This window comes from Argiope bruennichi, chromosome 3 (assembly GCF_947563725.1).
Source record: "Argiope bruennichi chromosome 3, qqArgBrue1.1, whole genome shotgun sequence".
Classification (NCBI taxonomy): domain Eukaryota; kingdom Metazoa; phylum Arthropoda; class Arachnida; order Araneae; family Araneidae; genus Argiope; species Argiope bruennichi.
In genome coordinates, this window is record NC_079153.1 from 91,646,942 (window position 1) to 91,791,120 (window position 144,179).

Sequence of the window (144,179 nt, forward strand, 5' to 3'; positions counted from 1 at the left end):
TTTTAAGTTTTCTTAAATTCCAAAAAATTTAAATGTGCGCGATTGCTCTAAACAATTAAATGCTGAAAAATTAGTAATATATATTTCTGCATATTGCAATTTCAATACATCAATTTTTTTCCCGTTAAGAATCTTTCCAAGTTTCCTTCTTTATAAGGATTTGATAGCATTTAAAAAAAATGGAATTGTTCACGTTAAACAAATTTTCGTCTGGATATATCATATAAATTTTAATGTTAAAATATCAAGATACTTTTATCAGACAATGTAACCAAAAATTCATCTGCTTCTATCTTGTTCTTTGTTACAAAAGCATATTTATTAGGTCATACAATTTTTATGTTAGTATTCATGATATTTTTTTTAAATTCTTCCCCTTCGCTACTAATCACGCAGCTTAAATACACATTTTATTTCACGAGCCATTTCTTGCTTAAATTTGAACCTTGAATTGAAATTCTGATATGCACTATTTTTATATCAAAATCTCTATACAGCATTATTTACATGTTTCAATTTTCAACAAACAATAAGTCACACTTTCCTGAGTTCCAATCTTTATCAAACATTAATTCATACTCTAATTTTAAACTTCCATTTGAAAAATAATTAAATTTAAAATCTCTGAGGTATAAATTTTATCATTTAAAAACTGGTCTTTTTATTTTATTTTTTGCCAAGAAAATTTACCTTTAACGAATTGATAAGTATTTTCAATAAAATATTGCCTAATTACAACTTTATTAGTGAAGCTAATTCTCTACTTTCCAATAAACTTCATTTCTATTTCCTTAAATTCAATCTAACTGCACCTATTGGTAATGATGATATGAAATAAACGTAGATTAGAACATGTATACAACTTTGTTGACACATTCTTACAGTGTATGTCGATATCAACATTACATAAATGAAATGATTTTTTTTTTTTTTTGCTTGTTTTAAAAGAATAATATTACACTGAATGCACTTCATATAAGAATCGCCGATTACAAATGTTGCATAGAAAGAGGTCTTTTAAGAATTCTGCTTTAATAACTTTTCATGTTACTGCTAGAGCAATTAAGTTGATATAATTAAACTGAATTCTTTTTCTATAAAATAAGCGAAAATAAAAAAATTTTATAAATCATGATCAGTTGATAGTTGCCTTAAATATAGTAGAATAGGATTAATTAAATTTTCAAGATTTTAAAGTCATATTTGATTTTCAAGATTAAATTTTATAAGATGATGCAATGTCAAATTAATAAATTTTTTTTAAACAGAAAGCAGCATCTGTTCTTAAATCAATGACAATTCAAGATGATAGCAGGAAATAGCTAAATGAACATATACACGATTCTGAAGTATTTAACTTTGTTATATTTAGAGAGAATCTAAAGATTTATTTGATATTCTGTGTTATTCTATAACTGAAATGAAAACTACTCAACTCCACTGAAATATTCTCATGAGGAAAAGTGTATATGCACTGACCAGTGCAGTCAGTACATATACTTTTCCTTAAATCGGAAATTAGTTCAATAGGAATTTCAGAGCATTTAGATTAATGGAGAAATGAATCAAGTAAAATCGGCAAAGCTGCAACTTAAGGATGATAACATTAAATCGTAATTTTTTCTCATACTTTCAATTAGCAACATCAGTTCACTATATAACTGAATAAGTTTAAATCACTTCACTATATAAATGTTTAAAAGCTGAATTTTTCTTTAAAAACTTATATAAGTTTTTTAAAAATCTAAAAACCAATTCACACACACAAAATACAACTTAAGGCAACAAATTCTTTAATAATTTTTTTAATATAGAAACATTTTGAGGCAAAGCCCCTTTGTACAATGTTATTTCCTGTCAAAACTGTACAAGTAGTCTACAATGAGTTCTACAGCATATAGCTTTCATGAGTATTTACACTGTACAAAAAAACAAATAATGCTCACTAATGAATTCCTTAGTACTTCAGCACTAAGTTCAATACAATGTTTCCCTTTTTCCAGTAGAAAAAGCATAGTTTCTCGATTTACAATTCATACAAATAAAGCTATTTTAAATAAATATTAGCAGAATCAACATGGTTTGGAGTTTTCTACCTTCCTCTATAAACTGAGGAAGCTGTTTTATGAGATGTTTTACAAATGTGAGAAACTTGGAAGTGAAAAATTTTAAATAGAAACCAATCTTGCACAATAAATAATTTTCACATAATTGTATAAAGAATTTAATCAGTATCAAAAAGGAGAGGAAGAAAAGCCTTCATTAAAGAAATTTCAAACTATTTAAATGATAAAAGAACATTTTTCAAAAATCAAATCCGACAAGAAATAGAATTCAAATCATTTTTCAAAAATGATTTACATCATTAATTGTAATAAAATAAAATAAGAAATGTGACAATATTAAGTAATTTATCTTCATTATAAAAGATTAAATTCATAACAATTATTTTAAATTTTGTAGCTATTAATAAAACTTAAAAATTTAATATGGATTTTTAGAATGCATACAGCATTTTTTTTTATGAAAATATTATTAGAAGAAACATTTTGAGAAAGCATTTATTTTTCAAAAATTATAAATATATAGATTAATTAATAGCATCATTCCAGAAAAAAATCCAGGCATGTTCTTCCTCTCATGCTGAAAAATTAACTTTCAAATAAATTCATACAACAGACCATTCTGTAGAGATGGGACTAGAATATGCTGTCTACTACTGGTGGCAAATGTTGCTTACAAAAGTACAACTAGTTAGGGCCTAGCTTAAAATTCATTCATTATATATATTATAGCACCATTAAAAAGTTAACTATTCTAATAAGTATTGTGCAAAATTTTGAATGGCATTGTGAATCTATTTAAAAAAAAAATTCCAAAAAATAATACATAGGCAATGATGATAAATTATATGAATTTTAAATTTATGTACAGAGAACTGAAATGTGAAATACAACAGCTGCCACTATTAAAAAAGAAAAGCAATTATCAGAAAACTGAATTCTACAGCAGGAAGTTATGAGAATTGCAGTGTGCTAAGCTCAGCAATATTGGAATTACAGCCATGTTCAGCATTCACCATACTGTTTAAATGCACTTCAAAGACAGATTTTTTTTCTTCTTTTGTACTCATAGGGAGAAAAACTGTAGCAGAACCAACAGATAAAATCTCTTTACACAACTTTGTACATGTTCTTCGAATTAAGGCAAAAGCAATGACACAGAATATATTATTTCTTTCAACTATTTTCATATTCTTCTGTGGCATATTCTATAAATGGAGCTTCTAGTGAAAGGTTTGAGAAAATTCTCGTTTATAATCTTGCTCAAATAAACTATGTTGTACAGCACGTTCATGCAGACTATGTCTATATTAGGAGATGGCTGGAACAATAAAACTGGTGTGTATCAAACAACACAGTTTAAAACTCCAATTTTTGATTTTTTAAAAAATTCATTTGGTTTACAAAATAATAAATATAGTAAATCAATAATAACAAAGAAATTTTTAAATCCACTAACTGATTTATAGTCCGATAAAAATTATTTTCACGATTTAAATTTATATAAATTTCAAATCCATTACAAATTAGAAACAAGCACTTTTTCAAAACAAATTTTGTAATAGGATAATTTAAATAAAATATATAAAGGTGAATCAATACACTGGAAAAATTTCATGACTAAGTAACAATAGGTTCTACACAATATATCTTGGAAGAAGTAGTTTTTAATATAAACTTTTCTATATCTCTTATTTTAAAATAATTTTAAACTATACATATATACAATTGTTACAGCAAAAATCGCCAAGTATGCAAGTTCAAGGCATTTTAGATAAAAAGATGGCACAAATGCAAGATTCAGGTATAGGCAACAGCTTTAAATGCAATATAAGTGAAATATAAAGCCCTGTGTAGTATTTACTCTTGCAATCAATACAAAATGATTTGATTCTATTTTCATACAAATAGATCCAGGGGGAACTATTTAGGTATTGAAATAGCAACTTCAATAAATGTCATCCTTCATAAATCACAAGCAAATGTGGTCCCTTAAGTTAATAGTCATCTTAAAAAATTAAAATTTCATAAAAGAGGTTAGGCTGATAATTATCACAGAGGATAATTTTTAGAAAACTGAGCTTAGGCAGATGTATATGCAGAAATTTACATCCTGCTGATGACAATACTAGTATATGCTAAGAACATTTGAAGGGACACTTGAAGCAGAGAGTAAATGCACTTTTCTTCTGGCAATACATTGACGCAAATTTTTGACAACAAGCTGGAAATACAACAGCCTTTGCTTTAAAAATAAATATTTAGTATACAGAGTGGTGGGTTAACCATTAATACTTCCAAGCTATTCATTATGATGACATGCGTGATAGGTGATTATAACAGAACTAAGGAAGAATGAAAAGACAGAGCATAACTTAATAATAATAATAAAAAAATGACCGTTATTTAAATATTGTTTCTAAAAAGAAGTTATATCACATAGGTTAAAACATCACCAACTCACAAATCATGAAAATGAATAAAATCCTGAGGAACCCGAAGAAAAAAAAAAAAAAAAAAAAAAACTAGTATCCAACTCTTGAATTTCTGTTGGCACCAAAAAACATACGCTGGCCTGGCATGTAGTTTACACCAGCCAATGGCACAATGGTACTAAGCTCGACTAGCAATATCAACTGAAGAAGCATTCATTACTTCACAAATGGCACAGTTTTTTTTTTTATCTTTGTCACCTGTTGACAAACATAACTTCTATCCAACATGGACAGCAAGTGATATAACGTCTGGAGTATCGGCTATTGCCCCAACCCTTGGCAAAACTAATGCGGACGGCATTCTGATCAAAAGGTCCATTTTTTTGTGTTGATGAATCCCTCACCCTTTGGTTGTACTTTGACCTTTCATAGTCAAAGATCTTTATGGAATACCCAGGCTGTAACTTGTACACAGTCAGTTTTTCTGTGTTTGGTGGATCGAGAGTAGGAGAGTTTACAAACACCGGAAACTTGGATCTGTTATAGACCCAAACTTCATGGTCCTCTTTAAAGATAGTGACTCCTTGTCCGATCTTGGTTCGAGTCTGTAAGACAGACGTATTAGTTGTGACTTGAGAATCTGTCAGAGTTTGAAGGCACAAACCATCACTGTGAGGTAGATCAGCGAACACATTTACTACAGACTGGGATACTGGAAGCAATCTTCCAACACGGTCAGACAGTTCCCAATAAGCTATTTTGCACCAAGGTTGCGAGGACTCACTGCTTCCTGAAAAAGACAAAAAAATCCAATATAAAAAAACTTATCCAGCAAATAAATACTTATAACTAAAACTTACTACTTTTAAAGTTTCACATTAATATTAACATTTTATATTATAATTACTAAAAACATTTCAACACAAAAATATACTTTGGAAAGAAGTAAGATTCTGCATTATTTACACAGAATACATGAATATATTTATATTCATTGGCTAAAATTGAAATTCCACTTTATAATCAAAAATAATACATCACACTCTTTTATAAACACTGTCATAAATACTAATAATAAAAAAAAAGTGTTTAAATTAAGACCAGAAATTGTATATCTACAATAATACAAAAAATGGGTTTAAACTGCCAAATCTGTTTGTGATTCTTACTATTGTAGCGCAAAGCGTGGTTCTTTATTTTTGCTTCAATCGATATAGACTTTAAAACTTAGCTCAATATTATATATATATATACAGCAATTGTTCATTCAAGGATGTGAAATACTTGTATATTAATATGGATTTCAACACATAACAATTTCAATATTTATATTATTATTGATCATAACAAATCTACTGTTTTTTTTTTATTACACCTCAGTTTCACCAACATTCTATTTTTGTGTTTTTTATTATCATAAATATGTACCTATTCTTCAACTAAATTCGCCTTTTATTAAGATTAGTGGATGTAAACGTCTTTTTATATTAGTTTTTAACCACATACCGCCATCATAATGGGAACCGACGTCACCAGATGGCAGTACCTGCCTCAGACGCATCCATCAACCAACCTGGAGGCAATGCGGCCAGGTAAGTACTAGAGCTCTCTGGTGGGTCAAGGACAGTAACTGGAATAGACAGTGGTCTCCGAAATCGACGTTTCCTTGCAGAGGCGACGCTCAGACTACGCACCTTTACTACACAATGTGTGCCTCTCTCTCCCCGCATATCGATTTCCCGACAGGCAGACGCTCGTTCACCTTTCGGGTTCCCCTCCCCACTCACCTGGCTCACATAAAATATCAAAGTGAACTTCTTGCGCTCTGCGTCACACGAGACTTGTTTGAAAATACAGGGCACTGAACAAATTTTTTTCTCATGGACAGCATAACAGTAGTTAGAATAACTGACATAATTCTGTTTGTTGTTGTTTGACTTCGTTTTTATTCTTTTTATTCGAAAACCTAATAAAATAACCCAAGAGTAATTTGAATTTTCTAAATGGCACTAGTTTCCACATTTCTTTATTCAAAACTGCCCTTTTCCTTCTTAATACAAAGAATAAGTAAACTCTGAACATCGTTATATAAATTACGATAAAAAAATATTTATATCAGACACATTCTATTAGACTTCGGAATACTATATACCTTAGCAATTCTGTTAGAAATACAAAGACGATAAAACATTTATATCAAATAATAAAGATAAAATGCAATATTTATACCAAAAACGTTCTGTGAGATTCCTGAATAATATATACTACATCAATTCTATTAGAAATACGAAGACCGAAATTGTACGAAATATAAAATTAAAAAGTTAAGAAATTAATTACGAAGAAACTTCAATTCAAAATATGTATTCTTTAAAAAAAAGTTGTTGAAACATTAACTAAAAGAAAATATTTTTCCCATAGATTTGTCTTTATATGAATCAAGTAGCGTAGAATATATTTCTTATAATTACATCGATTTTCATGATGCAATTAAATAAATCATTTAACAGTATTGCTATTTTATACGTTAATTACAAATTCAGCCATTATTTGATAAAAACACCGATTTCTGATTTCTATTACAAGGGGAAATTTTCTCGCTTCAATTTGCACCAGTACAAAGAACTGAAATATGCAAGTAAACATTTCAAAAGTGGCTTTAAGAAGTGGTTAAATTCGGAGGACAAGATGTCCTACTTATAGAAAAGGAGGGAAAGAAAAAAGAATACGACGAAGAGACCGACTGACTGGCTCTCTCGCTTAAACGGTGAAGGGCTCAACAAAAACAAGATTTCACAAAAAGGGTTGCCACACTGGAACATTGCGCTGAATTTCGGCGCGCTTAGAATTTCAAACACTCGCAAAAAAAAAATATCAACAATAAGCAGCCCTACAAAGTGAATCAACCATAGATGTTTTAGTGAAAGAGACAAAATGTTTTATAATTCAATAACGATTTATAATAGTTTATTCTTTCAATTTCAAATTACAGCAGTCATTACAGAAAGCACGCAGATATGACACAGGTTTCGAAAAAAAAGAAAGAAAAAAAAATCAACTTTATTACGTAATGAATTGCGCCAAACAAACACTAAATGATAAAACGATAAAATTTATATAAAAAGTACTATTAAAACTTTAGAAAAATTATTATATTAAAAATTAACCGACCTAAAGAATGATAAAATTCGATTCCGAAAATCTAAAATATGTGTTTCCGAGGAAAAGTGCTCGTGTTTGCAATCTAAAACATCGCACACTGAAAAGTATTTTAATAATTGAATTATTAGTCTCATTATTACTATAACAAAATGAGGAAAAAAATTCAAAATCAGAAATAAAAACAATTAAAGGAAAAATTTCAATTAAATTTGATGAATAAAGAATAATTTGAAATGCAATATTTTAGTCAGAAGTCGTGGCTATTACTATGCCATTAGCAAAATGGCGAAATTTTAAAAATGTTTAACTGAAGAGAAATTTTTCTGAACAAATAAATTAATCAAAGAAAAGATAATATAGAACACCGAGATCCACAACCCCTGGTTATCCGAGTACGTCACTATATTCTGCGGGCGCACTAAAATATCTACAAAGAAAAGGTCTACCTTTCGAAATAAATAAGTTCTGGCGACAAGAGGGGAGGGATGGGGAACTTAAGAATACTATCGTCTGTGATCCAGACAGGGGAGAAAGTTCACCGTCTGCCTCGGGCATTATGAGAACTGTCCAAGTTAAGTGACTCTCTGTCCAGACGTAAATCCCCGCCTCTTGGCATTTAAAGATTACAAGCTTACAGACCACTGAAGTTAAATATACGAAAAATTGCACAATTAGAATACTTTAAAAGACGGTAATACTTCAGCCTGTCATTGATCGATGAAGACATTCACACTGCACTGATTTCAATACGAGATATTTCTGTCAACAATTCTAATGATAAATTTACAGAAACTTAAAAAAAAAAAAAATCATTTGCAACAAATTTAATTGTAATCATGAACACAATTAAGAAAAATAAGCCGGCCAATAAATTAAATCCACTAATTTTATTGTGCTCCCTATTAAAATATAGTTTATAGTTAAAAAAAAAAACTTAAATGAATAATAAATAACCTCAAAGAATAGAATTCTTTTCATTTCCAGTAAAAGACCACAAGTTTTGTTATTACTCGTTTCAAAGATTAAAAATTCAAATCTTTGTCGACTAAAAACGCGTATAAATGATTTTCAGAAAATTCAAACATTTATACATGTTAAGAATAAAATGCAAATATGATGTGAAAAAAAAAATGTAAACGATTTTTTAATAAAAGCCAATTTGAAAATGATTCAGACGAAATATTTAAGTAATTAATGCGCATCTGATTAAGCAAAATAAACATTTTAAAAGCAGACGATTACAATACTGTTTAATTGATGGGACAATTAAAAAAATGGCATCAATTCTTAATACTACCAACAAATGAAACTACTTCGAGTTCTTTTTTTCGGTTTATTTGTTTGTTTAACAGAATTTTTGTACATTCGCAAATTCGTAGGCGTTCTCTTCCCCACAACCAAGGTTAAGTATAAAAAAAACAGTAAAAAACGTGATGTGCCTCTTAAGTTCGAGAAAGACAGGGTTACCACATTTTGAAGAGTTCGTCGCGCAAGAAACAATTTTCATTCTGAAGAAAATGCCAAGACAGTATTCGTTTAATAGCGTCTAGACAATTACTAAACCAGCTAATCAATAATAAAAAGATAGAACTTCTCAAACTCTAGACATGAGATTGGAAAGTTGCATTAATTAATTCTATTCAATGTGTGCAACTATAATTCATAAGAAGAATAATTAATAACTTTAGAATTTGCCTTTATATAGACCAAATGTTTAGAAAATAAAAGAAAATTTTAATCATATTTTAAAATTTTAATCATATCTACTAAACGATGAAGTTACAAACTATCAATTACTAGTACTCTGCAGATTAATCGAATACATTTCTGTAAATATTTCATTTTTAAAAACTATAAGTTTACTGTTTACGTATGATTGTATTCATAGATAAAAAAAACCCAACAAATTATTGATGTTACATTTACAAATTATAACACATAAAATGTAAGAATTCCTTTTAATTACAACATATAGTTTTAAGTACTTCAAGTATAAAAACGAAAACTGAAGTCTCAGCTCAAACAATTCGAGTTGATTGCATTTTTTCTTCTCATCTCAACAAAATTACCTACCGAATTTTCTAAAAATCAAAATTCTTTAGGGGGAGGATAGTTATATGGACGTGCAAAAAGTCTACTGCAATGGCCAATAAAAATAAGCCAACTGCATCGTAAAAACAAAGATGATATTTGAAAGGCAAACTATGAATTGAAAAGTCGTTTCCTATCTCTTTCAAGACACAAAATGGTAACACCAGCGAAATTCTATTTAATTCATCTGTACAAAAATCACCACAAATCTATTAAATACGCATTGCGATTATCTTATACTAGATGTAGAAAGAACTTTTTTTTTAAATGATCTGGAATATGAGTAACGAAAAACGCAGGACAGCAATAAGAGCTCTTAAAATCACTTGACCCCGAAGAAAGGATTTCAGAAACAGTTTTAAAAGTTCCCGACGACACTTGCGGTGAGAATTAAAAGAGAAGAAAAAATTAATACACAAACAAGAAAGAAAATAAACAGATAAGAGGTCGTGGTGCGTGGGCAAGTTTCTCGAGCCTCTTCTGCCATAGACAGAGCATTCAGAGGTTGCTTTTTCTTTCTTTGCTTCATTCTTACCCCCTGCCTCTCCCCCTCCACTACTCTTCTATTTCTCAGTTTCGGAATGTCTGTTCTAGAAGAAGCGTACTGTCAAGAGCCAGAAGATTTCGAAGAAAATTGGAAGGGGGAAAAGGTAGAAAACAGGAAGGTGCAATTAACCGTACACTCCAAGAATGCAGCGAAATTTTTCATTTCAGACGACTTTTTTCATTGTTTATTACGGTTTTCTGAAGAAACGATAACGCAGTGTTCTTTTGTGTTCGTAAAAAAAATTCAGATAAATGTTTGATCATGACATCGGTGAAAGGAAAGAAAGGAATCATTTTTTTTTTGTATTTGTTTTTATTTACAATACAAATATACGCTGCGAATCGCAGGACTGATTAAGCCCGTATTTCAGCTTCCAACACAAAATGGATAAACGTTTATACTTTATTATCACCATAAAAACAAGAATTTTTTTAAAAAACAAAGTAGCAGTATGACGAACGTCGAATGTATTTACTTCAAATATGCGGCAGAATTAATAGACAACTGTAAAGTGATGTTGCAGAAACTAAAAGATAAATTACATATAATTTCCATTTCCAGAGTTTTGTTAAAAAGAAATCAAATACATTAAATACATGGATCAATACATTTAATGTATTTGATGCGTACAATGCATAGAATTTTAAACTAAGAGTGCATAAATTTAAAATTCGAAATCATTCATAATACTAAACAAAATTCTATCTCAATGTTTTATAAATTTGAAAACATCTTTATACTTATACTAAGAACTGTAATGGAAAAAACGGACCAGCCAATTAACAAAAATAAAATATCACCAGTTAAAAAAAAACTGAAAAATATTTTAAAACATTTCAGCTTTCTTGCTTAATATAATATATATATCAAATAATGAGAAATATTTTATGCTTGTTTTCACTTTTTCATTCAGAAAAAGCCAAGTTCTTAGAGAAATTTCATTCATTCTGTTCGGTCAAAACCTATGAATAACAAATACCCATTCATCCAATAACCTCGCTGTTGTTATAATAAGAATTCGAAAAAAAAGAGAGAAAAAAATCCCTCTAATTCAAGACGAGAATTTGGCGCAAAAACTTCAGTTGCCTGTAAGTCTAGGAGGTCGGGAGTCACTATTTAGGGCAACAGAAAAACTTTCCAAAATGATAAAAAAGTTTTCAAAAAGAATATGTAGTGGGGGAGGGAAAAGTCGAAAAAGCAGAAAAACACGTGGAAAGCAATAAAATGGCGACGAGTCGCCTTCCGAAAAAGAGAAAAAAAGGAAATAGTACTACAAATATCAAACGGCGCCAAGTAAGTATTCAGATGCTCTTTTTTCACTCATACTCGGAGCCGCCATATCTCGAACTGCCGTCGCTGCCACAAAAGTTACACGAGTTCCCGAAAATAAATGCCGCCAAACGACAGAAAATAAAAGAAACAAGAGAAAAAAAATATTCATCAACAAAAGTCGCCATTAGGGCGCCACGATCGACGAGAGCCAAGGACCATTGCGCAATAACATGCGTGAAAAGCGAGCGACCGCTTTCAAAGTTATCGTCCGTTTCCCTTTCGAACGCGAGACTTACGCGAGCCGCGACTTTTTCTTGATCTTGATAAAATTGGCATGAAGAAATGGAAAAGAATATTAGATCTGCATAAGTATATATTGCACATTAATAACGTAAAAATAATAGAGCAAGTTTTTGACTAGAAAATACACACTTTTTGTCACAATTTTTAATTTTTTCGAAAAATATTTAATTTTTTTCATAAAAGCACCACTAGCCGATAAAAAGAACTCTTTGTCTACTAAGATTTCTGAATTCTACAACAAAGGTCATGTGATTAGCATTTATATTAATTAGATTATCAAAAAATATCCCATGTCTATTACTTCAACAATTATAAAAACACACAAGCAAGAATATTCAAAATATAAACCAGCAGGGAATTTTAAATAGATCAAATAAACGTCCGTATAAGAAATCTGTAAAAATCGAAATACTAAAAATCTATATTTGCAGACCATTGAAATGCCAATAACAAAACTACTTACGTAAAATGCAAGTAAATAAAATCTTTTAGTTGATAAAATAAATTCTGTATGGAATTATATTTTCCATCCCACCTATATGTTCAAAGTTCCAATCCTTCCTTTATACTCCGTTTACACTCTCGTCCATAATTCAATATTAAATGGTATAACAGAAAAATAGATCTAAAACAACAGAAGCAATTAAAATAAAACAATGCAATTATATCGATTCCCATGAGATTTTCTATTATTTAAAATTTTATTTTAGGAGTTATCTTTACAGAAATTTAATAAACTGATCAAGAATTCGATATATATTTTGCCTGCGAATAAACCTTTCATTAATTAAAAGGGTACGGTATAAATATACTCAGTTCAGATAAAAATTAAAACTTTAAACCGATTTTAAGCACATTGCACTCATCATAATTTAACCATCAAACATCTTAAACGAAAAGGAGTTACAATAATGCAATCCTCTATCCTATTTTTAAGGTTACACCTCAGCACAAAATCATCCTGAAGTCATCGCAAAGAAAATTGCTGCATTTTACCAGGCGCAGTGGCGCGGCAGGTAACAAACCAGAAAAGCGGTCGGCTCCACTATGTCTGGTGCCTACAACAGGTGCCACTACGCTACGCCCACCCCGACACATCCAACCGCCCCGCTACATTGGAATTCCAGCTTTTTTTTTTTACCCGGTCTTTCTTTTCGAATGAAAGTAAATCGATAATGAAAGACGATTACTCGGCTGATGAAAATAGAAATAAGATTGTAGCCATTTATTGGAAACACCGTGTTTCATTAACATTTTATCATAGATTACAATACAGGATGCAGTAAATATATTTGAAAAACAAAGTCAACATTATTAAGCCAAGAGAATTTAGCACAAATATGGTTAGGCGAAATAATACGCTGGGTTTTTTTTATAATTACAAATTTACTTTATATAAAGGCAAAAGAATTCGAAAGAATAAATTATATTGTTTAAGATTCGTAGGGTGAATTTAAAAGGATGTATCCAAAATTGTTGTAATAAATTACAGTATATAATGTAGATCTTATTTTTCTATTCTCATATTTTAGTTTAAAATGTATTTATTCAAATGTTTAATTCATGCGTATATCTAAATGCAATAATTTTGATTTCAGGTTCAGAAATTCGAATAGCAAAATCACTCGCTCATTTTGAACAGAAAATATACATATCAGAATAAGAATTAAGTATTATTCCACATAAAACGAAACTTTTCGCGCCGTAGCGTAAGTTTTAATCTAATAAATAAAGTTTTAAAAAAAACATAGCATGCCTAATTGGAATACTTCATTGCCGATATTTTCATCACAACGAGGTTACTAATAGCATGTACGGCAGAAAAAAAAATCAAATGAAGGAGGGAAAAAAAGAAAAAAAAAAAAAAAAAAGGTAAGGCACGGGGTGGCGGTGACCACACGAAGGAAAATCCAGTCACTCGAAATACAACATTCCGGACATAGCGCGAATCCCCCACTTCTTCTACCTCCCGGTTCGAGCTTCCATTATCCCACCCCTAAGGGCGCTCCTACCTTGTTCTTTCGATCTGCCGCTACTGCCCCAAAAAACAGGAATGCCCCCGCCTCCCAGTTTTCCTTCGCTACCTAGCAGTTGCGGCAAACGATTTTTATGATTATTATTGCGGTGCACTTGTTTTTGTAACTTTCTGCATTCTTTCTTATCTGTTTTACTGGGGACAGAAGATTCGCCAGCTTTTGCAGTCGCCGGCTTTAGAAAATATATTTACCACCGCTGTTTGCAGATTTGGATGAATAGTAACTTGCAGTACATGTGATCTTTTTTTATACAAAAACTAATAAGCATCAGGACACCATTAATACACATGGCATTTGAATAATTTTAAGACTGATTACAAATTATGTAAAAAAAAAAAACTATAAGAAAGGAAATAAAATATTTTTTTATCACTTCACTAGATATGCTATATATATATATATAATGCAAGATCCTTAAGATTTCTCATAATACATCCAAGCCAGCCATACTCAATATCTAACTGTGCCTTTGCAAGTACTTGAAAAATGAATAGAAACCACGATATGCAGCTACAAAATCTGAATTAGTCTGAAAATCATTACAGGACATCCGATGCATACAATCTTTCCATTACCCAAACTTCAAAAACTTAAGAGATTTAATTTTTAAAAACGCGCGATATGATTTTTAAGTAAAATTTCAATTAAATCATCTATCAAATAGAAAAATAAATTAGAACATATTATGAGTCAGGTCAATATGTAGCATCGAAGAAGCATTATTATTTCTAATAACTTTTTATATAATTTAGTAATGTGGCCAAGAATTTTCAGATACCTGTAAATTTTCATACCCTGTGAATTCCAACGATCCTGACAGAGTGTAATTATTAATCAATATTATTTTCCTTCTTATTGTTGAAATTTAAAAAGAAATATTGACCAATTGCTTAATAAATAAGAAACTGTTTTCAGTTAAAAACCTGCTTGATTGCTAAATTCTTAATGTTGTGTCCGATTTATTCACATTTTTAAGAGCTCAGTGTCTATATTTCCCAAATATAACAGTATAATTAAAGTACAGACTTCATTAACTACTAACAGATATGATAATTATTTCTTTAAAACAGACCCACGGCCTTTATTAGAGTAAACAGAAGTGCATATATCGTACCTTATTTATTCATTTTACATGGTAAAAGTATCACAAGCATTATTAGCATCAGCAACAACAATAAAAAAAAAATCACCCCACATCCTTAAGATTCTAAACAACTTGAAAGCCACGTCAAAAAATCAAGGAAGAGAACATCGTGCGGTTATTTATAATAACAACTACTTCGAGCGATTTACTGTCAAAGTAGCGAGAGGCTCTAAAATTCGCTAGAAGTGGCCCAGACAATAGCTTCGCGTGGCAAAGCCACAAGGGCTTTGGGCGGACGTTAAAAAAAGGAGCCGTACTTGAAAATGCTGACCTTGTTTGAAGCAGCCTGTCGGCTTCGAGTGGTTTTGACTGTACACACAGACTGTCTCGCCCTCCCCCGTTCCTTACCTTCCCCCAGCAGTTTGCTACCACCCCACTAAATCTCCAATCGATTGTAAAAGATGGAGAGCCCTGCGAACTTTCAAAATCACTCCACAGAATGAATGAATGGTATTGAATACTCAAAATGACGGAAAAATGAAAATCTGACATGACTAGGGTTAAATGAAGTCAAGGCTATAAGGCTGTTGAAGATTTATAAGAAGAGAAGTTAGGTGCTGATTTCGGTGTCTTGTTGCGTCGCTGAAACTCAATAATAAGATAGCTTTAGGCACTATTTCGTATTCATGGGCATGCTGATAAAGAATTTAAGTTTAAATTTAATAGGTATGACATATTTTTTTACATTCTAGATAAACAAACAATGATAATTGGAAAAAATAATGTCAAGCATAGAAAATAACGTACTTTTAACAAAAAATTGATTTTAAAATTGTTATTTATTGATACGTATTTCCACTGACCTTAGTCATAAATATTTTTGGAACAGTATCTATCATTTTGTGATAGAAAGTTAACACAAAGAACTAGATGAATGAATTTTGGTAAATAGCATTTACATCAGAATTGTAAAATGTATCACATTTCGACCAAATTTATCAAAGTATTCTGCGTTCCCATCTGCACGTAATATGCCAACGCAGTAATTTAAAAACACAATAAAACGAGACAGACTACTAATACATGCAATTCACATTAGTTTTAAAAATTTAGTAGAAAAATAACGAGAAATATAAATAACACATCTAAATCGTTAGTTTTCATTCAAATTAATGAAATGTAAAAAAATTATGAAAAAGAAAAATATTCTAAGTAGTATGCGTATATTTCAGCGTAGGTACATGGCATTAACAAATAAGGCATTCATAATTAGCAACTGAAATCCGGAAATCCGGATTCATATTTGAAAATTTATTCATGCGTATATTACTAATGGCTTCAGCATTAACTGGACATTAAGTGTCAAGACATGTAGTACCATAACACTTGCAGTTATTTACCAATTAAGTTCCTTAAATACAACAATATAAATCGAAGACAACATAAAATTCAAACATTCTCCGTATTCACTATATACAAGCAAAAGCATGCACGGCGTTTGCTCAGGGCTTCAATACAACTAAGAATTAAAAATAATAGTAGCTACTCTGAACATATTATAAACATTAATAAAATTCGAAGTACTCGCTTTTTATTTATATCTCGAATAATTTTGGATTTCTTTTTCTACAAATGTCAAACCTAGCTGCTCGGCAATCTAGTCAGACAATCTTGAATAAAATCAGTTTTTGAAGAATTCTTCCGATAACACGAACGTGCCTGATTACTTCACAAATCTGACCTCAACAGTAGACACAGAGACGCCAAACGATTTTTATCCCCCTAAACGTCTCGCTACTATTCCATTTGGTGAGAAAGACATATATATTTATCTCTCTAATAGCTCCTTATGCATTCTCTTATCAGACCCTTTAACGCGACCGCGAGTGTTGGGAAAAAAAAAAAAAAAAAAAAACAGCCTTCTTAACCAAAAATCCTTCAGTTATTGTCAGACATCAAAAAATAAAATGCGTTGAAGAAAAGGTCTTCAAAAAATCAGAAGCGGCGCCTTTGTGGCTAGGCAGAGGAAAACTTAAGTTTGGGCCACTTCAAGTGGATGTTAGGAAGAAAATTAATAAAAGGGGGGAGGGGGTAGAGAAGGTGAAGAAGATGAACTGAAGTGAAGAGGGTGACCTCTCATGGGCGCTTCATATAGAAGGAGTCGCAGGGCGTGAGTCGACGCACGTACTTGACGTCTGCCTCCGCAAGAGGAATTTTTTCGGGCAACAAGCTTCCTCGTTCACTTCATCGCGTAACATGAGCACAGTTACGGTTGAAGAAAGCAACGGAGTTAAGAGAAGAAAAAAAAAAAAGGTTCCTTTTAATGTATCTGTTAGAGAATTACTTTCCGTAGAGCTGATATGCGTAAACACTTCAATATAAACATCGCAAAGGCGTGCAAGTTTCACAATTTTTAATGTAAATCTGAAAATAAACATATTCAAGATCAGTGATCTTTCTATTCCACTAACGAAGCTGAAAATGATTTCCTGTTAGTAACAAATAGTTGATGCTACATGTTTAAAGAAATCGATTAGAGCGAAGCAATTTATTTTCCAGCATAGATAATTTTTATAATGTCCAATATAAAAATATATGCATGCACTCCAATATCATTAATTATATATATATATATATATATATATATATTAAATAAATATATAATAATTCTATAATTTCAGTGATAATGATAAAATGTTCAGTAGATTGAACTAACATTTAAGAAATTATTCTTGTAGTATTATATTTCAAATATGGAGACAAAATATCGCAAATTATGCATACATTATTAATAAAATATCTGACAATATAATAACTGGATTTTGAAACACGGGCAGGGCAGATTAGTTTTTAAAAGAAAAAAAAAACAGCTGAACATTTCTATCAATAAAATTAATAAAAAGGTCATTAAAATTTACTAACGATACAAAATATTAACTAAAAATATAAAATAATTTCGAGCATTCATTATAATAGCTCGAAGTAAAAATACTGAAAATTGCAGTTAACATAGGAAATAATTACATCATTATTACATAAACACCACCTTCCCCAACCTTAAAAATTTCTAAAACCTCGAGAGGGAAAAAACAATATCGCAAGAAACAAACAAGACAGAAAGAAAAGCAACTTTTCGGAAACCCCACTTCTATTTTTGGAATGTTTCCATTGGCGACGCGCTTGGCGATTAAAAAGTTTTGAAAGCGGCAACCCGCGGAGGGACGGTCCGGCACCGAGAATTCTAAGTGCTCTTCCCCTCTCCTCCCCCCTTCCCCAGCGCCTTGTTTACCAGCGAGAGCGGCGCCATGAGGCTTCGAAAAGGGATAGTGGGTAGAACGAACAGTAACTTTTGACACACTTCCTCCATTCTACACGCGCAAATACATACATTTATTTATTTCCAACGAATCAAAAAAGAAAATGCCGCAGCCAAACTTCGTTTTGCAACCTCACGTTCACGGACGAATGATTCTGTTAGAATGGAAACTATTTTTCATTCCGATTTTCGGAAAACACTCCTATGTCAATTAAAGAAATGAATGGATGAAGTTGCAAGAAGGGACACATGGAATCCAAGTATGGGGAAAAAAATACATCAATGAATTATGAGGGGGGAAAAATAAAATAAGAATCCGCAAATATATAAACATTAAAAGATATATCGTCATGCCCATGAATTTTTAAAAAGCACCAACTTTAATATCTACGCAAAACGCACTCCTTCCGAATATTTCCCTTGCTACTTTTAACCATTTAATTACTCAAAAAAATGATAAGGTATGTTAATTTCGATAACAAAATATGAATGCCGTTGTACACAGTATCTTTCTTGAGCCCTAAACATAAATCTAACAGTTAACACAGTTTTATACTTGGTTAAATAAATTGCATTTTTCGGTTAGAATTCACCATTGCTTTTCCAAGAACATTCGAACAAATTAATCAATGCTATCTTTTCTCCTACGAAAAAAAAGCGAAATATCAATAAAACTTCTAACTAGCTAAAATAAACCAAACGATATTCAAAAAAGGCGCGGAATTCGCTATTCGGCATTCTACAGAATGTTTACTCGGAAAAAGCATCATAAATAAAGATATTACAGTTCTTTCAAGCATGCGGAACTAAATTAGCATTCGGATTCTTTGTCATTGACGAATGTTCGTTATTCCGCTAAAACGAGAGATAAATCAGTGTTTTCGTCCCGCGTTAAGCCGTCACCAGTATTTTAGCATCACTATCAATTTAAATTAAGTTGGGTGTAAACCTTGATAATTGGTTACCCTTATTTTAACATCAATCATCGAGTCGACAGGTGTTGCGCTAGGAAGTTGGTAACTTATAATGGTATGAAATAATTTGCATATATTACTAAAAATTTATTTAAAAAATAGGTTTTGAGAAGTAATAATTAGGATATTAATTCATTTTGATCCATACGACACAAAAATTTCGCAATTTGCCCGTTTAAATATAGTAAAGATAGTAAAATAACATACGAGATTTGGCAATTTTGATACTGCATTTAAATAAATAATTTAAAATTAGCGCACAATTTTGTGAGACAACAATATGATAAACGAATGACATCAACACAACAAAAAAGAAAATAATAATGCATATGTGTGAAAGGCATTTGGTTTCAAAATTAAACAGAGGTATAACGATAGGATAGAAAAATACAATTCTTTATGTTTATTTGACAGGTAAGAAAATTAGCAATTATTATATATTTTTGTATTTGGAATAATAAATGCCTACATATATTAAACTAGATTATTCTATTCATACAGAATTAATTTAAATATGCAAGTACCAGAAAAAAAAACTTTTCACACAGCATTACAAACTTCATCACATTTGAAAAAGAATAACCGTTAACACAAAAAACCACTGATTTATGGAATTGAGGGAAAATGAATTTGTAGTTAAGCGTGTCAAGAGCATTAAGTCATAATCTCCACCTAAAATTCGAGACAAATCTCCACATCACAAAGGTATATTTATACAAGGGTCTCTTTTCTTTCCATGGAACATTTTTTGAAGCTTACAGATAAATATATATACGAAAACAGAAAACATGAAAGGGGAGTTGAAAAGAACCGCATTCGTGTTCGGGGGGGACAGCGGGGAAAAGCAAAGAAAGTTGAACCCGATGTCGGGGTCACCTTTAATGATGTTCCCGAAGAAAAGAGCTCTCCAAGTTCTTCTCTCACACAGGAGAGTCCATTGCGACGACTGAGGGGCCAGGCAGTATTCTTACCTATGAGACGAGACGAGAGGAAAAAGGGAGGTAGAAAAAATAATAGGAGAAAGAATAGAGAACAGGTAGATCCACATAGTTCTTTTTTAAGAAAACAATTCTCGAATCGATTAAAAAAAACAAAAAAAACAGAAAAGTTATACGAAGAGTTTAGCTAGTCCTTTGATAGCTATTTAAATTCTATTTTTTTTTTAAATTTTATTCATGATCTTTTACCGATCTAACGCCACTTTTGGCACACACCTAATTATCATCAGAATACGAAGAGTTTAGTTGAAGTCAAATAAAAGTTTTAGAAAAATATAACCTAGTATCCAATATTTAAATGAATGTTTCGGAGAAGTTTTCGGAAAAAAAAAAATAATAAAAGACGATGCAATATTATCGGGCAAGATAACATTAATTACCAGATAATATATGAAAATATTTCAATCAACAAGCAATGACTTATTTGCAGGAGATAGCAGAAACAGTAAACCATCAATTTCGCCAATATAAAACTGCAGTATATAGTAACTGGGGTAAAAATTAATTACTTTCCCCTAGATACAACTTTTATAAGTTAATCACTAATACGGTGCATTGCAAGTTTCGGCACCATGAATAAACATTCAAATGATTCGCTTTCACATTTATAAAATATGTATTTGTGCTGCTTCGAGATACATACATGCACTTAACCACATCAATAACCCAACTTTTCGATGCTTGGTTATTACAGCCAACACCTACCAAGCCATTATAATGTGTAGCAAAACAGCAATTAGAAATAAACATCAAGAGATCTTAAATAATAATTAACATCATCAAGTTGAATGCAATTCTTACGTATGCCGGATAATGGATTAAGAAAGTTCGGCAGTTGCGAAACTGTTGAAAGCAGAATTTTAATATAGTTAAAAAAAAATTAAGAACAACATAAGCTGAAACTGAATTGTGAGAATATTCTTGATGGAAATCGAAGTTCGATCCAAAATACTTCTTCTATAGCTTAATCTCTACTATTTAACAATGTTCTTCCGAAGATTTTCACAGACAAAGACCTTGCCTCAATTATTTTCATCAACAGAAAATTTGTGAGACTGCCAAATTTCCAAGTCGCTTTTTACCATAATTGAACTCATTTTAGTTTTCACTCAACGCTTAAAAGACAGAAGAAAATATCCCAATTTGGAATACAGAATTCCAAGAAACAAAACTCAACATTCTAAATCTTATTCCAAGCACGTTCTCGCAAAACCATAACATTACAAGTAAAAAAATAAATGTCTAAAAATGCAGAGGTACATCTGCGCAATCCTTAAACCAAGTGTAACAGCCATGCACCGAATGCCACACATAAATCAGATCTTCTCAAGGATTCTGTTTTCGTTACTCCTCTTTTAATACGTCATTCCTCGAGAAATTAAGGAATCGCCCGCAAGGCTTTGGACACAGCTAACTTTTTTTTACTTCATCATTAGGATAATCAAATCGTTGTTGCCACTTCAGAAAAGTAAACTGCATGAGTAAGTAGGAACGTCTGCAGTATTAAGATTGCAAAAAAAAAAAAAAAAAAAAAAAAAAACCTCATGTCCCCGGGGTATATGATGCAATATGGCACGAAAATCGGGAGAAATAAAATTACTTCTGGCTTAAATTCAGTAGCCAATTAACTATTTGGTGTATTGACATTCTTTAAAAAACATCTGTAGAAAGAATGGCACTTGTGTTTAAGCTACAATCATAACTATAATTATAGTTAAGAGATAACAGCCGAGACGTAATAATGATAATTAAAGGTATTTCAGGATCGCTTTAGACAACTTTCAACAACGGACATGCAGTTAAAATTAATTTTCCTGCTAACTATTGTCTTTCTGTCGAAGTTTTATTTGGTCTAAACTATACAATTTAAATAAGATCTACACATTGCCATACAACAAAAAATTTGAAATATGTAATAAAAAGGAACATTTTGATAAATAAAAATTAGTCCAACGAAAATGGTGGTATTCCAAATGAAGTTATATAATGGAGGAGGGAAATCAAGATAGAATAATTAGAAGCGAGCTACGAATTCCTGCAAAGATTAGTCAATGCAGTACTTCAATGATTCGTCATTTTACAGGAACGCATGAGCCTAGCTGTTGCTATAGAAACAAAGCAACCCGAATCGAATTTTTCACATAGCTTAGTGATGCGTCATATAAATTCCACACCCAAAAATTAACATAATTAAAAAAATGTGACACTGTCACACGCAGATGACTTGCTAACCACTTTTATCTTAAAATTAATCCAACATTCCTACAATTACAGAAAACAGAGGAAGTGTTGGTGTTGTAATATTATTCTGAAAAAACGCGCAAATCAATACGAGCTGTCTGCAGAAAAACCAAATCAAACAACCGCAATTTCTTCTTTGAAATAACAACATGGCTACTGCGCAACCTGGTGTTTAAAAACAAAGATCGGTCAAGCAAATCCAAGAAATAGGACTGATGAACCATACAAAAAACAAAACAGGCACTCAATAATAATCCAGAATAATCTTCAGGGAGGGGATCGGCGTTGATCTTTGAAGTACTCCCCTCCCTAAGAAAAATCTACTGGTATGTAATAAATAATGTCTGTAGAAAATAAGCGCTAAAGGCAGTGGGAGGGGCATCTTTCAGATGCAAGATCAGGCACTGCACTTCTATAGGGGCCAAACACAAATTAAGATGCATCTCAGTTTTTTTTTTAATTTTATTTTTAAAAAGAAATACGAATATAAAAACTAACTTTTAAGTGGGAAGTTATTATAAATAAATCGGCAAAGAAAGTGTAACAATATTTTAAAGATTTTTGTATGGAATTATTTAATCTTTTTTCAACATTGAACTTCTTCAAAGTGCACAATTTCACAAACTTAATGTAGATCCGCTGTTCTTGGGGATGCGCAATTTCAACAACAAATTTTTAAAAACATTAATTGATAATTCTAAGTATCAGGGAAAAACCAATGGCATTTTTACAGGCATACATCATTTGAAAAAGCGGGAAAAAAATAAATATTTAGAAATATTTAAAAAAAATGGTATCTAGTATTTTATTTCGATACTACCAGTTCAATTCGGGACTATAATAAATCATTCAAGTTTTTTTTTTAAATAAAGAAGTGAGAATGTAGGAAAGCGATGTAAAATTTAAATAAATTATTTAAATTTTACAAATACAAAATAATTTACATCAAATATTATTTGTATTTTTAAGTATTTATGTCTTGTATAAGTAATCGGAAGCAATTAAAAAATATTAATACGAAGTCCCTTACTTTTGATTAAAATTATGACATGAAATAGAAGAGTTTATGTATTCATCAAAATCCATTGATGAATTTCTCCCAAGGAACGAAACTGCCCGAAAGATTTAAAGTTAGAAAGAATAACACAGCATCCATTGAGGTCCAAGAAAATGCGAGGCATTAAACACGTGTAGAACAGGTAAGTAAATGAAAGAAGAAGAAAAAAGTCCACTTTTTTTTGCTATCTATATTTGAATTACGGCCCCCAGGAGGAAAGGTTTCTGTCCTCTTGTTATTTCGGTAGTCTTTTCACTGAGAAAACTGGAGGGAGAATTACATAGAAATAAGGAGAGCCCGATGAGCGTTCCGCTCATTTTAGAACTACACGGTTGCTCATACATCCGAAGAATAAAGAAAACCGGAAAGGATTTTTTTTTTTTTTGTCTATGTAATTTGCACTCTGCCCGATCATTTCTATTTATTTTCAATGTCACACACCGTTGATAGTGTTTCGCATACTGTAAGCAAATTAATAATCAGTATTTGTGTTTTAACTGTAACTTGCAAACATTCTCAGAAAATATAAAATGAATAGCGTTAACAATTTTCAATCAACAGATTATTCAAATGTTAAAAATTAGATCAACATACCTGAATTACTAGAGAATCTAGATTCAGGTGACACAGGATCACTAGCTATGGATGTGTCTGTAAAAGAAAGAAGTTGTATAAATAGTTTGAATTAAAGTTACATAAATAATAATGTTAGTTTAAAATAATTTTTGTGCTACATTGAGGATCGTTCAAATGTTAAAATTGAAATAAGCACTGTAAATATTAAAATTGAAATGTAACGGTTCTGGGAGGGGGGGAAAAAAGCAACATTAAAAAAATCTAGCAAGTTTTCATTACTTACCATCTTCAACTTTTGGTAATTCCTGAGGAAGTGTAGAATAAGGGGGTAGAGGGGTATCTAGAAAAATAAAATACTTTTAACTATACAATAATTTTAATGAATCAATGTCAAATCTTAAAATTAGATTTCATAATATGTTTTCCAAAATGACTTAATTCCAACGAAATGCTATAAATGCAGTATTAATTTTTTCTGCAGGATAAAAATTGCTTTCAAGCTACATTTTTTTTAATGAAGGACTTTCTATAAAATATACAATTCTTATATTTATATGGTTAATATTCATTAATAAACCACGAATCGATTCTGTCAAAGAATTGTTATATAAGAGGGTTGTTCTCGTATGACTTTTTTTAACATTTCATTTTCCATAACGACCTAGCTTAGATAATGGGTATAAATAAAAATTAGCACGAGTCGATGCGTACACATATTACAATTTATAAAAATACATGAACGATTTTTATTAGTTATCAGTACAGTTAATTAAAATATTTTTATTTCATAGAATGGCTCGCTCCAAATATATTCGAGAATTCTTCCCGATGTGGATTTAGACATTCTGTGCCAAAGATAATAAACATTACATGGTCCCTCTTTAGAATTAATATAGTTTCCTTTCTACACATTCTTAACTTAATTGACATATTATTTATTTTAGGTTGATTTATTTTCAGTATCTTCGTAAAATAGCATAAGTTTACTTTTATTTAATATCGTTCATTATTAAGTGGCATCTACGTTTGTAACCAATATTTTTTTAACAAGATATTTGATATTTATAAATATTGTAATAATAAATTGAAGACCGTGAAACATGTTGAAACTTAACCATTTACTAATTATACTTGTAACAGTTCTAATACAACCCTTTATATATATGTGTGTGTGTAATAAAATTTGTATTTTTTAACAAGTTTATTCAGGAAATAGCTAATAACTTTCCAAATCAATTTGTTTGCGGCCCCATGCAATAGTTGCCTAGTATAAAATCAGCCACCACCTCCCCTTTCACTAAGTGAGGTTTCTATAAAGATACATAAATCGAATAAAAGGCATATAAATTATCGTTAATGATTTATAGGTTGCCATTTATTTTCTCTAATCTTTTAACATTAATCATAAGAATATAGTGTAAAGGAAAATGTATACAATAACTGCCAGAAGATAGCCAACGATTGTGGTTTGGAACTAATTTACAATATCCTCAACAGGTGCACAATGATGTTATTTATAGTCTTTAAAAATATATGTACAAAGGCTAGAATTAAAAGACTGTAAAAATTCTTAAATGTATTTTATTTTACAACAAGGTGATTATTTGAGGCACAAGTACTGCACGAACGGCAATTTATATTTGTATAATTTCATTACATACCAGTCGAAAATAAAATTATAATTTTTATTATTGCTTGATATACAAATAAAACAATAAAGAAAATATTGATTTGTAACTTTAAAAAAGTTATGCTACTTTAGAATGCTGATATTGCTGGGAATTCCAATGTTCTTGAGAAGTTCGATTTAAATTATTTCTCCGTCTAGAATGCCGCCTCGGTTGAAAACTCAAAACAGGAAGGGAAAAAATATCATTGTCTATGAACAACTTTAGATTGTCTTTCAGTTGCTGAGTAATAATAATAATTAAAAATGGAGAGAGGTAGTGAAAGTTAATAATTAAGATTTAATGAAGATTTTTCCAAAGCATCTGGCAACACTAGTATTAAATTTCCTTGCAAATGAAGCCAATTAAAAAAAATTATATCTTTCTAAACATAGTAATTTATTGTTCATGAATGATTAATTATAAAAACTTTTATACAATTCCCAATTTCCTTCATAGATATATATATTTTCTAGAGTTTATATAGTTACTTATCAATAATGCAACATTTAATTAAAACTGGATAATTTATGAAAATGTTTCTATTATAAATAAAATGTCAGCGATGAATTAATTTTTAAGGATAATAATGGGAAAACGGTTAAAACACAATGAAACATCACAATAATTATATACATATTATTGCTCTTTAAAAATGTATCAAGTTTTTGCAAGCTCATTTTTTTTTAATTTATAAAAACTTGTTCTCATTTTTCTTCCTAGTAGTATTTTTCACTCATTTCTTCAGTTCCTTAGATTTAATGAACAAACTAAATAACTTCTTAGCAGTGATTTTTTTCTCTCAGAACAAAATATATTTATTGTCTTGGTATTATTCATGTCATTAGAGAGAAAAGAGTCATATTTATTGAAAATTAATTGTATTTAAGTGGTATATAATTCTTTATAAATGAATGGAAATTTTATGATTACTCAGATATGCAACAGTAATCAAGCATCATTTAGATTTCTTACAAACAGGAAATGTATTTCAGAATTGCTATCATTTTCCCCCTTCTATATTGGAAACTAACACCAGACTTAAAAAACAAATAGATAATGTTAAATGGCTTGACACTTTTTGGAAACTTCGTTAAAAATAAATTTTCAGCTTCATTAAAATATGTCTTGTTCATATCAGCTCTTAAGGCCAAGGAAAATAGAAACTCATTTAGGCCCGATAAAAACAGCAGCGGATTAGTATAAAGCGGCTCAGACTGATAAAAAAAAATTGCTTTCAAGGTCCCTGAACTTTTTTAAAAGGAGATGTTACTAATGAATCTCGCAAAAGGAAAAGAACCGTAGGAAAAGCTGCAGTTGGTGTAGTAATTCGCGCTTGGCGTCACTAGATAAGGCCATGCTCGCGACTGGCGCCATGGCTTAATTGCGTCCCCTTTTGAGGCAACGCTGGCGCCCACTGGCGACACTATGTCCCATCACGTGACCTCGCAGCCAGGTACACGACTCCCATCTGGCAGCCGGCTCAGCCTCTAGCGAAACGAAAACAAAATTGCTTCATGTTCAAAAAATTTAATCTACCTTTTGCTTTTGCTCAAAAAAGTATGGCTGAAAAATTCTTTTATGTTTATACAATAGCATAGTATTTCCAAGATACTGAAAAAATATTTAGTATTCTAAATATACAACTTTTTCGAATTCGACTGCTGATCCAATTTCTAAAGGTATGAAATGAAAACCGGATATAATCCGAGTTTAAAACGAAATAAAATATACTCTTTAATTTAACAGAATTAATAAAATCATATTTATGTATCAAAAATCATGTGCACCTTTTCTAAAGTATGTTTAATTTATAAATATTGCACTACAAAGAAAAGTTACATATTTCCAACAAATCTGGATTAGAGAATTATTAAGTATCATGTTAATAGTATGATTTCTATCCAATAGAAGCAAGTTTCCTATTAACCAATTCAACGATACATTTTAGCACTTTTGATAATAACTTCTATTTCTCTATTCGATCAGAAAAATTTATTTATCTTACAAAACCAGTATTTACATTCAAACGAATAAACTGCACATAGACAAAACATTGACTTCATTGTAATTTATTCTATGAAATTTCCTTGATAGATGTAGCTGAAGAATAATTTCATTACCTGTTTATAATGCCTACAAAATTTTAGAATTAAATTCAGTTAATGTAACATATGCAAATTTAAAAATACTCGATTAAAATGCATATTCATTTTATAAATGAATAGCAGTAAGATACTTTCAAATATTATACTTTATACAATAAGTATTTTATATGTACAGGTCTACATATACTTCTAACGTGCATCCAGATAAAAACCTAATATTTCAAATGTTTTGTGAATATGACAGTTTACATAACTTATAAAGCTATATGTTCAATTAATGATATTTTGATAATGTGTGCGACGCACTACTTTCAACGTCATTTGAGGACCAGAAAAAATTTAAAATTTAGAAGAATTTCAACATTAATAGATTTTATGAAGTAAACATTTGTAATACAACAAACACACATATTGATTAAATATACAATATTAATCATTTGTTAACTCATTCCATGTACATATTTGTATATTGTAAATTTCATGATATTTTTTCAATTTCAATTTATACATATTTTTTTTAAAGAAAAGATTCAACATTCACCATTTTATTTTGCTAAAACAAAATGTTGTATTCAATTTATGTATCGAAAATGATTTATAAATTAAGAATATAATGATTTTCATTTCACATATTCATTAAAATATAAATAAACCTCAATATTCATATTATGAAAGTAACACTAAAAAAAGTCAATATGTTTAAATCTGACGATTAAAATCTAGCATTGGTTGTTGATGAAAAGATGAACAAATAATGAATGCTAACATTATAATACAGAAGTTTTTAAAGTAATATTGTCTGCAAAATACTGTATCAATTTCTGAATACAGAGGGATTAAATCATTTAAAAATACAAAATTTTGTCAATTAGCAATTTGATTTTAAGATACGGCAATGTTTATCTCCACAAACCTGAGGAAAGTTATATATAAATAAACAGACAGTTAAAACTTCAGAAATAGGAGATCTTACCTGGCTTATAAAGCCTACTCCAATGGTAAGGATTCGCACATATGTACAGGGGATCCTGGGATGTTTGGCAGTTGGGTAACCGCCTAAGCTCATGAGATGGGTGGAGATCAGCCCACCGCCACAATTGACAAAAAACCACATGGGGCTTCGATGGCCAATACTCCTCGCCCATCGGTAAGGGTATGCAAGGGGTCTCCTCCGTACCCAGACTCTCCACGGAGACCGCCAAGGTCTCCAAATCGGCTAATTCCAGTCTCCTCAGGATGGCTTCCACCGAACGTTGGGCTTCATTCGTTGAAATCCTCGACAGTCGTTTGATCAAACAACTGCGCCTAGAACGGAACATGAAATTGAAACATAGTTTGTGAGTCCTCGCCTCCGAGGGGGCATTCACGGCTGATCGTTGGAACAAGAGCTGTTTACAACGCCGCCCGCAACGTACACCTAAACCGACCACGGTTGCCCAGGGGGCCACAGAAAAGCACAACACGGAACACACCACCGTAAAGAATTTGCAAACATTGACGGATATACTAAGAATGAATCGCAGGAAACTCGACGTGGTGATGATACTGATGTCCAGAGAGTAACAATCCGGTGTGTGGGTTAGGGACAATCCGACTAGCATCTACACACTGTTCTCAACCTCGGCTGAAGAGCTTTTGATTTCAGTCTGAAGCTAAGATGCAGCCGCCACTGGTTGTAGTCCCGTCGGCCACACGCGACAGGGTTGCCTTAAACACTCTCCTTCGCCAACGTTGGTGCCAAAATACTTCCGTTTGATGGCGGCACTAGGAGGGCAGGATTATCTAGTAAACATTTACGCGTGGTGAAATAAGAAAGGTATTGTCATGTTCTTTTGCGCTGTATTAAGTAAATATTTTCCGAAGGAGTGCTACGAAAGAGAAAAATAGATGCATTATGTCTTCTATCCCTTTGATTTTCTGGACTCGGATACTAAAATATTCTTACATTTTATTCATTTTTAAATATATTTGTCATTCAATATGTTTATAATTTTTTTCCACCAAATAAATTATAAATGTCAGTTGATTTAAGTATATGAAAATATTAAATAATTGTAATATATTAGACCTGTCATTAGAAATGACATTACATGAAAAAAGCATAGAATTATTCATCCTGCTTTAGCATTTTTTAAATTGATGTAACTATTAACCATCGACTTTGCTTCACAGAATGCAAGCTTTATTTCACAAAACATAACAAATTAAACAATATATTTTATAATAAAATAAATATTATTCTTCATTATACTTACTTCATATAATTTAAAAAATGAAACATTATAAAATTGAGTGTCAACATTTTCCCTTCCTTCCTTCTTAAGGAAAGCAATATAGCTGATTTTAATGCTGGACGAAGTCTCCAAAAGATATGTGCAGCCAGTACACTGGAGTGATGACCCGCAATCTGAAAAATGTTTATGATTAAAGAATGCGGCCCGTTATGACCATTTTTAGAGAGATTTAAATTAATTTATTAGTAATTTATCAAATTATGTTCAAATTTATGTATTCACTTATCATTTTTTAATAAAATCCAGAAAAAGAATGGAATTTTTTATAAGATTTCGTTAACTTAACTGATCTGGAAATATGGAAATCAAATCGAGATATCAAGTAAAAAAAAAAAAAAAAAAACTTTTCCGGCCAACTCAAAAATTTAATTTTATCATTTACAGCATTAATAATATCACAATTACTTTTAAGAAAATTTAAAAGGCCTGGTGTAGAATAATTTGATATGGATTAGAGTTATTTCTGAAATAGGATGAAAATATTTTATGATTCTACTAGCCGCCTTTGGCGACCAGCCGGTTCGCCAATCTTAATGTTCGTTAAAATTTTAATAATTAAATATTTTATGCAATTTCTACTTTAATAGCTTCTTCATCAAAATATTTTAAAACTTCAAATTTTGATTATCATATAATTCATTCATAATATTATAAAGGCCTTCAGTCATAACGTAATATGTATCTCTCTCATTTTTTGTTAGCACCCGTAGAATTTATGCTTTAAATTAAAGTGGAAAGAATTTATCTTCAATTAATATAATAATATTTTTTACTGAAACAAAGCATTTTTTTATAATCTGATTACTGAAAATAGAGTCAACTTTATGGGCACTAAAGAATATCTTTTTAAATTTATGTAATATCTCAAGAGTTGGTCAACAAATTTTTCTTAGATTCATTATGAGCAGATCGATTGATTAACAATGTTTAAATTTAAATGCATCAAACACTAAGAAAATAAAACGAATCGTTTAAAATAAACGGTTGAAAACAGGTTTTAAAAAAACTACTTAAAAAACGATGTACTTAAAACTATAAGCATATACAAAAAATATATAACTAACATAAATACAATTTACTTACAAAAGCATGCAACTAACCCAAAAATAATTTAAATCAACCATTGATAACGTTGTCATGGCAACAATCAGAACAGAATGCGCATGCGTGAATTTTCTTCGCCGGTTACGTAACACAAATACGTGATTTTTTCTACGCCAGTTGGGGTAACGCTATGCGGATTAGAAATTTTTAATTTCCTTTATTCTGTTTTATTTTAATTCAAAAGTACTTCAGAATGAATCTGAAAGATTGATTCATTAACAATGTTTAATTTTAAATGCATCAAGCATTAAGAAAATAAACAGAACCGATTGAAATAATCCGCCGAAAAATTTTAACCCTAGCCTCATTACTGTTGGGAGAAAAAAAAACTGAAGACTTTCTCGTTTGGCGCTGGGGATAATGGAAGATTTTTTTGGCGGAAAAGTTGGCGGTGGGGAAAATGGAAGATTTTTTTGGCGGGAAAGTTAGTTTTTAATTAATAATTAAAATTCTAATTAAAAATTCGAAAAAAGAAACCCCAGGTGCACATTCCCAACCTCCAAGGTATACATGCACCAAATTTGGTAGCTGTATGTCAAACGGTCTGGCCTGTAGAGCGCCAACACACACACACATTGAGCTTTATTATAAGTATAGATAATTGGAATAGAGATTCTCTAGAAACCAATTTCCAAAATTGAAATTAGTTTAATTTGTACTATATATTTAAAAATGAATAAATATTATATATTTTAAAAATAAAAGAATTCTGAATGAATGGGGAATTTTTTTATTTATAAAGAAATTATAAATTATAACATTATTTCTTTCAGAGGAAAAAAAAAAACTTAAAATCGAAATTTATTTCGGGATTCCTGGTCAATTTTAGCTTTACTGACTATTAAATAAAACCAAGGTATGTTTTCCACTTCTGCTTTTGTTAACATAACACTTTTACGGATAATTTATTTTAAATACATGATAAAAAATTTATTACTAGAAGATTCTAACATTTGATTCAATTTAGCCAGACGGAGATCCTGCAACGTAATAAAGTCTAGAACATTATCATAGCACAGTGTTTCGGACTAGAGATTCAAAATATAATTTTTTTCGCTAAATATATTAATAGACGCATACATTTATAATACACTCAATAGAAGATTCAAGTAGAAGGTTGTAACATTCCCCGTTTCCCAGTACTGATAAGACATTTACAGCCATCTGTGTCGTCACTGTTAATTACTAAACTCCTCGAGATAGCCAGATGGTGGATCTTTTCACCTGGGTTGTCTCGCATCTATTCATTAGCGGCTACAGTGAAAGACCACATGTGGGAATTCCTCGTCCAAGAGGTATTGATAGTACCTTCAAAGACAAAGGGATATCCAAACATCTGGATGCTAAATGTTTCTCATTGTGAAAGTACTATGATAACTTCGTGTTCCAGAATAATCAGCTATGAAAGGTGCATCACTAAAAGGACCTTCCTACGACCGACTGGTGCTGCTGAGGAAGCATATTGCTGAACCCCGATTGGCCGAAAGAAAGCTCAAATGAACAATGTAAATTAAGAGGCGGAAATTGTCGCCGAAATAAAGTGCGGAGATTTTTTTTTTTTTTTTTTTTTTTTTTTTTTTTTTAGGGAGAGGAGAAGAAAAAAATTGCTGGCAGACTGTTGGACTATGCCCACGAGTTCGGAGTCCGAGAACTACCCCTGGAGTGGTCGTGTTGACTAACAACCTGCTAGTTCCCTATGGTGTTGTTTCTGAGAACTGAGTTTCAAGATAAACCTTAGACTTCGACTGTTGTGTCTCCAACTACAGGTGTAAATAACTATTTATTTAACCAAGATTAGAACAAGTTGTTCTTTTGTATACATAGGGCTGTAAAATAAAGAATTGTCTGGAAATTCTGCTTCGTTATTTGATCAGTCTAGATCAAGACATTACAAGGTCTTTAGGTAGTCCATGTTGCGAGACCCCTCTTTAAATATAAAACTAAATAGACTAGTTTATTTAAACTCTTATCTTATTTACATATTAAGGATTATTAAAAAAAAATTTACAACTTATGTACTAAAACAAAAATATGTGCATTTTCACAATTATGAGTATTATTTTAAAAGATTAATTTTAACATTGTAATAACTAAGACAGCGCGATGAAGTAGAAAAGAACCTGGTCACTGCACTTAGCAATATGTCAATAGTATCCTAATATTTTATAATTCGCAGAATTTGTATTTTTTTTTTTCAGATTTATTAATTTCGTAATTAGAATATACGTTTTTAATCAATCAATCTGCGTTTCTCTTCAGGCCAGAGGTCCTAGGCTGTTAACTAGTATGAAATCTGTCTTAGATTATTTTTTGCAATTAGTTTCAGAATTATATAAGCGGTTTTTGTATCCTGTGTCGCATTTTGACTCAATGTGGCCCTAAGCCATTCGGGATATGGGCCTTTATAAGTCTATTTAAAAATTGCTTTTATTATTATGACCATTGCTAAATCGAATAATTTATTTTTTGATGGGGGAACGAGAAAATAAGAGCTATAAACTGTAGTTTATGTACGTAAATTCGGCAGTGATTGTATCTATTTTATTGATAAACCGTTCGAAATAAATTAGCAATTTAAATTTCAAGCCAAAAAATTTTTTAAAATAACTTTTTTTGTTCCATTTTGATCTAAAATTCTTAGAACTATGGAAACAGATTAGAGGTAGCAGGATCAAAAATAAATCTTTTAACCCCCCCCCCTAAAAAATTAATATGAATAGAATTTTTTTAGAATAAAATTATTACTATTTGAAAATACACCCCAAGAGCAATGTGATAAATGAATTCAAGAAATTAAATAACATGGTGATTCTAACATTTTATTGGAGATAATTCCCAAAACTACCTAATACGAAATAAATATTTTGCAAATGCTTAAAGATTTTACAAAAGGGCCTTCTATGCTTTAATGCTTTGACAATTTACAGGACACACACATGACATTAATCTTTAAAAAAATAATTTTAAATTCTTAAAAAAAGGGGGGATTTTGAGGGGAAAGGGAGTCATTTGCCCATCATGCCCCAACCTTTGGCTAATAAATCATTTGGGGAGGACGAAATCGAACAATTCTCTTCACTTTTGTAGAAAATGAAGATTTTAAAAAATTCAATAAAAGTAATATACAAAACTAAGTAAAATCAACTCCTTCAGGTAGTTTTTTTAATGTGATTTTTTTTATTCGTACTGAATGAAAAATATGTGTGAGAATTATCTTTATCGCATTTTAATCTTTGAGAAAACTTAAATGACATCTGCTACTTCTGCAAGATAATTCACATATTTCCATCGAATCGTCAAAGAAAACATCACCTTACGAAATTTTCTGTTAGAATTATATAATTTACCATCTGCATTTTCTTAACTTTTTTTTATAAGCAAATTCTCTTCCATAAAGCTCTAAAAAATACCAATAAATATTAATTTGGCCAAGCTTTTGAGGGAAGAAACGCAGGGGAAAAAACAAAGTTATCCTCCTTCAAATAGAAGTGAAATATGCGCTAGTATTGCAAGCAGCATGAGAAATATTATTCTGAGAAGTATCTCTAAGTTACTGTAAAAAATTTTTAAACTTAAATCCTTTCCTCTACTTTCTTTACCTTTACTTTTTTTAATTACTAATATAAAATTTTATTTTGCTTTTCTCAATTTAATCATTGTTTATGTGTCATCGAAAATGTGATACATTTCTTTAAAAAGTGGTACAAATTTCTATTTGACTAAAAAAAAGTTTATTTCAAGAACAATGAATAACGAATTCAAAAATCCAAAAAAAAAAATTACTCATTTTTATTATATTCTATTGAAATTATTAAAAAAATGAATGAGAAACATTTTATTCCGATCTTATTTTTCTTATAAGGGAAACAATGAATTTAAAAAGAAATTCAACACACCCATAATGTATAAAATTCTCTTTGGCGCTTACACCTTTTTATTCATTCAGTAAAATGATCTCGATAGAATTGCTTTTCATTCCATTGTTATTTTACGACAGAAATCGAAACCACGCCAAACAAGCACCAGCGAATAAAACTTATCGCCAATCATCTTGAAAACGCTCATGTGGCAATCAACAGCTCCAAATGGTAAACCTACAGAACCGGCGACATAGTGGAAGCGGACTTTCGGCGGCGTCTGTTTCTCACAGAGGGCGGTTTTCGTAATAACTGATTGTCAGTCACTAACGGTTGAAAACAATGATCTTTCAGAAAATATCGGCTGCCCGCAAAATATTCATTTTTTTTCCTTTGAAACAAAGAACAAAAGCTGATTCAATTATTATTGATCATGGCGCTTCTTAGGATTTTATGATTCTCCTGCTATCTTGATTTTGATTGAATTTTGAAGTGACTAAACGTCAATTGTTCTTTCTAGCAGACTACTTTTGCAAGGTCAAGATTTTGGAAAACAGCGTCTATAATGTATCTTGTGGCTAGACTTTCAGTCTGTTTAAAGAAGGTCGTATGTGGTACAAGATTATTCACTCCAAAAGAAAAAAATTTTGAGGCATTTATGAATGATATGAATTGGCTACATTTGTCTGACTGACTTTTCGCAGACGAAAAAAAAATTCGCGTTATAGAAAAGTATTCCATTTGAATAAAAAAGTGATATGTGTTTAGAAATATTCAGTAAATATTTACTTAAAATATTGAAAAATTCTTTAAAAAAACTATATAAACCATAAAAAAACAATTTCAATTCGCTGAATTTATTATTCATAGAAATTTAAAGGAATAATTTCTTTATAATTTTATTGGAATTAAATACTTTTTGCTTTTATTTTTATAAAATATTACCGTTTTTGTATATTTTGAAATAGTATTAATTCAGTTATTGTATTGTCATCGTCTAAATAGTCTGCTGAAGTATATTTGTAAAGCCGTTTAAATATTTTGTAAATTTCGATTTCGGTCAATTTTTTTTTCATCGAAGATTTTTTTTTTTCATTATCGAACGATTTTATTTTTAAATCTTCTGTTTTCCCTTTAAAGCATTAAAAAAAAATTGCTACCGATTTACATCATCAAATTCTTTGCAATTAAATTTTTAATTTCAATAAATAAATAACATAATAGATATTTAAGAATTAAAGGAAAATTTTGCATAAATTGATATTGTAATTTATATTATATCGACTGTTGATTATGTTATTTTCTCCATTTATTCAGATTTTTTTTAATTCAAGTGTTTACATAAATAATTGCATATTGTTGCTAAAGCTTTTTTCCCAATCAACGTTTTTCTCTGCTTCTAAACACAATTTGAGAAAATGCATTTTATATATACAGAATTTTAACTATCCGATCACTTTGAAGGAGGGGCGTAAAAAATCTACACGGGGAAAAAAAAAAGAATTATCAGGCAAATAATTTATACGTTCAATCAATGATATTTTATTATATCATATAAACATTGTTTTAATTTTCTTTTAATATAATTAAACAGATTTTTTTTTAAATTGCTTGTTTGTCACTTATCTAAATCGGATCTGATCCCATTTAATCCGGATAATTGAGGATCTGATAATTAGCTGTCGCTAAACTCTAGTTAACTTACATGTTTACGATTCATACCTATCTCATTAGAAGATCCCTTTATATTGTTTTTGAGAAACAAATAAAAGTCATCTAATTAAATGGATATTAAACTCAAGTGTGAGTCACGGCAGGAAACGTATTGACTTCAATATATTAAATTTTTTTTAATATTTCTAATTAAAAAATGAAATTTATTTTGGTAATAGGTCAAAGAATTTTTTTTTTATCTTTTGAAGAACTTTCTATTTAACATCCAGTTTACATCCAAGATTTTATACCCAATATTCTTCAATATTTAAACACGTAGTTAAAAAAAAACAATACTTTCATTAACTTATAATTTTTCTAAATAGTATAAATATTTTCTTAAATAAAGTTATATTAGAAAATATAATCAAATTTTATAAAAAAAATCACTTGTATGGGAAACGTTCCTATGTTATATCCTCTAAACCATTATTATGACAACCGTTATAATCTATCTATTACACAAAACCAAAAATAACAAAAAAATCCATTATAATATGTTCAAAAATTATTTTAAAAAATTTATTTCAGTACAAATCAGTTAAATAATTTCAATAAATTTCCCATCGCCATCTAGTTAAATTTTTTTGTTCCTATGTGTGCTTAGTTTTTGTTGTCTTTTCATAATCACAAATATTTTGTAGAGCCTTATCAATTTCTTACGCGATCTTTATTACGTGGAACCATCTGCGGATGTGACGCAGCCTGAGGTATATTGCTTTTTTCTTGAATAATTGGCAGTCTGAACAATACAGATGCAGTATTCAGTGTTTATCAAAATAACTTGCATATCGAGGTATGGTGAAAACTCTTCTAGCTACGTGGGTAAAATGCCCCCCCCCCCTCTCTCTCGCGTTATTCTCTCATCATTCTGAACTATCGGACAAGTTTATCCAAGGCCATTTGATGATTTTTAAAGGAACAAAATTCTTAAGAAAGTAGCGATACATTTAAAAAAAAAAAAAGATTCAAATGAATGTGAAAATAAATCTTTAACAAAAGCGGGTAATATAATTTTTTAAAAATTTATATTTGAATATTTTTGATGGAAAGTTTTTAGAGATACCGATTCAGATGCAGAATGCCAATTGAAAGAAAAGTTCATGAATATGCTAATAAATAAGTTTTTCCTGGGACAGAATTACAAATTAAACAATTACATCAGAAATTTGGTAAATTAATAAGCAAAATGGACAGTTTTGAAACAAGAATAATAATACAATGATGAACAGGTTTTTATAGCATTAATTATTTAAATGCTTATACGCGTGCTATTTTAGAGAATCAGTTTTGTTTAATTGGTTACATAGTTGAATGGATGTTGCTTTGAAACAAATCAAGTTATGGAAATGGATTAAAATCCGAATCTATTAATCCATTTCAATCCAGTAACTGCTATATTTCTCGAAATTTATCTCAGTTGTATCACAGATGGCGAAATATGCAATAAAATAATATTTTACTGTGCAAACTTTTTTCTTTCCATGATACAAGCCTATTTTTTTCTTTTAGCCAACTGATTCAGACGGATTAACCAGTTAACTGATTTTGACGAGTATACTCGTCATGGAAAAATTACATGGGAAAAGTTTTGCGTTATGACGAGTTTATTCGTCAAAAGTAATTAGTAATGACAATTTGCAGTTTGAATTACAATTTTCGTAAAAATTCAAACATATTCGTAAATTTCAAGATGTTTAAAATATTGTGAGGCCAAGTCGAAATCAAAGGAACAAATAAAAGATTATTATGCGTTGCACCATGCTTTGCTCAATATCATTCTAAATAATTTGCTTTTTATGTTTCTTTTCGTTCATATGCAAAAGAATGTATGCTAATTTAAATAAATAAATGTAATAATTGAAATAAAAAAAATGAAAGTCATTTCATTTCAACATAACTTTATGTCACACATATTCTGTCTTTGACGAATATACTTGTCGCCGTTAAATTTTTGCGTAACAATTTAGACACGCATTTTCCAAAGACGTTGAAACTGTTAACTGGTTAAATAATTTTGGTGAAATATTCCGCCTTCCTTGATATGTCCGAGTGAAATTTCATGGAATGAAACGTCACGAGATGCAAATGGATTAAGAACAAAAATTTTGCATCGTCACCGCCAGTACGACTTATCTGAAAATAAGTCAAACATTTATCCAGTGCAATCCTTTTCGGTATTTCAACTGCAATATCATTGCACAACATGGCAACGGCAATAACATTAAATTAGGTCACGCGACGACAGAATATTTGAAAATTACATTTCGCACTTTGTGGTGCAGTTTTCAATGAATTGAACAATCTATAAAATATAGTATGCTTTTCATATATTTTCTTAGTAACTCATTTTTAACCGATTTTCAAAATTTTTCTTCTATACGTAATAGGAAGGTTAGAATTTTTAGAACTCGTAAAAGATAGTAACTGTCTGCAGACTGCCTGTCAACTTTCCTAGACGAAGTATTCAATCCTCCGAATTCAGAGGCAGATCCAAAAGCTTGTTTCGTTTGACTGCCGGAGTATTTGTCAATGTTAAAATTGTTACGGATACTATGTGCAGGTTGGCGCCGAGCCGACTGGCAGGTTTTAAGTTCGAATTGTCTCACTGTAGATTCGCAGTGTTTTGTTGTACTTGCTTCATTCTATCACAATAGAATAGAATATACCATACTAACAATGGACGTGGGTCAACAATGAAGGGATCAACGTCAAATCTGGTGTCTAGAATCTGATAGATATCATTCGTGGCTTCAAATTTGTTGATCTATATTTAGATTCCATTGTATAATGTTCATAGTAACACCGATATTATTTTGTGTCTTAAATCTCTCTATATATAAAATGCTAACCTACGTGGCACAGAAATCGGTCTTGTTACGGAATGGCTACAATCGAATGCAAGCATATCGATGTGTGAGAATTTCAGCCGCAGTTTTATTCAAGGGTTTTACAGCTGCACTTAATTCAATACTTCACTAATTAAATTATATTAAAAATGCTACTTGCCGTGTCAAACATTTTATTCAGTCAGAAGACGTAATAGAAATTAAAAAATAGACTTTAATCGAAAAATTTAATAATCGAGAATGAAAATAGGTTTAACCATCACTATGATTTTCACCTATAGAAATAGATGACTTCAAAACTTATTAATTGCCCAAAAGGTTTTTGCATTACCTTAAAACTCAAAAAATTATCTTTCTAATGATATTGATTTCATTTTTGTACAGTTTCTTTTCTTTCCTTTTAATATATTTTTCAAGTTTTATTTACATGTCACGATGCTTTTAATGTTAGGTTAGATTTGATTTGGTTTGAAAAAAGCTTTCTAAGAGTAATGTTCACTTCAGTTGCTTTTTTCAGGCTATGGAATTTAAAATCATCCCTTAAAATATTCAACTGCGTGCTTTCGTTAATGTTAAAATTTTAAAAAAAAAGCCTTTTTTTTTATCATTAATTTCGAAATAGAATTTTCATTTTCCCTTATATTTCATAGTGCATACACTTTTAATTTGTGCTCAATAATTTATTGCAGAATGATTCTGTTAAAATTATACTTTTAAATCATATCAAACAAACTGAAATTGAAAAAAAAAAAAATGCATTCCATATTAATCGATATAACAACTTAGAAAGCCGATCTTGGCGATCAAGCTGGTCGCCAAAGGTGGCTAGTTTTCTAAAGTAGCCACCTAAAAGTAGATTCTAAAATACGCTATCTTTCAATATACATTCGTTCTAGAATTTAAGAAACATTTCAGCTTAAGTTTTTTTTTTTTTTTTTTTTTACTCCTTAATCAATTTAGTAGATTTTAATTCAGAAACCAACATGGGCCGAGTGGTATTTTAATTTAATCAGTGATGGATATAATGCTTCCAGATTATTCGGTTTTGTGATATTTTGTTGCATAAAATATATTTGATAAACTAAACATTTAGACGGAACTTTAATTCCTTTTTAACATATAAATTTAATTTGAAAAGGAATCATCGTTTTAAATTAGATACAAAATTACGGCTTGAAGTCAAAATAAGTTTTTTTTTTTCCTTTTTACTATTAAATGTTAAAAATGCAGCTTGAGAAGAATTTCTGTTAATACAAAAATTTATTTTGGTTTTAAAATTGAAAATAAAGAAGCTGATACAAATTTTAAGTTAATAATTAAACATTTTAATTACTACTTAACAGAAATTTGCGCCTTCTCTACGCTATGGAGTTCCCATTATTGAGCACATCAGTTTATCAGTTTTAAGAGTTCATTAGCTGAAGTGTCTGAACAGCAATCAAAGTTCCGTTAGGAAAACCTTATTTTTGAAAGATATTTAACCATCAAAAGAATATTAAAGTATTATCACAGAACTTCAGTTCGGCCATCCCTTTTATGCTTGCATTCTACATAGAATTATTACCGAAATAAAAAAAACCGTTTCGCCACCCTAACGATTGGTTCGATTCGACCAATCTGTTCTTATTAAAGCTCATATCCTCTGGATGCATCTTCAATTGCTACAGCCATGCATCTTCAAATTTAAGTTATATTAACGTCATGTTTTGAAGCAACACAAGGTCTCTTTTGGAACAAACTCATAATTTTGCCATATGTCAGATTATGAGAACGACACCTAAACAGGTATCTCCGTCTTCAAAATTCCGCACCACACCAGCGGAAGATTGTTTGATCCACCCACAATGTTAAATTTAACGTGCACCTAGTCAGCAAATACAACATATCTCTAGAGGAATTGAATTGCGAATCTGGTGAGTCCTCCAGTTTCGAGGCAAATCTCCGAAATATTATTTTATTGTTCCTTCTTTACAGAGAAAACCCTTAACATAATCTCCAGCCACAAAACAATGCACCGATTTCCCTATTTTTTCCCCCTCTCACATGAAAATTTATGTCCCCTAGATACATTACCAATGATTGTTTGTCTACATCGCTTTCCATTTTCGAAAGATATCATTAAATAAAACTTTATCAAAGCTCCAAGCACGATTTTATTGAAACGATTATTATTTTATTGAAATTTCACGAATATTTTAAAAGCATAGACAATGTAATAATTCGCTATTTATTGTGCAAGAATAATTTAAGATGATCCGTTTGTGGCAATAAAATATATTTCAGTTAGTTGACATAACTAAATAAATGCTATTATTATGTTGATTGAACGTCTTGTGGACGAAGGAGGCTAATTATCTATAAAGTTTGATATACAGGATATTTATTAATTTAAAATTATTTTTTCTCTTTTCTTTTTTATAGGTGAATCAATATGGTTAAATTATTAACAGAAATTATAGCAACGTCTAAAATCTTCTAACACGTATACAATTAAAATTACATCTTTCATACACGACTCAGTAAAATTTGGTCTCTTACTTGCCGACAGTGCAATGCTAAACAATTTCTGGAAATTACTGCTAATAATATGTTGATTGAACATCTGGTAGTCGAAGGAGACTAGTTATCTATGAAGTCTAAATTTTATATACATGGTATTGATATACAATTCATTTTTTTTTACATGTGAATCCCCATGGTCAAATTATTAACAGACATTATAGCAACGTCTAAAATCTTATGACACGCATACAATTAAAATTACATCTTTCATACACGACTCGGTAAAATTTGGTCTCTTACTTGCAGACAGTGCAATGCTGAACAATTCCGTGTTCTGGAACTCGCTCAAGTTTGTTTCCGTCATTATTTTTACCAACACGTAAAGGGAGTTCACCGGAACTTCGGTTAGTTTTTTATTTATTTTTTTTGAATATTAAATTACGTAAAAGAGTTGTAGACTTGAAATTTATTCAACTGTCTATAGTTAAAAAATTTCAAAAATGATTCAGCGGTTTTTTTATGATGAAATCATTAAATCATTATTATAATAAAATTATGATAGGTTTATTCATTATTATAATGAAAAAATAAGTTTTATTCAAACAATTTTTTTTTTTAAGATAACGCATGTGGTTGTAATGCTTGCATCTATATTTAAATAGAAACCGAGTTTCTCTTTAATCCTTCTGCTATCAACTGTTGCTTCATTTTTCGGTGGTTTACCAACTTATAGTTTAAAGAAATCAATAAAATTTTAAAATTTAAAGATGTGACATTAAAAGAGCTTAAATTCTGAAAAGAACAATGTTAAACTCATATATGGGATTTTAAATAAATCTGACAGAATAAGTTTTAAAACATGTTTGTTTATCTTTTAAAATAATAGGAAAAAAAAAATAAGCCCGTTGTAAAATCTAGCACCTGAATATAGATACAGTTCCTCGTTTAATATTTTTCAAGTAAAAAGATAGCTGCTTAGTTATTTGAATTTCATTTTATTAACCCTCCGTAGTTGCAATATCCAATAGATTAGGATATCAGAAAAGTTTTATCCATTTTTTATTATTTAAATCTATTTTTAATATACAACAATTTGAAGTTTTCTTACGAAAATTGGATTTTCCTTTGCTTTATAATTATAGTTATAAAAGGAAAGTGATTAAAACTAAATATATCGAATATATTTTATATCCGTGAGATACACTGCAATCACTTAAAAGGTATCCGACTACGTTAAAAACATGAATTTGGATGAAAATTCTCATTTTTAATTTTTTGAAGTTTTAAAAAATAGGTATGTTTCTCTATCTATTGATATCTTTATTTTTTGTTTCTATGTTAATTAGAAGCCAAGTTATAATAAATTATGCTTATTTATAAGTATTTAAAAACTTAAAATGCATTTACTTAAATGCATAAAAGAAAGAGTTTTTTCATTATTCTACAGTACAAGTATCGTCATATCTCAAAAAAGAATGAAAATATCTTTATGAAATTTATAATTAGTGCTCATTATGTTATGAAGAATGTAATGAACTATGGATTTGATGTTGAATGCTCTGGAAGTGGATTTACAATTGTTAATATAAATATTATTGAAAATAAATTCCCAAACTTCATAAATAATTTCATATATTATGCCCACAAATTTTATTTTTGAATATAATTCTTAGATAATAGTTACATTCTAAGATATGTTACTCATGTGATGTTACAAAGAAAAAGGAAAAACTAAATTTTTTTTTCCTCTAGAATAATCCTAGTTTTTATAAATAAATGCCAAAATTTACATCAAAATATGCTTTTTATTCAAAAGTTATATATAGTTAAATTTTTGCTTTTATTCATCATTTTATCCTTAATAAAAATATCAAAATTAAAAATTAATCATCATTAAAATATTTGGGTTTATTTTGAAAAACCCTCTCCGAACCTAGTCGGATACCTTACAGAAGAAAATTATTGGTGCTTATAAGAAGGATAAGAAATAATTTTCTCTCTCAATTGAAAACGAAAAACAAAATTCTTGATTTTAAGCTACTGAAAGACTATTTTTATTTTAACTATGGAACTAAGTTTTAAAAACATTTAACAAATTTTTGCATTCAAAAAATATTTAAGCCGTAAATATTTTAAGAGCATTTTCCTAAATATTTTTTAAGAATCTTGATATCGTTTGTTTAGTACATTTGTAATGATAGCAATACCGTAAGAACATAGATCCAATCACAAAATAAATTTTTAAAAATTTTTTCATTAAATTTTTTAGATTAATTTTAATGATATTGACTACAACAAATTTACGATACAATATAACTGAAAAATGCATTATAAATTTTAAATTTAAAGCGCTTTTAAAATTTAAATAACTGGAATTTTAGCATTTTATTTCAAAAGTCTTGGATCGAATATCATAATTTTTGAATTCAACAAAAAAAATCTTCGACTACTAAAAAAATCTACATAATTTTTTAATTATAATTTTTTAAACAAAAACTTACATAAAATATTTGCGCAGATTTCGTAAAACTGTTTTAAGGAACGCCATGACAACTAGAACCTCCAAAAATGATTTTCTGATGTTTCTATACTACTGCCTCTAATGAAAATGTCTAGTTACAGGGGCGACTAAAGTTTATCGGTAAACTACGGATCATGACAGAACTATTTACTTTCCCCGCACAAGTGATAACAGGGTAGACAATTAAGTTACTTGATTTAATCACCAAGCCTGCGTGAAACAGATATTGACAGTGCACTGTCGCTGCCGGTGACGGAGACAAGACTTTCGGCACCTCATATTGATAATCAAATTTTTAGTTGCCTAAAATTAGAAGTATTTTGGTTGTCAAAAGTTTCGACCACGAAATTATAGACAAATTACTAGATTTAATCACCTTTAAGACAGAGTGAAATAAATATTGACAGTGACGGAGATGAGACTTTTGGCACCTCATATTGATAATTAAATTTTTAGTTGCCGGAAATAAGGAAAAGCATTGTACTCATCAAAAATGAAATAATGAAATTTTGTAAAACCTGTTCAAGATGAAAATCGTGACTGCCTGTAAATATGATGATGATAATAATAATAATAAAAGGAAACGATCTAGATCAATAAAATTTGAAATAAGGTATTTAAAACTAATATTATAAATTCGTATCATATGGATATCAGCTCTATTATTCAATCATGCGGCAGATTATAGACATCATATCTTGTTCTATACAAAACAAGATAAGCACCAAATGCAACATCACTTTGAGGATGCGCCTTGTTATCTCGTGAGAAAAATATTCTAGTGTTCTTTAAGGTAAAAAGTGTATTCTCTGCGTGGATCAGAAGAATAGTAATAATAAGTATTCCACAAAAAAAAAAAAAAAAAAAAAAAAAAAGGAATATCTATTGTATGCATGGTGTGTTACGATACTTTTTATTGGGATATGGCAATGACTTGGATACTCGGTGCCAGAAAAAGCAATTAAATGCAACTGGTGGGGTTTTGGAATGAATAAAAAGTCCCCAACGGAAGAGAGTTGCCAGAAAGTGAACAAAGATAGTTTCACACGCAGCCCAAACTGGATGCGATTCAGTGAAGCTTACTGATATTTAGAAACGGTTTTTCTTTTTACTTTATTCCAAATTATATTGAATCCAATAAATGGAATTCAATGATTGTATGGACGTGTGCGATCGAAACTTGCTGCTAATACGTTAAAACGTGTGTCAAATTTTGAATCTAATTCATCGATACAATCATCCAAATTGATTGTTATTATATTTATATGAGTGAAAAATGAAGCAGCTGGATAAATGAATTTTAGTTACACCAAAATTTACAGGTAAGTGCAAAATTTAAATAAAATAAGTCATTGGGAAATGGTACTTTCCCAAAATACATATTCTTTTCTTCTCCACTTTAAGATGAAGTCAAGCACAAAGTATGTTGTATTGTGAAAGTTACGAGAAATGCAGGAGAAGAAAATTCCCTCTGGTTTTCCCGATGAAAAAACAAAACCCCTCTTGGCTGTTGCAACTGAGGTATGAGCTGCAACAGCCAAGAGGGATTTCTTTTAAATTGCTTTGAAAAAAGAATTTCACAAATAAATTTGTTCGGAATAAATGCTTAGTTGGAAACAGTATTTTTGAACTGTTAAAACTTTTTTTCCCCACGAAATAAATAAAACTTAGTAACAACAAAGGTGAAAGTTTCTATAATCTGTTGCAATATTTTTAAATATAAGATTGTACATAGATTTTTTTTTTCAAGAATCAAAATCATTCGAATGAAAAGAAAATTGGCGAATGCAGAAATATTTTAAGCTAGTTGGTATCCGGTGTGTTGCGGCCCAGAAGAAATAATTTTGGAAATATGATTTCAAATTTGAAATAGCTATATTGTTTAATTAGGAATGATAGAAAGTATGTATTTATTTTCTTGACGACAGAGAATACATTGATTGAAATTGGATGATATGTAAAGTAGAAGTATAAATAATATTTATTCCATTTTTTTCCCTTTAGATATAATAATTGTACTATGCCTATAACCTTCCCGCAAGTCAAGCAATAAGTTGGCAAAATTTTATCGCAATCGGATGAACGGTATGGCAGCGAACAAACAAAAATGTAAGAACAAACAAAAATTCAAATTTTATATATTAGATTAATGATCTTATTATTTATTATCTATTAAGAAGTTTTTTTAGGCTTGGTGCAGGAACTTTAAGAACAAAGTGAAATTTAAAAAAAAATATTTAATAGGAAAAGACATTTTTCAAGGGAAAAATTGCATTTCCTTACAGTTGAAGATACACTGAGTTGTATTAGCGCCAAAGTGTACAATTTATATTTAATAATGTTAGTATAAATTCATTGTATTTATCAATATTGTCGATGTCATTATACTAAATTTTTAACTAAAAAAACAAAGGAGATTCGAACTTCTGATCCGAAACATATGATAAAGTTTTAAGATTGATTCGTGTGTCTAAATTATTTTTAAAAAATTTATTCGTGATTGTAAGCAACAATAAAGTGCACGTACAAAAAAAAAAAAAAAAAAGTAATGTCGTTGCAATACGTCTATGAGTAAAAGTAGTTATAAAATAATAAGTTTTTTTGCAAAATATACTCCACATTTTTTTAAAAAGCCTATTAAATGATTATATTAGGGAAAGAACCAAATCTATTAGAATTTTTTTAGAGAAAGATTGCATCGTAATAAATTTAATATAACTGATATGATAATATTTTGAATTTTAAAACCGGGGAGAAAGTTCGGCAATATTATGCAACAAAGTTCTTGAGGAAAAACTTAATATTTCGAATAATCTGTAATTAAATTTTTGACGCTTTTTGTCATAGCTCATAGATAGAAAGCCAATCCATAAACATTATGGGAAAAAAAGGAAAGGAAAAAAAATCTATAATTAAAAAATAGCGTTTACAATCGTTTTTAAATATTTCAACTATGATACTTTTATAATGGGTATAACTTGTAATTTTTTCATATTTTGGTTAATTTTAAAATTTTTCTTCTTGTGTCTTAGAACTGAATTTTAATATTCTGATTTTTATGTGAAGAAATAATTATGTTAACCTGGAAAGTATCAAGTGTAGAAGAATCAATTGAAACTGCCAGTTTTTACTTTTTCTATAAGTAGTACAGATAAAGTATAGTAAACGTAAAAAAATTCGAATTTGAGATTTTGATGAATCTCCACATTTTAGACATCTCCGAGTTCGAAAAACACATTTTTAGAAAATGTCCATCTATCTGTCTGTGATAAAGATAACTCAAAAACGCTTTGATCTAGACGGATGAAATTTGGTATACGATTTTTATGCCAAATTTGCAGATTTCTATCAATTTGTGATCCGCTTAAAGAAAATCTGTTCGTCCTGCTGTTTCAATATAATTGATCAGGATAACAAAACGAAGTGAGCCAAAGATAAAATACAATACATAGAATTAGCATCAATAGTCTAGACAAGTTTCAAATTTTGAGCCAAATCCAACTACTGTCTGTCTTTCTGTGCTGTCAGAAATATGTAAACACGATAACAATGTATCAAATTTGATACTTGATTTTGGGACTTTAAGTGTAGTTTTATGTGAAATATTTGCTTCAATCGAATTGGAAGAGAGTGTCTGAAACCCAAATTTGACTTTGAGATACTTTTGATCACATGCCAAGGATTAATCGCCAAATAACTCAAAAAGAATTGCACAATAGAATCAGTAAAAATTCTATATTCACGCCAAAGGTTAATATTTCGTAATTTTAACGAAATCGTAATTAATATTTCAGATAACATCTTTTTAAGAATACAGATAGTTCTGGAGAGATCACTGGTTTTAAATCATTTTATTGGTATTTATATAACTTCCGTAATCCTACATTTAATTTGAAAATATAGAATTTTATGAATACATGTATTTACTTGAACGAAACCGGATATTTCACTTGCCTTTTGATTGAACTCTCCCACTTAACTTTCCTTTGAGATTTGTAATTGATAACAAAACAATTGGCTACATATCAGTGGTTATTTGTAAGATATCGATCAGCAGGCAATAAGGCTAATTGGTTCTTTATCAATCGTCAAAGCAAATAATTCCCCTTCTTCAGTCTAAATACAAGTATCTGGTTAAGATCTCAATGAGTATTAAAATGATAAATAAGCAGTGAAATTATTTGGCTTTTAATCAGAACACGGCTTGATTAATTTTTAATGATGCTAATCATACTTTATCAGTTATCAGTAGAGACAAGAATTTCGGCACCTGATCTGAATTATATCACATTTTCGATTTTATTTTTGTTTAAGTTTATCATGATAAGTCGAGTAGATATTCTATCTCATATATCTGATCATAGATCTAAATTATTAGATTAGGCCTTGTTAGACCTAAAATTAATATCAAAACTGAACAACAAAATCTCTGCAATTCAGGAATCTTCATTTGTATTGAGAATACCACAACGATTTTACTAGTTAAAAAGATATTTCTGAAAGCGTTTAAAATTGATTAACACACAATAAAATACCACTAAAATAATCTTTTGCGTTCAGAGGATACTTTATTTAGGATATTTTAATTTCGACTATTTAAAATACAGCTTTAAATGATAGTTTTATTTATAGCTGTTGTGTACCTGGAGTTTTTCTCTGAAAGAAGATCGTTCTTAGTTGATGTTTATAAAAACTGCAGTCGTTTTAATTTACAGCATGAAAAACGTTTGTTTTTGCCAATACAGTAATTTCTTGATTGTCTACGGAAACACGCAACAACCATGAGTAACTCGCAAAATTACTGGAAAGGGATACAAATCAACTGAAGAATGTTTTGAAAATATTTTTTTTTTCTTCTTACAGTAAAAGTACAGTTACAGTACACATATTATGATCTAATAAAGATATATTTGTGTTTGCAAATTAGTTTGCTTTTTTCCCCCCCATACAAAAGAATTTTACGGCAAAGGTTTTTTTTTAATTGAAAAAAAAAAGCTAAAAAAGAGGTATAAAGCAAAAAAATCTTTAGAATTTTATCGAATAGTTTGCTTAAAATTTTGCAGATAGCTTAAGAAATATATTAGTTCGTGATCTAAAAAATGAGCTGCATTTCTTTCTGTATTCTTTCAATATTAGACTTTGTCTGATAAATAACAAAATTTTCTATTTTTTTTTTTTTTTTTACATTGTGAAGTATTAAAATAACTATAGAATACTTCTAAATAAACATATTACTCATACTTTTGTTCAAGAAGGACAGAACATACTGAGACTATTATAAAACATTTGAATAAAAATTATGCATTAACTTTTACTTTAGGAGGTTTTTTGTAAGAAAATAATACCAAAGATTAGAATTTGTGAAAATATCATTTAAATATATAAATAACGTTAAATCATTTATAAATGCAAATATAAAAATCAATATAACTTCCCCAAAAGAATGGACTTAAAAATAAAAGAAAACGGTTTTGTAAAAAAAAACTGTTCAAAAATTAAAAATTAATATTTTTTCAAAAAATCGACTGTTTTAAAGTAGTTACTTTATTTTATTTTGTTACTTTTTTTATAATCGAAGTATTTAATCATTAAAAAGTTTGAATTCGATTTTTGACGAATTAGAACTCTTGAGTCCAAACCAACAGTTTTGGCAATATGCCTACCACCTTGTCTACCAATGAGATCTATAATATAAAAAAGTTTTGGGAAATTCAGAACTGAAGAAATCTTATGTACTGTTTCTGTATTAAATTCGTAGATTTTTTGCCAAATTTTGAACGAAATCCATTCACAGGAAAAGTCTAGATGCAAGTTAACGCAATAACTACAAAATGTGTAGAGCTAGGTGGATAAATTTTTTTTTCATGATTTTCGCATCTAAAATCCATATCAATATGTGAACCCAATCTGTTAAAGAGTTTACCGTTTGTCTGTCTGTGCTTTAACATGTATGCAAACTGAGTAACTTAAAAATGCAATAACTTGTATAAAAGAATTTCGGTGCATAGTTTTAGCATCTGATATGTAATCCTTAACAAATTTAGATTCAAATCCGCTAAAGAGTTAACTGTCAGTTTATACTTTCGCATATATGCAAACATGCTAATTCAAAAACACAATAATTGAACTGAAAATTGGCATGTGATTTTAACTGCTGAAATTCTAGTTCTGGGCCAAATTTTGTCTTGTTTTAATCGGTTGAAAAAAAAAATTCCAAAATGGTGAGGATAGATGGAACTTATCAGATGGCATGCAAGAAAGTTTCCAGGAAATCATTACCGTCGCTGTTTTGATATTCAACGAATTTTTTTTTCAAAGCATTAACCATCCATAGATAATTGAGAGTGTACCGGACATTATTTGAAGAATGCGAGAAATAATATTTCGAGAGTGAATATTTAAAAATTACATAGAAATCAGATTATCCATCATTAAAGTCTAATTTTTAATTACCTATGGAAATCGGCGACCATATCTTCCAAAACTATTTACTCACAAAATTGGCTTTTGCATAATCTTTAAACTCAAAAAATTATCTTTGCTATGATATCAATTTCATCTCTGTAAAATGTTTTTATTTTGAATAATTTTTTAATGTAATGCATAATTCGCAGCAATTAATTCTTAATGTTATGATGAAATTCAAATTCAGCTTTCAAAATATGCAATTGCGTGATTTTGCCAGTGTTATAATTAAAATTTAAAAAGAATGTTTACTTTGGACATTTTCTAAAAAGAATTTTCACTTTCGTTTTTATTTCATGTTATATATACTTTTTAATTAGACCTCGCTATAATTTGTTTCGATTTATCCTATTAAATTCATGTTTTTCTATCTCATCAAATAACAAAGTGAAATTTTTTTTAAAAAAATGTTCATTAAACATTAATAATGAACAGCACAAAAAAATAATAATTTAGCCGAACGAGTTGGACGCCAAAGACGGCTAGTTGTTCATATTTCAAGTGCAGGACAATTAAGTATAAGTAAAAATTAAAAAGGAATATAATCTACATAATGAGAAGTTTCTAATGGAAGGGCAAAGAAAATAAGTAAGCGAAATCTTCATTTAATGCATGCAGAATAAATATATTTTTATAGAACTTGCAATTCATTAAACTTGTTATAGTGATTGCAATTATGTTTTCTAAATATTTTGGGATAGCTGCAAAGACATGTCCCATATATTTTGGAAAATGAATGAAAAAAAGATTTAAGAGTGTTTCAGATCGTATTAGCAATTTACAAAGATCGTGTAATTTTGGAAGCATTCTTGCAGAAAGTAACAATCATTGGATTGAGGATCGATTCAATTCTAATATGCTTTATTTTATTTTATTTATTTAATTTTGTAATTCTTTGCAAAATGTTTAAAGAAATTCAAGTGACATTTTTACAAAATCAGTTATTTCTTTTTAAGTAGTTTGTTATACTAGAGATTGGCGTACCTCAAACTATTCCATTTTTCATATTAAACTAACAATACTTATTACATTAAGCTTATTTTAAATCTTGAAATTATGATCTTTGGAAAATCCCTAAGAAATAGCAACATCAAATAAAATGCATTCTTAAACAATTTAACAAAATTTAATTTTAAAATAAAATTCTATAAAAATGATAATCGTAACTTTAGGTATATCTCTGCTAAATTTAATATTTTCTCTTCTATAATTATACTTCATTTTTATATAAATATTGCTGTATCAGAATATAAAATTCAAACTTGACGAAAGCCAATTTCTTCGAATGAGATTCAGGAGAAAGAAAATTTATCTAACTGGTTGCCACAAACACTGCCGTAAACTTTAACTTTGAAATTCGCATGAAAAATATCGTTTGGGAAAATACTTTACGCTATTTATATAATATTTTGAGAATTCGAATATATTTATTCTTTAAAACAAAAAATACTGTTAAAAGTTTTGTATATTATTGAAAAGATTTATATAGATTTTCTTTTTTAATGATTGTTCGACCATTCATTATGGAACAAAAAGAAATCCAAGAAATAAAATATTTTATCAACTTAATAACTTTCAAATGCATTTAAAACGTAATATAAACGAATTGAAAATGAATTTTTTTAATGATTAAAGTACTTAGTAAAATCATTAAGTACTTTCTTTCAACACATGAACGTGAAAGGTTACCTTCAAATATACGTAAAATTTTTTAAATAGTTCAATTTGAAAATCAGTTTAATGCCTTAATTTCTCCCCTTTTATTCTGTTTTTTCAGATTAAGAATAAATTTGTTTCAACGCTCATGGATTTATTCTGTTTTAACTATTATGAAGTAACTAATTACGGTGAAAGAGACAAACATGCTTTTATGCAATACAGGGACCGCATAAAAGATATAGCACAAAAAAATATTTCGAAACATCATAAGTTGTTATAAAATAATTTTACAACACATTAAAGATTTTTATGCGTTGAATTGGGCCGGATAAGAAAAAGTCTAAGAAAATCTGTCGAAGATTTATGAAAATATATGAAAGGGCTTTCTAAATAAAATAATTAAATTGCACATTAAAACATTTTTTTAAAAAAATCATTTTAAACACGGAGAAATTTTCGAAATGCACATAATTCAGTACTACTCGTAGTAATCCAAAACACGTACTTTCTTGTGATTTCAGATTCAGTCCAAGTTATTAGAGTTGATTTAATTTCGGAATATATTAATTTATTATGGAATACTGGAATAAGTTGAACGTTATATGTGCATACATTGTATACCATACACACTGTATTAGTGTATATATGCACTCTGACAGAAAACATTACAACGGTGTTATAATGCCAACACCCTTAGAATTCATGTATTACAAAAATAAATCACAAAAAAGGACTGCACAAAAAAGGTTTGACTGTATTCTAGAAAAAATGATGTCTTCAAAGTTATCGGATATAATCGTTATACAAAACTTATTTTATTCTCTTACTATAATCATTGTTTTTTCTTTATTCTTAATTTCTAAATATTATTCGTTTATTTTTAGTTTCACATATTCTTAAACGTGCTATACTTTCCAGATGCAGTCACATTCATAGAATTCATACTTTCTAGATTGTTATTCATTGAATTCAACTTTTTTTTTGTTTGTTGTTTTTATAACTGCAGTCTTTTTAAGAGCCACTGAGTCTGAAAGTTTTTGCCGTATTAGCCTAGCTTGCCTTATCTGAGCTGTTCACATCAGAACACGTAAGCATTGTGAATTGATAGTGTTTTTATTTCTTGTGTATCTGTCTCTAGGTCCTAGAATTTTTTTTTCTGGAGTATGTCAGTTTTACAGGTATAATATGGTCAATTATTCACTTTAAAATAAAGATATCGGAAGGAAACTTCCAAAGAAGAAAACTGTCTTTTGAAATATCAGAATGCATTTAAAGACAAAATTAGTTGACCTATCATTTAAAGGCTGTATTAAGAAAAGCCATTCGTAGAATGGAATATAAAATGCATTATTTTTTTATGGCAAGAATGATTTAAATTGCTTAATTTTCAAAGCATTCAACTTTAATCATGATGTCTTATCTCAATATTTCAACAACTTCTTATCTTAAATTTATTTTGATTTTTAAAGTGATATCAACACAAATCTATCGGCAGTCTTCGCCGATGATATTTTTCATAACATGTTCATTCTTTTTATTTTTTAAAACCAATTTATAATTTTCTCCCTCAATCACGATTTGCTGTTATCACAACTCTGATGTAAACAATTCTTCATTGGTTTCCTGCAGTTAGTATCGACAGAATTTTAAATTATGCCGACTCTCTTGTGTATATTACGTGTATTTCTGTATCTGTTCATAGAAATAGATATTTGTTTTGATTCGAAGAGACTTCGTTTTCTAAAAACAGCTGCCGTAATATAATAGCTGATTATTAAACTGATGAAAGTTTCGAGATGAAAGCATAAGCCGTGAAATTCAATTTAGATAAAATAGCCAATTTAAATGTGAACTACGCGTGGGATTTTTCACAAAGGAATTAAAATTTTTTTTTTTTTTTTTTTTTTACATAACTGAGCAGCTGTCCGTTTCTCTCATGCGAATCCAACCAGAATAATTTTTTAAAAGAAGAACCCAAAGAAAAATTATCAAGAATTCTTAAATTACGAATAGTTTACATCGGAACAAAAAAAAATTAATATTACAAAATACTGTCAAAAACTTAATTTGAAAAAATAATTGCGTATATTGCTCTTAAAGGAGTAGCAGAAATTTTACGAATACATAATTAACAAAATTTCTTCTTACTAAATTTTAATTAACACTTTCATTTATTTTATTTTTCTTACTGTCAAAATATTTTTTTTTTTCATAAATCAAGTTGCAAAACGTTTTTTCTGTTAAAATGTGGTTGAAAGTTTAAGAAGTTGAACCTCCATCATCCGTAACGCCATGTCTGACTCATGCATCGAATTATAGAATATGATATTAAAATTTTCAGTTGCTACTTTGATTTAATAAACAAATAAATTTGATTATCTTAAAACTTTTAGTCATCTTTACGTTTATTTATGATGGAAAAAACAATTGATGCTTAAAATTAGATGCGTCATCTAATTAGGAGTTCAAATATATTCGTAAGTCAAAGAAAGGGTTAAGAACCTCTTTCGATGAAGAAACTTGCAGTTGCTTAAAGCTAACGAAGCTAAAAAGTCATAGAATGACAAATGAGGATTTCCAAAAGATATCCACATAAAAACAAAACTCTTGTTTTCAAACTTTGTAAAAATTTACTTTGTCATTAATTTCTTTTATTGTTATTGTAGATCATTATGTCATGTTTTTATTCAAATGAAAAATACGGACATTTCGTCTTATGAAACTAATTATATATACAGAATCCTCCAAAACATTCAAACTATTTCATTAAATTCTTCCCAGTTTTGTGATAAATAAACAAATGCGATGAAAGTCATCATGCCTTTCTTATATAAAGACATTAATACATACATTTGCTGCTTAGGGGCAATTTGTCTAATATGAAAAGATCGTTCTTATGGCAGTGTATCACTGGTTGAGCCAAAAGCTTTATCGATCTAACAAAATTTGCTATTCGCATTGGAAAGCAACCACTAATACTAAGTTGCTAAAGCGTAATGTTTTAGAAACGAAGTCGAATAGGATGGTGCAGATTACAAATAAGAAATTTTGCATTCGATTTACTTAGCTTATATCGAATGTCTTAAATGAAATTTGGCCAAATCTTGTGCGCCTCTCTAGTATGTATTACTATTTCTGCTGTAATCATTTGAAATCATTGTAATCAATGAGCATCTTGTAGAATAAGAGCAATGAGAAATAATATCAGATGAATCTATCATCCTTCCATATTAACCATTTCACAGCAAATCATTCCCACTGTGAATTGTCCAACAATTCCTCAACATCAATGCACGATTTCATGAAATGAGAGGAATATATACTATGCCAACAAATTTCGACTTATCAAATCAAAAGTAAACATGTCAACTGAGAAATCAAAACTCAATTACTTATCATGAACCTGCTTGCTCAACTCCTATCAACTCGAAATATTATCATTTGCATTGAAAGCAATGAAACAATGTTTGATACAGGCATTCAAAGGGCGCACTTTGGCGCCCAGTTTTACTGATTATGACGGTGTCTTTGACGGAAGCAAGCACATATGCTTTTAGATAACGACAAAAATATAATGATATATTACCGTTATCTTCGTATGTCTTGTGGGTTGACGATGCTCCAAGGCCTGGAGGTACATTCAAGATTGGAATGTATATATGCTTTAAATTCTTTGTCAGTAAAGAACGAAGTTAAATGCAAAATAAGCAATTAAAAGTTTCAAATCATTACAAATGCCTAAACGCATTTAAAAATCAAATTTCTAATTCAGTTATGATCTATTGATGAAAGCGAGGCATGAACATTCGAAAGAATTAATGTAAACAATTAATGTATTTTTGATATAAGAACTTATTTGTAAATAAATGTTACTACTTCCTGACATATTAATTCTGAGCTTATTGCCATATTACAGAGGAAAAAAAGTTTCAGTTCTAAATAAAATTGGCTTAAGAAAACTAAATGGGATTAGAATTATTGCCTATTATTGAAGCATAAATTTGTTTCCCACTTGATTCCTCTATATTTCAGAAAATTTGTTGTTTTAACTAAGTAAACTTGTTCATTTTGTTTGTAGATAATATTGCATTTTTCATCTATAAACGCCAAAACAATTATTCTCTAAATAATATTTAAAGTGATAGTTAAATATGTATGTACGTGTGTTTGCATATTACATAATTTTAATAATTTAGAAGAAGGCTGACAAGGTTATGGCAATGTCAAGATAAGCTATGGAGCGGAAGTTATTTAAAGGGAAATTTAGGTGGGCAGGTTTGTAACCACTTTAATGAGAATATAGTTAATCTAACAAGCTGTATTATATAATAAAGGCAGAACTAAATAAGGTCGAAGAAACAAATTCTATACTATAGGAAATTTTAGACCTTTCTCTCTAGCGCAATAATCGGGGTAAAGGAGGTATAGATGCCTCTGGCAGTCTTAGGAAGGGCCATGAAGACCAACATTAGCGTGTGTACTGTTCAGCAACGGATTATATAAAAACTCCTGCGCTTTTGCGCATGCGTTAGATGGGTTTAATTCGTCAAAATAGGGGTGAAAGGAAAGATGAAAGGAGATGTTTACATTTAGTATCTAAAGGGGAAATCCAAGTTCAAAAGGAATACCGGAAATGCACTCATCGTTCCGCGTCTCGCCCCTTAATGAGATGGAGTCATCAAAATGTGGTCGTCTCAGAATCCGTTGACGAACAGTATATCCCTTTTTCAAAGAAATATCCTGGGAAGGGGCGAAATATTAATGTCATTTCCTAGGTCCACTAACCTTTGTTTTGTGATTCCTTGTTGGGAAGTAAAATTTTATGACTGCATTCCCGTGAGAAAGTCTTTAATGGAATCTTAAAGTTCAAAACGGATGAGAAAATGAAACATTCAGAAATGATAAGTAAATGTTGTTAACAAATAATTTCTTGGAAAATGTTGATGTTTAATGTCAAAAAGGTTTATTTATTTTTCTTATTATTTATTTATTTTACTTTCTCGTATGAAAATACACAAAGAAAATATTGTAATCGTCAAAAAATTTCAACTTGATATTTTGATTTATTTCCACATTTCAGACCTTCCTAAATTATGTCTCTGACCACGATAGCTCAAAAAACGCTTTGAATTAAAAAAAAAAAAAAAAGAAATGAAATTTGGTATATAGTCTTTATACCACGTTTGAAGATTTCTGTCAAATTTTGAACGAAACCCATTCATCTTAAGTCAGTCAGACTGCGAGAGTACAAGTGAATTTGATAATTATAAAAACGTAAAAAGCCAACAGATAAAATTTGGTATGCAGCTTAGCATCTAGAATGTAGAATTTTTACAAAATAAAGAACCAAATCTTTCAAAAAGTTGCCGTTTATAGGTCTGCAATATTGTCACGTAGATACTTTAGTGTGGAACTCAATGACACACACAAGAAGTAGAGCTAAACCAATTTATTAACTCAACTCTGAACAGAGAACACAGTGACTGACAAATCTTCTGCTTTTATACTAGCAGGGAAAGTTCCAGAATACTTTTCTGGAGACAGTAAGAAAAGTCCAGAACACTTATCTGGTAAACTAAAGTAAGGTCAAGAATCTGCTGGAACATGAAATAAAGGAAAACATAAAATCAAGGAATTAAATATTTACACAAACTGTGAGTGACATTGTCTCTAGCGAGATTCGAACTTATGCTCTCTTGATTATGAGATCAGTGCTATGACCATTCGGCCATGGAGAGTCGACTGCCTCTTTTCAATGCGGCAATATTTTCACATGCGTGTAAACGAAATGACTTAAAATCTGGCATGTGATTGTTTTCATTATAATTGTAGTTTTTAGTTAAATTCTGGTTTCAATCGATCGTAAAAAAAGATACACAAAATGCAAATTCGATTTCGGGTACTATTAACTGCATGCCGATATTAATCGCCAAAGATCTCACATTTTAATAAAAATGCTAAAATTACGCCAAAGATCAATACTTTGTAACTATTATTCGCCAATACAAGCCATTCGTGGCATTCTCCAAGGTCCAGAATGTTTTGCAGAGAGTAGCAGATACAGAATATGCGGGAAAATATTGGGGAGACCATTGCATCTAGTTTGCTTATAAATGTTAAGAACTGATAGACCAGTAATAGTTTTCGCCTTACCCATACCATAGTTGCAACCCATATTTTAACGTCTTACTTCACTGAGTTTGTCTTTTAGTCTCCATTGTGTGCTTAAATTACTCATATAATTACTGCGCATATATTTTACTTGTGTAATAGTCATCGTTAAACGAATCGATATCATATTAAAGCTTCGTTCATCTCACCTTTATTTCATGAGAAACTTTGCAAAATAATATTTTTAAAAACACAATACCTGTAATGATGCGGCATAATATCCTGCGTGAACAGAGTCTGTTTTCTGCAAGAGGAAAGAATATATTGATTAAAGGCGTGGCTAACAGAGCTCCTATAGTTATACTACACACAAGCACTTTAATATATAATTTAGAATGCTAATAGTGAATACAGTAAAGTACCGTTTCTCTGTTTTCAAGAGATTGATTTAAAACTAAAAGCGAATAGTCATATAATCGAAATTTTAATAAACTTTATTATAGATTTAATGTATATTTATTTAAAAATAGTTTTAAAGGTTTTTCATATAGTACTTTTATATTACTACGTATTATTGGTAACAATTAAATTTTAAAATTATATCACAAAAGTGTGAAAAATCATACCTTTATTGAAAATACAAATTATACATTTCATATTTAAACAATTCATTACATGAAGGTAGGATTGAGTTTAAAAAAAACCTTAATTGTAGTCTCATGTGCTGATTGTCCGAGAGTATTAAATAGTATAGCACTGGAAATCTAATCTAAATAAATTTTTTTTACTCTCATTTTGAAAAGAAAACAACAACTCCAAGTTCTTTCCCGTAGGAGTCTATATAGTTTTTAAAGCAGAGTGGAAACTTTATTGCATACTTAATAAAAAAAGGCGTTATCCCTGCTTCCTATAAAAAATTCCTCTCGGCAAGTTGGAAGGCAAAAGTAGATTCCTTTACATCTAAGTTACTGTCTGGCAACTTAAATTGTTGATGTTAGAAACAGACAATATTGGGACTTAAAAATCACTTTTCAGTTCTAACTTCTAAGATATTGCATCTATCGAAAAACTTTAAGGTGTACGTACACACTAGATTTATTTTAAAATTTTAACTTTAAAAATCCAATTTTTGTTCACAGTAGGTCATTAATATATGTTTAAACTCATTTCAGTGAGAAAAAACCATATTACACTAATTATTAATTAATTAATATTTAATGAACTAATTAGCATATTTTTTGAAACATATCTTAAATTCTTTGTACAGACACACAATTCTAATCAGAAAGTATGCCTAATATTAGTCTTTATGTTGTCTGCCTCAATCAAATTATGAAAATGTATAGTTTTTTTAATAATTTTTTCATCAACGATAAATAGAAAAAGCGAGATTTTTTCTGTAACTTTTAAATAGCTATTAAAAGTTTATTTCTATAAATATAACTTTGATTGAGGCACAAAACATCCATTATTTTGACATATAAATAATTGTATTTGGTTAATTTCTTGTTGAGTTATGATTGTTTGAATGAAGTAACATAGTGGAAAAATATTCTTAATAAAATGATTTTTAAAAAACCAAAACTAGAGTTTTTAGTGAAAGTACCTCAAGAAAAATAATTATAACTCGAGAATTATTCCGAATATTGACATCTTGGTATCGTTTGAAAGATAAAGGATCAGAGAATATTTTGAAGCAATTAAAAAATATTCGATATTTTGAACGATTTTCGAAGTTTTAAGTGTGTACGTACACCTTAAATACAAAAGTTGTACATCTTAATGAGGCAGCAATTTAACCAATTGCATTTATTTTTCTATCATCAATATTAAGAAAGTTATAGCGAAATGGAAATTTCAATCTCCCCACCATTTCCACCCGCTTTGAGCTAGATGAGCCATTTACGAACTCGTCTCAGATTTTTACAATTCTAACAATATATTCCAAGTCGGTTAAAATCCAAACAAAATTACTCTAGTTACAAGATAACATGGGCAAAACGTTATATACATATATGTATATAACTTTTGAACGACGGGTCGTTTTGGGTTCTAGGGACCATGAGCGATGAAGAACTGAAGAAATTTTGCCCAAGTCTTGTCATGAAAATAATTGCAATAGATAGTCTTTCTATAGGAATCCAATTAAAAACTGTAAATCTTGTAATAGGCCTTGAACACTTCGAACGCTCACATTTTTTTCACACCCCACGTTTGAGGATTTTAAACTTTGTTGTATAATGAAGAAGAGTGAGTATGCATTTTGAGCACATTTTATCAACAAACTAAAATCAAAATTCAATACGAAACTACAATTATAACACAATTACATACCAAATCTCAGTCGTTATTTTTGAGTTACTGAGTTTATATGCGAATTCACTGATTGACAGAAGTTCAATCCGTTGACAGATATGATTTAAAAAAAATGCTAAAACTGTACACTGTATTTTTTCATCACGCTCTTTATCTTTCGTACGTATGTCCACCTGCATTTGGACAAATAAATTTACTGAAGATAAATTTCTTTCAAGATTTCAAATCTACAGATTTGGTGTAAAGACCACATACCAAATTTCTTCTGTAGAGACCAAAGCATTTTTCAGTTATGGTGTCCGCAGATTGACATAATTCTAAAAACGTGTTTATCGGAATCTGGGAAGATTAATCAATATCTAGAATTTGAATTTGACAATAACCATACTTTCTTTTTATATGCCATAGTATAAAGAAAAGGTTTGGTTTTGGTTTTGGTTTTGAATTTGTGAGATGAAAAACGAAAATATTTGTACAGATACGTGCAAAGATTCAATAAATAAAATAATATAAGTTTCCTTTTTCTCTAAACAACAACAACAAGAAAAAGTCGATTAATTTACGGGATATATGAATCAAAAAGAAGTCGAATACAATTTTAAAATTACAGACCTGGCTTAGGTCTCCATGCACTTGAATAACAGCGAAATGACTTTCAATAGGTAGGTAGGAATCTTTGAGTACTATTAACCTCATATCGGGAATTGCAAAACTAAGGATCACACGATAGATTCAGTAAAAATGCTAAATTACACCAAAAGTTAATATATCATAATTTTCGTATACTAATCCCATGTAAAGCGTTTTCTGCCTTACCCAAAGTCTGCATTTTTTAAAAAGAGGGTTGACGATTTCAATTTTATTAGAGAGAGTGGTGGAAAACTTTGAAGAGAACACTCCAGTTGGTTCCGAAACACTCTACAGAGCAAAGTAATTAGATTTTTATTTTATCCATATCAACTGAGAATTTCTTTTGAAACCAGCTAATAATACATTTTATTATTAGAATTAGATCAAAAGTATATTTTGAAAATGTATTTTCGTGTATGTATCTACTTATTTAAAAATGTCGATATATTGTTTTATAAATTTAATGAACTCTTTTGAACAGATCTAGCCAATTCAGATGATTCTTACAAGTAAAGAATACAAGTTCCTCAGACCGTCAGTATTTATCAATCCTTCTCTGTTTGTTGCATGATAATATCATGCGCCAGTTACAACAAGCCGATACAGAAGAAATTTTCCTCGCCAGGTTGGAGAAAATACATCAGATCATCGTATATCAGTGACTGGGGTCAAACATGTTAAATAAAAGGTAATAAATGCGTAGCAACCCAAGGAAGAGATTATCTTCTTTTGTTTGATACCTTATCTCCTTGGCTAGTCCTAGTCGTAAAGGCTAGTCAGTAGGTCCTCTATGGTTAAGAGGAGTTAATCAATACTATGCACGGGGAAATCAGAGATAAATAGCCCAGGAAAACATTTTTACTATTTGGTGAGAAAGAAAAGATACTTTAACTGAATCAGTCGTTGCAATATTGATGAGTATCTTTTTCCAAAACTTTTACGGGGAACAAACTTTTTCCTTTATTTTTTTTCTAGGAAACTTAAATCAATTATTTTCTTTAAGTAAAGGAAATCCCACATGTAAAAATGATTATATAATTATTTAGGGTCCTACAGAATGCTCAAGAAAAACTATTGTCCTATATGGAGATATTTCGTTTTCAAAATAAATCTGGATTTGAAAAAAGATCAAATTCATTTTAACTGACAAAGACGTATTCTTATGAAATCCATGACAAAAAAAAAAATCGCTTTAAAAATTTCCTGAATTTACATATAATAGACAAGGTAAATGGGAGAGAAAGTTATTGTTTTTTATGACGGTGGCACAATTAAGCATTTTATGACCTTAAGCAATGCAAATTATGTGACCGCTACTTTTTAATCAACAGTTTCATAACTTCACATATTTCCAACTAAATCATGTTTATTATTTATTCGTGGCTAAACATTCATTTCAGACAGCTCCTAAAAATAAATATGAATTCATGACTGAAAATTATTAAATACGAAAGGTATTCCTGTGTGTATACAATATTATTTAACTTATAAATACTGTGATAAAAGTGACAAGAATCTGAATTTTACAAGTTACTAACACAATCTTTAAATTTTAATTAATTCTTTTGTAGAAATTGTAATTTTTGCAAATTTAGCAGTAGCGAAAAAGCTAATAATGATTTTTCAAATCGACATCGCTGCGACCCTGACGAATCAATTGGTTCTTGGTAGTTACCAAATCGGAAATCCGACAATGGTTCAGACGTTTCTTCCGTTGTTGTAGGCCGTTAATTTATTATTTTATAGAAGTTGTAATTAAGTAGTATGGTGGAATGATGCCAATGATGTTCCTTAATATTGAGAGGAATTATTTTTTTTTTTTTTGATCGGTAGAATTATTTTCAGGTTTTAGGATAAACAAAAGATGGCTTTGGTCTTGTTTCTTCCGTAATAGAAGTTGTTTTCCTAATATGGGGCTATTTTCGATAGAGGGCTTGGTTACCAGAACTTCTGTTCTAAATTTATAATAGTTGTTCACTGCAAAATAACATTTCTGCTTTTCAGAAACTTTTTTTCTTTTGTAACTTCGAATGGCGAGAATATTTTTAAGGCTGCCAAATTTTAAAATCTACATCTTGAGGGGCGATGTTAATGATGGGAATATCTTTATATTTGGGGAGGATTATAATGAAATTTGATGGTCAGCGCATGCGTACCGGTGGAGGCGGAATCGTGGTTCAGCAGTGGCACATTTCCTGGTAGACAAATGCCAGGGGCACTTTGCTAAGAGGGAGGCTGAAGTAGATCAATTTATTTTCCTAATTGCCAATTAAGTAAGCTTGTAAATATATAAATTTTATATAAACATTTTATCAGTACAATTTATAGACCATGTTCTTATATGTTCACTTGGTTATTAGTATATTTATAAACACTGAAAACTATATAATATTGTGTACAAATGTGGATACTGGAATGTCTAGAATCATAATAAATGAATAAAAACGAATATATTTTCACAAAATTGAAAAAAAGGAAGCATTAATATGTTAAAAATGCATGAATAGTGCCGAATTATCAAACAGTTAACTAACTAGGAACCCTGCAACATTAAGGCTTCCCAAATTTTTGAATTATAATTTTACGAAATTTTCTGAATACATTAATTTCATGTTTTCATTTAATTTACAAGGGACGAGACTCGATACAAATTAAAATCAGACATCAATTAAATGCTAAACTATTCTCCTATTCCTAATTATCTTTCATATGCTTTATATTGTGTTGCCTAAAAACTTTTAAAAATGCTTTACATATTTTTAAAAAACATTTTTTTTTATTTTGTAATTAACATTTAAATTGTGTTTATAAGTATTTTTTTTAAAAAAAATTGTTTAAAATTTGTATCTTGAATTTTTTTTTAAAAGAGAAATTCTCAGGCTAACTATATTGAAAGGTAACCGTAATTAATTTTTTTCCAATTTATCAAAATTCTCTACATATAATGGCTTTTAAAAATACTTTAAATCAATAAAAAAAATATCTGGCGGAGGAAGACAGAATGGGAAAAGGGGTTCAGAGACCTGGATTGTCTAACTTCCCCCAGAGAGCTTGATCCGGGCCTGTGCATGAAGTGTGAAACTGAGGTGCCCAATTATTAAAAGAAAAAAAAATGAAGGGTGGGACTTCATATTGTGTATTGCCTAGTACAGCAAAATACCTAAACATACCACTACAGTTTAAGAAATGATCCTCTTTCAAAAGGAACGCTGGAAGAATATACATGTAGAAGAATTTTAACAGATGAAATATATCTCGTTTCCATATAGTACACTTGAGTTGATGCTGAAAGACTGCGAAACTATCAGAAAGTGAAATTATGAAAAAATTAAAGGCGATCCTTTTTCAAAAGGTATCAGTTCAATTACTATAAAATCTTATTTATTTTTTCTTTTACTAAGTATACACAAGAAAAAAATTGCAATTCCTAAATATAATATTGCCAAACAATATTTTGTAGAATTTGTCTCTAGTCTTCTAGACTAATCTGAAGAAAATATTTTTGGAATTATGTCTGCTGTCCGTCCGCTCCACGTTTGCAAACAAAAGAGGTGATTTTTCTCCAACTCAAGAAATTATTTAAAGAATAAAAGGGGTAAAAACAATTCCGTTCTTAAGTACTTTAATAGTGATGTGAGCACATTTCATACTTTTTGATGAATATGAAACTTTGTGTTCGAAAGTATTAGAGTCAGGAAAACTGTTCTTTTGAGAACAGTTTTCCGACTCTTTTAAATAACCATTAGAGAAATGCTGAGGAAACAGAGAAGATCGAAATTCTCTGATTAAAACTAGTTAATTCTTTTTAAAAATACTTACAATAAATTTAATAACCAATCAATAGCGAATTTAGGTATTGTACTACCTTATAATGCTCCTCTTTTAATAATTAGTTCTTTTAGCATAATGAATAACTCGTCCTAATATTAATAACTAGTCCTTATAATAACTTGTCCATTTAGTTTCGCATTATAATTTGATGAAGATGTTAAGGAATTATTCCAGTTAATTATTTGATCTATTTTTATCTATTAATTTTCTAATATGTAATATCTAATTCAGACAGAACAAAAGTATTAATATATTTGAAAAAATTAACCATATTATTTAATGATTTCCTTACTTAAAAACAAAAGCATTTAATTATTAATAAAGATTATAAAGAAAAAAAAATTCTATAAAACAAATATTAAAATTATTTTACATGACCTGTCAAGTACAATATATAAAGAGCAAAGCTAGTTAATGCATAGCTAATATTTCAGTATATATTTTTAAATAATACTTTAGCGAAATTATAATTCAATAAGCACACATATTGTAGTATTAATATTTTAGAATTTTTGAAACTGTATTTTTTTATCAATTTATTATACTATTAAAATAATTTTTAAATCGCCGTGCCAACCCTCCCCTTGTTCAGCTCAACAACTGTCTTGTCGGAAGTCTGCCGCAATAACTAATAATGAAGTTAGTTAAAATGTTAGTACGTGATAGTTCAATATTTTTAAAATTTCAAACCAAAAAAATTTCGAAAAACATGAAAGTAATAGCACGATGTAATCTCAATAAACCGAATTTTCGATTATTCGTGGTGATTAGATTTCCAGTCAGCCCTTATAATCGAGATCGTACTGTATATACATTTGTTTTTGTTCTTAGGCGGCCCATAGTCCTGTTTATCTGTAATATGACGAGGACAGACATGGTGTCGGAAACTCTCCTAAAACAGGAGTCGCGCAACTTCTGCCATTGTCATTCCCAGGTGGCGGGTCAAAGTGCGCGGCGCGCCGGCGAAAACAAACCCATATGACACCAGAACCGAAAAGCGGCGCCAAGAATAATGCGGGGCAAAAAGTTTGGTCAACTGCGTCTGCCGAGATTAGAAGTTTATTTGCAGCCGGCGCCGCGGGGGAGCAGACGGGCGCCGCACAGCCCCTGCCGATCAGAAAATAGAATTCTGGACGCGCTGGGGTCGCTCTCATTTCCTGACGCCGGATCCCGGAGAACGTTTCCGAAAAAGTGTCGTCGAATTAGCATTCGATTAATCTGCCGGGACAGGGACGGTTCCCTCGCCCCCACCAGTTATCGATGGGAATCGGAAAAACAATCGGTCCGGTCCAAGTAAACTTCTAAGTGGTCATTAGGGAGCCATGACGGATGGTGCCGAAAGGGGCGAAAACAGTGGCGTTCAGTTAACTTTTGAAAAAAAATTCTGAAATGCAGTACGAAAGGGATTTCACTTTTTTTTTAGAACTCTTTATTCGATTGCGCACATTTTTTAGAAACAGCCTCAATGAATTCGTCGGGTGCCTGGACCAGGAAATTCTCTTAAACAATAACTCCGAATGCGTTGCGAAACGTTTAACTTAATTGTTTCTGGACCTTCTCTAAGTATAAACAAATATCGCCAGGAAAATTATATTAATATAGAGCATTTTAATAAAATTTTTGTCAAATAATTAGTAAAAATTGAATCTATCATAAAGTTTTTCGTCAACATATGTCACTGGAAAATTCATTGAATATAGAAACCAGGATGATTCCCCCACCCCTTCAGATTATATTGATATAAAGCATTTTAATAAAATTATTGCCAATTAATTAATAAAAATTGAATCTCTATCATAAATAAAGCTTTTCGGCATTGTATGTCAATGGGAAAAATTGTTGAACATAACCAATATGTTTTTTTTCCCTTCTAAAAAAGGGGTCGCAGTAAAGGAAACGTTTATGAATACTTGCTTTTAAGTAATCTGACGTTGAATCTCAGTTAAGCAAAAAACTAATATTATTTCTATAAAATTTGTTGAGATATTTCATGCAAGAATCGGACTTCTTGTGTACAGCCGACAACACCGCCGTTATTGAACGAAACAGTATCGACAGAATTACGACAGTAAGAATCAAGATACCAGTAAAGATGAGATGAATTATAACTTAATAAAGTTAAAATAGCATGATAAATATCAAGATTTGTTAATTATATCACAGATCTTATGATATATATTAAAACAAGGAATGTTGATAACCAGAAACAACCAATGCATTTATTTTGCAAGAATTCTCAATCATTTGATTGGAATTTCATATTAACGAATGATAAATCGTATGATAATGATAATAATCGTATTTATCTATATACAACAAAGTATAATCTGTAATTGTAAACAGTAGTTTGTATATGAGGGTGAGTATTAGTGCTTTACAAGACAAAACATTGAATTTAACTCGTCAGATATTTTTTAGAAGATTGAAATGGGCATCTCGAAGAATTTTTTAAAATTTCAATCAAATCTTTGTTTAAAATTCAGTAAAGTTTTTCCCATTTCTCCACCATACTTTCCAAAAATATTAAATCTTAAAAATTTAAATCTTTCATTATTTTAAAATTTTAGAAATTACCTTTGCAACGATATTAATTTAATTGCCATGAAATGTTTCTGGATTTTAACGCTATAATAACGGTTCAGCTGAAATTCAATCATTTTCATTATTTTATCAAATATTTAATCATATAATTTTCTTCCGTTGTTTGAAAATTAAGAATGAAATATTCTGCTAATTACCTGCATGGTTTATATAAAGAAAAAATTAAATTACATTATCATGAAAGACTATGAGCAAATTGAAGAATACCAATTTTTAATCCATTAACTGTCTTTTCTTTTTGAAATTTTCGGTCGGATAAATTATATGCACAATAAGTGGTGTAACAGTATATTCAAATTATGTTTCGTTTTGAAAATGTGATATTTTTTAAAAAGGATATCATTATAAAATTATTTCATTAAAAACTAACGACTAAGTAACAGATCGTTACTATAATCTCGAAATGACCTATTTTTGTGCGGTTTTTCAGTATAATATAAAAACCAAAACTAAAATATGATTCTGCAAATACGACAATTCTGTTCCGTACAACTTACAGACGAATTTCAAATGTGTTCGCTTATTGTAAAGAAACGAATCACAGAATCCACATTTTCCACTGCACACAATGTTGACCGATACATATAGAATGGAATTAAGCAGCCATGTATACCAAATATATTTCTGGCACCGAGTGGTGTACATAAAATTCCAAAATCCCCAAATGGGGAACATAGCAGTTAATGGTCATTCTGATGCCATGGAATTCAATTTCAGAAAGCAAACTCTTCCTTTGTTGACAGAATCATCAACATCAAATTATGCATAAAAGACGGTCGTCAGAGACGGCTGGTTAATATATATTACGATCCCAGTCCCTTTATTTGATAAAGAAAACACAAACAATTAAAAGTAGAAATCAGTCAACGTGATTTGTACATTTTTTCCATAGTAAAAATAAATAACAACAGACCTGCACAGCGCGTCATTTCTCTACAAGAGATAAAAGCCAAGTTCTTAATTAATTGTTCAGCAAATTCGAATGCCATTTAAGAAGATGAAATTGAAAAGAATAAATATTTCGAAAAAAAGAAAAGAAATCACCATTTACTTACATATTAAATATGTCAACGTGCCATTTCCATATCATCCGTATATTCTGAGGATCTGCAATAGGATTTTCTTTAAATTATGCATATTTTATAATATTTAGACCAATTTTAGAAAATGAATGCGTCCTTCTATCAATGTAAAACGAAATGCAAGTCACTTCATTTTCAAATCTCTCTAGTATAGCTCGATTAAGTGATGCCAAAACATTGCTGATAATTTATGGTTATTGAAAAGCATAACTATTTTCGGATATTTAGTTCGAAATGGGTATTATATTATACTGTTTTCGGATTTTTCTTGCAAAACTGAAGAACTCTTTGCAGAGTTTTATAATCAAAGTCAATCGTCGTTAATACTGTTTTTCTTTTGTTGAACTAGTGGCACATTTTACAACTAATCTATTTATATTTGATTTTTAGTTTAATTCACTAATCAATGAAAATTGATAGTTTTATTTAGTTATATGTAACATCCGTTTTAAAGCAAAATCAGCTATTTTTGGAATGGACCTCATAATTTTGAACCACGATCAGACGACAGATCCTCTCTCTCCAGGCTTCCGCATTACATTAGTGGAAGGACAAACGGCTTCGGCGGGTTTAAAGTGCGCTAGGTCCTTACAGAAGGCGGTTCTTCGATGGAATTGGTTCTCGAATTTGGAATTCTTTGGTCTCGATCAAAGAAAACCGCAGTGGCATCGAGAGAGGAGATGCTTAATCAGTATCGTTCTTTCTATTTGTCCCTGGCTCAAAATTATAAGAATCGTCCCTCATAGCCCTGCAGTAATTTTGAAACAGGATGGTAATTTTAGTTTAGTTTCATTACTTTTATGGCCTGTTATGAAGCAGCACAAGAGCAATTTTGTGATGAATACCATAATTTTTAATCGTGATTAGATGAAGACGGTGATATCTGAGCTGGCACTGGATTTAGTGTAGACCAAGCCTTTGCAAAAGTCTTTTCGAGGAATCGAGATTTTAATCTGAAACTCTCCGATTCCGATTATGACAGAAATACAGTTCGATTGTTGACAATTGTGCGCTGTTGTTGAAATTAGTTTGTTTTATAAATTAGTTTAATCCTCTTGCACCGGGAAAAGTAGAAGTTGTGTCTTAGTTATTCTACTTTGTTCAGCAGGCGATGTTGTTATAGTGCTAAATATAAACAAAATTATTTCTGTTGTAAAAATTATGGCATATAAATAGCGATTAAAAATAACCAACAATTTTGCACAGAAACGTCAAAAAGCGTTCGAGTTTGGAGTGTTAAGGAGTTTGAAAATCTATTACATAATTGAAGAAAAATATGCTTTTAGTATTAAATTCATTGCTGTTTATTTCTTCAAATTTTATGGGGCCGCCGTGGCTTGATGATACGGTCTCGGCTTCGGAACCGGAGAGTTTCAGGTTCGAGACCCGATTCCAAAGACAAACCGTTGCGTAAGGGGACCTGCTCCACGTTAAATGCCCTGGCCAAACACCCTCCCTCTGATGTGACGCGATGTGGAGAGGGGGATGCCAGCTCAGGAGTCATCCTCGTCATCTGACCACGGTTCAAAATTACGAGGTCCGTCCCAAAATAGCCCTAGTGTTACTTTAAAAGGGGACGTTAATATAACTAAACTAAACCTCGGATTTTAGTCGAATATTTCATTGATTGTTTTCGACAAAATTGAAAATTTCCATTTAAGTTAAGTTTTAACAAATTTAATAAGAATATTTTTTTAAATAAAACTTTTTTAATGTGTAAAAAATATAATTTTTTTTTAAAATTATTTTCTGGTGTTTTTTTTTTTTTTCCTTTTAATTGAAAATTCAAAATTATAAATAATTTGGAATCTAAAAATAACTATTTTTTTAAAATTTTTACTTCCAAGTAATGCTACTAGTACGGAATCAATGTTTCATTGTATTCAATTGCTTAATTGATTACTCAATTAATTAACAGTTCAATTTGAAAAAATAAAATTGAATTTTATCAGAGGAAATACAAAAATTAACCGTATTGCAAGACTACCACATTCACAAATGAGTGAAAAATTGATTAAAAACTTACATCTTTGTAAATAGGAAATAAAAAAAAACTTTAAATAATAGCACATCAAATTATTTTTCTTGTTATTAAAAGCATTATTTCAATAAATAAAACATTTCGAATTTTTCTTAATTCAGTTTCATATCTCAATATAATTTTTTGATAGAACAAGACAATGCTGTACTAAGCTGTCTATGCGTTAACACACTCCTTTTCCAGAAAAAAACATCCAATCGATTCAGTATTTGACCTTGAGATTTGTTAATTGTCTTTGCAATGGAATCAATCCACGTGACACCACAGTCACATGATAGAAGTAACTGAACTCGCCATTTAAAATCTAATCACACATTCTCTTTCGTTATATATGAAGACAAGTCCTATTCACTCTGCCAAAATAACGAAATAGATTCAAAATTCCAATTGGCAAAACACATTTGGTGCACGTTACATGAATATGAAGATTATCTTTCTTGTTCAAGGCAACGTAGACGATTACATTTGGAGCGGTCCATACATTTTGTTGGACGATTCTATAATGATATTGCATATAAATAGCAGCTAGCGACCTTGTAAAATTGTAGGGCTTATTTTCAAGTATTACATATAAACAGCAGCTAGTTTCTTTGCAAAAAGCATATGAAACTATTTTCAATCACTGCATGTAACTAACAGTTCGTATCATTGCAAAATATTTAGATTTGTTAGCAATCATTGCTTATTTATAACAGTTAACTTCTTTGCAGAAGTATTTAGATTTGTTCGCAATCATCACTTATTAATAACAGTTAACTTCCTTCCAGAAGTATTTGGATTTATTCGTAATCATTGCTTATTAATATCAGTTAACTTCCTTTCAGAAGTACTTAGATTTGTTAGCAATCATTGCTTATTAATAACAGTTAACTTCCTTGCAGAAATATTTAGATTTGTTCGCAATCATCACTTATTAATAACAGTTAACTTCCTTCCAGAAGTATTTGGATTTATTCGCAATAATTGCTTATAAATATGAGTTAACTTAATTTCAGAAGTATTTAGATTTGTTAGCAATCATTGCTTATTTATAACAGTTAACTTCCTTCCAGAAGTATTTGGATTTATTCGTAATCATTGCTTATTAATATCAGTTAACTTCCTTTCAGAAGTACTTAGATTTGTTCGCAATCATCACTTATTAATAACAGTTAACTTCCTTCCAGAAGTATTTGGATTTATTCGTAATCATTGCTTATTAATAACAGTTAACTTCCTTCCAGAAGTATTTGGATTTATTCGTAATCATTGCTTATTAATAACAGTTAACTTCCTTGCAGAAGTATTTAGATTTGTTCGCAATCATCACTTATTAATAACAGTTAACTTCCTTCCAGAAGTATTTGGATTTATTCGCAGTCATTGCTTATTAATATCAGTTAATTTCATTGCAAAAGTATTTGGATTTATTCATATACATGGCATATAAATAGCAATTCGTTCCATTGAAAAAATATTTGAATAAAAATTGATTGAATCTAAATGGCACGCTTCAATACAAAAGATATTGGATTAAGTCATATGCACTGCATATAAATAACGATTAAACACACACACACACACACACACACACACACACACACACACACACACACACACACACACACACACACACACACACACACACACACACACACACACACACACACACACACACACACACACACACACAAGTCTACTTGGAATGGAAATTCAAAATATTAATTTTTAATATTCATAAGTTTTGATTGAATCTACATGGCAGTTCGCTTCAATACAAAGATTATTGGATCAATTCGCAAGCGTCGCATACAAATAACGATTAAAATATTCGACCATTTCATTCCAAAAATACACATACATAAATCTATCCAAAACGGAAATTTAAAATTTAAGCAAAGACAAAAAGCGTGTGAAGAGTTTCCGCTAAGAAGATTTAAAGTAATGAATAAGACTCCTCTAACGCTTTAATAATAAGTCTAAAATGCTTGATGTCAAACTAGCAATTCATTCCACACAATCTGATTAACTTGTGAGGATTAACTAACATTGGTGTTAAACCTGTAACGAATTAATGGGATTCCATAACAAGCTCTTTAAGTCAGACGACATGAGATTGTTATTCCAAATTCACTTAGCTAATGGCTGCTGTTAGTTGTTACCTTCAGCAGACGATCAAAAAGGAAAGACAAACACGCGTTCACAAGACAAGCCAACGCCCTGCACCCCACAGTGAGATGTCATCTTTCCTCTTTCAGAACTTCCCCTAACTCGACGCTCTTCTCAATCATCCTGCAAATACCCCTTTCAGAATTTTGCTGTCCATCATTAGCGGCCCCTCCCCCACTGTAGTTCTCGACAAGGACCGCTTCCCACAGTTTTCACACCCCCTGTAAGAAGCGGTGACGAAGAGTCTGTGGCACGTTCCCTCGCTTTTCCTGCAAACGCAATAACAGACCGCAAAAATCTTTTGTCGCCGAAAGTGCATTAACTGCAAAACAGTTGATTAGGAAAAGGGGGTCAATAAGATTTCGATGCTGGCGGGATGCATGAAAGGTCGTAGGATTATAGAGGGGTGACTGTGCTGCGTCATACACGCGTGTGGTAGAACAGGCCTTTTAATGCTGTTTATCGCCCCGACCCCAGGTAGGATCAGGACGGATTTTCGATGAGACAGCTGGGGGCCAGGCAGGTCTATTAAGAAATGTCAAATAATTAAATTCGTAAAAAATGCAAATTCTGTGAATTATAAATTATTAAAATTATAATGTCCATTCACATGAGTTTCATAAAATATGTAATAACCAAATTAAAGTATAAATAAGAACCTATTTTTTTATAATATAAAGAAATATTTATTATTCATTTTATTTATTATTTTAGATATCAGTTGACAGGTTGTTTAAAATAATAATTCTGTTACATTCGTTTGGATTTAATTATTTCCTTATATTTCATTACAATAATTAAATGCTTTTACTTGTAAATAAGAAAATCATAGAATAATTATTGTGATTGATTTTTCAAGACTTTTATTGCTTTTATCTCCCTTCCCATTTTTACACATTAAATTTTTTTTAAATAAATAGAAATATCTCTATTGTTTACAGTTATTAAACAGTTAGAAAACGCCTAGCTTGGCATTGGCGTATAATAAAAAAGAAATCTTATCATTTGGCATGACTTTAGCATTTTTACTAAATACACCATGTCATCCTTGGCGAGTTATTTGGCGATTAATCCCTGGCATGCGGTTAATAACATTCGAAAATGCAATTTGTATTTTAGAGCGTTTTTCCCAATAGATTGAAACAAAAATTTGTTAAAATCTCCACTTACAGTCATAAAATCCCATACCAAATTTGATATACTTACGCCATTGAATTTTTAAATCATCGCATTTATATGCGTCTAAAAGTATAAACCAAATGAGGTTGCTAGCAGTAGTTTTAAGCAGCGCACATTATGAGACCCTCTTTTTCAATTTAGTTATACATTTTAGTACATTTTAACATGTTAATAACTTAATTTAGGCTGATATATCTCTTTCATTATACTAATTTTGTGAATATGTTTTCGTTTTTATTTATCTCATATGATTCCAAAACGTCAAACACCCACGTTTGTATAAAATATTATCAAAGCAGATGCTCATGTCAGTTTTACATATATATCCGCCTTTGTCGTCTATTTAATTTGCCGGTTTTAATGGTTGCCAAAAATTTAAATTGTTTTCTCAATAAATTTTTTTAAAACTACAAATTTTGATATTATATATATATATAGTCTCAAAGTTATATATATATATATATATATATATATATATATATATATATATATATATATATATATATATAATATCATATAGCTTTGTATATATAATATCAAAGGCTATATAGCTACAATATCTATATGAATGTATATATATATATTATTCATTGTGGTTTGCATTTCCCTATTTATATCTGCATACATCCAATATTTTAAAATGCAAAAATTTTCCCACCATTGTTTGATTCTGAACGCAAATCTTAATTTTAAAAGTACAACAAAGTATCAAAAAAAAAATTTTTTTTTTAATGATACTTTATGCTGAAACCTACTTAAAATGGAGAAATAAGCTGAATCTTCATATCTAAACAACAATGGGGAAAAAAAATCTAACATGAAATATTAGTAGAAACAATGCGAACTATTTGAGTTTCACTTGAAATATTAGCAAATTAATTAAAAATTGAAAGAAAAATTGCATGATAAAAAATTAATATCTTTAAAGTAATAATTTTGTTTTGAATTTTAAGATACTATAAAAACCATATTGCTACCATAATATTTTACGAAATTATTGCCAAAAAACACCGAAATTTTCTTTAATTTTCAATTAATTAAAATTCTAATTAAAAATTTAAAAAATAGCTCCGAAGTGCAAGATATTTGTGCGAAATTTGATAGCTATATATCAAACGATCTGGCCTGTACAGCGGAAATACATAGACAAACTTTTGAACGAAGAGTGGTTTTGGGTATTTTCGATCACGATCATTGAAGATATATGGAATTTTTAACACTGTCATATTATGAGAATCACTGTAAAAAGCACTCTTCCCATAAAGAATCTGTATAATTGGCGAAATGATTCAGTGATTGATGTTAAGGAAAAGGAGGACAGGGATAAAACAGATGTTAGTCCTACCCCCTCGCATAAAATTGTACACTTTGTTTAAGGCCATGAACGCCACAAGCGCTCAGATTTTTATTTTCAGAGTCCAGAGCAAGGAAATTTTGTGCGCTTTGTAGTATAATGAAGAAAACCGAATGATTAGTTTGAATACTATTTTCTTTGACAAACTGAAATAAAAAATTGTCACAGAAATACAATCTTAGTAACAAGATCATGTAACACATTTCATTTATTTGAATCATTGCGTTTTTAAATTACCCCGTTTATTGACAATCAAACGCTTGACGGATTTTGTTTAAAATTTGATATAGATCTTCCACTTTAAATACTTAACGTGTATGCCTACTTGTACTTGTACATATTCACTTGTGCTTGGACATTTGAACACACAAATTTCTTGAAAATGGACTTTGTAGGTGATTTGATTTCAAAATACCACGAATTAAATTTTATCCGTCTACTACGAAAAAGTTTCGTGATCGTGTTCACATACGTACAGATATAATTTTAAATGTCTGTTTTTCATTGACGTCTGAAGCAAAGAGTTTCGTCAAAACCTTGAATTAGATTCTTTTCTGCCATTACAGTATTTTTATTTTGTGTGTGCCTTGTATACGAAAAAAAGAGGGAAAGAGAGAGTTGTGCAATAGTAGATTGATTGTTATCTTTGTAATAATTCGTTTTTGCTCAAATTTTTGTATTTTTGGGATAAATCTAGTTCCGAGTGATTACTTCAGAAGCACTCAGTAATTTTGGATGTTTCGGGACTGTCATTTCACAACTACCACATACGAAATTCCATCCATTTTGGTTGAAGTGTTTTTAAAATAATCATGTTCACAAATAGAGGACAAACATATTTCTAAAAAAGCGCTTTCCGAACTCAAAAAGGTCTAAAATGTGGAAAATTGACAAAATCTCGAGTTGGAAACTATTGAATATTACAATACTTTCTTCTTTTATAACAGGAAGTTAAAAAGAATGAATTGTATTCTTTCTTACTTAGGCTATACAAATACTTGAATATTTAGTCTTGCAAGTACACTTCGTAAACCACATCACTACTTAAGAGAAAATATGAAAGCCATCGGGAGTAGTCTCTTCTAAACTTTCTCGCATGAAATTGTGGATTTGTTAAGGTATGAACATCACGAATGCTCAGATTTTTAGAGTCCGCATAGGAGAGATGTATGCCTCAAAATAGTTTTTAAAAAAAAAACGATTCTTGTGTGCAGAAAAAAAAAAGTTCTTATTGCATGCCATTATCGAACCATATTTATAAACATGTCTATTATAATCTTTAATAACGTTTTTTTTTTTTTTTTTTGCAATTCATCAATAGTTTATACACAAGTATCAGAAAATCAAATATGAATTTTGGACCCTTTTTTCCGATAGATGGCGGCCAAAACAACTATAATCGTAGTCGCAAGATCATATATTAAATTTCATTCATTATTAAGTCATTATTTGAGCTATCGATTTTGCATGCATTAGAAATCAACTCTTTGATAGATTAAATTCAAAATTTGAAAAGTATCTTGATATTAAAACCTTGTACTAAATTTCATTTACTTAAGCTGTTCATTTTCTTAAGTTTTTGAATTCTTGCATTTGAATGCATGCAAAATTATAGATAGATAGATGGTCAACCTCTTGATATATTTGGATAAAAGTTAGATTCTAATCTACATTTTAGATACTAAAGCTGTGTACCAAATTTTATTTATCTAGCTCTTTACATTTTGCAGTTATTGTATTCTCTTGCATTCAGATAGTTGGATAATCAAACTTATTCTGAATACATTTAGTTCAGAAATTGTTAAAAATCTACAAATTTGGTGCAGAAATCTCATACCAAATTTCATATTCTCAAAATATAATTAAAATACCGTGCTTACAGATAAACATAATTTTAAAAATGCATTTCTCCAGCTTAAGGAAGTCTGAAACGTGCAGAATAGTCAAAACTTGTGTTTGATTTTTTTTGTTTTGCCATTAAAATACTTTCTCTGTGTATCTTCGAAAAAAGAAGAAGAGAAATTGTACAAGGGTAAAGTGATTAATTTCTTAGCATTCTTTCTAGTTATAACTTTTGTATTTTGGGGCTAAATCTGGTTTTGAGAGATTATTTTCAAAGCACTCAATAATTCTTGATTTTTTCCAGGGCACTCATTCCCTTCGTTGTTGAAACTATGTTTATTGAAAACTCTATTTCACTTTTAACGTAATAGTTTCAACCATTTGTCTTTCTTGTAGAATATTCTGTGTTCAAATCTTCAAAGGATATTTTCATAACATTTTTCAAAACTTCCATTTTAACATGGTAATGTTTTTAGATTAGTATATTATCTTCAAACTGCGACACGCATGATGAAAAAAATAATTTAAAATATTCTTCAAGTAGGATTATTAGATCTAGATCTTACCAACTACAGCAAATAATATATCTTGAATTGTAGTTGTTCGTTAAGAAACCTTTTTTTTATGTCAAATAATTTTTATTTTCAAAAGAAATTGCAACTTCTACGATTTCTTTCAATAATTTGGAGTATATTAGCTCAAAAAAATTATTTTTACACCAATTTAAAATGAAAAAATAAACTTTTAAAGTGGCACTAGCTTTATTTCAATACAATTTTTCTTCCTATTTTAATAAATTTTTAAACAAAATTTTAAATTTTATTTTACGACAATACTTATAATTGTTTTTTTAGTTACTGGTTTTCATTCTTATCTCATTATTAAGAACAACGATATTAAGAATATTTTTTATGTACACGTTGTTATTTTAATAGAATTAAGAACAAATTTTGAATTTTGAATATAAAATAAACGAATCTAGCCGATATTATCATACAAGATATTTCATACTAGAAAATCGATTCTCTTAATTCTTGTTTCTTTCATATCAAACTAGAAATAAAAAGAAAAGAATTTTACATTCAGATAAACTAGTTATTGTATCCATCACTGTTAGGGATTAAGATTCTTTCATATGCAATAATTCAAACGCAAATTTTTTTTATATAAAATATTATGAAACATAATAATCCTTTTATCATCAAAAATATTTATCGTCTGAATTTAATTAGAATATCTCTTGAACCAGACGATTTTTAAAATCCGTTTATAGCCACTTTTCTCTTTAAATTAATAATTATTATTTTAAGCAAATTTTATTCATAAATGCTGAATTAAATGAAAGTTTGTCTTCGTTTGAGTTATTGATTTAAGCTCAGTTTTTTAAGCATGGTTAAATCACTACTTTAAGATCAATAATTTTTTTAAATCAAATAACGTATTAGAATGAAAGAAATTTTTTAAAAAAAGTGACAAGAAGTTCAAAGCGTAAAAAAACGCAGAATTTTTGTTAATTTTTAAGTAATTGAACTTTTAATTAATTTTTGTCCTTTGTAAAATGAACAGTATTCTTTTTCATGTCAAAAATAATACGCATGCAAAATTTCACTGAATTCAACCCAGGTTGTTTACCAGAAGATGTAATATGTATATATATATATATATATATATATATATATATATATATATATATATATATATATATATATATATATATATATACATAGCCACAATGACTTTTATTTAGATCTAAATAAATCGCAATAGACTTCAATATCTGTTAACGATTTCATGTATTTCTGCAAACTCAACAAATGAATTTTTGTTTATTGTTAAGATCATGAGAAAGCTAAAAAAGAAACGTACATTTTCAGCCTAAACAACACGAACGGGACATTCAGGTGTCGCCGATTGACTTACTGTTAGGATTTTAACGAGGCAATGCAAACAAGTGTCTGTCTTGCGTCACCAGGTCAATAAAATCCGTATTTCACTTGCATATTTTAAGCCACTTGTGCAATGTATTTTCGTGAAAAATCATCTGGAATGCTTCATGCTATTGTGTTGTCGATCTGGACGAAGAAAGTATTTTAATATTTCTCAGTAGTTAAGTGCGATTTCACGATCAAAGGCGACATATCGTCGCTGATTTGTTTACATTACCTCTGCGACGAGCAGTGAATGGAACGCGACCTCGGAATGGAATTGTTCACTTCTGTAAATGGTATAACAACTGTGTTCCATCGACGTGACACGTTGAATAAACAGTCTTTCCAAACGTATCGTTAGAAATAATGAGACAACATTTTAAATTCATTGTGTGTTGTGAGAATTGTCTTGCCTTTAAAGAAACATTAGAATACAGTGATATTTATTTTTCACTTACATTTGAACAATATTCTGAAGTGGTTAAGCGAAAAATAATCGCGTATAAATGCAATGACCGTGGAGAAATATTCTTAGTGGGAAAAAAAATTGTTTGACAACGATTTACAAAAAATCACTCTCAGATTAAAAAACTTGATTGCATTTTATAGCATAAAAATGGTGGACCAAAATTAAAAACCTATTTATGTTGTGTGAAAATTGTCTTATCTGTAAAAAAAAAAAAAAAAAAAAAAAAAAAAAAAAACATTTTATGGATTCCCCCCCCCCATATTTTTAAACAATATTTTTAAGTATTTAAGCAAAAAATAATATTTATTGTAAATGCAATGTTCATGTAGAACTGTTTTTAGATGGAAATGAAATCGTTTGGCAAAGATTTAACCAGGAGTCGGTATTCGGGTGGAATAGAAAGCTCCATTGCCTTTACAGCTTTAGAATGGCAAATTAAAACCCATTACGTTGTATGAAGATTATTTTATCAATAAAGAAACATTAGATTTCATTTGAATTTTTCCTTTGCTCTTTGAGTAATACTATAAAGTGATTAAGTGAAAAATTATCATTGATTAATGTGATGTTCATGAATTATGGGATATTCATATGTAGAGAAACGAAATCGTTTGGCAAACTTATAAACAAGAAACTGTCATTTTATTCAATAACCTTCTTCGTATTTGTATACTCTTGAATGTTTCCTACATTTGAAACAATTGTTTTTTTTTCTGCTTCTATTTTGATTATTTAATAAAAATTTCACTTTCTTTTGGACTCGGAAAGATTTTGAACACGTAGATTCATTCAAAGCTGAAGGTCGAATTGTTTGATGATTACAATATATTTTTATATAAACATCTTATACCAAGAAATAAGAAACAATGACAATCTATATTTACACGATATTCAAAAATAATATTTAAAAAAATATATTTTTGGAACAATGTGAGAAGTACAATTTATTGCGAATGTCATTTTGGCTGATTTGTAAATTATATGTGTTGTTTCCTTTTAGACTAGATGTAATTAACGCTGACACTCTTTCACAAATGAATGCACATGGCGCCAACAAAAATACCATCTTATTTTCCTCGTTTTGGAGATGATCACAGTACTTTTGTAAATATTCTGTTTTTGGAAGCGAATATTTATGGCGCCATCCAAAAGAGAGTTTTATTCTTTTCTCCTTGAAGAATGATTACTTCGTGCGAGAAATCTTGGAAGAAGGAAGAAACTTCTTGGTGATTGCTATGTTTACATTTAGCTTTTAGATCCTTTCAGTCTAAATGTTCCATACATCTTCCTTTTGGTAGTAGTCATGTAGATGTTTTATAGTTCTGATTTAAAATCTAAAGAAATTTTCTGAAAAGCAAACAAGTAAGCAATGGGAGATAAATAGTATTAAAAAGGTGAAATGTCAATTTATATTTGCTTGCTATATGAGCTTATAATAGTATTGGCGGATTTTGATATTATGAAGACACAGATGCAAAACTTTTATGAGACCCTCCCTCCTCCTATCCAAGACCGTAAATTTGTCGTCGTCTCAATAATACGATATAAATCGAATAGATCTAGAAGTATTCTTAAAGTTTCGATGCAAGGGACGAATACCTTTATCACCTTTGCAGAAAACTATCACTCAAATAAGTTAAATTCACCGAGCAACTCTCTGTATTCCTGCGATTGAAGCCCCTAACAACTGAATGGACATAAAGTGGAAGAAATAAAGACTGGTGAAACAAGAAACAAAGTGGAAACAACAAACAAATAACATTCAAAGGATTTAGAATGAATGACAAATGAAACAAAATAAGTAAAAGACAAATATGTATAAATAGCAAGGCACACTAATAAGAATGAAAAATATAGATATAAATTTTTAAAAAAAAGACCGAAACCATACAAATACCGAATACAAAATAATATTTAAAATTACGAAAATATACATACGTAAAGCTCAAGGATTATAAAAAAAATGCATAAATATGACAAAAAATATTTACAAAATACAAAAGTATCCATGCAAAAAGCACAAAGACTATAAAAAGAATACATAACTAAGAATAATATTTACAAAATACAAAGATATTTATGTAAAAAAACACAAATAATATAAAAAGAATACATACACACAAATCAGAAAAATATATTTAAAAATAATTCATAAAGAACGTATGCATAAATCGTGAAAAAGTATCATAACATCACAAAGTGAATATATGACATACAAAAATGTAAATAATAATAGTGATATATAATATGCAAATAGAGTAACAATAAAATTAAAACAAAATGTAATGGCCATCGGTTGACTTTCTAATAGCCTCAAAACGTTGACTTTTGTCATGTGTATAGAAAGTATCGTTTTGTTCCAGGAAAGAGAAAGTCTGTCACCTTGTAGAATCAAGTTTGCTAGAATTCTAGCTTTCCTTCCTTATTCTAGCTTTATATCCTGTTGTACATTGGATATTTGAATTTATAAATCTACATCTGCAATTTAGTATTTTGATAAGTTAGATCTACTGATGAGTAGAAAATATATTTGATAAATGTAAGAGTACATACCATCTAATATCTATCTGGATGTTGTCTTACGTTGAGCTAGGACTTTGTGCTCTTTTTTTCCCTGTAAAATACCAAATGGGTTCCATAATTAAATGGTAAAGTACACTTGTAAAACATTTTGTATTTATCAGGTGAACATAAAATGATTTGATTGCTGGTAAAAATATATTCTTACTATAATGAAGATGAAAATTTCTATTAAAATATTAATGAGTTAATTTAGAATGACAAAATTATACACAAAAATGTACCCTCAAAACTTATATTATAGTTATTTTAGAATATTATAGTTTCTAATTATAATAGGATATTGTTTCACTTAAAATATTTTTGCATTACAGATTTATTTTTTAAATAAAATTTGATTTGTAAAAGCTAAATAATAATTCTCTTAAAATAATTTAGAAAACTATTAATAAAATATATAATTTTTTTAGCACATAAATAGCTTTATGTCGAAAGTAGTTAATTGAAAATAACGCAAAAGATAACAACTATTACTAATAAGACTAGTTAATTTCATTTATTTTAGTTCTGAAGTATTCGAAAGATGGCAGCACCAAAGAATGTTTAAAATATCGCTTGCCTATTCTACAATTTGAATTTTGGAGCTAAACATCAGCAAAGCTAAAGAAGGATATATTCATTCGATGAATAATATTGAATTTTATATTTATTCGAAGATTTAAGATGAATTTAACATATTTTTTAGGTAATAATTTCATACTGGGATTGAAATATTGTTATACATTTTTAATAAAGGAAGTAATTTCACTAATTCTTCTTTATGAAAAAAGACAATTCAAAAAATTAAAAATAAACTTTCTATCTTGTTACTTAAAATTTTTAATAAAACCGAAAGTCTTGAGCGAAAAACTGTTTTCATATCCGCTGACTGTCTATGGTAGATGGCAGCACTGCAATACACAAGTATGTAAAAAGGAAACAAACATAGACAAATTAAGGCGATAAAATTTGAAAAGAAACAGAAAGCATTTGTTAATAAAGCGCTGTTTTATCTATTGTCATGTTCTGTCGGGATTGGAATATTTATATACCTATATTCATATTTAATCAAAGTTGAATTTACATCCTGATAGAACTACCAAAGTTGCACATCCCTCAGTCTACATCCTACATGTTTGTTAATCTTTCATTCCCTCTATAATCTTTCTCCAGAAAGCTACAATACCTGCAATATTTTCCCTACATATATTTAGTTAATTTAATAAGTAGGTTTAATAAAATGATGTAATCATAAAAAATGGCGCATGAACAAACTATAGTGTCTAAAATACTGTACAGAACAAATTAAAATTTATTTCTATAATAAATTTAATTATAAATTGGTAAATTTTCCTTAACATCCTTTCATTTATGCTTAGTTTTTAATAGCCACAGAATTTGAAATATTTATTTAATTGAAATTTTTGAAATATTTTTTATTTACGCAGTAAATTATACAAATCTAATTCTTAAACCTTTTTAATGATGAAAGAATAACTTTTTTACTGATCTTACTCCTTTGGATACGGCTTCGACTGAATTCAACTTTAAAGTGCAGTAACTATTACAACAATAAAGATCTTGCCGATTCAGATATATGAGCATTAAACCATGCAGTAAAGCTCAGGCATTAAGTAAAAAAACATGTCAATACAAATAAAAGCTTAACTTTAATTCATAAAATTAAGCTCAGCGAACATAAAATGCGGCAAATGTCAGCAAGAATGTGTAACTATATTGAAAGATTTACATAAAAATGAAATCAGAAAATATGAATAAAAGTTCATTATATATTTTTGTATTAAAATTATGTATAAACAATGAAATACGTACGCATTCTAGTATAGTTAATAAAAATGACCTCCTTAGATCTTAGTCATTATTATTTTTCCAATTTTCACATTTCTTTTTTTCTTTTTTCTTGCTTGAGTAAATTATAATTATGGTTCGGGTTAAGTTAAGAAGAATTATATACCGATTTTATGCTTAAGCTAAAAAAAACCAAAACTATTTGCCATGCTACCAGGTGTCTCTATAACTCTCTCCATCGAGTTTAACAAGAGAAACTCAAATAAACAGATAAGCTAAAGCACACTGTGATTAATGAGATATTGGATTGGCTTATTAAATTGAAGATGTATATAATTTATGCAAATTATGTTAATTATTTCATGGAATGTCTTCTTTTTATTATCAAATATATCCGATACTTATTATTTTCTTATAAAATATATAAGAACTCCTCTTCTGAATTAATTTGGCATTACAAAATGAGTTCAGTTGAATTGAAACATTGAGACTATTTTATCCATAGGAAACAAAATCAAAGCTCCATAACTAGATTTATACACTTCACACTTTCATATTATAATGTGGTAACTAAATATCTTAACACTGTCTTAATGAAGTCAATCGCGTGATATCACAATTGGCGTACAGATATAACTGTTAATTTTATGTAATGTATAATTGTATTTCCTTTTCGTCATGCTATCTTTTTATGTAATTTTTTTTCTCTATTGCAAAAAAAAAAAAAAAAAAAAAAAAAAAAAAAAAATGGCTCAGCAAAGCATATTCGAATCGAATAAATCGTGAATTTAGTTTTGAAGCGAAGTTCATTTGATGTTAATAGCAAGACGATGACTTGACTCAATTGCAGAATTAATAATAATAAAACCAATAGGAATGGTCTCACCAAAACTTTCTCGCATATTCTTTAATAAACTTGTCATGCCAGACATCTTCTTATTTGACAATGGTATGCAAAAGTTACGAAATATTAACTTTTGGTGTGAATTTAGCATTTTTACTTAACCTATTATTTTAATATTATCTTTACAAGGATCCAAAAAATAAATTTGAATAATCAACAAATTTGAATTAAAATTCTAATAATTGTCAAATATTTCGTTATTATAATAATATTGTTCCAATTTGTCAAATATTACTAAAAATAGAATCAAAAAATTCTAAAATTTTTTAAAATTGAAAAATATCTGATAAATTAATTCGTAAGAGTCCTTGGGAAATTGTAGTAAGGAAATAAAAAAAATATTAAATTAGTATTTCCCCTTATGACACTTCTCACGATTGGAATACATCAGTAACTCCCGTACGCCTCTGCAACCTTCTTCTGTTAGTTACAAGATTAACCTCTTCTCTGCGCTTGTAATTTGTGTTGAATCTGTTTCCAGCTAAAGCTTATTAATCAAAAATTCATCCAGTTTTCTCTAAACTGGCACATCAAATGGAGTATATCTGATTAGAAAAGTTGCAACAGTCAAATGACCTTAAGACTATCGTTTATTTATTAAAGTTACGCATGATGTATTAAAAAATTTCTCGGTTCACTTTTTTCAGTTGGCATTGGCTCCTACGTTAAGAAAATGAATTTTCATGCAATTGTTTCACATTGTTTGTCTTTAGAATTGCCGACTAATCATATTAATTGTGTGTTTGATGCGTGCCTATTCGATAGTCGTTACATATTTTTAATTATAACATGAACTACATGTAAATAAAAAAAATATATATCGTTTTTTGGAGCTATGAGTAAAAAATCGATTTTGGAAAATACTAATATTACAATCACATGAAGCAGAAGCGACATTTCCTCCATGGATCAAACATAATTTTGCCAAGACAACAAGTTTTTCTTTTCGTAATTTAATTATTTCAACTAAATATCTGTAAAAAAATTTGTATAAAATGGTGATTTCAGAAATAATATTCCACACTTTTTTGTTTTTATTTTCTTGTATACGAAATATACAAAAAGAAAGTACCGTGATAAGATTCCTGTAATTTTTAATTAATAAATTATTCTATATATACATTTCTTAAAAGGATTCAGAGATTCAGAAAACGAAGTTCGTATTCTTCTACATTTAGGCCGGTATTAAGATTGCATATAATATAAATTGTCAGCATATAAAAACGCTCCTTGTTGCAGAAATATTTCATTCTAGAAAGTTTCGAAGAGACAACCCCCGCTGGTTTTATTAATTTCGATTTAATATTTGCATAATAACGCAAGCAGTTTTTAAGTGAGAAATATTAACATAAATTAAATTATAATGAAAAAAGATGGCTGTGGAATCAAACATTTTTTAACACAATATAAACACTCTGATACAAAGTTTACTAATATTGTCGATTTTTAAATTTCTCAGTCAACTTGAACAACAAAAAGAAAAGAAAAAGAAAAAAAGATCGTATTTATACACCACTGAGTTTCGTTGAAAGTATGAGAAAAAAACCCCTAAGAATAGTGATGAAATTAAAAATATATTTTAATTTATATAAGCTTTAAGTACCAATTGTTTGAAATCTAATAAAAGAGAAAAATGAAAGTATCCTAAAATTTCCACAAAAATAAATAATTAAATTAATTAAAAAAAAAATTAAATAAAAATTTTTTTGAGGTTTTCAAATTTACAAGGCTTCTAGTCAGCTGCCTACTTTGCTTATTTGATAACTCAGCCTGAAAAAAGGAGGTAAAAAAGACTTGGACCTTAGTCTTAAGGCAAAGTGTTGCTAGTTTATAACACTTCTCAAATTCAAACATAACGATGAGCGAAATATCTAATGCAGTTCTAAGGAAGAACTTATTTATATTTTCTAAGCCACTGATGGCAATGCAATAGATCTTTCTAAATATTTTATTCGTGATTCTAAATTTTATAATAAAATGTATATAATTATAAATTTATCACAATTCCCATTCTTTAATTTCTTATTTTTAATTATTATTTTTACTGTTACGTATAAAGTTGACTTGTTAAATCATTCTCCTGTTCATTCCTTTTAAGCATTTATAATTTTGTCGTGCATAAAAATATTTCTTTTCAAAAAATCCAGAAAACAATTATATGTAAGCTTTTATGGTAAATCGTACCATTTATACAATTTGTTTCATCGAAATTTGTAATTCCACGTACCTTGAAAAATATATTTCTTAAAAAAAAAAATCTTATATATTATTAAAAATGCTTTCACTAAAAGTTTTTTCATAATAAAATATTTAAATTCTGTTAAAACTGTTTTTTTAACGAAATATCAATTTAATGTGTGAATCAAATCGATTCACTTAGTTTAATATAGATAGCTAATTAACAGCTGTAAATTTAATATTAAAAGTGCAAACATTTGGTACAAACCTATACAAATGGAAACTTAAAATTTCCATCAAAAACATTAAATTACTTTTTTATTAGTGTCTTAATTTAGTTAGATCAAATTCCATTTGAATGTTACACTAAAGCTGTTCAGAAAAGAATTTTGTGGATTTTGAAACATGATCAGAGGAAATGGACGATTTCGAATTCAACGCAATATTCAAGAAGTGGCGTAGCGACAGGAATGCAAAGGGGAGTGTAGATGTCCCGGACTACGATCTTAAGAAGAGTCAAAGAGAGAAAAAAATTAGCGCATTAATGTCATTTAAAAAATATGAGGAAAAGGCGAAAAAAGTGCCATGCCCCTGGCGCCATTTACATGTGAAAAGTACTTATTACGATTTGGAAAAAAAATCCTATTGCGCCCCAGATGCTGTTTACTCTTGCAACTCCACTGTATCCAAGTTCTTACAATGCGTCATTGAGAGTACAATTAAGACCAAAACTTTAATAAACAACACTGGGTATATAGCATACATTTGATATAATTGAGTCGAATGCTTAACCTTTTTGTTCCGTTTGTTTTTGTATATTCGTTGCTGCTTGGCTAATAAAAATTTCGTCCAGATTTAATCTAAAATGAATCTGTGCCCCTGTAAAATTGTAAAACTGCATTTTGTCGCTACGTTCTATATATTTTAAAATTTTCATTCTTCTTTGATCCTCTTTCTTGGAAAATACTTTCAATTAATTTTTTTGCACATAAATTAGTAGATATCAGAATTTTCTTCAGTAGTATTAATAATATGATATATCCTTGATAAATAATATTTGAATGAGCTATAATTATTAAAATTACTCTACAAAACTACTTAAAATGTATCACTACAGTAAATAAAATGCAAACTGTATAAATTTTTAAAAATATTCTTGATTTATCCGCAATCTTTTAATTAGTCACAAAAGGTTCATTCTTGAACTCTTTTTTTTATTTTTATTATTATTATTTACATATCAATCCAAATTTTTAACCTTTTTATTGCTCATTTTTGCGTTCCTTCCCTATGAGCTCAAAATATCCTATGATATTGCTACGATATCTGCACGCTTTTGCTCGGGATTCAGAATAACGAGAAATATCTTGAAGATATCGTAACATATCTTGTTCCAATAGGGTTCCATCTGCCTGACCATTACGTAATCAATATCTCTATCTTCTCGATACAACCTTGGCTCTATCAATTTTTCTCAGATTTAAAACTTCCAGGCTTTTTATTATGAATTTAAATCCAAGAAGATTTATGCTTTATCACGTTATTTAAATATATTAATGAGTTTATTAATAGATAAGTTTTCAGATTCATTCAGAAATATGCATTGTGTGAATATGATCTCGCCTAAAAACTTTCTCTAATCTAAAAATAAGTATTTCTTTTTTTCTTTCTCGTATACATAGTATAGAAAAAGCACAGTAACCGTCAAAAAATTCGAACTCCAGATTTTAAAGAATCTCCACGCTTTAGACTTCCATGAGTTTGAAAAATGTCTGTCTGTGACAAAGATAACTGAAAAATTCTTTCAGTTAAACGGATGGAATTTGATATATGATTATTGCACCAAAATAATAAATTTCTATCAAATTTTGAACAAATTCCGTTCAGAGGAAGTCTGCCTGTCTGGCTTTTCGAATGTAAGTTATCAAAATAACTACAAAATGAAAAAAACTAGATAAAAAAAATTCGGTACACACATTTAACATCTTCAGAATAGACGCATACCAAATTGTGAGCGAAATTCAAAACATGGTTGACCGACTGTAGTCCTTTATTTTCAGAAACATTTTAACGCGATAACTCAAACACGCAACGACTTAAATGTATTAAATTTGGTACGTGATTTTACAAAGCTAAGGTGTAGTCTTGTGTCGAATTTTTGTTTCAGTAGAATGGTAAAAGAGCGTCTGAATTAAAAATTCGATTTTTGGACTCTTTTGTTCGCATGCTAGGGAATAATTGCCAAAATGTTTATCAAAGACCATTGGATAGATTCAGTAAAAATGCTAAATTAATGTCAAAGGTTAATGTAATTCGAAATTTTGTACGACAATGCCATGTTACATATTCACAGTGACATGGGGAGACTAGTCCACGACGAAGGTCGTGACTAGTCCCACTGGTTTTATTATCGATCTTATTAACCTGATCTACTTAACATTAATCGAGCTAATTAAGCTTTATGGATAGATCAAATATTTCTTATTTACAGATTTTATCAAAGACGTAATGAAAGAATTTTTAGATTTTAATGCTCAGGTCAGTCCCACAGAAAGTCTCAGGAATGCAAAATGTCTCTGCTTATATTACATTTCTCCAGTTAATGCGAGACCTTAACTTTAAAATCAGTCTTAAGTCATATTCCACTTATTTGATAATTCTAAATAAAAACGGTACTTCGAATAATTTAAATACTTTTATAATCTAATCTTGTATTCCCCAGATCCTAATTGATAAATGTCGGAAGCACTACATGATGTCTTGGAATTTTTCTTGTATTGTGTTCTTAAAGTGTGGATCATATATTAATGTGTAACTAGAGTGTTTTTTGAAATTCTTTTAGACAAATTATAACATATTCAATGATTTTTATTAAAATCATATTATTGAAATTGTTGATAAGTCAAGTGGAAATAATCGATATTCCACTGTTTGAATCTTCATCTTATAAACAAATCTTTTCCAAATTTTATTTTTATTTTTAAAGAACTCATTTCATTTGTCTGCTGCGGCAGTGTTATTGCTTTTGTGGTGTGCTGACATAATTAGCCGGAAAAAAGATAGTTAATGATGAATGCTAGTAATTTTATTTTAAAAAATGATGCGATCCGCTTTTGGTGAATATTCATTTTATTGCTGTAATTATTAATTGCATTTTAAAATTGGTGAATTATGATTTCATAGTTGAACTAATCATTATTTTTCTTTACAGATTTATGACATTTAATGTTGCAATGAAATTTGTCCTGAAATAAAATAAAAGAAAGATGCAGACGCAGATTGTAAGTTCATTCATGATTTTTTTTAAGCTGTTACTACCGCCTTGATTATTTTTTTTAAATTTTTGGAGAAGGACAAGTAAAGTGCATATCAAATGATTGAAGTAAAGCGATTAATTTTTAACATATTTTTTTAGAAAATTTTTTCTGGTGATATTTTTTAGAGCATTGCCATTCGTATTATAAAGGGTGTATAGGTTGATACTTTAAAAAAAGAAAAAAATCTGTGGAGTTAAACCATTACACATTATTGATCTGTAATAGTTAAATTGTAGACATATTCTGTGACTTCTCCTGCCCCCCCCCCTTTATTAAAGAAAGAAAATAGATAGATGTAAAAAGCACAGCAGAAATCTAAATCTATATTAGTCCCAAAAGAATGTTTTTTAAATTTATAATTGGAATTACAATTGCACTATTTAGATGAAATTATGCTCTTTTCATTCATATAAAACATCCGTGAGATTAAATAATATAAAATATTTTATTAATAAATCTTCTTAAAGTTTTTATAGTTAAATTAGTTATTTATATCGTTTAGTAATTACAATATACAGTGGCTCAAACAATTAAGAGTACATCTTATTTTTACTTTATTAATCTGACTTTCGTTATCAATAACATATTACCAAGAAATGCAAGCATGTTTTTATTTTTGCACATAACAAATGGTTTAATTTAAAGTAAAAATAAAGAACAATCATTGAAAAAATTCTAAACTGAAAAATTTCTTAGTATTTAAAAGCATTTTAAATTTAAAAAAAAATATATGCAGAGTTTTGCCTAAAAAAATTGAAAATACAAAGGGCGTTTGCACATTTTTAACTACCATTAAATATTATCTACTTGACTGCTACTTTGATCTAATTTTGGGTAATCTTATCATAAACCTTTTCAACGATCATTTTTGTGTGATTAATTTTGTTAGTTGAATTTAAAGCCAAACTTTTCATTGGAAAATGGCTCCACAAGGAGAAACCAGTATTGATGTAAGGAAATTCACATTAGATTATTTAAAAAAGAAAAATCTTATCATGAAATAACTGAAATTGTTGGTAGAAGCCATACTTATATCTAGAAAATCATTTAAAAATAAGGAATTGATTGAAAATAAATGTGGAAGAGGAAGGAAAGGTATGCTGAGTGATGCTGCAAAAATGAATATTTTGAAAGAAATCAAGATTGATCTTAAAGTAAGTGCAGTCAAATTTGTTGCAGAAAGTTCTCAAATTATTGACAGAAGTGTAAGTGCTGAAACTGTGCAAAATGTAATTAGACAATCTGCAGTCTAGTCTAGTTGTTAGAAAGAAACTGTTCATTAGCTTGCAAAATCAGAAAAATCGTTTGGAATTGACAAAAATGTATGGAAGAGCAATAACTTTTTTGGAAGAAAGTTATATTTAGTGATGAAAGTAAGCTCAACATTTTTGGCAGTGATGGCCATTGCACCATATGAAGAAAGCCCAATACTGCTTTGGATCCAAAACATTTACATCCTACAGTTAAACATGGTGGCGACTCCATCATGGCTTGAGTTGTATGGTTTCATATGGAGTAGGAAATTTCGTTTTTATAGATGGCATTATGAATCATATGGTTTATTTGGATATGCTTTGCAATAATCTAAAGGAAAGTACTAAAAAGTTGGGTTTAGATTAACATTTTATTTTTTAGTAGGACGACGAACCCAAACACTTGGTACATAACGTCAAAATTCTTTTTCATTGTAAACAGCAGTTACACATACGGCCACAGACCTCTGATATCAATGTCATTGAAAATCTGTGGGCCACCCTTGAATGAGCAGTCCAAAAACATAAAATTAGAGGTAAAACCCATTTAAAACAAGTGTGGCAAGAAGAATGTGGTAAAATGTCTTTAGATGCCACCAAAAAGTTGGTCAGATCGGTACCATGACATTTAGAAGTCATTATTCAAAGCCAAATGACCTGCAACCAAATATTGACACTTTTTTTGTATATAAATATTACAAAAATTTCATTGGTTAATTCTCAATTTTTTTTTAGGTAAAAATCTGCATGTGTTTATTTAAAATGCTTCTAAAACTTTTCAATTTAGAGTTTTTTCGTTGATTGTTCTTTATTTTTACTTTAAATTATACCATTTGTCATGTACAAAAATAAAAACATGTTTGCATTTCTTTGTAATATGTTATTTAAATTGAAAATTGGATTTATCAAGTAAAAGTAAGGTGTACTCCTAATTGTTTGAGCCACTGTATATATATTTACATTTTGATTTAATTGAAATTGGCAGTTAATTCAGAGTCAATTTGTCAGTTGTTAAAGTACGTTAAACTCAATTAATCATGTTATCTAAATTTGTGCCATTTTATGTTGAATTGTGTTGTCATGTAATTTTTAATTATATATACGTAATAACACCTAAGGATTTTTAAAGTGAAATAAGTGCAGTATGGTTGATGCCTATCATATGATACAGAACTGATATCATAATAAGTAAAATTTAAAGCAAAGCAGTTTTTGCAATTTAAGTATTTTGTATAAATTCTAAATTGTTTATTTTACATCTTACAATAATAAATTATAAAACAATAATAAAATTGGCTCTTAAACAAAATTAGATCTCTGTAAAAAATCGAGATCTTTACTGTATTAGATCACACATATTCCTCATTATCTTTTCAATCTATATTTCTTTTCTTATCTGCAGTTCTTTTCATTAGTAAGCCATTTAGTCAGTGATGGCCAAATGCGATAAATACTAAATAAGGAGAAAAATAAAAGTTAAGGAATTTTATGTTGAAAAAATAATTAGATGGGTAGAAGGAGATGACTGATTATAAAATATTTTAATCAATATTAACGAATAGTTTTAAACTATTATTGTTTGAATTAAAAGCAAAAGTTAGCTAATATTTAATTTTTTATGTGTATTAATATTTATTTACCTTAAAATGTTCTTCAGTGAATTTTTAATTTTTCTTTACAGGTAATGTGGGTAAAATTCTATTCTCATCATAATTTCATGTCTTAAAAACCTTTCTATTTATAGAACAAAAGTGCTAAAAAAATGAAAGCTCGATTCCATTGTTCTGTTCCTGGGTGTTTATATTTTACTGGTTCTGAAAGATTTTTTACTGAAAAAAAGTTTCTCAATCAAGTAAGTATTTATTATTCTATTTATGTTTATTATATGTTATGCATATTATTATGCATTTTGTATCGGTTGAAAAAACAATCAGTATTTTCATAGAAATTAAGGGCAATATTATGTTATTCTTTCTCTTAGCAATGAGTTAAGAGCTTGTTATACTGCTGCCAAATGTAAAACATTTTTGTCAGTTGTTAAAATTACTGCCAGCAATCAAGTTTTACATATGTTAAATCTATAATCAAATTTGATTAATAATCATTAAAAAAAGTCTAGTTTAATAGTAATGCTTTTTTTATGCCAAACCCAAATTGACTATAAAAAAAACTAATTTATTTGGTTTAATTATATGGATAAATAAACCCAATAATTTCTGAAAATGTGATAGTATGTTCATTATTGCTTTAACATATGAAAAAAGTTTTTATTTACAGAAATGGACTGCTATAGTTTAAATTGCTTTCACCAGTCTTATTTGATTTGATATATTTTAATATTTGTATAGATATTTTCCTTGTCAGACTCATAGAAAATATATTAATTTAGTTATAAGATTTAAAAATATTTATAACTGCTGATTCATGCAATTTCACTTTCCAGATGTAAACAAACAATTTGATTTTAACCTTTTTTCAATAAGTAAGACATGAAACTCAGCTGTGCCATTAAATAATACTTAAATAACCAAAGAAGACAAATGAATCAGTTAAAGAAAATTTTGAGAAATATTCAGGAAGGATGAAATAATTTGTTGCCAAAATGCTCAGTATGCTTGCATAAATGTATTTATGGAGAGATTCTGTGAACATGAATATAGCCCTAATAAGATAGTTCAGTGTGCAGTTTATTTTTTGAATTCTGGTAATTTGAATTTTTATTGTATATTAAATGCATTTCGAGAATTCTAGAAGTACTAGCATATTGAGTGTTTACTTATCTATAGGCATATTTTTCATATTAAATACATAATTTTTCATTTTTCTTACACACTTTTGTAATTTTATGTTTCTATCATTTGTCTATTGTATTTTGGCTTCATTACTTTTATAAAAAAATGTCCCTTTCAAGGCCAACAAATTATATTCTGTGTTAACAAAGATTAAACCATCAAAAGCAAATAAATCAATTTAGAATTTTAATTCATAGAATTTTTATTAATCCATAGAATTGTTTTTTTTTTTTGATAATTATGCCAAGAATAACATTACAAATTTTTTTATTAATAGAACTAAATGTTTTTACTGTATTCTCTTTACATGTCTTGAAATTCATATTATGTTTTATTGCACTTTCATAATTTTATTTTTACTTTCGTTTGATTGTTAAAATCCTAATAGTTTTCAAAATCAATAAAAAGATAACTTTTTCAAACCTCACTCATTCTTCTATGCAGATTTTAAATTAAAGCTGCAAATGAAAATAAGTTGAACTCGATTGTAGTTGTTTGTGTTCATAGTATCTTCTTTGTAGTGAACAAATAAACAGGGTTTCTTTAACAATTCTGGAAGATTCTTAAGCATAAAATTGTCAGTGGTGAGAGGGGGGGGGATCAATAAGCAGGTGAATAGAACAGGCTTGTATATTTATAATTTATCAAAGTATATAAAGTTTTGTTTCAAAATGTCTGTTGTAATTAAATATGTTCCTTAGGCTTACATATGCCATTATAAATATGCTATACACCGTCATAAAAGAATTATGCCATTGAGTTGTCACAGGTGACTTTCTAATATTGTTTTGATTTCAGTCAATAGATAAATAATGTGTGAAGATGAATATTTTTTTCATATTTTTCTTGTGAAATTTTAATGTTAACTATGTTCAAATACACATTTCATTTGACAACACTGTATAATTTGGTAAAAGGTGATACTTTTGATCCTGGCCACTGTCTAAATAATTATGCAAAAACAATTTGAGTTTGGTTATTTTGATGGTCAAAACTTCAGAATTTCATATTATTACAAATTTTAGAAATTATCGAATATATAATACAATATATCAATAATAGATTATACAAGATTCATAATTATTGTAGTTTTTTACAATGAAAAATGCAAACCAGTGTTTCTGTATGCATGCAGTTTACTGAAAATTTAACTTCTCTAGTTTAATTTATAATTTTTAAAACTAATTTTCATTTTATATTTGCAGAATTTTAATATGTTAATCATACTTTTCTTGCTTCATATTTTCTCATTTGTATGCATTACTAATATATATATATACTAAGAAATTGCTATTGATGTAATAATTTTAAGGACAAGTTATTATAATTGCATTTTTTGAAAAAGTTGTCTTTATAAAATATAATTTGTTTTCATGACAAATTTTCAAAGAACCATTAAATGTATTTTTTAATTTTTTTTTTTATTTAGCACATAGCTAAAGTACATGCAGAAAAGAAATATTCTTGCAGCAAGTGCACAAAATGCTTTGGTTTGGATTCATTACGCAAGCTTCATGAAAAGACTTGTGGCATTGAATGGAAATGTACTTGTGGAGTCAAATACTCATCACGAGAATCTCTCCTAACTCATGCGAGGAGAACTCAACATAAGCTACCAGATCACATAATCAATCCTGATAAGATGTAAGAGTTTAAAAGTGTTTCAATCAAAAAGCTATAACATATTTTTTTCTTCTAATGTTTTTACTGCAATATTACCCATATTCGAGTGATGCCAAAAGTTCTCATTTGGAATAGAATTTGATACAAATAGAAACATCCTATATTTAGTTTGTTAAATTTGTTTTAACATATTGTTTATTTACCATGTAAATTGCCTGTGATTCATACCTACTATCTAATTAGGTATTATCTTTTCTACTACAATTAAGAGATTTTTCTAAGAAAAAAGCATCTTATTAGATAGCGTCTAAATCACAGGTACGAATCATGACAATTAACATGTTGAAAAGTAGGAAAAAAGTTGTTCAACATGTATTTTAAAATGTTTTACACTTTGCAAAATAAAAATGCTAATGATCATATTTTAAATGCTTGTAATAAAAGGAAATACCATATATTTCCACATATATGCTTAGAATTTTCAGAGCTTTTACTAAAGTTAAACTTCTAGATTCAGTTTATATATAGATCTATCAGTCTTGCACGAAAATGTAAGTACATTTTTGTTAGCCTGGCCAAACAGTAAAGATCTCTAAATATTTGTAATTATCATGAAATACAGCATTTTTTTATTTATTTAGACAGTTTATTTTTTAAATTGAAAAAAAAAAATTTCATTTTAAATGAAAAATTTTTTTTTGGACATTCTTTATTATTGATGATTTGTAACCAAGCAGCTATCTATTATTAGAATTTTCTTTTAAGGTAAATTACCTGCAGTTTGAAATTTATAAAAATTTCTCTTCTCTTTTATATTTCCTATAAAAAATAAATTAGCACAGAAAGTTAGATTAATATATATGTACAACAGATCATAACCCAGACAAGTAAATAAATGGAAAAAAAAAAATGTGCTAACTTCAGATAGAGTTACCAATGTTAAAACTATTATTGTTGGTTATTGCTATCTAATTAGCTTGATTGGAAGTATTCTGCCCATTTTACTTGCTTGGAAATATTTTTGCCTTCATGACAGCAAGCTTGAAAATCTCTAGATTTTTTGAAAAACATATGTCTGAATTCTGAATTAGGATAAATTTTTATTAGGGGGAAAAAAATCTAATATTAATACAAATTTCTAATAATTACTGCCCACTAATACTTATTAATACTAATTTCTAAAAATTTACTAAAATTTATAAAAAAATTGAGCAAAAAATAAATTTAGATCAATAAAATGCTAATTTTTAAAATTTTTTGTTTTTTGCTAATTTTTAAAATTGTTGCAAAAATGATTTTTGAATGATAGTAAGCCCCCAAAGTTGTTGAAGAAGCAGAATTGAAAGTGGTAAAAACTTCTATTGTAAAATACTATAGTTTTAGATTTAATGCTAATGCTAATGTTTTAGGTTTGATAATTGTATCTTTATTTGAAATTTACCTTCATTGATATTTTGGCATAAAGTACGCTTAAAATTATATTTAATATTATAAAATGTATGATTATAAATTCTAATAACTAAAAAAACCCAGTGTAAATTGATATATTTAAAAAAATTATTGGAATTAGAAAATTCCACAGAAATAAAACTGATATCACTGAAGTTTAAAATTCTTCATTTGTAAAGTTTATTTTATGGATTTTAAAGTGTTATAAAATTTAAAAATTCAATTATATGCTTTAAAATATAGAGCAATATCATTTTTTGATTAATTTTCAATTAGAAACCTAATTAAAATTCTTGAGAACCCTCTTTTAGTGAATGTCTTAATTATCTATAAAAATAATTGCTTTACATCCAATGGCTTGCTCTGTAGTGTTTGGAAACATTTTAGTGCTTTCATAATTTACTGTGCTTTTATATGAGTGCCAAAATAAAGTTAAATTTTTTTTTTTTTTTGCTATTTTTATACTATATGTTGTAATGTAATGCTCCATTTTACTGATTATAAAAAAATGAATTTTGCATTCTTCCATTATTATTTTAATGACTTGAGTGTATAAAACCACCCATATGTTTGGAATAATATTGGAATTTTTTCCAAACTTTTGAATTTAATAACAGCGTTATCTAACTAATATTGTGTTATTAAAATGTGATAATTTTTGTTTGATTAGTTCCTTTTTAAGTCAAAAAAAATCTTTGTGGACATTTTTGGCATAATGAAACAAGTAGCATAACCATAATACTATCAAAAATGAGACAGCTTCTATTTTTTTTAAAAATCAGGTCTTTTGAAAATAAAAACTAGATGATATAAAATGTTATATATTTTAAATCTGAAATATCTTTGATCTGCATATAGAGTTACTAATCAAATGCTTCTGCCAATTTACTTGCTATATATGAATTGATTAAAGATACTAAAAGCAACTTAAATTTGTGTAGTTACCTTTCCATTAGTAATGTTGTATTAACTTTGTATTGGTATTATGTATTCTTTTATTTTAGTTTTGAGGAAATATTTTACTATATTTTATTAAATTTGCTAATATTTATTAGTAAATTTAATTTAGAGTAATATTTATTAATAAGTTTAATTCAGTTCAAAGTGTTATTTAATCAAATCATGATTCTTTTTTTCTCTTTTCAGGAAACAAAGCAAAAATACTGGTCTAAATACAAATCCAATAATTCTATTTATTCAGCCTATCATTCAGAATTTGACCTGCATACAACCTGCTCGAACATCATCACTTACTCGTCCTATTCTGCCAAAAACATTACAGCATCACATATTGACTGTACCTTCATCTATCAGTGATGTAAAAAACATGTGCAATTTAGTATACTCATCTCCACCTAGTGAAAAGTTTGCTTATAATAATATATCTCCAAATTCTATTAGTGATTCACTGAGCAACCAGTTTTTATCTTCAAGTTATTCTACCATTGTAAATAATAATAATGATAACAATAGCAATAATAATCTTCCAAAACTCGCATTAGTGGATTCTGCAACTCAAACATCCAGTGACTTTGAAATTCTTAAGCGGAAAGAATCCAGAGCTTCTCAGTGTTCTAGAAGAAAGTCAAAATCAGCAGCTGTTGGTATTGAAAGTACTCACACTCAAACTGCTGAAAGTACTGTTGTCAAAATCAAGAGGAAGAAATCTCGTAGGAAATCTGTTGCAGTCACAACAGAATCATCCACATTAACAGGAGATGAATCAAATGCAGGATTATCTTTGTGGCCTAATTTCAAAGACTTGATATTTTCTGAAAATTCTGGAAATCGAGCCTTCAGAAACAGTACAAGCACTCAAACAAGCAATAATAAAATTTTATGCGATTCTCAAACTATAACTGATGATGAATTATTTAAGCTTGTCTGGGACAATGCTGAAAATAGAAAAGATTCTAATGACTGTTGCAATTCGCCATTTGGAATGCTTCAGGACATAGCTGTGGATGATTCTCTTTCTGCAATATCTGAAGGCTTATCTGCTGATGCTCTTAATATGTTTGCTTCTAATTCTTCTGTGGTAGATTCTGTTTTGTCTCAAGATATCAAAATTAAAGATGAACCGGGAAATGATATGATTCTTCCCACTGATTCAGTCAATAAAGGAATGGCGAATGAGTCATGTTCTGTGTTTCCTGACTTTTCAGAGTGTGTAAAGCAAGATATGAATAACAAAGTCATGGATATTTATACTCAAACGATGGCATCTAATGTCTTAGATTATAATCTTCTTGCAAATATGGAAACACAGACAACAGATGATTTTTCTTTATATGACTTAGAATTCTTAGACACAGAAACACAAACACCTTGGGAGGATTTTCCCAATATTGATGATTCGCCTGTTCCTGCAGACCAATTATCGATTGAAATTCAGACTGATTTTAGTTCTGAAATGGATCAAGATCCGTATGACTTCATAAACAGTCTAAATGTACAAAGTATGATTAATGATTGTTCTACAAAAGAATCATTTGGCGTGAACTCGGAAACACAGACTCATGACTGGTCTGATTTAACTCAGTTTACAAATTCGGAATCTCAAACTCTAGATCTTGCTAATTTATTTTTTTCTAAGTAATTTTCTTTAAATTACTAGGCTATTGTTACTAAGAACTGTCTTGTAATTAAGAGCTTCAGATATTAAATTATTAATGCAAAATATGTGCCACAAATCTGTATACTTAAAAGAGACATTCCATTTTATATTGTGTACAGTTTTGTTTGTTTTGTGAACGATTTTTGATGTATTTACTTTTAATGATTTTGTAAAAATCATGTTCGGTTTGTTTTTTTACTGTATAGTTTTTATTATTACATATTTGTACATGTTCCTTTTTTAAAGTTACCGAATTTTGTTTGTATGTAAAGAGAAGTGTTTATTTATTGTTCTGAATGTTAATATTTTGGCAAGATCAAAATTTGTTTTGTTTTATATGTTTTTCTTTTTTACTTTGGTTTAAAATATCTTATTTTTCTCTCTACATGTTTGTAGTCTGCAATATTTTATGTGATGTATGTTTGGAAAGTAAATGCTATTTATTATTTAATTAAAAAATGTTTAGTTTTTAGAGGGAAAAAAAAATTTTTTTTTCTGAAAGTAATAATATTTTCATTTTATTAAAGTATTTGATAAATTGATAGTTTAATTTTAAAAGGTAATTCTTTTCATTACTTTTCTACATAAATTCCACAATTAATGTTTCTATTACTTCTTCTGCTGGCATCCTGGCGTAGAGGTAGCTTATCTTCCCTGTGATCTGGGTGTCCCGAATTCGAGTCCCGGTTCAGGCATGGTTGTTCTTCATCTGTTCTATCTGTGAGGAGTGTGAATGTGCCCCCCTGTAAAAAGAGACTGTGCAAGTGAATGTGACGAATGAGTAGCCAAGATGTACTCTTGGCCTAGTTAGCGCTACTATAACAAGAAATGCTCTCTTGGCATATAATCGCTCACTTTGTCAGCGGGCTTGTCTATGGCAAGTGCCATTAGAAACAACAGCATTACTTTTACTTATGCTTATTCTTATATGTATAACAAGTACTGTGATGGTCAAAAAACTTAAACTTAAAATTTTGATGAATCTTTGCATTTTAGGCCTCCCCAAGTCCAAAAGACACATCTTTGCAATTATGTCTTTTTGCAAATGCTGTAACTCAAAAAGTGCCTTGAGATAGATAGACAGATAAAATTTGGTATGTTGTCTTTGCACTAAATTTGTAGATTTCTATATAACTTTGTACAAAATCCTGTTCAGAGGAGGTTTATGTTTCTGGCTGTTTGAAAATAACACATTTACACTTCAAATCGCAATGATTATACAATGAAGAGAACTAGTAGATGAATAGAATTTTGTATGCAGTTTTAATATCTGTAGTGTACATGTGCATTAAATTTGGAACCAAACCTGCCAAGGAGTTGACTGTCTGTCAATTTGTCCTTTCACATGCATGTAAACATAATTACTTCGAAGCACAATGACTTAATATATAAAATTTACATTTGAGTTTGTGATTACTATTGTAATTCTGTGACAAATTTTGGTTTCAGTCAGTTGGAAAAAAATCATCCAAAATACATATATATTTTCTTGTATTTGTGTATTAATCGAATCTCATTGATTAATTATCAAAGATTGCTCTTTAATGCACAAGTGCATTTATGACATAGAATAAGAAAAAGTTTTGGTAAAATATTCCCACTGATTTCTTTCTCAAAAAATGGCATTGAGATTGTTGCACATTATTTTTCATGTCATCATTGCTGTCATTGTTCTGATGATTTAGGATTATTTATGATGCAGAAATAAGTGGTGGTTGTGCCAAATCAGAGTTGTTAATAATGGTGATATTACAGCCAAACAAACTGTATGATTAGATTCTCTGTCACTGAAAACATATATTCAGGATGAAGCACCAATTTCATGGTAGAGGAGACATGCCTCTTTTCTGAGCATATTACAATAGTATGAGTAATTAATGGTCTTTCTTCTGATAAGAAGAATCTTCAAGAATCTCATCTTTTAAAATCAAATCAGATAAGAAAAAATTAAACAAAGTCAAAACATTTGAATTTTGTGAATGTCTTTCAATATTTTCAACACCTATCAAGAGCAAAATTTGATAATTTCATACAAAACCAATAAAAAAATTCTTTGGAAGCTCCATAGGCAGTAAAATAAAATAAAAAAATTGTTGACTGTTTCTTGATTTGAATTTTGATCACCACTTTCCAAAACCAATCTACTTTCATGATATCTACTCTCCATAGATGGTTATGCATCTTTATATCTCGTTTATTAGACTACAATCTGGCTTAGAAATAATTATTTCAATTGCAAAGTTTTCTTATATGCTTTTAGATATTGTGTATTTTGATATTTAACCCGGCTGTTCTGTTCAAGTCTATATGACCTAAAATAAAATTTATGCACTCATAAAAACAATATAGTACAGGGATATTTTCATGAAACAACTTGACATTGTTGGTAAATAATATAAATATGTACTCCTCGAGGGATATATGTTTATTTGTATTTCGAAAGAATATTTTTTAATTTATACCCAATGTATCTTTCATGTCAGTATGACCCAATGCGAAAAAAATCATTTACTTTTACTCATACATGTTCACTTTTGTTTGGAATAATTCAAAGAAAGAAATAACAATAGTTTCTCAAATTTATCTGTTTTCGAAACCTGTTTTATTTGTATTCCTGGGACATATATGTTTGGTTACATGACGAGAGTGCATGCTAGGGTCAAGATAATTGATACGATTGGCAGGGGGACAAACTATTTATTCTTATTGCAACTTTTCTTTTTTTCTGCCATATTTCACTCTCTGATATACTGTAAAAGAGTTGTGCTTATGAATGTGAGAGAAAAAATGGTGAATCGTATAAATTTAAGTCACGCTGATAAACTAATAGAAGCTTCTGACAGCAAAGAAGCAACCAAGTATGAAAATCATACAAGTGATGAAATTGAGAGTGAAAGTTCTGACAACAATTTTTATAGCAATATTCAACAAATGAACTATGAAGAAAGTATTCAGTCCAAGAATTGTGAAATAAAGTGGAAGTTGGATCCGATGCTACTTTCTTCTCAATCAGTAGCTGCTAATGTTATAGAAATTATTACAATTACTTCAGCTTATTACTGAAATTATTTCAGGGGTCTCAAGATATGCAATGGCAAGGATAACAGATGTAAAAACTACATTTGAGGTAGTATTCAATTCTACAATTGAAAATGAAATCATAAAAATGACTAATATTGAAGGAGAAGAAGTTTATGGAAAAAAGTGGAAAAATATCGAAAATAAAATTTTTCAAGTACATATTGGATTATTATTGTTAGCTGGTGTTTATAAATCATATGGTGAATCAACAAAATGTTTATGGGATAAAGAAATTGACAGAAATATATTTCGTGTGACAATGTCCCTTAAAATATTTTGCACTATATTGCGAATTATTCGTTTTGATCACAAATCCACTCATCAAATAAGAAGAAATTTTTGGTAAATTAGCTGCAATGTGAGATATCTGGGAAAAGTGGATAGAAATTCTACCAAAACTATATAATCTGAATGAAAATATTACTGTTGATGAACAATTAGTATGATGAACATTAGTGGCCGATGTCCTTTTAAACAGTATATACCAAGTAAGCCATCTAAATAGGTGATAAAAATATGGACTTTATGTGACAGTAAAACTTCATATGTACTGAAAACACAAATTTACACTGGGAAAGGGAAGGGTCAAAGTCGAAGAAAAATCAGGAAATATGAATAGTGTGTGATCTTACTTATGGGTATTTGGGGCACAATATTATGTAATAATTTTTTCACATCTTACTACTTAGGACTTCTAAAACGGAAAATGATTATGCTTGGCACCATTAGAAAAAATAAATCTGAACTTCCTGAAAAAATGTCAAACAAAGAAGTTCACAGCCCATTATTTTATGTTACAGAAGACACAACAGCTGTAAACTACATCCTAAAAAAGAACAACAATGTTATTCTTATGAGCACTTTGCATCATGACAAAGAAATTAGCAACAGACCTGACAAAAACAAACAAACCATTAATGGTCTTAGATTATAATTTAACTAAAGGGGTTGTGGATACTCTTGATCAAATATTAAACACATACACTTGTAAAAAAAAATAAATCGCTGGCCGATGATATTATTCAATAACATGCTTGATAATTCTGCATATTTGTCCTATGGACTTCAAACCATAGTGAATGGAATGAAAACAAATTGAATAAATGAATGTTGTTTTTGGAAGAACTGAGAAAAGCACTCATTTTTCCATAAATTGAAGCAAGGCCAAACCTACTAAGAAGTGAAGTCTTAATAAAAATAGTGAAACGAATACAAAGAAATAGTAAAAACATACCATGGGGATCTGCTGAGAATACTTTATTGTGTGTCGAACGTGCAAGGTGCATGTTCAGTCCATCAAGTAATGAGAACAAAACTAATATGTTACGCTACAATTGTAAGAATTGCATTTGTAAATCTCATGTAAGATATTACTATTCCAATTGTAAATAATGGCAAGTTTCAATTTCGAATATTTTTCTGTTATTTTTATAGATACTTCATGTTATTGTTGTAACTTTCAATCTCAAATATGTTATTTTTATATTCTGTTACATAAATCAAATCTTCCTGTTATTTTTATAGATGCTTTATATTATTAGATCTATTTTTAAACTTGTATTACTATTTAAACTATTTCTTAAATGACACCTGTCATTTACTGCAAGAAAGGTTAGTTTTCTGAATCAGTCATATTGATCCGAATGCTACTTACGTGGAGTGAATACGAACAGAACAGCAGGGTTAAATTACATCATATTTAAATATAAATAACCATTCTAATTTCTCATTGGATGAGGTTCTTGATTGATTTTATACACAGAGTATTTACTAATCTTTTGAACGATTTTGATGGTTAATTAAAAGAAAAATGTTTTGAATTAAAAATGTCCGATAGTAGCTTGTTGTTTAAAATGTGGAATATCATTTTCTAATTAAAAATTTTCTTTCAAAATATCGCATGCAAACAAGCTATGTATTGAAAGCTGTGTTTTTGTATTTTCAGAAAAGAAATATTCCTATTTCGTAGCTGAAAAATGCTATAAAATGCATGGTATTAAAATTTCTAACTGCAAGGTATGCAGCATTATTAATCAGAAAAGAAAACCATCAATCATTACTTCTACATGGGAAAAAAGCCTTTAAACAAATACTTGCTTTTCTAAAGTGAAATCACTGGTAACAAATAAAAATCCACACATATAGATATAGCATAAAAGAAGCTAAAAAACATAATGTTAAGCAACTATTGTCAAGGTATGTATCTCAGTGTAGAACAGTTTGTAGAACCTTGTATGAAAACTATTTAAAAGATGATAAATTGTGGTTCTTGGTGAAGCATAGGTTTACCTAAATACCTGTAACAAAAACAGATTTGTCAAAGAAAATATTTCACCAATGCAAAGCAAGTTTCAGCAAAGGCTTTATAATTGTCACAGTGTTCTCCTTCAATGAGAAATAAGAAAAAGAGAGTGGGGAAAAAAAGAATTCATTATACTATCGAAAGAAAAGTTTTATATTTACAGAAGAAATTCCATTTCTTTATCCCAATGAATTTTAAAGTGGTAAATTTCACCAGGAGCCTGCAAGGCATATTTTGAAAAATATCACTGCATTCCTTGAAACAGTGAGGACTTACACATATATATTTCCAATATATTCTCTAAAAATTCATTATTGTTTCTATAGACTATTGTGCTTTTGGCCTGTTGAAAAAGCTCTTTCTAAATTTAAGTTCGCATGATACTCTGGAAAGTAGTAGAAGAGGAATGAAAAGCTTCCCGTCATGGAAGTCATAATGCTGACTTACAGTACACAAAAACAGTTATTATATCTAATGTTTGAAAAATAGTGTTTACATTTTAAACATTAATTAACTTGCTTGAAATCGTTCTATAAATGTGTGATCAACATTGAATATTTGAGGTGTGTGCAGGAGTTACTCATTTTGAAGGGAGAAGAGCCACCCCATTTTCTTGCACAAATTTCCCAACAGTCATGGGCCAATCAATCTTGTCATTGTGATTTTCAAGGAGGGATGTAGAGAGGTATCTTTAAAAGTATTTAAGTTTTCCAGTATTCTAATTACAGGGTTAATTGAAGGCAACAAAATGTAAAAGATTTCATTTTAATAGTGCTTGTATACATTGAATGAGATAGTGTGTCATGTATGTCCACAGCATCAATCATAATACTATGATATCAATATAGAATATATGCATACTTTCCAGACATGCCATGTACTCTTTATTTCTCTTAATAATCTGAATGTGATTAATATTATGCATGAACATATACATATATTTAATATTATAATAAAATAACTAACAGAAAAAAAATGCAAATTGTACATTTATGGATACATTAATTTGAGACATTTGCATTACATATATTGATATGCATAAAATATAATGTCTATCTATAAAATTTAGAATTAAATATAAATTGATCGAATTAAGATATCTTATAAAGTTTTAGAAAAGTTCACATTCTCAAGTAGTATGGATTGTGCATAAAGAAGAAAAATTACCATTACAGGGAGAAAGGAATGATGTAAGCAAGTACACTTAAAAATAAACCTTTATATTATTTAAAATTATTCTATTTTTAATATTTGAGAAAATATAAAAATATTTTGAAACATGAATAATTTTTTTTCCTTCTTTTTATAAAATTGAAAACATTTTTGTTAAGACAATAAAAAAATATTAAAATTTATTACAAAAAAAACCCCTTGTTATCTGTGCATTTTAAAATAAGAAAATATAGATTTTATGATGTTTATTAGAATTCCATATTAATTTTAAAAAATGCAATTGAATAGAGCCCTTTCATGCTTACTTAATACAAATCAAATTTGCTCCATTAGTTTAATTTTGGAAATCTGCAGTTGTCTAATAGGAGGAAAAATGAATGCGACATGAAATAAAATTGATATAGTTGAAGATCTTTTTCTTAAAATGTTAAAGTTGTGTAAGGATGGTTTTTGTGCATTAAGATGTGTTGAAGTTATTAAAGGAGAACATTAAACTTTGGATTATTATTTAACTAGCTAAAACTATTGAAATTTTGTGAAATTATTTATAAAGGAGCATCTACAACTCAAGAAGTGACTAATTTTATGCTGAATTTGGTAATTCAAGGCCCAAAAGTCTGCCTTGTGGAATGCTGCATTTTATATTGAACATGTATAATTACATCTTGTAATGCACAGATAGTGTACTTGCTTAAAAACTTTATTATGTTAAAAAATTTGTTTAACATCATTATATCTATCTGCACGGTAGAAAAACTATTATATGCAGATAGTATAGCTTGTATTGATTTTAGTATCAGTCATTGGTATTCTTCAGTATGTGAAAGAGTTGCAATAATATGATGCCTCTGTGGTGGTAACATTATAAGCCAGTTAACAACTTCCGGAGAAGAGTGTACACTTTTGTCTAGTGGCTTTGTTACTCGGCTACGAACCCTAACGTTGCGAGTTCGAACCTCAACCTGCACATCTCTAACACTGCAGTGCACTTCACAATAAAATAGTACCACTGGATAACACATTTTAGAATTTTTTTTTTTTTTTTTTTTTATGATTATTGAAGACATTAACTAGACTGAATTGTTTAAGGATGTGTATAGATAAAAAAGTCTAATTTCTGCCTTAATCATGATTTCTTTTTACTACATTAAAACAGGTATTATTTCTAATTTAGTGATTGTTTTTTTATTTATTGAGACTCTTAAAAAAAATTGCTAAACTAAAAATGAATATTTTTTAAAAAATTCTCAAACTTTGTCACGTGCCTTATAAACTTATTATCAATCTAAAATCTTTTATGCTAAAAAAATAATTTATCTTAAAAATTTGCTGGCTATTTATTGAATTTCCTCTTTTAAAATTATATATAAATAAATTTTTATGTGCGATTCCACTTTATTTTCTCCTATTTACATTTCTGCATACAGCTGTAAATCAAAAGCAATTGATTGTTTCTTATCTTTGATACTTCCAGAAATTTTATAGAAAAATATGCTAAAGTGCAATCATAAATATCTTCTTTTTTCAATTAATTATGAATTAAATTTTAAACTTTTTGAATGACATTTTAGTTAATTTTTAATAAAAGTTAACTAAAAGTTTAACATAAAAATTTTATAATTATGTTGCACCAACATTTTTGAAATTCTAAACAGTTGAAGAAAAAATAGCAAAATTTGATGAAGTTATGAGTTTTTTTTCCTTTGGCACTTGAAAGACACCCTACTAAGATAAAGTGTTTGAAGTTACATTTTTATTGTTTCAGTTCATAATGTATCCCACAAATTGAGAAACAATGCTATATGTTATGCATTTTTTCATAAATTTTTAAATGTGAAGTAATATCAATGCAAGATTTTTCGTTTGATCTGTGTAATTTTATTTTGCAATATTTGCTTGAAAAATATGTATCTTTTTAAAAAAAAATTTCAAAAATTTCAATTATTTCTTATTATTTTCTAATTATTATTCAAATTTCTGTTTTCCTCTATGTTCTTGAAATATGCTTATTTTTGAATGGAATAAAACTTTAGTGTTACCTACTCTAAAATAATGTCCTTTTTTTAAAATTTTTTTTATTTAATAAATTTTTAATAGACAAATGGATATAAGATTAGTTAAAATACCAGATTTGTAGAATACATTTTAACAGCAAATATTTTATTTTTAATTTATAAAATATAAAATACTTCAGATTATATAGAAAATTATAATATATGCAATAAATATTATAAAATATAATTCGTTTCTAAATGTTCATCGTATTTTCATGCTTGCGTTCATTTTAATATTCAGGTACTTGGAGATCCGCTAAGCGCTCACCGTTTGCATATTTAAAACTTGCTGTTTTTGTTGACCAGCTGTTTCGTGGGGAATATTGATTTTATTTAATTTATATTAATTCTCTTAAGCATAAATTGATATCTATGATTCCGCCAACAAATAGTTTTTAAACAACAAATTGTCACAAGTATTAAAGTAGTACCATTTTGGTAGTCTCGTATTTGCTTTGTTTATTTTGTTCATGAACATTTTTTAGAAACCATGATATCGTATCGCTATTATATAAAAAAAATGTACTGCCTTTTTATCTTCTAAAGCCCACTTTTTACACTGTGATATTCAACAAAAACCTTTCAACAGTGAAAAAAAATCACGTGATCAAATGTTTGATGAATCAATACTTACCTGTTTGAATTTCAATGCAACAATGTAATCTATTGTTGGAAACTAGGCAAATAAAAAAAAAAGACCAAATCTGCTAATTATTAAATTGGTGTCATTAAAAAATCAGTTGTTAAAATTTTAAAACGGTGTGATTTTTTTTTTTTTTTTTTTTTTGCTCTTATATTTTCGAAACTTATCGCGATAAACACCAAAAATTTGCTGAATTTTTAATTAATTGTCATTTTAAAATATTAATGATAATAATAAAAAAATCGCTTTAACATTCCCATCCTCCAAGGATTTGTGCTAAATTTTGTAGTTATAAGCCTTACAGTCTGACCTATAGAGAATCAACGCACGCACACACAGACACATATTTATTTTTATTATTAATAGAGGTATAGATAATTGCAACAACTAAAGATCCAATTCCACAGCCATTCACCGATTTCAACATCGTTGTTTTTCCACTTTCTATTCTGTCCATTTTCAAGAATAAATCTTGAAAAAAAAAAAAATACCTCTCAGTACACTTTATACAGGGAAAAACCACAATAGAGTTCCCCAACTATAACCACTGTATCGATTTTTCCATCGTATGGAATCTTATAATCCGATGAAAAGATAACAGTGTCATATATTTCTACCCAACCATTTTTGAGAAATATTATATCCTTCTATCTCAAAAACTGAATCGACTTCGCCAATTTTCGGCGCCAATTAATTTCGCTATTTTACAAGTATAGCTAAGCAATAAGAATGCTTTAACATTAGTGTGGAAATATAACTTACGATAATATTTTGTTTTGTTATGATTAGCTGTAGTTCATGAGTTAACTGATATGATTAAATTAATCTTATTAATATTAACAATCTTTGGCGGTCAGCTGTCCTCCGAAAATGTATATTAACTCTCTGGCTGCGTGATTCTTTAAAATCACTATTTCGATGCAATGTTTGCAAATAAGTTCAAATATTTTTCAAAGAAAGTGAATTGATACTATATGTTACACGATAATAATATAATACAATAAAAAATCTGTAATCGTAAAAATAAACACTCTAAACTGCGAAAAATGCGGGATGCAACAGAAAATGGACTGATTGCCAACCTGTGGAAATCGTGGGATACGTAGCTGGAGGGTTAAACTAATTAATATCATACAGATCAATTTTGATGGAATTTATGAATAAAATAAAATTTTATTCAAAATTATATTTGCACAATAATTATAAAGGATTCTGATTAGTTAAGCAACGCTTGCAAATTGACAAAAATAATTTGCCATAAAAAATAGTGAAATTGGTTTAATTGTTGAAGTTGATGGCTCTATCATTTATTTTAAAATATCTATCGAAAAGGAAAAGAAGATGAGGAGGAGGGGACCATCTAGGGATCATAAGATTCTAATGAAATAAAAATTGGTGAAATCGATACAGTTATTGGGACTGGAAAACTCTCTCGAATTTTCACCTATAAAAAAATGTGCATTGAAGTATGTTTTAAAAATTTTTTGTGAAAATGGAATACGGTTAAAGACAGATTGGCTTGTTTAGAAATTGTGAGCTTTCATATAAAACAAAAATTGGCAAATTTGGGCCAATGGTTGGGGTTGAAGAACTGTTTCTGTGGTATTATATTTATTTTACATAATAGATACGGTAACTATACGTAATATGTGGAGTACCGTATTAAGTTACCTATACATTAGAATTTCGAACAAGAAATTTAATATTTAATTTATTTATTATCGAAAGTTAAGTGACTGGTTTGTCCTAAAAAAATGTAATCAATTAGCATAAATATAAAATAACAAAAATCGCAGCCCTCAGCATTGACTTCTGCTTTTTTGTATATTCTTAGATTTATTTGTACCCTAATAAATCAACTAATTTTAACAATATATATATATATATGTGTGTATGTGTGTGTGTTATATCTGTCTCACTTGCTAAATGCTAAAACAGAAGTTGAGTTTTCTGGTAATAATGGCAACCAAAAGGTTGGAGATATTTTTAACTCCGTCTATCGTTACAGTCGGCGGTAGGTTATTATGTATATTGATATTATGATATATCTTAAAAACATTTTTTTGGGAAAATTTACTATCATGCATTGCTATTATTACGAAATCAATATTTAATGATATTAACTGATTATAAACTGATAATAAAATTATGAAAGTATTAAAATAAGGAATTGTCAGAGAGAATATGTAAGTTTGTTAAACTCCAAAATTCTAGCTAGTAAGTAAGTATAAAATCAATTACAGAATTCTTTCTTTTTATACATAAAACAAATGAAATTAAATAAAAGTTTGTAACAAACATAAATAATGCAATGCATGTTACCTATGCATTCTCCAGACGCTATTATTATTTTATATCTTGTGCAATATATAAAAAATGTTAACGTGATATTAATTTTTCAATAAAAGTTCAACGAAGAATTCCTAGCGTAATTATTTATTGTAACCAAGAGAATATCTCAAAATCCAGAGTAATATCGAAATATTTATTTTGTCCATAACACATGATCTGATTATAATTGTAATCTTGTAAGTCTCACAAGGAGAGAGGGCACGAGGTTGAAAATTCAGTTCGGGGTGAGATTTAGTATAAAGGTAGTATACATTTAGAATGTTCACTCACGAAAATATTAAAGCGCAATGGCCAGTCAGTTTCGAGAAAACGGCCCTCAAACTTTCTGCATAGTTTATATACTAATAAAGTGCCGCCGTTTATGCCGCGAATAGTATAGTGATTAAGATACTGGCTTCGCAAACGGGAGATCCAAATTCTAAATAAATTAGATTTTTTTTTCTAATTTATTTAGCAACTTACAAATAGTTTTAATTAATATGTTTTTCATTTTTTATGCAAAAATAAATATTTATTCTCCTAATGCGTGGATTATAATTTAGTTTTTAGCTGAAAAATAATTATAAGTATGAATATATTTTTGAAGCATTCAGAATTATTTAAACTAAATTAATTTTTTAACAATAATTTCAATTAATATGATACTAATTTTTATATGGAAAAATAAATGCATTTTCTCTTAATACCTGAATTATGTTTTTGTAAAAAAAAAAAAAAAAAGATATAAACTTATTTTTCTTTTAAAAAACTATTTAAATAAAATTACAGACAGTTTCAATTAATATGCAACTCGTTTTTTTTTATCAATCAAAAATGAATGTTTTAAAAATAAATCTCCATTAAAAACAAGTACTGAATTATTATTTTATTTTTAAGCAGGCAAAATAATTAGATATATAACTTAAATGATGATAAATGTTAATTAAATTATTGACATCATAAAAATATTTTATCAATTTTTTATTACATATACGAGACAGAATGGTAATTATTGTAAAAGCATTTCAAACGAGATAGATATATTTTGACATCTTGCAAAATTCATAAATAATATTATCCACAAGATAAACCTTAAAAGAATCGATAAAAAAACAAATTTCATTTACCTTAAAAAAATATTTGTTTTTCTTCAGAAAACCTTGCACAAAGCATATCGTATGTTACTGCAAATTTTGCACCATCTGCCTATGCATTCCATAACTTAACATCTGCTCTCTACTTTTTCTTTCCGATTATTAACATTTTGAATGTTCGGGGATATAATTTTATTTATTTCAGCTGCTCTGCTTAGTTTCCGATATAAATACAGCTTCACTGAGTTATAAATAATTTCTCTTTATTAAAATCCTAAAAATTTTAAACTTTTAATGATTGTAAGATTAAAATAGCTATTTTGAAATGTTTTTGTAGTTATATTTATAATTATTTTAGCATTTAAAAATCAAATTATAGTTATAATCCAGGAATAATATACATGAGCATAATTATTTTTCTTTAAAAAAATAAGTTATAACTTATGTATTAAGAGATAATACATTTATTTTTTCCCATATAAAAATGAGTATCATATTGATTGAAACCATCTTTAAATTGTTTATTTAATTTAAGTAATTCTGAATATTAAAAAAAAAATGCATTCATGTTTATAATTATTTTTCAACTAAAAAATCCACATGTTAAGAGAATATATATTAATTAAATTAATTAATTAAAACTATTTGTAAATTGCTAAATAAATTAGAAAAAAATTTTTTTTTTAAAGCAAAAATGCTAATCTAGGATCTCCGTTTGCACCAGTAGGTCTCCCGTTTGCTAAGCCAGTATCTTAATTACTATACTATTCGCGGCATTAAACGGTGGCATTTTATTAGTATACTAGCCGCCTTTGGCGACCAGCCGGTTCGCCAATCTTAATGTTCGTTAAAATTTTAATAATTAAATATTTTATGCAATTTCTACTTTAATAGCTTCTTCATCAAAATATTTTAAAACTTCAAATTTTGATCATCATATAATTCATTCATAATATTATAAAGGCCTTCAGTCATAACGTAATATGTATCTCTCTCATTTTCTGTTAGCACCCGTAGAATTTATGCTTTAAATTAAAGTGGAAAGAATTTATCTTCAATTAATATAATAATATTTTTTACTGAAACAAAGCATTTTTTTATAATCTGATTACTGAAAATAGAGTCACTCAGCGTTTAAACTTTATGGGCACTAAAGAATATCTTTTTAAATTTATGTAATATCTCAAGAGTTGGTCAACAAAATTTTCTTAGATTCATTATGAGCAGATCGATTCATTAACAATGTTTAAATTTAAATGCATCAAACACTAAGAAAATAAAACGAATCGTTTAAAATAAACGGTTGAAAACAGGTTTTAAAAAAACTACTTAAAAAACGATGTACTTAAAACTATAAGCATATACAAAAAATATATAACTAACATAGATACAATTTACTTACAAAAGCATGCAACTAACCCAAAAATAATTTAAATCATCCATTGATTACGTTGTCATGGCAACAATCAGAACAGAATGCGCATGCGTGAATTTTCTTCGCCGGTTACGTAACGCAAATACGTGATTTTTTCTACGCCAGTTGGGGTAACGCTATGCGGATTAGAAATTTTTAATTTCCTTTATTCTATTTTATTTTAATTCAAAAGTACTTCAGAATGAATCTGAAAGATTGATTCATTAACAATGTTTAATTTTAAATGCATCAAACATTAAGAAAATAAACAGAACCGATTGAAATAATCCGCCGAAAAATTTTAACCCTAGCCTCATTACTGTTGGGAGAAAAAAAAACTGAAGCCTTTCTCGTTTGGCGCTGGGGATAATGGAAGATTTTTTTGGCGGAAAAGTTGGCGGTGGGGAAAATGGAAGATTTTTTTGGCGGGAAAGTTAGTTTTTAATTAATAATTAAAATTCTAATTAAAAATTCGAAAAAAGAAACCCCAGGTGCACATTCCCAACCTCCAAGGTATACATGTACCAAATTTGGTAGCTGTATGTCAAACGGTCTGGCCTGTAGAGCGCCAACACACGCACACACACACACACACACACACACACACACACACACACACACACACACACACACACACACACACACACACACACACACATTGAGCTTTATTATAAGTATAGATAAGCTATGCAGAAAGTTTGAGGGCCATTTTCTCGAAACTGACTGGCCATTGCGCTTTCATATTTTCGTGAGGGAACATTCTTAATGTATACTACCTTTATACTAAATCTCATCCCGAACTGAATTTTCAACTTCGTGTCCTCCCCTTGTCAGAAATACGCTTGACTAAATTAATATTAATACATGGTGAAACTGGAAAATGTCTTTCCACCAGAGAGGAGATATTGATATTAATGATAAAAATAAGGCTTTAATAAAACATTTTTACCTGCCTTTGCAACACCTTCCCAAATTTTGTTGGTCACTTTCTAATGCCAACTACAGGTGTCAAGAAGCATTAAGAATATACAGGGCCTTTTTGGAAACAATGCTAGTTAATTGTCTCCGTAAATTTATTCATATGGTTTCCCCATTTTCACATTTAGAAAAAAAGGTTTGAATAATAATAAAAAGTAATCAAATAAAAACGCTCTGAAGATTTCATTTACACATTTATTTTTATAATTAAATATAATATAGCCAGTCTTTTTTTATTGTTTAATATTTACTGTAATCTGAATATCTTTTTTTTTAAATTAGTAGTGCAAAAATAAATTTTAACCGAAAAAATATGTAGATGGCTTATCTAACTTGATCTCAAAATCTAGCTGGAAAAAAAATGATTATGCCTCATTTTTTTTCCATATTTAGTTGGAACTATTTTTTTAAAAAAATATTCTAAGGACTGTGAGCAAAGAAAAAAAAATAAATAAAAGAGGGGGGGGGGCGACGAAAGCTATCATAAATTATTAATAATCTTGAGTCTTTGTAATGACACCCAGGTCACGTGTTCAGTCAACCCACTCAGGCAGGGGTAGACTACATTTAGATACGGAGATCAAGAGAGAATATCTGAAGGATTATCTTTCCAAATTTGTGTAATAGATGAAATATAATCATCCTATTATAACCGTTTTGGATAAATCAATCTAAAGGAAAAATAATTGCAAAATACATCGCTTGTACTTACTCATATTTTTTATGCGAGTTTATAATTGATTTTATCGTTCTTTAATTTTTTTTTTCCATAAGTGTCCCAGAATGAATTCATGAAAATCGGTTCACTTTACTGAAAGCCCATTTTCAGCGCCCAATTATTTCAAAATCATCAGTTCAATGAAATGAAAGGGAGGAAAAAAAGGAGCCAGTCTTATTTTCCGAAGTGGGACATCTGAGAACTCATTAAAGAAACTTTGTAGCTAGATAACAACTCAGATTACGAACTCCTTCAGATCCTTTCTTTTATTTTCTTGTTTCTGGGAGCACTATCTGACCATAATTAGGAAGTCCGAATGTCATCAAGTCACATTAATCAGTTTTTGGGTTTCGGTTCGCATTTTCGAGCGTCTCACTTACTTAACCCTGGCGACCTTCTGGAAAGTTTTAAAAAGTCTTTCCAGTCTGCACTGTAAAAGCGCGAACCGTTCCTCTGCTTCTATTTTGCTATTCCAAGTAAGTTGCTTTATTTTTTCGGTGTCCAGTTGCTGCTTTTTTCAACGATTTAAAGAATGCGTAGCTTTTTGTTGTTGTAATTACCGCATTCCATATAAATGTCTGATGGTAGGACAGCAAAGAACTTTACAGTTTAATGTGTTGGTTTTAGTTATACCAAATAAGGAATGAAATTTAAATTAATCACATTGAATCATTACTTTTGAAGAATAAATGGAAGCGACGTTATAGCAGGAATGTTGACTAAATTGAATGACTTTATAATGAAGTTCTTTTATTATTGAAATGTAATTCTAAGTATGTGAGCTTTGATGGAGGGATTTTAGCAAATAACCGTTAACATCCAGCATCCTCTTATTTATAGAACATACACTTAATTTCCGTGGCTAAACAGAGCACATTCAATTGCTTTTTGTTAGCTTTGACTAATATTTCCCAAAATTCCTAAACAATTTTCAATTGACATATATAACCATTTAGCAAGATTTTGAAGTCAAAGTTTCAGCATGTTAAAATTTTCTCCTTTGGCATATTTTTTCAAGATAATAGAAAAAGAAAAGAATTTTTACTTTTTATTCTTTGATATTCTACTATATTTCATTAATCTTTGAAATATCTATCTACAAAAGAGTTTTTAAAAATAACTTTTACCAATTGAAAAATTAAGCTGCTTGTTTTCTTTTATTTCATAGTTACCTTAATTTCGTTATTTTCATCATAATTTGACAGAAATTTGTTGAAATTTATTTGAGTATTAACGAGTTTAATTTTCCACCTTTGGATTGTTTTTAGTCGATGTGTAGATGAAACATTTGCGAGAAGATGCATTGTGTTTGCATTTAAACGAATTATATAAAAATCAAAGCATTGTAATAGTATATTTTATTTAACACTATGATTGCATGATACATTTTGTTGAAATCAATTGATAATATGACGCATGAAATTGTATGGAATAACTGACATACGATATCTCTATTATCCATCTCAAGAAGATTCATTGGTTGGTATTATCAGTCTTGTTTACCGATTGCTTTTACTTTTCATTTACTTTTGCAGTAATTTCGACTGAATTTAAATTAATTTGTTTTAAGGGAAAAATTAAATTAAGAACATCAAGCAGATTCCAATATTTCTTACATAGATTAGTATCTCCCAGCCCTATTCACTTTCTTTCATACGAAAATAATATTTTATTAGAAAATCTGACCTTTGATAAAACTCTCCTTTGCAGAACTTATTGTATCCAAAAATTACTTTAGAATTTTGTCTGTTTGTTTGAACTTTATTTATTTATTATTCGTTGATCGCAAAGAGTTGCAGTTTCGAACTTTGGTACGTAATCTTTTCACAAAATTTGCATACGCCTCACAGAAGTTGGCCGAAATTAATCTACAGAAAATTATTAGTTCACCTATTAATCTTCACGTGAACACATTAATTCAGAAACATAAATGGGTTGATGAAAATAATTGATGAAATTTTCATATAGGAATTCAAGATTAATAAGAGATTTGTAATCTAACCCATCTGTCGATCTTGTCTTCGAATATACGAATCCTATAACTTGGAAAAAGCAGCAAATGAAATTAGGTGTTTAATCTTATCAACAAAATTGTAGTTCTGTGTCAAATTTTGGACCCAATCGAGGAAAGGAAGACATCCTATATCCATATTCAGCTTTTATTTTTCACTGCACTAAGAAGCACAATACGGGCCGTATCGTGTTGGAAGGACAGCATCTTTGCTGTTTCAACTACATATTCATTTTAACACATCATAGATTAGGATAAATAATTACAGATTTTTCTTTAAAATAATTGTTTACTAACACTATATTTCTGTAAAAATATCTATAAAAGATTTTAATAATCTTAATTTCTGTATCTGTTTCTGTAAAAGATTTTAATTTCTTTAGAAAATATCTTTCAAAATTCTCCTACTCCTAGAAAAATGTTAATAAAGTAAATAAGAGCGCGAGCAAAGGAAAATTTTTATGCATTGAAAATGTAAATCAAGATCGAATTTATGTACATTGCTTACAGAAAATCAAAGTAATCAATCAAATATTGATGAGATGTAATTGATTAAGAAATAATGAGTGTGACAAGCGTAGATTTAATCAAAATTTCAATTCAAATAAAGGATGGTAATAAAATTCTTTCCTGATTGCAAAAAGAAGAAGAAAAAAAAAAAATGTTACAAAGAAGCCATTGAAATTGCAAAAAAATCCATTGTAAAATTTTTATTATGGAATTGTCGCGTTCTTAAATTCATTTCAATCCAGCAAATAGCATAATTAATGCGGAAATAATTATTTTACATTCGATTGCTAACAAAATGGCGTCAACGTAGAATTCAATATGTTCCTTTATTCCTTGAATTCAAACTGAACAAAATTGTTCAAAGTCAATTTTGGCGTAATATAAAGCACAGAGTGTTTGCTCCGTCAGTTGAAGATATTGATACATTCAAAGTAAAGATGGCAGTTTATGTGTCTAGTGTAATAATCAATATGTGAACCATACTTGGCGGGAATTGGAATTCTGCCTTGATAATCTTTGAGCTACCAAAGGTAATCACATTGAAATTCAATGACGTAAGTGGTTTTATTAAAAACTATACATTATTCGCAACAAGTATTTTATCAAATTAAAATAAAACTTTTTGTAATTATTTTTGTAATCAGGAGGAGATTTTGTGACTAGACTGTATTTTTAAGAGGAATGTTCCAAAGCTCCGACTTAATCTGAGATCTCTCTATGTAGTGACTTAGTGAGGGAGAAAGACAAGGAAGCATATGTGGTCCTGGGTAGTAATCTTGGCGGTATTGGAAGACTTTGAATTTTGAAAGCAAAATGTTTTTACAGTTAAGTTGCTTGATATATGTTACATGACCCAAAAATTGCTCAAAACTCTGGGCAAGGTAGGCTATTGGATCGAGAGTTATCAAATGTGGTTGTAACTTCTACGAAGGTAGATAAACATTAAAAAGGGATTTTTCAAAAATTTAAATTAAAAATCTATCAAAATTTTAATATTTTCTTAATAACGTCAGAACATATTACTGCGCACACCATTTCTACATCAAATTAAACCTCTAAATATCAATTTTTCAGTGATAAGAATTTTTATTTATGCGTCATTTTTCTTTATTTGAGTAATTTTTCAAATTTATTAGACAACGACTAATGCATTAGATTTTTTACCAATCATTCACCAATGAAATATTTAGTTATAATTTTTTCTATAGAATCGGTTTTCACAATATAATCTTTTAATTCAGAAATAAGTAAATTTACATTTTAAAGCATTTAATTTTTGCTTGTGTAGTTCTTTTTCAAATTAAGTGGATGTTACCTTACATTTTGTATGCATTTTAGAATAATTTGATGAATTAGTGAACGTAATTTCGAAACGAAGAGAAAAAATATTATACAAAGCAGACGATAAAATAAATCATGTTTTAAACGTAATAATTTGAAATAAATTTATTTGTTCTGGGAACGATGTTAAAATAGTATTATAAAAATATCAGACGATAAAATAACTAAAGTTTTTTTATACAGTCTCTCTCTCTCTCTTCTCCTTTTGAATTCTGGAATTCTATCTGTAAATTGCGAGATGTAAAATTTGTTCGCAGACTGTTGTGGTTAATGCAATCAAGCTAAATGAAGAGAAGATAGATTCTTAAATTCCAAAGCATTATCATATTACAATGTTCTGAATTAGAGATTGATATTTCGCTTCTTTTCCGTCAGTATTATTACTTTCCACGTATTACTTCAACTTTGGGTAAGGTAAAAGCGAACTGTCGTACAGTGATTACTCGAACGAAACGAAGGGGAAAAGGGGAAATTTTATTATCTGAAAACATAACCTTTTCTACAATATATAACTTCGGATATTCAAACATCTGCAAATAGTAGTTATCTTTTTTAAAAAATAATATTACTCGTGCAGCAGCAGGTGCAGGATCGCCTTTTTCTTCGATACACGCTTGTAGTTTATAGATGCTTTTGAAACTGTAATAAATTGTGTTCAAGTGAAGCAAGGAATAAACATGCCTGTATGTTATTTGCGTTGATTTAATTTAAACTTTTGAATTGTTTCAATTTTGCCTCATGCATTGTGGTAAGTTGGATTTAAAAGAAATTTCGATTTTTTTATTAAATTAAAATAATTGAAAAAGTAAGACCCACAAAAACTTGCTGTCTAATCTTATTCAAACCTTTATGCCTTTGTTATGTAACTTTCCTATTTTCTAAATATATATCTTCAAACTGAATTTTCTGTGATTGAAGAAGGTGTTTTTTTTCCTTTGAGAGAACCATTTGAAATTTTGTGTGATGTAATTGATATTTCGAAAAGATCAGCAAATCTATATTCAAGTATTGTGACTAAATGTAATTTCGAAGGATTTGATGAAATGACGAACATACTAATTAAAAAAATAAATGCTGACATTTGTGAAAGAAAGTTTGAAGTGATTCGGAATTCTACATCGAATCGTCGTTGCATAATAATGTTTTAGGTTTGATTTGTCAGTTTTAAAATATTTAAAAAATAAATTTTTAATTAAATCAAATATAACATGAAAGCAGCGCATTTGAAATAATTAAACAACATGTATTAGTACATTGTTTAAAAGTATTGTTTTAAAAGATAAATAAAATATTATGTAAAATTTGTTAAAAATAATTAAAAAATTATTGGTGTAGTCGAAGAACTAATTTTCCTAATCTAATTTAAGGTGACGCAAAAATGGCTTCTTGTAAAATAAGCTCTGAGGTTATTGAGAAATAACTAAAAAATTATTTGATTAAAGATCTAACTAAAACTTTGAAAAACTTTTTCTAAATGGACACTTACTATCCAAAAATTAACTTTTTACCAAACATGATAGCTTTATGTTCAACGATTGACCATGTAGAACCTTTTGTGTAATTTTTACGTATTTGCATTCCGCAATTTATATATGCAGTGTCCCGATTATAAATAGTATAATATTTAAAAAATGACATTGGTGTCAAGTACATTTCGGCTTAAAACTGTTAAAAATGTTTAGTTTAAAATGTTTTTTTAAAACTTCACATACAACAAAGATAAAATCAATCAGGAACAAATTAATGAAGTTTTTATCATATCTATTATATATACAAGTATTTATAATAGATATGAATATTTTAATGGAATACTTCATTGAGCTCCTGTCTATGTGTATATCTGAATATGTAAATAAGATTTATTTGTTACGTTAAGATAAAGTGCAACTTTTTAAATCATACTTTATAATTAAAACATATTCTGACATATGTCAAAATAAGAGAATGTTTAAGCAATAGCACATGTTGATAAAGTGTAATCTAAAACGAACAGTAAACGAACAAGTGTAATCTAAACGAATAATCTAAAACGAACAGTACATTTCAAATTAGAATAGAAAATATTACAAAATAATACAAATGATAAATGTACACAGAAATTATTCGATTGACTTTATACAATCTTATATATTGTAATAATTTAAAATGTCATGAAAAATTGAATTGCGGAGTCATTTGGTTTTTAATCGTAAAATATTAGCACATTATTCATTATTTCTTTTTGCAGTAACAGCATGTATAATTTTGCTCCCCCCTCATTTCTTGAATTTATTGCAGTTGTTTCTCTTTGCTACATTTCTTGAGAAGACATTATATATACGGAAAGTAACTTTTCTTTAAAAATTATGTACTGATTATGGCTATAAAGCTGCTTTAGGGTTTAATTTTTATTTGTTAATTTTGAAAAGTCGAATTCTTCAATGCCAACAACAGCTACCAACACATTTTCGATTTTTGTACAACCGCATACAACATCAATGATTTAATTCGAACGGTATTACAGATTCTTAGTTTTCATTCGAATTCCTTCCAGAGAGCACTTAGACTTCTCAACATACGCCAGTGATGGTTCGATTATATAAATATATAATAAAGTATTCTGTTTTCAATGACGTATTTGGTATATGTCGACATTCACCGGATAATATCGAGATCCTCCGATTCTGATCTTTCACGTTAACATACAAGAAGCCATTTTGAGAGATTTAGATAGCCACGTGCAGAATATGCATGCAATAAATAAATTGAACGCGTATTAATGATGATTAGCTATACGTGAAATGAATTACTGAATGGTTGTTGCCTATGAAACCAAGGGAAATCATAGGAGGCAATTATTGCATTCTCAAATACTTTATTCTTCCACCTGCAATGTGTTAAATATTTGTCTTTCCATCACAATTTACAAGAAAATTTTAGTCTTTTGTAGTTGGGACGATTATTTGGACGCAGTATATATTATCTTTTATTTTTGTATATATATATATATATATATAATCCTTTTCTTTTTTGTAATAATTGTGTGGACAATTTTTTTCAACGAATTTGCGTTTGTCAAACTCTAAATGTCAAAATTTTAAAATTTTCATTGATCATTATCGTGCTTTGCAAAAAAGAAAGGAAAAAAAAAAAAAAAAAAAAAAAAACCCTGCTTATACTTTCAGAGTCACGATTATTTTTAACAATTTGGTTTTCACCTGTATAGTAACTATTTGTCTGACTTGCTAGACAACAGTTTCTATTTATTTTAGGAATAAGAGTATTTATCCTACAGTCATATTAATTTTTTGCTCCATTCTATTCTTTTACAGAACGAAAATGAGGTCTTATTTTGCTGTTTTATTGTTGCTGTTCCTGAAGTACCATTCTGTGGAATCAGGATCATCTTGTCCTTCTTCGAAAAACATGTACCCCTGCTCGTGCACAAATTTTGAAGATGGATTGACGCTGGTCGTATGCCCCAGCATACATAACACATCTCACTTAGAAGAGGTATGCAGTTAAGTTTATACTTATTATTTTTTTAATTTTGTATTTTAATTTTGTTTAAATAAAAAATGATGCTATTAAGTAAGATATAAAATTTGAAATACTCAATATTTGTTTGTTTTTAGTGCATCACAAATAACAGAAATCATAACAATGAAAATGCTAATTTTTTGTAAGCCGAATCCTAAATTTCGGATATTTTGTCTCGGTGAAAGTATAAACAGTTGTGTACACAGTTGAGTTAAGCTGATAATTATTAACTAGCCGCTAGATCTTGACCAGTGAGATTCTTGATGATCAAGGTAGGACCCATGACTTCGTCTGCATCCATTTGTTCAATCTATAGACAAAAAACCCCTCGAACATCTACTTCTAGTAGCATAGTTTTTATATTCCATATATGAAAAGTTTAAATTCAAACCCCTAATTAATTTCTATTTTAAAGTATTCGAAAAAAACTTTTTTTTGTATAAATATGTTACACATACTTATTAAGATTTTAGTTTCCACTCTACTTGGCGACGTAATAATGGTCCATTGGAGAAACATGATATTTCTGGGATCACAGAGGTATTTTAAAGTGATTAAATTTTAAATTGCAAGATTAACAACGTCAGGAAAAGGAAACCGAAAGGCCGCTTAATCTCAAATCATAGTTCTTTTTTTCCCCCTTAATGTATCCACTGATTGAAATCTCTCTTTAACAAAAAAAAAAAAATAAAATAAAAATAAAAAGTCTATGATTCTCCAATGCTAAGAAATCAAGTCAATATAATTCAAAAAATTTCAGTGTTCAGAAAAAAATTTGCAGATGGTGCATACTAAAAGCAGTTTTCCAGTGAAAAATTTTAAAGAATATATTGATTGATGATTAAGATTAAGTTTGTTTTAGTTTCAAGTTTCTTGTTTTAGTTTCAGTTTCTTTTATGATTTGAAAATTTCAAACAGTGAAAGAATAAGTGGTCGATGTCATTTTTTTTGGTAACAAGAGGGGTGATAAGAATTGTCATAAATTCCAAATTTATTCAGTATGACCGGAATATGATACGTTCCTGCTAGCATTTCTTTTTTAGCCTTGGAGAAAGCGTTGTAAAGATGGAATGTCTTGAAGGAATTTCTTAACATTTGCTACTTTGTTAAGTTTGGTACATAATATGAAGCAAGATTATATGGTAATAAAGGATATTGCCTTAAGCTAATATTTAAAATAATAAGATAATATTTAATCAATAAGCTAATATTTAAAATTGTAAGATCATGTAAAAATATTTTTTGTGCAATGATTTGTTTCGAAGTTATATCGGAGAAAACGCAAAATCTTCAATCTCCCATTTCACTTCCTTTCGAAGGTATAAAAATTTCGTATTATCGCTTTGAATCGTTTTCAGTGTTAGGGAACATGTGTGCCAAATTTCGTTTGGATCCGTCGAGTTGTGTGGAATTGTATAAAGTTCACACACACACACAATGGATAATCCTCAAGCCATTGAGAAAATTCTTTTGAGTTTAGGTATCATTTTGTAAGAAAAATACGAATCAAACTCTGATTTACTAAACCATGCAATGTGCTAAAAAAAATATGTAAGTTTTAATGTATGTGTTTACTCCTCACACAACACATCGATGGACCATATTGTTTACTCCTCACATCACATCCATTTTGTTAATTATCTTTACAATATTACTCCTCAAAATAACCACGCTATGTTAGACAATACAACACAGAACAGAAAATATACATCAACATATTGACGTGACAAGGTGGAGTGGTGAAAAGCGCGCGAACAGTATGCTTCCTTCATTTTTATTTTAAATAACTGGAAAGTTTTCACTATCTTTTGTTATTTAACTGAGTCTTATTTAAGCTTGATTTAAATTTTGATTCATTTCAGTTTTAATTCAAAATTAATTGATTTGCATCATGATAATTTTACACAATCGTCTAGGTCACAAAATCAATGAAGAGCATGATCATTGACCGACTGCTGTTACTGAACACATTTGAAGGGAACAATGAAGTGGAGGACTTCTCCAATGCTGTCGATCCCAAGACTAAGATCCCTTTACAGGGGGTCTTCCCCAAGAAGTGGCTGTCGGAGGTTCGAGTGCGAGATCTGGAAATCCAGAACGCGAACCTGAACGGATACTTCCTTTTCGACGATACTTTGGAAGGACAGAGTGATTTCCTCACCGGCATTGTGGTCAAGAATGCTAATCTCAGGTCAGATTTCTTACGATACGGATTAAATACCTGTACTTAAAATTCTATAATTAGTGACAACATAAAGTGACTGGGTGTGGTAAGGAATCACACTTGCATGAATACATTCATTTACATAGTCCTAATTTGATCTCGATAAATTTTAAAGTCTTAGATACATTTCAAAAGAATTTAATTTTCGACATGAGCAATTGGTATTCAGTGTAATTAAAACTTTCAGCAAATGAAAATAGAATGATCAATGTTGCTAATACAGTGAATTAGTAGTTTGTTTCGATAACCCTTTAAACTAGACAACTGAAATTTGAAATGCGATTTTTATACCAAATTTATTGATTTCTATCAAATTTTGGAGAATTTGCAGGAAGTCTGTCTGTCAGGTTGTCCAAATTCCAATGAATGCGATAACTGTAAAACATAAAGGGCTAGATAGATAAAATGCATTACACATATTAGGCATCTAAAATATAGGTCTGTATCAGATTTGAAACTAGATCCGCCAAGCAATTGATTGTCTGTTTGTATGTACTATCGCATGCATATAATGTGATAAACTCAAAAACTATTCCATTTAGATAAATGAAATACAAAGTTTTATTTAAAGTGTATATTTATCAAATTTTGAATTAAATCTGTTAAAGGGCTTATTGGCTATCTATCTGTAATTTTGAAGCTCGTAAAGGCTATAAATCAAAAATTCTGATGATGATGTCGTGTCCGCGTTACCACTGAAAGGGGGTGCAGTAGCTTCTGAGAGTAAAGATCCCTGAGCACCCAAGGGCAGAAGTCTAACTTCTAGCTCGTATGAAGATGACACACACACATTTGCTTGCACAACCCCTTTTTACAGGGGGGCACATTCACACACCTCGCAGATAGAACACAGATGAAAAACAACCATGCCCGAACCGGGATTCGAACTCGGGACACCCAGATCACGGGGAAGATGCTCTACCCCTATGCCAGGACGCCGGCTCAAACACTCTGTGGCTATATAAATGAAATTTAAATATATGATTTTGTTACTTAAATTTAGTTATTTGTTACTTGTTCTAGTTTTGTGTGAAATTTTGATGTTAATCCATCAAAAAAGAGATCTGCAAAATGCGTGTTTGATTTTCTTTACTGTACTATGAATTTCAAAACGTTAAAGTAAAGATCTCTGAAAATTAAATTCCGAGCACTTGCCGTTTTTACTGCCTTGGCCTAGGCCCACAATTTCATGCAAGAGAAAGGGGAAAGGTAACAAATTTATTAAAGAATATGAGAGAAAGTATCGGATTGGTCACACCTTCAGGTTTTGTGTCGTTATTAAAATGTAGCAATGCAATATATATTGAACTTTATTGGGTTTTTTAATACTCTTTAATAGTATATAAAACAAAAATCAAACAGCATTTTATTAAAAAAGCATTCAATTAAAAATCTAAAAAACATATAGCACAAATAACTGCTTGTTTTTTGATTTAACATTACTTTACTGAAACAAATAAGAATTTTGTTCTACATTATCACAATTCTGGTTTGAAATGAATTTACCGTATTATTCTCCGTTTCCTCATGTTTGACATTAAAGTAATTGAATTTACGTATTGATACTTAAAATCGTATATGACGCCACTCATTTTTAATGTGGTCACTTGTAACTTTCCATATGTTGCCAACTTAGGTTGTCAAAGATGATAAGAAATTTTGAGATCTTTTTGATATAGAAGATATTATTATGAAAATCGTAAAAAAATTGCTGAGAGATTTAATTATTTTAAAATTTTCTTCGTTACAATTAATTTATATGTGCTTTTAATTAATTGTAAGTCCTTTTTTTTTCTGTCCTCACTTATCACTTGTGTAAAAAGTCAGGAAAGCTTGTGAAGTACTGATACCTTAAAGGTTTTATATGCTAGCAAATTGTTTGGTGTCAAATTTGACAAAAATTCGAATAGTATTCATTACATTTGGGACATTACATTTTATTGCTTCCTAATAAAAGCGGCATCGAAATTTCAATATCATGGATATTAAAGCACATGCATGATACCTTTTTACTACGTAATATGTTTTTCTAGCCAATTCATGTGAACATTTATCTTACTTGGTAAACTCAAATTAAGCTCTTTTAAATTCCAAATACTCGCCAAATTTCACGCTGTGGTTAAACCTTGGCTGATAAATGTCTCAACAAAGATTGCTTTTACATCTACAAAAGAGCCAATAATAATACATTTATGTACGTGATTATTGATTCTCAATAAAAATAAAAACTATTCTCCGATAGAACTCATGGATAAATTTTTTAACAAAGACTTTAAAGAAGTGCAGGGATATGAAAGGCATCTAAAATAAAAATGAAACTCCATTGTAAGGCAAATGCAAATATTTATCTTTAGAAACAGTATTAAACAGCAAATAACTTATTGAACTTATGTTTTATATCAAACTAATCCGCGGAATATTGACCTTTTTAGAGGTCATATTTGCTCCAGCTGCGGGCCAGCGTCGGGAACTGTTGCCCTGGCTACCAGTGAACTCAGGAGGGTTCCATTAGTGAAGGAGGTTGACTTTTCTTTCAACCAGCTGGAATTCGTGGATGGGTCGGCCTTTCCTGCCCAACTCAAGGAACTGAAGAAAATCGTTTTATCCAACAATCAAATATCTCGAATCCACGACAATGCCTTTTCCAACCTTCATCAACTCAATCATTTGGACGTATCGAGAAACCGTCTGAAGTCTATCAGCAGAAAAATATTCAGAACTTCAGATAATTCTCTTGCAATTATCGATATCAGGTAAACTAGAAAGTTTATTTGAAGATTTAAGGTTATTGCACTTTAATAAATGCACACGTTTAATAAATGGAGCGATCATAAGTTATTGCAGGAATGCAATGTCGAAGATATCTGAAATATTTTCTGTCTGTATCGCTCTTTTTTCTTGTGTTTTTAGCATAGAAAATTGAACGAGATTTTTACTATGTTTGATTATGAGTTAACTTTGATCTTCAATTTTAACTTAATGTAACTTTAAAATTGAACTTCTAAACTCTTGAGTATAATGAAGGTACATACTACATCGAATATTTTATTGTAGAAATGTTACCAGGTTATTAATAGCAATCAATTATCTAAAAACTAAAAAGTTCTTAGACATTTACAAACTTCTTTGATGTATGTTTTTTATATCCAATAATTAGCTTAAATATATAGTTTCTAATTGAATAATGCAATTATGTATTAATATTCGATTGGTCTTCGATTGTAACTCAGTTCTATTTTTTAACCCAGAATTTCATCTTTTAAGAATTTTTATAGCTTATGAATATTATAATTTTTTTTATGTGAGCATTAATATGAAACTGGATAATTTACATTTCTTGATTGTATTTAATATGCTCTTGATTTATTTAGATTATTATTATGACTGCTGTACTTTTCAAATAGTAATTCTTAGTTCTTATGAGAAAAAAGTTATATTTGTTTGGTTATCGGATAAAAATTTCTATAGCAACTAATTTATTTAATACTATGTTTTCTTTTTAATTTTTTTTAGTTTATTTCGAAGTGTTTTGTAATAATTAATGCCTTCAGTTTATCAAAAATTAAATAAATAGCAAAACTAAAGTTGGTTAGTTGATTGAAATAACTTAATTGATATTATTTTTATTTAGAATGAATCTATTGGTCTTTCTAACCAATTAATTAGGAATTAAAAGAAATTTATCGATTTCAGAGGCGTTATTCTACACAACATAAACTTTCAACAATGCCACATTGCATTATTTATTGAATACAAGTGAACTTTTAAGTATGATTAAAATTGATGCTATATATAGTCCACACTATGCTCGTGCGCCACTGAAATTCAAACAATCCTATCCATTTTTGGTCAAATATATATATATATATATATATATACTATCTCTCAAAGCCTGAATGAAAGCATAATTTTGATATATACTATATTTCTTCTTTCATCTAAACAGCAGAAATGTGAACATTGAAACACTATAGAAATTCAATACAAACCTTGATTATTTTTAATCACTTTTCATATAATGATATATCGATATCGATGGTTTTTATATAATGATCGCTTTATTTGCAACTGCTTTTTCAGCTACAATTCCATTCAGTCGTTACCAGAAGATATGTTTCAAGCCCTGAATGGTTTGAAAGAAATCAAACTGAGCCACAACCTCCTTGAGACGCTTCCGGCCACCACATGGTCCAGAATTCCCGCTCTGCTGGAGAAAGTGGATCTAAGAGGTGGGCACTATTTTTTTTTCGGTATTTTAAATAATACCAGTAAAACTGTGGGAAACTTTCTACTACTTTTTTTTCTTTCTCTATCTACTTTCTCTTTACCAAATGATATGGTCTTTTTTTTTTTAGTGTATTGAAATTAAATATTTATCTTAAGTATATGTTATCTTTAAAGTGTATTATAATTCAGTTATTTCATAAAATATCCATTTTTTTTCCTATGAAATAATTTATCATTTTTTATGAAGTCATGAATTTTATTTTTCTAAACGAAAACTATAAATAAGCTAATAAAAACAAACAAAAAAAAAAAAAAAAAAGGCAAAAAAAAAAAAAAAAAACTGTGCAAGAGCTTTATGACCGAATCTATGATGTAAAAATATTTATGAAGTTTTAAGTTTCCTTTTAATTTAAATTTTAAGCAGAAAACAAACAAAAAACATGTTTCTAAACAAATTGAAAGTTTTTTTTTTAAAAGTCGATAAAAAAAATCATATCCACTAATACCTTATTCCAAGCTTTTTGTTGAGTTATATATTATTATTATTTATATATTATTATTATTTATATATTATTATTATTTATATATTATTATTATTTATATATTATTATTATTTATATATTATTATTATTTATATATTATTATTATCATATATATTATTCTTATATATCAGTTGAGAATAATAGATGATGATAGCTAAATAATACTATAGCTATTTCTACTAAAAATAAAAATGAATATCTACGTCTTTTTTGAATGAATATCTACGCCCAAACGTTTACCTAAAGCTATTATATATAGGAATGATTTTTTTTAAAAATTTCGGAATGATTTTTTAGAAAATTTCAATTAGAACTCGCCACCTTTGGCGATCAGCTTGTTCAGCTAGATTATTGACTAATGATTAATACGGAATAATTAAGTCATAGCGATTATAGATCTGACGACGGTCTATCTTGGTGTTTGTTAAAATTTCTATTTGACGCTTATTTCTTTATTTCTTTTACATCTTGTTTCCTCTGAGAATTGTGATTTGTTTACATTTTACCTTTATTATTCATCTATAAGTAAATTTTGGCGTTTTTCGCAATAATTTCTGAAAATATTACAACACAAAAATCATTTTCATATCCTTTTAAAATTCGAAAAAAAAAAAAAATGTCTTTTCAATTATATCAATTTGTTTGTCACATAATTTTTCAATTTTTAATTTAAGAATATTTTAACTGTATTTCATAACAATATGTTTCATTATTGAAGTGAAACTCGAATCGTTTTCATTGTTGCTACTAATTTCATTGTACTACTATTGCCATTTTGGCTTTTTTCTATTGTTGATTATCAAAATTTGATTTGTCTTATTTTTCCATACTGAATAAATTTCAGTATAAGGTATGCCTTTAATAAAATTCTTTAAACAATGAAAGCTTAACTTCAGAATCAAGAAATGTTGAAATTGTTTTAAAAAGCGTGTCCATTTTACACTGCCGTTTTTTCCCGTTGTATAATTGCATGTATAAAGATGTAGATAGAAAATTATGAAAATATATAGTGCAATGAATGACATAGGGCTTCTAAAATCACGTGATTCATAGGCCACTCAACACTGCAAAAACAATAGTTATGAAAGATCGATCTATGATGCGATCTTTGAAGATTAATCGTTGATATCCAGTTAATCAAGTACCAGGAAGCAGAATTATGCATTTTAGACTTTTTCCCGGACCAATCACATCCAAAATCTGATATAAAATTTCAATAATAATAATAAAATCACATACCAAATTTCATTTATTTAAATCTATGTATTTATGAGTTACAGCATTTACCTGCATGAGAAAGTACAGTCCAACAGACACGGTGGAACCTTTAATAAATTTGATTTAAAATATGACCAATCCCTACAATTTATATTCAAAAATTGTGGACCAAATTTCATTTATCTAAGTTGTTGTGCTTTTCAGTTTTGTTGTTTACATGTATGTAAAACTGAAATCCAACAGGCTGGTAGTCTCTTAATCGTAAGATTCCAAATTTAATTCATAAATACATTTTAGATGCATATTTCTATATCAGATTTTATCTAACTTGTGGTGAAAGCTTAGAAGCCAGTTAACAGCTACGCTGCACGAGCAATTGCTTTTGTATCATGGTCATGTTACTGGACTGCAAACCACAAGGTCCCAGGTTCTATCCTCGCGTATCGCAAACTGCCACAAACTCTTAATGTTTTGAAGTTGTCGTGTTCACTTATATTTGAACAACCAGATGAACTATAAATGGATTTCACTAAAAAATTTAACTGAAATGTGTAAATTTGGAGTAAAGTGCATCCACATACCAAATTTTATCTTTCTAACACGAAGCTTTTTTTCAGTTGTCTTGTTCACAGGCAGACAGAAATAATTCCCGAAATGTGTTTTGCGGACTCTGGGACATGCGAAATGGAGATTCATAAAAATATCGAGTTCGAAATTTTTGATTACAATACTTCGTCTTTGTATACTTAGTACACGGGGAAAGTAAAAATTAATTAGATATTCACTGTTTTCCGTCTATAAATTAGAAATAGATATATTACTGCATTTTAGAAGCAAAAAATAAGCTTTTCATGGATATCAGTTTTAGTTTAAACCGATAACCCTGATTTTTTTTCTCTGATATAAATGTTTTCACAAATATATTCTATTACATTATCTTTATTACCTTCGTTGCGAAGATATTAAATACATTTTTTATATACAAGTCGTCGCTGTTATATAATTAAGAGCAAATTCTAAAAATAAAGATAAGGCGAATTTAGCCTAAAATATTATCATACTAAAATGTTTCGGAATAGAGATTAGAGTTTCACATTCGTTTGAAATGTTTTTAGAAATCATTAACTAAAAGATATGAAAATAAATATTTTATATAAAAAGAATGAGCTCCATTTGAAGAAAGTTTTAACTGTACCCGTCGAAGTTCCACCGGTGCGTTATATAAGATCTTCCACGTTGAATTAAGATAGCGTATCTTTCGCACATTTTAGTTGACGAAACGTGAAAATACCTGCACGTGCTTCGAATTTAGGTCACCAACGTGCTATGCAGTTACCTGAAATGTGGAAAACACGCTAAGATATTCAAAAAATGTAAATAAAAAAAACTGGCATGATTAAAAAAAAAATTAATGTTTCATGCAATTAACGATAAGTTCAAGTAATCCTTCTTTACACGATCGACATTAAATTTTGTTAATCGAGGGAAGAAAAATAAAAGCTAAAAGAATTTTAAGTGTTAAAGAAAAACACTTAATTTTTTTTAAGTGTTAGCATTTATTAGACAGCAAATCGTGTTTTTTAAAACCGCTCTTGCTATCTAAGTGTATGTTGCTATAAGTTGTCCTGAGACGTGACATCATTTTTCCCCCTCTTCACGACATGATATAAATTTCAAGATTAATATGACGCGATATGCTTGACGTGTGTTTTTTCACCTTGCATAGATTCCATTAGCAATCGTCAATAATGTTATTCAGATTGCTACACATTTGTGAATTTATCCATGAGAAATATTCTACTCTAAAATGCACATTTTAATGTATTCAGTCTTTTCCAAGGACAGTGTTGTTCGCTTGATTTTTTAAAGAATAATTTCAAAACATTTTAAATAAATATATATTATTTCTATTATTTTTTGCCAAATTGGAACTGAAATGCTGGTGGCAAAAATCCAATTATAGAATGAAAAATTATGGTTGTTTACTGCAATAGTTTTTCATTTTATAAATTATTTATTTAAAACACATTTTTCTTTATAGGGGAGAGGTGGGAGAAGTGGAAGTGGGATTTTACAATTCTGTTTTTACTTCATTAGTTTAGACTTATCAAGAGTGCTGTTTAAAGCAATTTATATTCTTTAATTTATTTATTTTCTAAAAAATACGATAACGGCAAAATACAAACAATTAGCTAGTAACCTTTTCATTTAATGATTTATGGTTTAGGACATGCCAAACAAGAGCTGATTTTGAAATTTTCATTGGTGCCGTCACATCTTGAAAACTTTTATTTTATTATTTGATATATTTTGCTATTCGTAGTTATTTGATATAAGTTGCTATTCGTAGCATATATATATATATATATATATATATATATAATTAACAATTCTTTTCAATTTAGAGTGAAAAAAAGTTTAAAAAAATAATTTTTATAACTTAATTTCATTTTTTTCTTCATTACTTAATATTTCTTATATTCCTTATTATTTTATTATATTTCCAATAGAATTTCCCCTAACTAAAATTAAATGGTAAACATAATTTTAAGTAGAAAATATTTTTTTCGGTGAATGATGCATAATGACCGTCAGTATAAATTCATACTTTATACTATTATTAACAAAAATAAAGAATAACAAAATACGTTTTTGAGACACTGGTACTCTTAAGTAAATTTTTGAGAAAGAGGGGAATTTTATTTAGTGCTTTTTGTTTTTGTTAAAGCCTTTTTAATGCTTTATATATATATATATATATATATATATATATATATATATATATATATATATATATATATATATATATATATATATATATATATATATATATATATATATATATATATATATATATATATAATGATATTTTATATTCTAATTTAAATCCAAATTAATTTCCAAAGCTTTATCTTAATTTAGCCCATAGTAATTTCATTGTCTTATTTCCTGATCCGATTCCACTGTTTCTACTTAGTTAATTCAAGAGAAGCTTTGTAAAAATGCTTATATTTGCACTTTCGCACGTTCAGTGTGACGGGATAGATAAATGTCCAATAAGCACATTCTTTTTAAAAGATCCTTGTGTTTCTCTTACTTGTGATTGACATGCGTCAGAAATCCCTATCAGAATCTTTAGCCCTATGAAAAAATATTTTCCCTATCAATATCTCATGTTATATAAGACGAGGAATAATTTATTTCTTGCTTTCTTCCCGACTTTTGCTTATGTACCGCGCTGTGGCGGCCGTGTCTTGTCCGCGCCATATATATATATATATATATATATGTATGTATATACTAACTATATATATATATATATATATATTTATATATATATATATATATATATATATATATATATATATATATGTATATACTGTATATATAAATATATATACTAACATATATTTTATTAAATTTAAAATCATCAACTTGCTATTGTATTGTAACACAGCCTAATTTTATTAAACAGCATTAAGAAAAATTAAAAACTTTAACTGTTAGCAGGTTTAGAAAATGTACTGAAATGTAATCGAGCTTGTCCCATTCGTCTCTCTGCAGAATTTTCTTTTAAAATGCATATCACATAAAGCATGGTACATTTAAACTTAATTTGATTTTAGTTTATAAACATTATTCTTCGAGTTTATTACGCATTTAAAATATTTTTATTTTACAAATAATAAGATTGAAAAAAAAATAGGAATGTTTATTTTTCTGAGGCATGAAAGTGATATTTTTTGTTTTAAACACAAATAATATTATAACTGGTTTTGTATATTATAATATTATAGCTGATTTTATATATTACGTTACCGTTGATTTGTATATAATTTTAATCACAAATAATATTATAGCAATACAATTAAGATCGAACAAGGGGCTGTAGTTCCTCTTTCTATTGGAGAAATTAGAACTGATTCTAATATTTTATTTAGATATAAATGCAGCTGTCCTATTCCTTCCAACTCTCCCCTAAGCATAAAAGCTTCTTGAACTGTATATCAAAGCTCAAAGTGGGATCGTTTAAATTCGTGACCTTACTTGAATTCATGGCAATTAGAGAAAATTTGTACGGGAATAAAATTGGTACCACAGAAACATTTTTAAAAAAAATTTCGAGGCTGTGCAAAATGTATTTTTGTGCTGTAATATTCTTGAAATTATTCGAGAAAAATGGTAAAATTCCAAATGTTTTTTTAAAAATTAAAATCTAATAAAATTTTTGGAAAATTCTTTCTTGGTAAATATTTACTATCCAAACAATAAATTTGTCTTCTGCCAAAGTTGGTTACTTTAAATACAACTACCTGCGAGTTGCGAGTTTTGAATAATGTTCTTATCATGCGTGTCGCAAGACGAAATTTGCAGATAGTATGTCAGCTTGCGAACATTATCATGTAAGAATAATGTTTTTCCTTCTCTTTCTTTTGTAGGTAACTTCCTGGTCTGCAACTGCACTATGAACTGGATTGCACGTCGCATGAGCAAATCAACCAAATTAGTCGCGCATTGCGTCGCGCCTAAACAAGCAGAATTTCAGGAGCTCAAACCTAATCTGGCTTCCATTACGCAATGCAGTTAAGATTTCTGCATGTGTAAAACAGCTTTTTCATATGAAAATGTGCCAACAGAATAACTCTCTCATTTGATTTGTTCATAAATAAATGTTTGCTTTTCATATGCATTTTAAATATTAGATGTTCCCGGTAATGTAAAAAACCTTTTAATAAAATAAAATGATAGAATGATAATTTTCTTTATTCACTTTTGCATAAAATAAAATAATGAATTATTATTTTATATCCTTTAATATATATATTTTTAAAATTATAAATGGTAAGAAAATTTTTAACTTGCCTTTAATAAAAATTTGCAATATGAATATTATTTGAAAGACTAAGCTCTATAATTATATAGGCAAAATAGATTTGTATACAAAGATTATTTAATATTAATAATCTGCATATATTATTAAATATTGACATTAATACAATGCTTATATTGATTATTTAATTAAATTAACAGTACAATAGAATATCGCAAATAAATTCTGAAAATCAAGTCGTTAATCTTAGAAAGAATTTTTGATTAAACACCACTGTGATTAAAATTATAAATGATGTTTCATTTAAAATATATGCAAATAAAATATCGTTTGCAAACTTTTATTAAATATTTTTACAACTTATACAAATATCTGGCAACATTCATTATTTAATTTCTAATTATCGTCTGAAAATTTGTTTTGAATTAGATAAGAATGTCGATTCTTTGAAATTGTTGAATTTAAAGCTGTTAAGTACAGGCATTTCGAATTTGTTTCTGCAATGCAATTTCTGCTACAGAATTTTTGAAATATTGCAAAAATAAATAAATAAACTTTTAAAACCACTATTTATCTAAAACAAAAGTATTTGAATGATATAGGATGTTTAAAAAAGGTTTAGAATCCACCTTAGGTGAGACATGTTCTAATGGACCATTCACTTCGTGGAATTATTAATTTGATCAAAATAGAGAATTGATAAATTATTGTCATTTACAAGTAGACCTATTATTGAAAAGATATTAATATATTGTAATAAATTGAAATATTGTAATGGATATTTTAATTTATCTTTTTACAACCGAGTCCAAGAATTTGATTTGTAGAAATTTCAATACTCGGAAATACTTGCTGCCAATTTCTCATCATATTTTTCTAAAAACAATTATACATAATTTTTAAAGGTTAAAAAATTTAATTATTAAAGGAATTTATTTAAAAGAATGTACAAATAAAAGCTATTTTTCAAATTATTCCTGTCATATTTCAAACATTATATGTTTTTTGATGATCTATAATTTTTATTTCATCTACTTTTTTATGAAGTATAAATTCCTGGCTTAAGAGCCACACTCAGAGTTAAAAAAAAAATAGCTTCAGGTAACTCATTTTAAAGTAAAAATCAATTTATTTAAAGTAAATGACGTCTGGTCTTGGAATTTTCATTTCAGCAAAAATCGGTGAAACTGTTTTTATATATTTAATTTATATTCCTTCTTATGAACGAAATCAATTTCTTTTTGATTGCAGTAGGTATGCATAACTTTTGATATTTAAAAATTTTTGCGACATACAGAAATTTTATTATATGTACAGAAACTGCTTTTTTCTATTGAAAATGCAAGACTCCTGAAAATTTTTCTATACATAGAATAAGTACTATTTTTTTATAGGGAGAAAATTATATTTCTATTCTATGAATGCTATACTTTTATTTCTATTTACCCTATTTTTCTCTGCCATTGTATTAATGGAATTTATATCTTTTTACTCTAGAGAAGTTAAAATTTAATATGAAAAGCTTTTTTGATAATAATTGTTGTAATTGAAATATTGTTACATTAAAATCTTGCTATATTTATTATTTTTGCATTTCCTTTAATAAACAAATAAAAAATATATGAGTAATTTTCCACTTTTGAAAGAACATTTTCTTCCATTCTACTATTATATAGTTTGCAAGGAAAGCAATCTCTAAGTAAAAAGATTAAATATAAATGAACTTATTTTAGTTTAACTTACATTATTGTTTAACTTATTCTAAAATAAAAAAATAAATAAAAATAAAGAAACAATGAAGAGAGTTTTCTTTTCTTAAAGAAAAATTAGTCAAAAACAGAGCAACTTAAAAAAATTAATTTCTTTTTAAAAAAAGGCATGGATGTGTTTTGGATGTGCCAAGAGGAAAATTTTATAAATAACACTTCAAAAATACAATGTCGAAATTAATGCTTTTAAATGATCATTTTTTTGTAATTTTCCTGTTACAGTTCTAAACGAAATTATGTCGAGGTAAAGGAAAGATACTTAAATTGTTATTCAGTTCTCACTAATGTATTTGCTCATCAGTCCAAGGTCTCGCATTTCGCTGGATCGACACATTACTGCTGCTGCTGTTCTCAATTCAATTACAACATTTATTTTCATATATTGCAGATTAAGAAGTATATGTTAGATTTATCTGCGTATCAAGTACTTACTGGTTTCATTCCAAAATTGCCTTTTAAGTGTTTGAATTCCATTTAATTGTTTAATGGAATCATTTCTTATCATGCTATAGTTATATAACATCCTTAATTGTGCTTATATTTTCGAATAACAAAAGATATAACACCATTTCCTTTTTATTTTCTCGAATACGAAATATGCAAAAAGAAAATCGCTAAAACGATATCGAGATTGCCATAAATATCTATATTTTAAATTAGAAAAAATTATATTTTGGAGTTACAGGTAAGAAATTTTGGTACATGAACATTACACCAAAATTGCAAATTTTTATCAAATTTTAGGTGTAATCCTTCAGTAACTATTTTGTCTGTTTGCCCGTCCATGTTCATTTTGAGTACAATTTGAAAAAGCTCAACTAACTCGGCGGATGAATTTAAGCTCATAGTTTTATCGTTAGAATTATAGATATGAATTATATTTTGGACAAAATTCGTCGAAAGCTTGATTGTCTGTCGGTCTGTTTATTTGTGCATGGCAACTCAACAACGAAAATAACGATAAGGGTGGATTTTAGAATATGATTTTTATACCATAATGCAGATCTATTTCAAATTTTGAATAATTCCTTCAGATGATTGATTCTCTATATGTCGTTTCTTCGTGTAGATATAAACACAATTTATCAAAAAAAAAAAAAAAGCAGCAGAATAATTTAAATTTAATACCTGGTCTTATCCTTAACATTGTGAACTAAATCAAATCTGTCTAAAAGAAGAAGAATTCAAAATGCAAATTCAGTATACTTCACTATATTAATGAACTAAAGATAAAACTTTATTATGGAAATACACCCTAAAGTTCGAAGGGCGAATATTCTCGCTGACTTTTCCTCCAGCAAAATGCACAATGAACTCTAAATTTTGTAATAATATGGAACATTCATCGTGCATCATATGAACATGCATTAATGTGAACATTCATCTGCATTTAAAATAAAAAGAAAAAAAAAATTCACTAGATTATGAGCAGGAATTCATTCTTAAATCCAGTCTGAATTATTAAACTAGGTTTATGCTATTTTAATCTTTCTAAACAGAGCTTGCTTTATAAATAGGGAATAATAGTGCATTGGTGTTGGATAATTGCAACACTTAATTGTTTTATTATATTAATATATTCAGTAATTTATTTAATTCTTTTAGTGATATCTAAATCTATCAACAATTCTAATTAATTTCTTTAACAGCCATCAATATTCAGGGAAACCACAGCAAAAACGGTATGCCTCTTTTTGCAGAGAGGAAACCAAAAAGTATTTCTGAATATGCAGTAGCGAAATGCATTTATCCCATTTTATAATTTGTGAAGAGAAGGTGTTGTCAGAAGAATCATCAATGGCGGATTTCTAACTTGGCAAGCTAACGTGATGGTGACCCAGGTTTGGTTTGGTTATATTAACGTCCCGTTTGAAGCAACCCCAAGGTTATTTTAGGACGGACTTCGTAATTTTGCACGGCGGTCAGATGACGAGAACGACATATGAGCTGTCACCCCCCTCTCCACACCACACCAGCGGGAGGACGTTTGGTCATGACGGATTTATCGTGCAATAGACCCCATTACAAGACGGTTCTTCTGTGGAATCGAGTCACGAACCTGAAACCCTCCTGCTCCGAAGCCAAGACCTTACCACCAGGCCACCGCAGCCCGATGGTGACCCAGGCAATTGATAAAAAGAAAATTTATTATCTTAGCAGTTAAATGATTATATTTGCAAAAAAAAAAAAAAGATGTTAAATTTATGAATTACTAGCCGCCTTTGGCGACCAGCCGGTTCGCCAATCTCGTTAAAATTTTAATAATTAAATATTTTATGTAATTCCTACTTTAATAGCTTCTTCATCAAATATTTTAAAACTTCAAATTTTGATAGTCGTATAATTCACTCATAATATTATAAAGGCCTTCAGTCATAACGTGATATGTATCTCTCTAATTTTCTGTTACCCCTCGTAGAATTTATGCTTTAAATGAAAGTGTATGCTTTAAATGAAATTGTAAAGGATTAATATGCAATAAATATAATAATATTTTTTACTGAAGCAAAGCATTTTTTTTAATAATATGATTACTGATAATAGAGTTACTGAGCGTTTAAACTTTACTGGCACTAAAGAATATTTTTCTTAATTTATATAATATCTCAAGAATTTGTCAACAACATTTTCTCAGATTCATCATGAACAGATCGATTAATGAACAATGTTTCATTTTAAATGCATTAAACACTAAGAAAATAAAATGAATCGTTTAAAATAATCGGTCTAAAACAGGTTTAAAAAACTACTTAAAAAACGATGTACTTAAAACTACAGTAGACTCCCGATTATCCGCGGGCGGGTTATCCGCGGAGCGGATTATCCGCGCCTGCCGGACTTGAGTTTTTTTTTTTTTTTTTTCTTATGAGAAAAGAGAAAATGTTTCCAAAGCAAGAAGCAAACACAAATCACTGATTTCTTCAAAAAGGTGTAGTTTTACAGTTATGCTTTTGTAATTACATAATACATTACAGTATTAAAACAGTACATATGTATTAATTTTTCTGCGTATCCTTGACGCCTCTCGTAAGTACAAAGCACTTTTCTGTTTTCATTAACAAAATGCATTTTAGGTTAGTTTTGAGTGATATACTAAAATATTAAGCGTTAGTTAAACATTTCCTGCTGTTTATTTTACGCTTTATTGTACATAAAACGATTTTTCAAAGTTGGAATGACTTTTTTCTCTTTTGCTATACCCGTTTTTAGCTTTTTTCGGATTATCCGTGATTTTTGTTATCCGCGGCGGCCGCGCCACCCAATTCCGCGGATAATCGGGAGTGTACTGTACTCAAGTGTTTTTACGATAGCCTTTACCATGTTCGATATATCTCTTTGGAGCACCAAATTCATCTTGCTGCATTTTTATTTTCTGTTGACCGAACCAATCTGAGTATTCTTCTTAACAACACATAAAAGGTAACTGGCATAACTTAAATAAATTCTTCAACATCTCCCGATTCTCTTTTGCTATACCCGTTTTTAGCTTTTTTCGGATTATCCGTGATTTTTGTTATCCGCGGCGGCCGCGCCACCCGATTCCGCGGATAATCGGGAGTGTACTGTACTCAAGTGTTTTTACGATAGCCTTTACCATGTTCGATATATCTCTTTGGAGCATCAAATTCATCTTGCTGCATTTTTATTTTCTGTTGACCGAACCAATCTGAGTATTCTTCTTAACAACACATAAAAGGTAACTGGCATAACTTAAATAAATTCTTCAACATCTCCCGATTCTCTTTTGCTATACCCGTTTTTAGCTTTTTTCGGATTATCCGTGATTTTTGTTATCCGCGGCGGCCGCGCCACCCAATTCCGCGGATAATCGGGAGTGTACTGTACTCAAGTGTTTTTACGATAGCCTTTACCATGTTCGATATATCTCTTTGGAGCACCAAATTCATCTTGCTGCATTTTTATTTTCTGTTGACCGAACCAATCTGAGTATTCTTCTTAACAACACATAAAAGGTAACTGGCATAACTTAAATAAATTCTTCAACATCTCCCGATTCTCTTTTGCTATACCCGTTTTTAGCTTTTTTCGGATTATCCGTGATTTTTGTTATCCGCGGCGGCCGCGCCACCCAATTCCGCGGATAATCGGGAGTGTACTGTACTCAAGTGTTTTTACGATAGCCTTTACCATGTTCGATATATCTCTTTGGAGCACCAAATTCATCTTGCTGCATTTTTATTTTCTGTTGACCGAACCAATCTGAGTATTCTTCTTAACAACACATAAAAGGTAACTGGCATAACTTAAATAAATTCTTCAACATCTCCCGATTCTCTTTTGCTATACCCGTTTTTAGCTTTTTTCGGATTATCCGCGATTTTTGTTATCCGCGGCGGCCGCGCCACCCAATTCCGCGGATAATCGGGAGTGTACTGTATAAGCATATACAAAAAATATATAACTAACATAAATACAATTTACTTACAAAAGCAAGCAACTAACCTAAAAATAATTTAAATCATCCGTTGAAAGTGGTTGTCATGACAACAATCAGAACAATGCGCATGCGTGAATTTTCTTCGCCAGTTAGGTAATGCAAATGCGTGAATTTTTCTACGCCAGTTGGGGTAACGCTATGCAGATTATACATTTTTAATTTCCTTTATTCTGTGTTATTTTAATTCAAAAGTACTTCAGAATGAATCTGAGACATGGATTAATTAACAATGTTTAATTTTAAATGCATAAAACATTAAGAAAATAAACAGAATCGTTTAAAATAATCCGCCGAAAAATATTAATCCTAGCCTCATTACTGTTGGGAGAAAAAAGGAACTGAAGCCTTACTCATTTGGCGGTAGGGAAAATGGAAGATTTCTTTTGGCGGAAAAGTTGGCGGTGGGGAAAATGGAAGATTTTTTTGGCGGGAAAGTTAGTTTTTAATTAATAATTAAAATTCTAATTAAAATTTCAAAAAAAAAGGGACACCAGGTGCACATTCCCGACCTCTAAGGTATAAATGTACCAAATTTGATAGCTGTATGTCAAATGACCTGGCCTATAGAGCGCCAACACACACACACACACACATTGAGCTTTATTATAAGTATAGATAAAATATTATACCTACAGTTTGCTTCTGCTATCAATTATTAAAATCGTTTTAAAGTAATTAAATTAGGATTAAATAATTATTGGTACAAATCCTTTGAATGATTTCAAATATTATATTTGTTTGTTAATTTTTATTATATTTCATAATAGCAAAATGCTTTTATTTGTAAGTAAGGGAACTATTAACCAATAATCA

General features: G+C 29.0%; 3 protein-coding genes across 5 annotated transcripts; 2 read left to right on the top strand and 1 right to left on the bottom strand.

Annotated features, from left to right (window-relative positions):
• Positions 1–1,789: 1,789 nt before the first annotated feature.
• Positions 1,790–69,523, bottom strand: LOC129963134 (mothers against decapentaplegic homolog 6-like). 2 transcript variants are annotated; one of them, XM_056077228.1, is made up of 7 exons: positions 69,439–69,523; positions 59,265–59,309; positions 30,186–30,337; positions 28,904–29,235; positions 24,439–24,495; positions 24,174–24,230; positions 1,790–5,288 (listed from the first exon to the last, which is right to left on the bottom strand). In XM_056077228.1, exons 3-7 carry the CDS (start codon positions 30,230–30,232, stop codon positions 4,753–4,755), a joined length of 1,029 nt encoding a protein of 342 aa, XP_055933203.1. In that variant the 5' UTR covers positions 30,233–30,337; positions 59,265–59,309; positions 69,439–69,523; the 3' UTR covers positions 1,790–4,752. The 2 variants fall into 2 exon arrangements, with proteins under 2 accessions (XP_055933203.1, XP_055933202.1); XM_056077227.1 differs by lacking the exons at positions 30,186–30,337; positions 59,265–59,309; positions 69,439–69,523 and having other exon boundaries at positions 28,904–29,610.
• A 21,341-nt stretch (positions 69,524–90,864) lies between these two features.
• LOC129963302 (uncharacterized) lies at positions 90,865–101,370 on the top strand. 2 transcript variants are annotated; one of them, XM_056077587.1, is made up of 5 exons: positions 90,865–90,992; positions 91,088–91,157; positions 94,191–94,298; positions 96,668–96,882; positions 99,457–101,369. In XM_056077587.1, exons 2-5 carry the CDS (start codon positions 91,143–91,145, stop codon positions 100,907–100,909), a joined length of 1,791 nt encoding a protein of 596 aa, XP_055933562.1. In that variant the 5' UTR covers positions 90,865–90,992; positions 91,088–91,142; the 3' UTR covers positions 100,910–101,369. The 2 variants fall into 2 exon arrangements, with proteins under 2 accessions (XP_055933562.1, XP_055933564.1); XM_056077589.1 differs by having other exon boundaries at positions 90,878–90,992; positions 94,128–94,298; positions 99,457–101,370.
• Positions 101,371–117,034: 15,664 nt separating this feature from the next.
• Positions 117,035–137,064, top strand: LOC129963536 (probable oxidoreductase PXDNL). Its single transcript, XM_056077976.1, has 6 exons — positions 117,035–117,191; positions 123,889–124,069; positions 126,013–126,287; positions 128,753–129,073; positions 130,401–130,549; positions 136,747–137,064. The coding sequence occupies exons 2-6, from the start codon at positions 123,896–123,898 to the stop codon at positions 136,893–136,895; spliced, it is 1,068 nt and encodes a 355-aa protein (XP_055933951.1). The 5' UTR covers positions 117,035–117,191; positions 123,889–123,895; the 3' UTR covers positions 136,896–137,064.
• Positions 137,065–144,179: the final 7,115 nt, after the last annotated feature.

Bases quoted from the DNA above. Each gene is read 5' to 3' on its own strand.
- LOC129963134 (XM_056077227.1), bottom strand. From the start codon at position 29,531: ATGCTAGTCGGATTGTCCCTAACCCACACACCGGATTGTTACTCTCTG. The intron at 24,496-28,903 runs GTAAGATCTCCT...TTATTTTTCTAG, and splicing joins GAGTAGGCTTTATAAGCCAG to ATACCCCTCTACCCCCTTAT. The intron at 24,231-24,438 runs GTAAGTAATGAA...TTTCTTTTACAG, and splicing joins ATTACCAAAAGTTGAAGATG to ACACATCCATAGCTAGTGAT.
- LOC129963302 (XM_056077587.1), top strand. The intron at 94,299-96,667 runs GTAAGTATTTAT...TTTTTTATTTAG, and splicing joins AAAAAAAGTTTCTCAATCAA to CACATAGCTAAAGTACATGC. The intron at 96,883-99,456 runs GTAAGAGTTTAA...TTCTCTTTTCAG, and splicing joins ATAATCAATCCTGATAAGAT to GAAACAAAGCAAAAATACTG.
- LOC129963536 (XM_056077976.1), top strand. From the start codon at position 123,896: ATGAGGTCTTATTTTGCTGTTTTATTGTTGCTGTTCCTGAAGTACCAT. The intron at 126,288-128,752 runs GTCAGATTTCTT...TGACCTTTTTAG, and splicing joins GTCAAGAATGCTAATCTCAG to AGGTCATATTTGCTCCAGCT. The intron at 130,550-136,746 runs GTGGGCACTATT...TTTCTTTTGTAG, and splicing joins GGAGAAAGTGGATCTAAGAG to GTAACTTCCTGGTCTGCAAC.